The sequence below is a fragment of the Dermacentor variabilis genome, chromosome 1, assembly GCF_050947875.1.
Source record: "Dermacentor variabilis isolate Ectoservices chromosome 1, ASM5094787v1, whole genome shotgun sequence".
Lineage (NCBI taxonomy): Eukaryota > Metazoa > Arthropoda > Arachnida > Ixodida > Ixodidae > Dermacentor > Dermacentor variabilis.
In genome coordinates this window covers 220,326,838-220,471,016 of record NC_134568.1, presented here as the reverse complement: position 1 = coordinate 220,471,016, position 144,179 = coordinate 220,326,838, and the positions used below count along the sequence as shown (strand labels likewise).

The following is a 144,179-nucleotide window of genomic DNA, read 5'->3' as shown; positions in this document are numbered from 1 at the left end:
ACACACACCGCACACGACACCGACGACACTGTAGCACGAAGTACTCTTGAATTAACGGAAACAAGGAAACCTACAGTACATTGTCTCCGTTATTCAAGTATAGGCCTATATACCGTCACGTTCTGAATCTATCGGCGGATATCACCCGCTTCAAAACAAGCTACGGTTCTGCGATGCTGCAATACGAGCGCGTCAGGTCGTTCTGCCCCGCTTTCTTCATCCTCTGCGGCCTGATTCCTAACAATCTCCTTGGAGACTTTCCGGAGCCTTCTGTAACTTTGACCTTTCCGGGCATTGACAAGAAATCATCTACTCATCCCCTGGAAGCGAAATACTTAACACTTCTTCAAATGAGTCGTCATCAATATTGCTTTACATTTGTTTTCACCGACGGTTCAAGAACAAGTGAAAGTTAGACAGAGGCATTTCAGATCTCTAAAGAAAATGTGAGGATAAGTTACCGATTGTCTCACCAGACGTCTTCTGTATACGAATGTCGAACTCTTGAGTTATTCCAAGCGGTGAACTTCATATCGGAAGGCACTTGTATTTGTTTATGGGTAGCCTACTATGACCAGAGGACGACTCCGCTGGCTCTAATTAGATCGCACTATAACGATGATAGCTGTTTACTACTTCATGAAATCTCAAAAACAGTACAGATTGCATCTTTGGCTGGCCATCAAATCTGCTGTCAGTGGATTGCGTGACATGGCAGGCATTGAAGGAAAGGAGGCGGCCGACAGATTGGGAACCACGGCACATAATTTGGACACCTTGGCCGCTGTTGAATATTACATAGCAAATGCCAAGCAGATCTATATCGCTACAAAAACTTAGTGAGGCGACGTGGTTCGAGGGCTAGGACAACTCATTTATGCTACTCAGGAATGAACACAACTGTCGTCTGCACGGATGGTACCATTCCCCAGGTTTATTTTCGTCTTCTTAGTCACCGGCTACGCATATAAACTGGCTCCGACACTATGTCCCTGTATTATGTACTAGGAACCCGTAAAGGTTGCGTAACGTCAATAATATTGACTTCGCCAGTGATCGCAATTTTTCGCTTTTTGCAAGACTGAAGTCCTTTTTTTTGCTTAAAAACATACGAGTTTCAAAGCACTGATCGCGCCTTTCATAGGCTGATATATCGTCTACGCCTGGAGGTGGCCTACAAGCCTCGAGATGGCCTACACGCCTTTCTTCCTACATAGATCAAGGAGAGGTGCTCCGCAACTTGAATCGACTTTAACACCCCCGATGCATCTGTAGAGAACACTCATCGCATGACCGCAATACGAGCGGCAGAGAGATGGCCTGCACAGCCGCTTGAGCCAACTCGATATGGGCATCCTTTATCCGTGGCCAAGGTTTCCTGGTCGTGCGCTGACATGTTAGAACACTTCGTGACTCCCTGCAGTCTATTGTAGTGACCCCCTACACTCTCTTTTACCCGACGTGGTCGCTTAGTGGCTATGGTGTTGGGCTGCTAAGCACGAGATCGCGGGATCGAATCCCGGCCACGGCGACCGCATTTCGATGGGGGCGAAAACACCCGTGTACTTAGATTTGGGTGCACGATAAAGAATCTCAGGTGATCCATAGGTGATCCGCTACGGCGAGTCTCAAAATCAGAAAGTGGTTTTGGCACGTAAAACCCCACAATTTAATTTTTCTGCAGTCTCTTTTAAAGACGATCGATCATGGTTCGCGAATGTGTACAGAATATGACTTCGTGCGTGCGTGCTCTTGTGAACTTGCACCAATCTTCTCTCTCTCTCTTTAAATTATTAATGTTAAAAACGAATATTTTCCGTTTTCTTTGGTGGAATAAATTATGGGATTTTACGTGTCAAAACCACTTTCCGAGTATGAGGCACGCCGTAGTGGAGGACTCCGGAAATTTTGACCACCTGGGGTTCTTTAACGTGCACCTAAATCTAAGTATACGGGTGTTTTCGCATTTTGCCTCCATCGAAATGCGGCCGCTGTGGCGGGGATTCGATCCCAAGATTTTGGTGGAATGCACTGTCGATGCATGCCTTACGTGTAATATCTGTATGGTGATGGGATTTGTTCTGCGCTGTGTATATATATTGTGTGTGCGTGTGTGTTGTGACTGGACACATGTTCTGATGATGTGCGCTAACGATCGCGTGATGCCGATATATCGTGTTCTAACTACGCATAGAGCATAGAGCGCTATGACTGTTGTATTCCTATGCTATATATCTTTTTCATCACATTTCGAATAATTGGGGTTTAGTTATTTTTGTATGTCTGGGATAGCAGGTGGCAGGATTCTCATCACCTAACAAAGGAAAAAAATAACAATTGCTTAATTATATTACCACGAAAACGAAATTTACATTAACATATTAGGAGCTATCAGAAGCAACGTGAGAAATCCACTGTCGCTGTTATCTTTGGCGGAAAGCACAAATACTTAGAGCTCACACTCCGGAACTACAATGGTTTTTCTCTCTCTCTCTTTTTTTTTTTTTTTTGTAAATAAAAATGGCATATTCATCAAAATATGCCTTCCCGAACTCCTGCGCCGTTGAACTCAGAGATGCAATCCGTGACCACTGCCGCCTGTCACCCGAGAGACACTAGAAATCGTTCAGGAATTCCGTAAAACACGAAGTTGTCATCTCTCGTCCTTGCTTTTCCTTACTTTTCTAGCTTGATGGTTCAGTTTTTGCTGACCGTACCAGTCCCTTCCACAAACGCTTCGTCCCAGCAGATGCGCCGTCGCGGCTTTCATTTCAGAAGCTCGGCGCCTGCCACATCAGCAGCAGTTGTCACGGGGTGCAACAGGAACCACTCAGCTTTACGAAGCGACACGTTCGGTGGAGGCGGCAATCAAGGAGGCAGCTGCGCGAGTGGCTTGCCGCCGTCACGCAACAAAAGAACGTGCGTTGGAGCGGGCGTACAGGGGGCGTCGGCGCGTGAATCTCTCCTGTCGATAGAAAGGGTCCGCTCAATTTTAGGGCCGCCGCGCTGGCCCACCACGTGACTATGTTGACGACGAGACAAGGCAGCGCAAGTAGTCCACAGCGTCCTCGGGAGTGCCGTCGAGGTTTGTTTTCACTGCCAATCCGGAACAGAGCCGCTAGCTCTCGAGTCGGCACAAGCGTATCGCCTCGAACCGACGGTGCGACATGCTGCACCTCGACTAAAGCGCGTCAGCCTGCGACCGGTCCTCGCAGCCCGTACACACCCTAGGAAAATTTTCAAAGATGTGTGTCCACGGCAGCGACGTATGAACCCTGCTGCTCTGCAATTCGCCTGCCTTGAAATGTAAGTCTCCCTGCTGCACGGCTTCATTTTGTTGCTTGCAGACACTAACTACAGGCATTTGGTAATGGTTTGGTAGCGACAGCCGCAATCGCCATATCTTATTTTGATGTTCGCGCATCCCACGCGAAAATTTAGTAGCGGAGAGGCCGAGCCCGGTTAGGAGGGGGGGGGGGGAGTAGGAAAGCTGGGAATTTTGTCCACAAGACTGGCTAGAGTGCGGACAACTGTCGTCTGCTAGGAAACGCACCCACCACTCGACGCCCTGGGCAGCGCGCGCTGGAGTTTCTGCATGACGCATGCGGAGGAAAGCAACTACTTGACTTTACAGATCAGACTAAAATCGTAACGCTAACAAGGAATGGAATTTATAGTGCAAAACTTTGATTTAGGCATCATCTGAAGCCTTAGACGCATATTCGTTTCTACTGGCAGCTATGATTTTTTAAAGTTGATTTTACCACATCAACATTCGTAATAGGCATAGTAGATGAGGCTTTATAGTGCGTCAACTTTGTGCAGTTCTTTAAGTTAATCTTTCGTATGAAGCAGGTTTCTGATCGGTAGAGGGCAGGCACGTTCGTGCTCTGTTGCCACTGTAGCCGCCGTCTACATGCCATGCATTCAGGTGGCGCACGTGCGGCCCTGCTTCAGAAAGGTATCGCCACCTGGCCTTCCTACATGCAACTACAATATTGCCACTCTTTCAGCGCCCGCCACCACGGTGCCCTGCAGCCATCTGACATCGCGAAACGGTTGACCTGCTTTTCTTGGACGACGCATTAAATACCATGCATGTTTTACTCCAGTTAGTTGTATAGGTTGTTTAGAATTTGTCATCAATACTACTATGCAATCATTTTTCTTAGTGGATGCGTTTAACGTTGGCTTTCTTTTCCTCTTTTTGTGGCTACACTCGCCTTGAGGGATGCTGCTGTGAAATGCTCCGGGTGACTTTTTATCACCTGTGGTTATATAACGTGCACCCGAAACTCGTTACACGAGCGCTTTTTCTTTTCTTTATTTTTCATTCTGCCCCCATCAGAGCGCGGCCTGGTATTCGAGCCCATTACCTCGTGCTCATCGCTCATTCATCCGCGAAGTGCTACCACCACAGTGTAAGAAGCAGCTTGCTACAACCGCTGATCCAGCAACACCACCAAAAAAATAAAGAATTAAAAGAAGCGCGCGAACTTCGTGTCTCCTTCCATGTGCTTGTTAATACGAACTACTATATGTGTGCTCGAGTTTTCTGTCGCTCTTTATCCTTCTTTTTCATATTTTGTTTAGTGCTCAAACAGACCTATGAAAGTGCACTTCTGCAAATGTTCATTTTACATGCAGAAATATACAGCTGAACCTTGGTCAGGTTCGGTTAAAAGAAAATGCATACATTTCACGTATTTTCTTTATCAGAAGAATTCTACGAAGTCTTCACGTGTTCAGAAACATGATAAAAGCATGAACAGCATTTGTTGACTGGTGTTCGCAATTTTGAATGCAGCGCGCGGCGACAGTGTACCGCGATTTCACTGTGCGCCATCTATCGTAGGATCTCCACGTTGCAGAGCCACTTGCACGGTTTGGCGGCGCTGTTCTTTCCTCGCGGTGCCGCTGTTGACATGCGCCATGTGAGGGTTGCAAAGATGGGAAAGGAGGATAGGTCGCTCGCGACTCGTGGCCCTCGCTAGGGGGCAAAGTTTGTCTCGGGACAGTTCGACTGCGCTGGTGCGGCGGCGTGGTGTTGTTGTGTGCTGCTGTTGCGCGCCGATTCGAGAGACTGTTGCCCATCGTCCGTGGACTCGCGGTGAAGGTTATGAGTGTCTCCCCTGTATTTTCAACGCCACGAAAAGTGAGCAGACACACCGACCCACTGGACGCGCCGAGCGGCCCGTGCTGGTATTTGATGAACGCGGCGGGCCGCTGGCTTCCTCTGCGGGCCGACGGGTAAGTGCGGCTTTTTTCAGCCAGGTTAACGGACTGCCAGACTGCGTGCACCCGTATCAAGCGACCCGGAACACGCATATATTTTTGGCAGCGCCTGCTCGCTGCGCTGATGCACCCTTAGCGTCGCACCATGCAGCCGCGCTTGAAAGATAGAACGATTCTCGAAGGATAGTACCCGTACCAGGCAAAGCGCGTAAATGAAAGACAAACTGATTAATCCGCGAATTGTCGCATAGGTGAAAGAGGGTGGGCCTGCGTATTTGCACATGTACTGTCACGGTATAGTGTTCTTTACTAATGATCGACTTTGAAAGCAAAGTATGTCTTCGAATGCGAATAGCGCAATCATAAATCGTGATCTGATCGCAATGCCACGAGAGCGGTATTTCATGTCTGTCGTCGTCTGACGTGATCGAGCGCTGGACTCGCATGACAGGTTATTCGATTTCTCTTGCGAACTGCTGTTCAGGGCAAATCGTTTTCTGAAGCGCTTCGGCCTGAACTGCAATCAGTGGCGGCGTATCATTCGTCCGGGGCGTTTATCGCCAAACCCGGCTCTTTATGTAGTTAGTGGAGCCTGACGTACGCGTGGACGCTACTCGAGATGTCGCCAGCTCTTGACACAATCGCTGCTATCTCCCAAATACAGGTTTTCTGTCTGTCTGTCTGGGCGATTCCCACACCGCATTACCGGCATGGTTTGCAAGGTATAGCGCGCCGTGTTGCTGCCGCCAATGTGCGAGCGCCGCCGTCATCATGCCGGTTACAGACTGGGCACAGGCGGCCCAGGTAATGTTGATCGATTACTTGATTGGACCAGAGCGTACTGCTTGAACACAGGTGTGTGCACCCTGCACTTCCGACAGTCAACTGCATAGTTGAGACCACAGTGCATGAAGCAGCCGCGAAATTCTCTGCTAAGCTGGAGTGTTTTAGTACAATTTGGTAACAGCAGGAAATGAAAATAGAAGCAGCACAATACCTACTACTCACTGTGTTCACGTGAAGAAAGAAAATGGCGTCATATAAATGCGAGGTGTATGAAAAAGCAACAAAGAAGCGAACGTTGTGGTCACCTTTCATGGTCACGGCTTTGATCTCGGCCACGGCGGGCGCATTCTGATAAGGGCGGAATGCAAAAATGCTCGTGTGCTGTGTATTGGGTGCCAGGTGGTTAAAATTAATTCGGAGTGTCCCACTACAGTGTGCCTTAGAATCAGATCGTGGTTTTGGCACGTAACACCCATAATTCATGTGTGAGCCTCTAAGATTTTGCGGTGCTGTGAACTCTCGCTTTTCAAGGCATGAAAGAGGCTGTGGTCCAAGCATTATCGTCAGCTCTCCAAGCTATCGCATATAGCTGCTGCCGGTATCGCTTCCAGAACTTCTAAAGAAGCTGCGTGCGGCTAGTTACTGCAACATTGCTAGTGTACTGTGCTTTGAGACTACCATGCGAAACACATTTTTCTAGCTATGCATGCAGCTAATTTTGTTTTTCCCCCGAATGGTGTTCACATAATGGTTACAATTTTGGCGAATATTGTCAATGAGTGTATTCGACCTCCTGTCAAGGTTTAAAGGTTGAAAGGAACAAGTACGTATAAAAGCAAAATAAAAAAGAATCAAAGCCTTACATACTGTTGGTATGAGAGTAGAACAAAGATCAAGGAGAACAAGTTGAGAACCAATATACACAAGAAATAAAAAAGGAAGAAAACAGTGAAATAAAAAAACACCCATGTGCAAGTACCTACAGATGTAAATCAAGCGTGAACTATAGGAGCATAACAAGAAGAATGTTCCAGACTTGTACGTAACCAATTACATGTAATTAATTAGTAGTAATCAATTACGTTTTTGTAATTTAACAATTATTTTGTTTACTCGGTAACATTCGCTGTAATTCAATCACTTTTTTCAGTAACCAGTTACAATTTTCATCTTTGAGCACTTCAATTTTGTGGGAACAATGCAGTGTTCAAAGGGCAAAAGATATGTACATGGGTTACCTCCTTCCCACAATGAGTGTCCTGCAGCTACGCCTCAATCAACTGAACATCACAGGCTTTAATATTTACACACACCTCTTGGAAGTCCGACCTCGGAGCTTTTCCTTTATAATAAAATTTTTCTCTCTGTCTTTCTCATTGTTGGAAGCACTTTTAAGCGGCATTCACAGGCGAAAGACCTGCTGCTCAAGTCATATTCGCTTATTGCAGCCTAAGTCTTCTGATATAGACAGAAGTTCTTGGCCGTTAAACACGTATGTTTCTATCTGTTTGATATATGTGTGACTTATTACACCCACTTTTGTGATTGTAACATAGAAACAGTATCTGTAGCGTTGAATAATAAACTTTATATTAAATTACCTCACAAATTTCGCCACCTCTTTAAGGAACATGAACGTGGTGTGTGTTACAATTAGTCGTTTAAATTTAAATAGCTCATGATTGAAGGGTACCGGGAGCAGGTCAACGAGATGTTGGCCATCAAATTGAAACGGTGCTTCTATGGCACGATAGCAACAGCCTCTTTGGATGTTGATGGCAGGAAATTGCCTATGGATGATTTTTCAGTTTTTCACTGGCCTTCTCGGGAATGAAGGAGGAGGAGTAGATTTTAATGAACAGAAAGGAGGAGAGGTCGGCCTGGAGAGCGTGTCTCTAGCCTGCTACTCCTCACTGGGGAAAGGGGAAGTGGGAAATACAGGGAAAGGTAGGTGGCGGGTGATTATGTTATGGTACAATGAGATACTATATGAACGTTGTCCTATATGCGGATGCGCACTGTAGACGCAATACGCGTAAGAATAATCTTGTCCATACAAAAAGTAATATTGTCCCAAAAAGTTCTTGCGCAAACACATTTCGTACTGACTGCACATCTCACTGGTTCTAGAGGCGATCGTCTAGACCAGTCTCACTTAAAAAGTTCAAAAGTGATTTTATGGCACGTTGGGCACAGTGAACACTCCTGCACGCGCTCAAAAGCTTTTCTTCTGAAAAGGGGTGGGAGTCCAAGCTGTCAACTGTAGATTTGAGTGTTCTTCGTTCGGCCGCATATTGAGGACACACACAAAGTACGTGAGCTATTGTCTCGAGAGTGTGACAGACGCTTTATTCAGGGTCCCGTGCTTGTCCGATCTTGTGAAGGTATCGGTGGGTGTATGCCACACCCAGCCCTAATCGATGAATGAGTGTTTCCTGGCTTCTCCGCAACCGAAGTGGAAGCCGGAATTGTAATCTAGCGTCAAGTCTATGAAGGCGCTCTTGTCGATGTTCGGGGTTGTCCCAATGTCGTGCCGTAGAAGTTTTAAGGGAGGTATGGAGCAAGGCGTTATTGTCACACTGGGAAAAATGAATTTTTATGATAGTTCCGTCAGTGTGCGCCTTTCTTGCTTCCGCGTCAGCCTGTTCGTTTCCAGCTATTCCACAATGGCCGGGAATCCACTGCAGCACGATGGTATTCCCGGAGTGAGACGCCTCAGCAAGTAGAGACATGATGTCATGAACCAGAGGACTATATGCAGTCCTGTCACTCATATAATTGCTGATGAGTTGCAGTGCTGCTTTTGAGTCACAGAACACTGTCCACTTCTCGAGACTCTGTTGCAGTATGCAGCGAACCGCTTCTCGAACTCCGGTCAACTCAGCTGCTATAGACGACGTCCTGTGTCCTATCTTGAACCGTTGTGCGATCCTTATTCTTGGCAGCGTGTAGGCCGCCGCGGAAGAGGTCTGTGTCACAGAACCATCTGTAAAAACATGTTCGTAATATCCATCCATGTAAGCAATGTGTGATAGCGCGAAATGCTTGAGCCCAGCAAGCGGCATCTTCGACTTCTTCGTTATTCCATGGATTGAGAGTCTCACCGTTGGCTTTGCCATCGTCCAGAGTGGAACTTCGGGTATGTCATACGGTTGGAAGTCCGACGGCAATAAGTCTTGCTGCGACAACACGGCTTCTGAGTAGGCGGACACAGGCCGTACGCTTGTGACGTTCGTGAGTGGATGATTCCTGTGTCTGGTCAGTAGCCTTAGATGCACTCGCAATGGCTCATGTTGCAGATAAGCTCGAGCTGGGCACGCACGTGCCTCTGCAATCGTGCCCCAAGTAGACGCACATCGTGCTAGTCCAAGGCAAATTCTCAGTGCGCGAGCCTGAGCACTTTCAAGTGTGCGTACAGCAGTTGTACAAATCCGAGAAAGTACAGGCGCACTGTAGAGGAAGTAGCCAACAAAAAGTGCCTGGTAGAGCTGCAGAAGAGATGACTTGGATGGGCCCCATGATTTTCCAGACATATGTCGAATGATCTGAGTAAAGCTGTCTAGCTTTTTTTCTTAATCCAGAAAGGTGCTTCGACCAAGATAAATCACGGTCGATCATGACTCCGAGAAACTTGTAGTGGGCTACTGAAGGTATAATCTTCCCATCAATCATAGCGGGGTAGCAGGCCATTGACTTCCCTGTAAATGCCATGCACACACTTTTTTCCAGTGAGAGCTGCAGTCCGCGACTGTTTAAGTATGTAGACGTTATCGACACCGCGCGCTGCAGCTTCGTTTGCACTTGCAAGCGCGTTAAGCTCGTGGTCCATATACAGATGTCGTCTGCGTACACAGAGACCGAGAGTGTGCCTGCATGTTCTTTGACCAGTCCAATGAGAACGATATTAAATAAGGTTGGGCTCAATACACCTCCTTGAGGCACTCCACGATAGACGGGGTGGTTCTTTGTTTCACCGTCTGGAGTTGTCATGAATATCGTTCTCTCTTGAAGATGGCTGGCTATCCATTGATGCATACGTCCCCCGACGCGACATTCTTCTAGGGCATTTAAAATTGCATCATGTAGAACGTTGTCAAAAGCACCCTTAATATCTATAAAGACAGCAGCCGTTAATCGACGGCGACGTTTCTGATGTTCAACAGTTGTTACTAGATCAATGACGCTGTCGATTGACGACCTGCCCTTTCGGAAACCTGTCATTGCGTCTGGATATATATTACGTTTCTCCAAAAACCACTCCAGGCGCGTCAAAACAATGCGTTCCATGGTTTTACCTATGCAATTCTCGGGAATGCATTCCCCTATAGCCAATGAAGCGCTGCTCTTCATAAAGGACGCAGACCGTGAGATTGGCAGCAGTAAGTTACCACAACCTTGTGGTGGTAGTGAGCAAATTGCGGGTTTAGCCTGGTGACCGAAGCCGCCAATTGCTCCGCCTAAGCGTCTAAATGCTACTACGGTATGTAACCACATGTGAATCAAACCAATCTCTTAGGAATGCAAGAAGCCTTGATGAAGCCTCTTTGCGGGCCTTAACTGGCCCTTCTGGGAACACAAGGTGTGTCAGACGTGCATGCGGTTTTGCAATTGTCAATTAGAGCCACCTTTTCATCTCGGTATTTTGGGCAAGACCACACAAAGTGTTCAATATCTCCTGTCTCTTCGAATGCAGTACATTACGGAGAAGCAATAGGCAGTCTCAAATTACCATGCTGGTGTATTGATAGAGCATGTATTGTGAGCAAGGTGTTTATATGTTACAACACAGCCCTTCTTTCCAGCACACTCGTCAAACAAGCCTTCAGTGCGACTACAGATGTCTTCAGGCGAAAACTAGGGAATATTACCGAGGCAAATGTTGAACAGCAATTCTTAGTGAAAATAAACAACTTGTGAAGGGCTGCAGAGGATGCAATAAAAGAGCGCGTCCAGCTTGTCCTATTTACTGTATTTCTGAAATGTTAATGAATGTACAATGGAAAATAATCTTAAAAGTAATCAATTTAAATTTTTAAAGAAGTAATTGTAATGGTAACTTTTTTATGTAACATGTACAAGTCTGGAACGTACGCACTTACATGCCGGCAGAAGGACACTTAAATTTAAAAAAAAGAACCAACCAATGTATGCGAAAAGTAAATTAGGGTGCCAACATAGATTAAAGTCTCAAAAGCACTGTACACTGAGGTGACAAAAAAAAAAGTACCTTCAGCAATTATAGCAACTTAGTCAAAAAAATTTTAAATCATTTTTAAAATCTGTACGTGTATGTTGCCTTGCACTCTTTTATAGCTAATGGATAGGAGTTCCAAAATGAAATGCAAGAAAAATGAAATGTGAATTTATCATGATTGGTTCACACTTTGGGCAAGATTATAAAGCTTTTGTTAGATGCAAACCTTGTATTTGCATTCAGTAAAAGTGATTCGGAAATTAGATTTTCAAGAAAATCCTGGGGTTTTACGTGCAAAAGCGCGATCTAACTATTCACGCCGTAGTGGGGGACTTCAGAATGGATTTGACTACCTGGAGTTTTTCGACGTGTACCTAAATCAAAGTACATGGGCCTTTTTGCATTTCGCCCCCAATGGAACTGCGGCCGTGAATCGAATCCACGACCTCGTGCTTAGCAGCGCAACGCCACTGCCGCGAAACTACCGGAGCGGGCCCCGAAATAAGATCAACTGGGAGCGGATCAATACACATCACCTTATAAAGTAAGATGTCTAAATTGTAGCTAACTATATGAGATACGGTAAGCATACGTTATTAGATTGGTGCAGTTCTCTTGCATTAGCATTGTAAGAGCTGCAAGTTAGTACTCTGATGGACTTAATGTTGAACGACCTGCCGCGAGCTGATATGGGTATTGTACGCGTTTCCCCAAGACGCTCCGCCGCATAGTTCAGCCAGTTGTATCTGTAGAATATTTCGCCCTGTTTAGTGCAAGGTATTTACGTGGCTATTGCTGGGAGGCGTAATCTTATATAGAGTCTATATAGAGTCAATAAAGAGATGTTGTCTTAGAAGTCACCTTGAAGTTTCCCTACAAAAATTCTGCAGCGCTTATCACGTGCAGATTAAAAGCAATGTGTAATGAAAACTTCTTCTCGCGCCAGCGTGTGACGCAAGTAGATAAGGCGCCTGTAACTACCAGTGAATCACCCTGAAAGGAAATTCTCAGGGGCAAGTGTGAAAATGTTTTCCGACGCAACCCGCCGCGGTGGCTTAGTGGCTGTGTCGTTGCGCTAAGCTCGAGGTCGCGTGTTCGATGGCGGCCGCATTTCGGTGGGGGCGAAACGCGAAAACGTTCGTGTACTTGAGTGCACGTTAAAGAACACCAGGACGTCAAAATTAAACCGGAGTCCTCCACTACGCCGTGCCTCGTAATCAGATCGTAGTTTTAATAGATAAAACCCCAGAATTTTTCGAAACGTTTCGTTGCAAACTTTTGGCGCACATTGTTAAGCATCGATAGCGATAGCAAATTAGTAGATAGCTATATTAAGTAAGAATAGTAATTTTATCGGCCGTATAAACAGAAGCATTCGCATACTAACTGAATTAACAAGCATAGTGTCAGCGCGCGCAAGTAAACATAAGCGTATCACACTCAATGAGCCCGGACACTCGCAAAGGTAAATATATATCTGGTAGCGAAGCTTCCATAGGAGCACATACGTTCAAAACATAGAGGTTTCCGGCGGTTCATGGGGCTTAGCGCCATCTGTATGAGGAGGGAACACTTCCGGTGGAAGAAAAAATGTGACGCCATATCCGTTAAAAACAGAAGTGACGTCATTTTTTTTTTTTTTTTGAAGGCGCGAAATTTGTTATGGTGGCCTGCCATTAGAGCTGTACATTAATATGCCCCGCCACTCGACTTATGGACGTTTCGTAGCTTTCAGCGCCGAAAGCGATGAAGGGAAAGGCCAGCCGTACGGTTGTCGAAATCGTACCCCTGCACAGAACATACTTTCTTTGAAGGCCGACGAAAGCTTTAGGTGCAGAGTGCGGTCGCATCGTCGGACGCCAAGCTCGTCGGCCGGCGCAGTCGCACGTAAACTAAATTATCTGGGGGTCGTAACTCACTACTTTTGACTGAACAGGTTAAGAAGCGATGAAGCTACCCGCGTCACCATATTCAGACAAACGTCGACAAACAAAACAGCATGACGTGTGAGGGGGGCGTATCTTAACAGGTGAACTTTACGAACGCGCCTCTCTGCACACTTCAAGAGCTGCATTGCATTGCAAGTGATAGCGGCGTCAACGCCCCCGCAACGATGGGCGCTGAAAAAAAGTATTTATTGATAGTAATAAAATCAGATAAACATGTATTTTCTTTACTCGTCACGAATATATAAAATTGACCAGTAATATTATTTTCGTTCAATGAATCTAACTGTGCCTCGCTTTAACTAAAAAACGCTTTGATTTCTTTCCCAGTGTTTGTTCCCTCCAAACATAGTCGCGCTTCAATCGCTGCTCCCATAACCACCCTTGCTGATGTCGGTGACAATTGGTATTGAACCGCTTTTCGCCCGAAGCATCGCTACCTATTTGGATCGACCTTGCACTCGCTGTCAAAACGCTGGTATGAAAAAGCGCGGCAGCAGCAGCGAGCGAAGTGACCGTGCTGTCTATCGCTTCAATGCAAGTTCGGCGAGAACACAGCGCGCACAAAGGTATGAGCCGTCTGCATGTAGATTCCTTTCAATATACGGCGCATGCTGCCGTGCAAAATATGCCACTTGTTGGGGAAGTCGAGGCCGACCCCCCCCCTCCCTCCCCTCCCGCCACTTCCCGTGCTGCCTGCCCGCTTTCTTCCATATAAAGCGCTATGGTGGCTAGATAATGACGCGCGAGATTGAGCCGCGATCTTCAGTTCGCCCGGTCGCACAATACGCAGTTGGTGCCGGAGCACAACGACCCCCCCCCCCCCACGGCCTTTCGCGCGCGCCAGATTGAGCCACGATCGTCGGCTTCCCTCGCCTGCCTTCACTCGCGCATGCAGCATACGACGCGCGTGACGGTGCTATCGCCCTTGAACTGTATGCAGGACATCACGGCGACGGCAGAAATGCGCCTCGAGTGTCCATATAATTGCCATCGCAATAAAAGCACCGCGGCATCCCAGAGGCGTCAGAAATTACCGACGTCACTGCGCTCACTGTTCCTGTATCTAATTCTGTAATTCGGCTTCGGCATTCCACGTCTCTGTTTAATTGTGGTCGTAACATTGTTTGGATTTCTGGCGTTGCCCATTTGCATTGAGCAGAGCTAGAAACTATGAAGTTCCCGTCATGGTGTTTGAATAGCGAAATTTTAGAACAAAACTGAACGGCGAATGTTTATTTATTGATATTATATTTTGTTAAATAGTACGAAAGGAAAGATGAGGTTATAAAAGTCTTATCTCGTGTAATATACAGAATGTTTTTTTCTGCAATTTTATCCAACAGATGGGCAACTCCCTACTATATACGAGGTGATCATTTGTAAGTTTATGGAATTTTTAAAGATCGCCTGTGGCAGATAGCATAATTCTTGTCCTTCAGCTGGATTATTTTGAGAGGCGGACATTACTAGCACGATAAAGGAAACATATATTCAGCTAATTAACGAAAATGCATTAATTAACTTAATAATGAATTACTTGGTCCACATTGCAGTTTATGAATTGTAGCCGTTGAGCTTGCAGGACGTATCTACTTGAAATGAATTTCTAGGATGACACCAGTTTCGAGATATTATTTCCCAAAGTGTGGGACGAAATACATGGGCGTTTCAGTTACTTTTGTGCTTCATTCTATAAAAGAGCGTTCTGTTAAAAAAAGTAAGTGGAAAAGTGCATTTTTACGGCCAGTTTGATGGCGCATACCTCCAAACTGCCGTCATTCTGGAAATTCATTAGAAATGGACACGCCTTGCAAACTCACTGGCTTCATTTCGTAACTTCCAATACGTGCCGTAAAGTAATCAATTCAGAAGATAATTAGTGAATGTTTGTTAATAAGTTGAGTATGTGTTTGGAATTCTCATGCAAGTAATGTCCGCGCCTCTGAATAATACAGCTCTTCACCCCCGTTTCCAGCAGCCTCCCACCACCACGTAGCTCAGGACAGGGGGCCGGAAAGAAATAAACGTTTCTCTCTCTCGAGGACTAGAATTGTGGTATCTGCAACAGGTTATTTTTACGTATTCCTTAAAACTTAGAAATGCTCGCATTGTATATAATCATCATAATCATCTACATTATCCTGTTTTATGTCCACTGCAGGACGAAGGCCTCTCCCTGCGATCTCCAATTACCCCTGTCCTGCGCCAACCGATTCCAACTAGCGCCCGCGAATTTCCTGATTTCATCGCTCCAGCTAGTGTTCTGCCGTCCTCTACTGCGCTTCCCTTCTCTTGCTACCCATTCTGTAACCCTAATGGTCCAACGGTTATCTAACCGGCGCATTACATGACCTGCCCAGCTCCATTATTTTCTCTTGATGTCAATTAGAATATCGCCCATACTCGTTTGCTCTCTGATCCAAACCGCTCTCTTTCTGTCTCCTAACGTTATGCCTAGCAATCTTCGTTCTATCGCTCTTTGCGCGGTTTTTAACTTGTTCTCAAGCTTCTTTGTCAGTCTCCAAGTCTCTGCCCCATATGTCAGCACTGGTAAAATGCGCTGATTGTACACCTTCCTTTTCATTTGTAAATGAGCTCATTTGCAGTCAGGTAAAATTGATTAAATTATAATTGAATGTCTCAAAATCAACATGAAGCTCTCGAATCGAAGTATTCGATTCGGAACGGAGATATTCGATTCGTATTCGAAATTTTTAATTGTCGTACAGCCTTACAATCTATCGACCGTATTGACGTAGTAATTTGCTCGCCACGCTGTCCATCAAGTGCTTTACGTGCAAGCTTTCTCCGCGAGCTTTTTAATGTTTCTGCACGAATTCAACTTCGAGCAGCGGTCATTCCAAGCCCAATGTATGAGCGCTGGGAGAACGGATCAGTATAAAAACGTTTCTCCGAGAACGGGCTCGCTTTCGGCTGGTGACACCACGCGCCTTGTTACATCGTCGCTACAACCTCTGTATAGCATTGTAATGAAATATACGCAGGACAAAGACAAAGCAGCAGGGCTATCTTCCTTCTCAGCGGGGTACACTCGGGTCCACAGTGCTCGAAGTAAGCAAATACAGCGCCGTCAGAAAGTGCAGCCGGCTATTCATAGGCCGACGATAAGCATCGACGCCGGCCCTTCTGGAAAACAACGGAGCCGGTATGAAGCCGCTCTTGCAAGGCACGGAGTAAATTGCTGTTGAGAGAGCGCCGTGCTTCTTATCCGGGAAGCGTAAACGGAGACCGCCGAGGCGCTTCCCCTTCTCGCGCAAGTTTAGCCGGATACATTTCCTTATCCGTCCTGCCCGTGGGACCAGTATTTACCGTTGCTTACCGCGCCCCTTCAGTGTTCGTCAACGTTAATAAGGCGCGAGCTTTTAATAATTTGGCGGATGTCACGGTCGAAAGCTGCACCATGCAGGGCTTTAAGACCAGGCCGTGGTAGAGAGCTTTGACCACCTGCGCTTCTTTAATGGACACAAAAAGAAATGACCACAAGCTTCCTTTTTATCGCTCCATCTACATGGGCTTGCGGCAATCGAACCCGCGATGTTGTCTCCGAAAGCAGAACGCCATAATGTCAATAAACAAAGAATTGACCATGGCCTAAAGGAAGTGTTACCCCAACTGACGTATGTGTGCTTTTCAGTGCACATAACCAAGAGGAAGCTTTAACTCGGGCCCAACTCCTACGCGGCCTATTCAAATACATGTAAAACGCAAAAACGTTTTTCTGAGATAAACCTTCGGCCGATTCTAATGAAATTTGTGGCATTTTAGAGAGAAAATCAAATTCTACTGACCGTTAGAAGCAGAATCTCGATTTAAGGCATGAATTTTGTTAAAAATATTTTCAAAAATTCGCAAATTTGAAAGAAAATAGAAGCATGAAGTTTATAAATTAATAGCTCTGCATCAAGAATAGATATAGTGGTTCTGTAAACGGCACCCATTAGATCATTGAAAGCGGACAAATTTAATATGTCATTTTATATCTCACGTTAATTTGTTACATTGTGTACGAGGGTTCTGCAAAAGCTGTATTTCCATATTACGAAGTTTTTTAGGATTTATGTGTAACATATCAATTTTGTCCGCTTTAGATGAACTGTTAGATGCAATTCACAGAATTGTGATATCATTTTTCATTGCTGAGTGACAGAGTTGTAAACTTAATAGTTTCGTTTCCTGAAAATTTTCTACTTTCGCCAATTTTTAATAAAAAATGACGATCTAAATAAAGAACTAGAAACCAACAGTCACTTGATTTTGTTTTTCTTTTAAATGCAGCAAACGTCTTCAAATTTGGTGCAGTGGTTGCCGAGAAAAACGAAATCTCCTTTTACATGTATTATGTAGGAGCACCCGAGCTAAAGCTTCCTCTTAAGCTTGCCCTACCGCAACGATAAGTTCATGATCGCAAGGTGCCTCCGCAATACCGGGAAACGCCAGTTCAATAGAAAATTGTGTTCGTCTTTTTGTTCTTCCTCGACAGCAAATTCTAAGGAAACGCAACTCTTGTTTGTTGGTTTATTATAAGCTGCTATTATTATATGTAAGGATGTAGCAGGAGCGGGACACAAGCACAACTCGCATGTGGTTTAAAACAAATACAAGCAACAAATTTATGTTGATAAGAGTACGAAATATTGCGAACTTTTTCTAGAGACACCAAAACAAAAGAAAAAAAGAGGGTGCAAACACTTTTAAATAAAGCATGTAAAGAAAGTTATTAATGCGAACAAATTAGCACAAATGGCTTTTCTAGTGCATGGAACTATGCCAATATATACAGTCCATTATTTTCGCTAAAGTGGTTGGGCAATATAATTATTTAGGTTAAAAATAAAAATGTCAGTTGAACTACTGTTAACAGTGTACTCGCGTTGTGCATTTCAACCTCTGATTGTCTGCGGGAAGAATGAGCACTAAATGTCTCGTTGTGAAACCGAAATTCTGTTAAGCGTCTGTCATATTGTGTTCTCATGTTTTTGGTTCTAACTTTTAGAGTGGGGAAGGAATTTGTGGCTGCTGCCGATAACTTAATTATTTGAAAGGAGGAATAGACACTATAGAGACGTCAAGGCTTCGTCCACTTGCTTATTGTGAGAAGATGCCTGCTCTCGCAAGGAGTTCAGAAGGCGAATCGCGATGTCGATTTTTGTTGTAAACAAACGTTTTTCTTTGTACTGCCTCTATTATTGCCATAGCAATTATATGGGCACCCCAGGTGCATCTCTGCCGTCGCCCTGAGGTTCCGTTAAAGTCCAAAGACGATAACACCGTCGCCGTGCGCCGTGTGCTGTATGTGGGAGTGAAAGCGTGGGCAAGATGAGCCGGCGATCGGCGGCTCGATCTCGCCCACGTAAGGGAAGGAACCGGGGAGGAAGCACACCGTCTTCCGTCGAGAGCAAGGCTCCGAGGGAAGAGGGGTTGTACTGCGGGCAGCCGCGCGGACCCATCCGGGCCGCTGTATCTTGAAGCCATCTGCGACGGGCACACATTCCGCCGCACGCTGTGTTTTCGTTGCTTAGTGCGCGTTGATGCGAGACGCAGCACGAAGGTCGATTCGCTCGCTGCTGCTGCCGCGCTTCCTCACTCCAGCGTTTTGACAGTTTCCACGGCCATCGAATGAGATGTGGTCATGTTAGCTTGTGTGCGCGTGACACCATGCTTGTTAATTTAGCTCGTATGTCCATGTTTAGAATTTCATATGGCCGATAAAACTACTATCCTTACTTCGTATAGCTAGCTGTCCACTAATTTTCGCCTTTCGGGTGAAACTGCGACTTTTTTAAGGCGAAGCTTCCTTTGCCTCTTCCTTCGGCTTTCCCACTGCTGCTGCTACTGCTGCTGTCTAGCGCACCGCGTTGAGGGTTGGCTTAGAGCGTGTGTATGCATGACAGGAGCGCGGCAGAGAAAAGGCGTCGCGAAAAACTTGTTTGGATCTTTGCTCCGCGTCGCTCGTGTACAGTGCCCTTCGGAGCTCCTCGGGCGTCTCCACAATACTTTCTTGACAGGTTTATGCTATTTCTGAAAAAATATGCACCACGGAAATTTGTCAAGCGGACAATCGACGCTCGGCGTGCAGGAAGTCGCATAAAAGCACCGTAGCATTGAGGCGTCGCACGTCAATTCAACGCTTCTGTGCCCACTGTGGTAGCTTTGCATTGCTGGAGGTCGCGGGTTAGATCTCGACCGCAGCAGCCACATTTCGACGGGGGCGAAATACAAAAACGCTCGTGTACTTTAGGTGCTTTGAAAGAACCCCAGAAGGTCAAAATTAACCCGTAGTCTGCCACTGCGATGTGCCTCATAATCCGATTGTGGTTTTGGTTCGTACTGCCCCATAATTCAATTAATGTTTAACACTTCTGCCACGATGCGCTGTGCCGTGAGGAAATGACAATACTAACCTTCTCGGAGGTTATGAACAATGGCGCACAACAACACGCCTCGCTGTGTGTTCTATGTACTACGCAGACAAATAGCAGCGGTGCACGCAAGGTAACATTTGCCATCAACTTACCACTCTCGTACTGCACTAAACGCTGAGGAAATTAAACATTCGCTGTCACTGTCACCGCTAATTATCGTCAATCAAAGCAAGCAGCACAGGAAGCTTCGCTTACATCGATTCCCACAGTGCGCGGGATCCGCATAATGTTTCAATACAGCCATTCGTATGGCCAAACCAACTTATAATACAATATTCCAGAACTGAATGAACTAACTAGTTGCTTGGCAAGTTTTGTGGAGAAGCTTGGAGAGTTTCAGAGCGCGGAGATGAGTGTGCGCCGCTTTCCTAACCAAAAACGCTTTTATGTCACGCACGCTTAAAGATATTTAGTGGCTCAGTTCAGAGATCTGCCTGTGAATGTTCTTGCATCGGTCATCTCGTGAGCAGTGGCTTCTTATGAAACCACGGAACGAAGCTGAGTAATATTGTCATTATCGAATGTGCGTCTTACCTGTTGCACAAATATGACCGCACGGACCAAACATCACATTGCTACGTTGCTATTGGGCAGCATGTATTAAAACAAAAAACGGTACCCATATGTGTGCAATTATTACACAACAACAAATAAAACACGGTGTGTAAAATCCATTCAGGCGCAGATTACAATATAAAAAGTGATTCCACTTGTGGCTTTCATGTATACATCGCATTTTCGATAGACGTGACCAAGCTTACCTTTTAATCTTTTCATTTGGGGGTGTTGTTTGTTCATCGTTACAGAAGAACGGCCTAGAAATCTGACGAAGACGGAAGAGAGGTACAAGGATTCGTATTTTTCGTACATTCACGGAATGTCGCACAGCCTTTTATAAGAAGGTCGGTCAACATGCGCAAATGGGATTTTCTTTTCTTCTGAACTATGAAAAACTTGTATAGTTGCGCAGACGAACTTGTGCAGTCTTTTAAGAGCCGAATCCAAAACCAAACATCGGCAGCACTTCACGTCGTCTGTGAGGTACCTATCTCACCTGGTAAAATTTACATTGGCCAAACTCTCCGATGAATAAACGATCTGCTTATAGAGCATATTTTATAATGTCGACCGCGCAATTCAAGGCCACCTTGGTGAGCACTGCTGTGATTTCAGCTGCAAACCTGTCTTCGATAAATGTAAGATTACTCCTATAGGAAGAAATCAGTGCTTACGAGAGAAGTCATCCGCGACTACAAGTAAATGCTCGCTACCTAGCGGCCGCGCCGAGAAACAGCCGACCTAGGTTCAGGTTTGAAGCGGAAGAGGATGTCCTATCACGGCGTGCGCTGAATGCCTCGTAGTTCTCAAATTATCGTGATGCCGCTGCGCACAAGCCCGAAGATGAAAAAAAAAAAGACTGATTACGAAAGGCTTTTGTAGTGTACTATTATGCGTGTCATCGTGGTGTGAAGACAGCTATGATTTCATCGCTTCTAGAAAGAAGCTGACGACGCGCATCGGAGAGCGACTTGGATAAGAAACTTGCGCACTGGGGAAAGGTGACTGATCCTATACTGGTTTATTCGAAGCACTTCACTCGAGTCGACTTGTTTATTCCTGGAGAGTAGACCATTGCCTTCTTTTTGTTGATCTTAAATATCTTGCTGGCGTTTCAAATCGCGGAGTGTACTTTCCTCAGCTTTGATAAATTATAGTGATTTACGCTTAAGCTGCATTCGGTTTTTGTTCGTTTATAGTTTTCTGCCCCAGCATTAGTGTTACTAATGTCTTAAACAACAGCAATATTCTCGCTTTGTCTGCAGGCACGGTAGCAGGGAGGATATAACTGTCTCGGAAAGTCTGAAGTTGGTTATGACACATGTCATGCCGCGAAGCGACTTATAGTTTTCATAGCATGCTTTAGTTTAGCGGTACAAGCGCAAGTTGCAGTTTTCTCATTCAATGCAGTCAGTTGACAGTTTACTTGCTCGCAAGAAATTGCGAAGCGACTGCAAACGGCGATCGTACCAGCTTTGGAGCGTTCGGCCTGCGCATAGCGCCGCTAGTTCGCTTTCCGACCCTGTGCACGCAGATAAATTCCATTACAACCGGTTCAGTTCGTTTCCAAGTCACGCATTTACACCAATACAAGTACCTTTGCCAAAAAAAAAAAACCCTCGCAAAATTTTGGAACCCTGTTGGAAGAAACTCAACTTGGTCCCATTGCTTGTTATTCACTTTTCACCGCGTTTGAGATTTCCTACGGACAGCAGGTGCCTCCTGTGTTCCCAAACCCGAGCCCTACGCCGAACACTGCGTATTGATAGCACGAACAAGCGCCAGTCATCGGACGCAAATGACCTTATCACAAGTATCAGCTAACTGTATAAAGAAAAAGGTGTCCCAGCCTTGCAAACGGTACTCTGATTTGTTTTTATGCCAAGACACAATGACCAGGTAAATTTATACTTTAGCCTCGTTCTGTCGGTGCAGAATATCCTTATATAGCTTCCTAATTTCACGATACTGCCTATGTGTTGAGATGCTGATGTGATATTATGCCGCTCGAGTCGCAGTGTGAAGTTGCCTATGAAGGTCGAAAACAGTCCATTATCGCACCTGTAGCAGTGGAGCAACCCCGCGAACAAGGGCTTGCACATTTCGGAGGCCACCCACACACAAAAACTTCCTTTCTTTAATCTCCGGATCGCTTGAAAGGCTCTTTGTCGCTTAAATATAATCGCATGCGGTTCACTGGGCAGGCCGGACGTTGGCACGCACAACGCAACTATTTCCGCGATTTCGTCGTTCAAATCCTCGAGACAATCAATATAAGATGATCGCCAGCAAGGACCCTTTCGGCTTCCACGAACCACCTCGATTGGATGCCACAAAAGAAAAACATGACCACAGCACCATCCAGCCGCCGTGAACCTGGGTGTCGTAGCCATCTTTGTTTGTTCGGGCAGTGTTGCCAGATCAAGCAGCTGATTCTGGAGTTGCCAATATCGAGGCTGCCGAAATGGTATGTGATAGAAATTGTGTAAGCTGTGCTTCTGTAGCTTTGTGCGAAACAGAGTTGGCGTTCTTAAAACACAATCACCACTGCGCGTTAGTGACACGAGAAGCAGTATCTATGCACGATTCTTTTTGGTTAAAGTACTTTTCTGCAATATATATATATATATATATATATACATACAGGGCTCTGTGTGCCTATCTTTGTGCCTCTCTTAGTCAGATTTCTGCGCTGCTCTTCTGTAACGTTGCATTTGCCGAATCGGACTGAACGTGGCGGAAGGGTGAACCATGGGCCACGAACCACTCAATACGGCAGTCCGAGCCTCGCCAGTGCGCTCGTAAAATGTCTGATGCCATTGCAAACGTCGCAGACTGTCTGTGCAGGTTGCGATAAATTTGCGTTCCTGTTCGAACGTTTCTCTGCGTCAAGGCGCGCTCAGCGAACCAGCCGAAGCTAAAGCAGATCTCGGGTGGCAGGCATCCGTAGCGGCGCCGCCGTTGTAACACACCCCCGGCACCCGGGGCGGGAAGCAGCGGGCGAAGGACGTCCTCTCTTGCGCCTTCGCCGGCGGTGTGTGCCTGGCGCTGCTAACCCAGTGGAGGCTCTCCGTCGGTGCACCTTGCGCCTCGGTCCACAATCGCCGCATGCCTTCTCGCTCTGCTTGCGGCGCCGCCGTTCACCGGTGTTCTGGGAAACAGGCTATCCTCTCGCCTTCTTCCTTCCAGCCTGCGTTTCTTTCATGTTGCCTATACCTTTCTGTATGCGCGGGCTTGTGGAAATGCAGTTGGTTATTTGTATAGGATGTTTCAGCCAACACTTTCAAAAATTTATACTTTAGCCTCGTTCTGTCGGTGCAGAATATCCTTATATAGCTTCCGAATTTCACGATACTGCCTATGTATTGAGATGCTGTATGTGATATTATGCCGCTCGAGTCGCAGTGTGGAGTTGCCTATGAAGGTCGAAAACAAAAATTTTTAAAGGTCGTCTCTACTCTGGCAGATAACATAATTCTAGTTCGTGAGCTGGGCCACTCGAAGAGGCGGAGATTACTTGCACACACAAAAAAGTAGAAATTCATAATCGACTAATTAATAAGAAATCACTAATTATGTTTTAACTAATTATTTATGGCCTATTGCCATTTACAAATTCTAGCCGTTCATTTCGAAAAGCGGATCCACTTGGAACGAATTCTCAGGATGACGCCAGTTTCGAGGTATTAATTCTAAAACTTTGCGGAAAAATGCATTGGCGTTCTAGTTACTTCCGTGCTTCAATGCATAAAACGACATTTTTTTCAGAAAGTAACTGGGACGCCAATGCATTTCTCCGCAAAGTTCGGGAATTAATACCTCGAAACTGGCATCATCCTGAGAATTCGTTCCAAGGCAGCACTTCAGAGCCTGCATTTTGCCCTATATCATAGGACTCATGAGTCGCTGATATATGAAATAAGATAAGATTACCATCAAGATATCGCTAAAAGTCATGAAATTATATTCCAGTGGTTACCTAGACATACCGGCATTGCTGGTAATAACCTCGCCGACGAAGCCCCGTCTGCCCATCTGGAAGCCCGACCAGTTCCAATCCCCTTATCCAGAACCGACGCTGCGAGAAAGCTTCATATTGTGGCTAAAGCTATGACACACAAATACTGGTCTTCTCCCAACCTTTCGAAGTGTTGATCCATCCTTAAAGCTAAATGTGCCATCAAAAGTTTCTCGCTCTGAGGCGACAGTATTGTGCCGCCTCTGGATCGTATGGTATTTACGAAGGCCTGCTCGTTCCGCATAGGAACGGGGGATACGTCCATGTGCGACTCTTGTGGAACTACAGAAACGATTGAACACATCCTATGTATCTGTCCGCAAAACGACGTCGAGCGTGAAGCTCTCCGGACATCATTGAACCAGCGGGACCATTTTCGCTAATGAAAATCCTTAGACCCTGGCCGTACGCGTCGATGGCACAGAAAGCCACTAAAGCGCTGTTGAAATACATCAAGTCGACAGGTCTTGGGAACCGTGTGTAGACTCGGTGCGAACCTTCAACTGTGCGCGAAACTGTGCTCTGTCTGTCTGTCTGTCTGTCTGTCTGTCTGTCTGTCTGTCTGTCTGTCTGTCTGTCTGTCTGTCTGTCTGTCTGTCTGTCTGTCTGTCTGTCTCTTTCTCTCTTCATCCCCAGACCCCTTTCCCCCAGTGCAGGGTAGCAAACCGTACGTGCGTCTGGTTAACCTCCCTGCCTTCCCTCTCTCTCTCTCTCTCTCTCTCTCTCTCTCGTTCCAAGTGGATCCGCCTTGCGAACTCCTCGGGTATATTTCTAAATTGGAATGTAGGCCATATTAGGTCTCTATTTACGATTTTATTGTTTAATTTTATTTTTTGCAATTGATTGTTACTCTCTGTATGTATAACTGGTGAATGTTTTCTCTTTATTGACTACAACTATTGTATGTGTGTCTGATTTCTGTACCACTCGTGTGCTACTGCTTGTAGGGGTTTTCTGGACATAGTCAAGCTGCTCATGCAGCTTTTTGCCAGAAAACCCTCCAGTTGAACCTGGAAAATAAAACGTACTTACTCACTACTTCAAAGATAATTAGCTAAAAAATTAACACGTGATTTCTTTTAGTTAGTCGATTATGCATCTTAATATTTGTCCAAGTAATGTCCGCCTCTTCGAGCTCATGAACTGGGTTGTGCTACCTGCCACAGGCAACCTTTAAAAATTCCGGTATATAAAACACCCGGTACTCTTGCAATCAGATCTCTATAGTTGCAACAAGCGTCAAAACTGACTCGATGCCGCCAGTGTCGTTATGAAGATGGTTCTTATATGGAGACCCCCTAACTGATGTGCGAGTTACGTAGGTGGGTGTGATAGGGAGGTCAAGACAACGGCGTTTTCACTCGCAGGACTGATGTTCAGATGTGGCTTGAGCTGTTCATTCTGAATATATATCACTTGACGATCTGTGTTACGCTCATCTGTAACAGCTCACATAGGCCAAAAACCCGCGACGTGAGCGACTGACCCATTCTTACAGATATCGCTGTAAAATACCCGTAGCGTGTGCCGCTGCTCAGCCGGTGGTAGTCGACGTGGAAAGCTGAAGCAACGCAACATTTACTGTTCCGATGATCGTCGTTGTAATCGTGTACTTGCCAAGCGCGCTCAACTCCTCATAGCGTCTGGAGCGGCAGCTGGCGCTTTGGCTCTTTGCGTTCCATCTCTCGTGATAAGGCATAGCGGGTAGGTGTGGTTAATCGCGCGACCTTTGCGCAGCGCCGACGAGAGACATGAAAACCCCGCGAGGGAGGGGGTGTCGCCTTATCACCGCACAAGCATGCAGCCGCTGTCCTATCGCGATTGCTGGCTTCTCCCGTCGGCGGGTTGTGTATCGGGGTTTCGGAATCAAAGTCCGGGGTAAGTTGATTTAGATTTTTCGTCCACTTCAAGCACGGGCATACCATTTTTCCCTAGGCTGGTTGTAATACTGCGGCTGGCGTCCGAATTCTGCGGTCGCGCATGGTAGGCAAATAATTCTAAATGTCTCCTGCAGTATTGGACTCGTAACGTGAAAAGAATACACGGCCGCGGTGTTCTCGTTGCGATGGAGCTTCTGTACAGCTTGTATACTGTGTTCTCGACTGCGGTAGGAGTGGATTCCTGGAAATCTTCGTTAAGGGACGTGCATTGTATACCTGAGCTGTGGAGTACAATGCAGGAGTGTTTATAGATACAACCGACTTTCACCATTCAGAGCGGTGACACGTCGCGGGCCAACATAGCGATCGCGCGTTACCACTCTGAGCGGAGACAATTTGAAGACATCCTGTAGACGACAATGTCGCGCCGCAACACAGTGGAACGCCCGCATCGGTGCACTCTTTTCCGGAGAGCTGAATCATCGCTCGGGTGCGTATACGTGGAGCAACTTTGTCTTTTAATTTTTATACCCAACGCTTCACCGGACATATCATGATCATCATCATCAGCCTGGTTACGCCCACTGCAGGGCAAAGGCCTCTATAATACTTCAACTACCCCGGTCATGTACTAATTGTGGCCATGTTGTCCCTGCAAACTTCTTAATCTCATCTGCCCACCTAACTTTCTGCCGCCCCCTGCTACGCTTTCCTTCCCTTGGAATCCAGTCCGTAACCCTAAATGACCACCGGTTATCTTCCCTCCTCATTAAATGTTCTGCCCATGCCCCCCATTTCTTTTTCTTGATTTCAACTAAGATGTCATTGACTCGCGTTTGTTCCTTCCCCCAATCTGCTCTTTTCTTATCCCTTAACGTTACACCCATCATTCTTCTTTCTGTAGGTCGTTTGAGTAGAACCCCTTTCGTAAACCTCCAGGTTTCTGCCCCGTACATGAGTACTGGTATGACACAGCTGTTATACACTTTTCTCTTGAGGGATAATGGCAACCTGCTGTTCATGATCTGAGAATGCCTGCCAAACGTACCCAAGCCCATTCTTATTCTTCTGATTATGGCAGTCTCATGATCCGGATCCGCGGTCACTACCTGTCCTAAGTAGATGTATTCCCTTACCACTTTCAGTGCCTCGCTACCTATCGTAAACTGCTGTTCTCTTCCGAGACTGTTAAACATTACTTTAGTTTTCTGCAGGTTAAATTTTAGACCCACCCTTCGGCTTTGCCTCTCCAGGTCAGTGAGCATGCATTGCAATTGGTCCCCTGAGTTACTAAGCAAGGCAATATCATCAGCGAATCGCAAGTTGCTAAGATATTCTCCATCAACTTTTGTCCCCAATTCTTCCCACTCCAGGTCTCTGAACACCTCCTGTAAACATGCTGTGAATAGTATTGGAGAGATTGTATCTCCCTGTCTGACACCTTTCTTTATTGGGATTTTGTTGCTTTCTTTGTGGAGGACTACGGTGGCTGTGGAGCCGCTATAGATATCTTCCAGTATCTTTACATATGGCTCATCTACACCCTGATTCCGTAATGCCTCCATGACTGCTGAGGTTTCGACTGAATCAAGCGCTTTCTCGTAATCAATGAAAGCTATATATAAGGGTTGGTTATATTCTGCACATTTCTCTATCACTTGATTGATAGTGTGTATATGGTCTATTGTTGAGTAGCCATTACGGAATCCTGCCTGGTCCTTTGGTTGACAGAAGTTTAAGGTGTTCCTGATTCTATTTGCGATTACCTTAGTAAATACTTTGTAGGCAACGGACAGTAAGCTGATCGGTCTATAATTTTTCAAGTCTTTGGCGTCCCCTTTCTTATGGATTAGGATTATGTTAGCGTTCTTCCAAGATTCCTGTACGGTCGAAGTTATTAGGCATTGCGTATACAGGGTGGCCAATCTGCCCACCATCCTTCAACAAATCTGCGGTGACCTGATCCTCCGCAGCTGCCTTCCCCCTTTGCATAGCTCTCAAGGCTTTGTTTATATCTGCCGGCGTTACTTGTGGGATTTCAAATTCCTCTAGACTATTCTCTCTTGCATTATCGTCGTGGGCGCCACTGGTACTGCATAAATCTCAATAGAATTCCTCAGCCACCTGAACTATCTCAACCATTAATGATATGCAAGGGAGTTGTTGGAAGCGTTTTATATTAAAAGGAAAGGGTCTGATTGTGTATATTGTGAACGATATGGCGCAACTATGGGGACTGCATACCTGTCGTTGCAAGCGTTAAAGCGCTATGCGTAACAGTGAAAGAGTAAAGCTACCACTGTAACCACCAGGAGCAGCTACAGGTAGTGTGCGGCACTGAAGCGACTCGCCTGCTTTAGAAAGTTGTCCTCTTTTAGGTGCAAGAGGGATTTCTTCAGCACGTTTTCAAAACATAGTTCAACGGTGCCTGCTTTTACGCGCTGTGAATGTACAGGTGAAAAGGAGCGGAGCCGCTCTGTTTCCTCTCAGTGTGCAGCAAACGTGCGCGCGGCTGCGAGGCAAATTTGGTTATTCATCCTCGAGCACCTCATGCGTCTGCGTTTAGAGGATACAGGTAGACTTTCAACGGCGCCCCTGGACGTCCCTTGGGTCTTACAAGGGACGTTCAAGGAAAGCCCGCGAATACAGGCAAAGTGCCTCGAGCGGCCGGTCGCGCGACAATTTTGCGTGCATTTGCGGGCTGCTTTCACGCTCGGAAAAACTTTTATGTAGCACGTATTGAGCAACAGAAAGCTGTATCGGGAGTTTTTCGTGTCGCTCTGCAATTTTCTCATTGATATTTTTCATCTAACTATAAAATTTGAGAAGTTGATTAATTAGTTGTGATCAAATATCTAATTAGGCGATATGAAAATAGTTTGAGTATCTCCAAGCGACGATAAACATTACCTTTGTTCTGTCCAGCTACGTGACATTTGGATATTTTTAAATTCTGGCTAAAGTTAGCTGGGACACCCTGTATACTGCATGTACCTGATGCAAAAAAAAAAAAACAGAGGGGGGCGGGGGGGGGGGGTAAGGCGTACAGACACGGACACGACCGGACCGTGTCTGCACATCTTACCCCCTTTTTTGCATTACGAATCCTTACCAACTAGCTCAGCTTTCTGTCGTTCTAATGCAACTGGTGGCGTGCTGTTTCTTTCTTTCATTACTGTCATTGTCATAGGCATGAAATGCAGTCATCTGTCCTTTGTCTCTCATTTACGGACTTTTCAGTTCAGCTTAAGAAATCTAGTTGATAACGCCATTAGGGGTATCAAATAATGTGGATAAGCATTTTGTTGCCAGACTCTACGGGACCTTTGTACTTCATTTGGTTAGTCAATTAGAAAATATTCGGTATTAGATTCTATATTCGGAGGTCCTTTTTCTCAAGTGTTCCTGTCCGACTGAAAAAGTTTGCTATTTGAACACCCTAGTTGTGACCAGTTTTGCAGTGCGGTATGATTTACAGTGCGTGATGCTGACAGGAAGGTTATGATACTCATTTCCCGCGATTGAAGGGCCGGATTGACTCTGAGAGGGAAATGACGCCTTCCAAGTCGCTTTAAATTGCGCTTTCAGCACTCCAACAATCCCAGAGCGAGCGCACTGCATATAAACTGTTCATTATAGAGAGCGCAGAGCATCGCCCGTGCTGCTAATACAAAAAAGCTTTTCATCATAAAGTTCATCGCAAATTGGTACTTTTTTCAGAGCTTTGCGATTGCCAGTGCCCCGCGCCTGCCGAACCCATTCGATTTTCGCAAATATCCTGATTTTACCAATCAGTATAAACCTCTGCCGCCCTCGAGTGCTTTTTCTTTCTCCTGGCACCTATTGTGTTCCCCTAATAGTCGCACGGTTAACCTTTTTACGCATTATATGACCCGCCAAGCTAAGCCATAAGCTAATACTTTAACATGACCTTTTGCCCACAACACTATTTCTATAATCCAACGATAAACCTCTCATTTTCTATTCCAGCGCTCCTTGCATGAGCGTTAGCTACTTTTCAATATTCTTTGTTATCCTTTAAGTTTCGTAGCCATACGTTAGCACTGGCAGAACGCGGTGGTTATATGAATCTAAGGAAATCACAGGGGAAATATTTGTAGCGTTTTTTTTAATTAAAGTAGAAATGATAAGGTCAAGGGAGATGAAAGTGGACGAAGAGCAAATTGCCACCGATGGGATCAGAACCCACATTCTCCGCGTTACGCGTGCCTTGCACCGGCTGCTGTTCCCACATCCACATTCTTGGGTACAATATCTAACCCGAAGAGTGTTTAGGTCTTGTAGGCAGTCTTGTACACGAACCATGTCATACACTCTAAAAAAAAAGTTTGCATCCTTTGGGGTGTGTCTCTGCCACACAACAATAATCATCTGCCTTGCTTGCGTTTACTTTCTTGAAAACACCGCGCCCGCTACTTTCCTGTCGGTAATGCTGTGTCATGCTGATAACGCGCATGCCGTTCGTTACTGGAAAGTACCGGGTTCGCCGCGCTAAAGAAAGGAAATGCGGGCAAGACAGATGACGTTTATTGTTGTGTGGCAAGGTACGACTCAAAGGGTGTAAACTTTTCTTAGAGTGTAGTGCAATCTGTGGTTAGACAGTCTTGTACACGAACCGTGTCATAGTGCAATCTTTCGTGGGTTGGCTCAACCGGAGGCCAACAGCTATAGCCTATACATCCTCGCATTAGAATATATAGAGTCGCGGTGGCACTCATTCAACATGAAATATTTGTCTACCTGTTCGAAACCTTACTTAAGAGTGCAATAGCATCCTAAAAACCGAAGACAGCACAGGCACGTTGTGGCTTTTGAAGTCCGTTCTTATTACGTACTGGTATGTTATGAGCATTAAAATCCGCCCCCCTTCCCCCCCCCCCCCCCCCCCCCGCACACACACTCAGAGAAAGACAAAGCGACCGTCTCTTAATGTTTATTTTAGTAAAAATCGTGTGGTGCACATGGTTTGGCATGTTCGTGCTGCATCTTGGATTTTCATATTGCCGGATTCCGAAACGCACTTCACGGACCCGTGCTTTTCGTCGTCTATGACGACAAATAGATTTAGATAAAATTACTGTCAATTTTCTTGAAAGCTGACGGCAAGAACACCATTAAACCACTTCCATACAGTTCTACGTCCACCAGACTTCACATCATGGATGGATATTCTACGTAATCGCTTCGGAGTTAATTCTGAAAAGAATTGAAGGCAATGTGTTATACAATGTACTATAGGCAGTGTACAAGAGGCAGTGTGGACCTCCATCTGACAGCTGCACTTTGTTTTTGAACAGGACAGAATAGCCTAAAACGGCGTTTTCATTTTGTTTCTATGCATGATGCTTCGTTGGTACACAAGTAGTCCAGCCGAAACTCACGTGTGTCGGCATCTATTTCCTTGTGAAACAAACGTGTCAAAAAGCACAAGCAAGGAAAGACATCTGTGCGACCTCTGAAAAGTACAGTTGCAGTGGTTCAACCAGTCGTACTCCTGGCATGCTATATTTTGTGAACAAACACAATCTATTGTTTGTTGTGCTTAGAAATTCCACTGGCACTTGTATTGGCTTAGCTAAAATGTACCTGCAACAAAGTTTGGCCACTTCCACATCAGCCACTGACGTTGCACCCCTTCACCCGGAATCGTCTCCCATCACTTCGGGCTTGAGTGAACGGCAGTAAAACTGTCCGCGGCTTTGACTAACAGCATCCCTTGAGAATGGGTGTTAAGAGAACAGAACGAACCCCTGTGCGCATATCATGGTGGCAACGCCCCTCGCGTGCGGCATGCTGCTGTTTTTTTTTTCTTTTTTCGCGGAAAAAAAGTCGTTGGCACCGTGCAACCGGTTCTTGGGAAGACGCCGGGGCAGCCACCCGTGCAAACGCGACAGAACACCGGGCGGGCATTGAACGTCTATTTAGACTGTGCCCATTGCGAAGGTCGCAACCGGCTCACACAACCAGTCAATCAAAACCGTGTTCCGAACGAACGCGTACTTTTGAGGAGCGTGTGTGGTCGTTGGTGTCACGTCAGTACATGCATGATTAGGTCAGCGCAATCTTTGGTGCGTGGAGCTGTGGAGCGCTTAGGCGAGTTTAATTCCGCGCGTTGCGGTGCTATTATGTGTTCATCGCTGCTATTTCTGATATCTAAGCTACGCTAAATAACTTCGCTTGCAGGCTAGCGCGTTCAGTGTTGCATATGGTCGCACGGTTCATATTGCACCAAAATAACTGACAGCGACAGAGCAAGGGAAGATGGATTTTACACGTTCGGTTTTCCAGCGTTGCAGACTTACCGACTGTTGTCACGCTAACGTACAGCACAAAGTTCAGTGTGATGTTCCTCACTTGCTTGTTTCACAGTTCACAGAAAGGGACCGCCTACCGTCCTGTACACAGGATGATAGTATGGTATACCGAAGGAAGAATTACACCTCGCAATGATTGAAAGAAGCATCACTTTATGACGTAAACAAAGAGTCACGTACATGTATTTAAATCGGCACAGAAAGTCGAGCGAAGGTTGCATAACCCTGCCAACTGCGGTGAAACATCGTAATGTAATAGCGAGTAGAATAGGCCATCCGAGCCAGTTAAATGCATAGGGGAAGTTCATTGTTAGGTTTAATTGAAATGTAGAAATAATAAGATAAGGGGAAATGAAATTGGTCGAAAAAAAAAAAAGAAACGTGTCCCTGGTGGGAACAGTCCATATCTTCCGTATTATGCGGAAGTATACAATTACGTGTTCAAGAAATTGTCACAAGAATGTTAACTCATCAAAGAGAATCCACGTCATATCTGTGACCTAATAGACCGCAGCTTGCTGGTCAGTTGCGCTAACTTGTAACTGAACACCCACATAAATTATGGGTGTCTCGTAGTTCCTAGAAGTTAGTATAAGTTAAATAACAGGTAGAAATAATTTCAAAGAAACGATGCATTTACAACCATTTTACGGGCCTTTCGTTTCTTCAAAGGATGTAACGCTCTGTAGAGCTCTGGGCGTTTAATTTTGTGTGTGTTTGTTAGGACATGCCTAGAGATCCAGAAGAAGATAGGCCGTAAAAAAATTGCTGTAAATTTAAAGAAAGTTTACACAAATTTTCTGTGGATGCTCTATTACAGAAACCTGTTAAAACAACAACAAAAAAACTTACTGTTCTTCTTGATCTCTTGCCTATAAATCGAGCCAAAACTAAAATATAACCATTCTAAATTATTTTAAATGCATGAAAACTATAAAATAACATTTTAGAGTGTTTTTTTTTCTTTCATACACGGCGTTATTTGCATACGCCATGCACGACGCACTGTCTACGGTACTGCTTTGTTGCCCCGCGTCATATTGAAGATGACTGCCCTTCAAGTCAACGCATGGTTGCACTGCCTCGTTTCTTCTTTCGCGAAACTTAAAAAAAGGTTAGTGGCCTTCCTTTCATCTGCATTCTAAAGAGCGCACGGGGTATTGTTTTACCCGATACTCTCCGCGTGTTTCTGACATAGAACAAGATTGCAATACCCGCAGAGAAAATTCAGGCGGACAGTGACAAATTTTAGCAACTAGGGGTTCCAAGATGTCAGCGTACGTTGCACTTCCTGAAACCACGTGTGATGTGGGTCTTAAATTTTTGTTTAGTTTTTGTTATAGGACACGTAAGGGCTATAGTCAGTGTGCTTGACAAATGTCTTATTGTCTATGCTCGCCTTTTCGGAATGTATGTTTTTTTTTTTTGCTGTGGCTGCGAGAAAGAAAAAAAGAAAGCGTGCGTGAGTTTTCCACAAAACTCGCACAGCGACGTTAGCTCTTAGCGGGGAAGAAGCGTTTAGTTTCTTGAGGCGACCGGTGCGACCTTTTTCTGTTGCGTAATATTTTATTTTATTTGTTTGGAGTGATATGCTGGCATGCGAACCCGCCCGATATGAGGGCACATGGCGCCCAGTATTGATTTAGTTGCATCGTTTGCCGCGGTTCGAGTGTTTTAGTGCGTTAATGGCGGGAAAATATTTTGCGTGGCCGTTGACTACGTGGTTCCATTTTAAATATAGTTAGCGAGAACACTGGACTGCGTGGCTTTGTGTACTATCTGCGCATTATAAAAGCACAGCGAAGATGCTAGTACCCATGTTGCGGTTTAGGGTGACGTTACTGCAACGAATCCACCAAGCCCATCGATGAATACGTGCAGCTTTAGGAATGAAGGAAAAAGGTTTTATTGGCTTAGTTACACGGCTCCAGTTACAGAAGCGCACTCCATGCAGGAGCAAGTAAAACGTCCGAGTTCACACCAGGACCCTCGGCCTATATACTGCACGGAAAGTCTCCGCTTTTAATCTCGTTGTCTTCCCTAGGCGAGTGGACTAGGGAATCTGAAGATTGTCTAGCAGCAAAGCACAATCGTCGATTCCGTTGCGATACCACGCCCATGTTACCACAACGCTCTGAAGTGACCCCGCCTCCGAAGCCTGATGGTATGGAATATGCGGCGGGATAGCAACCTGCGGGGAATTCAAGTTCGCCGTCGTTCTTCAGTAGCATTTGATGTTGGCCCTTTTCATCATTAGTTCAGGCCGTCAGGTAGTGGTAGTGGCCTTTCGTGGACCCGTCAACAGTAGGTGTCCACGCTGCGTTGACGTCTGGATAGGCGCTGATGGATGGGTGGAAGATTGCTTTGTGGTAAACGTCCAATTAACGCCTTTGTGGCGTTGCGACGTAACACCATGCCGTGAAGACACGTTGCCATCACGCTCGTGGCCACAAGGAATCGGTGGCCCGTCATATGCTTGCCTCATTTCCTGACACTGACGAAGAATAACTAAATGTCTGAATGACAGACCGCAATAAAATAGAAATAAATGGCCAAAATTTGTGTAAACTGGACAGCAGCATTAAGTGTAATTGCGAAAGTAAAAAAAGCCAGTATGTGTCATTGTTTCACGTAACTAATATTCTACAGTTAACGTAATGTGTACACCGCTTTATATTATCAGGACTATTTCTACCTTGCGCCACTTTGCTTGATATTGTTGAAAAAATAGCTGAAGTATGATTTGTTTGCGCCGTATGGGTCAATCGCAGGGTTTTGTAAGTGTTGTATATGGTAAACGCTGTAAATAGCTGGTAATTAAGTATAAATTTGATTTTTCTTTCGTTCTGCTGTTCAATGTTACAGTAGACGAGACGTCGAGCATACGACACACGAGAGCTCGGATTACACAGTGCTCACGATGAATATAGTTTTGCCTTTCATGCCTTGTGCGCCTGCGCAGCTTTCTCAGCGTCGATAGCTAGGCGGTCCAGGAAACGCGCTGAGAGTAAGACATCTTGGGGTACTCTCTAGACTCCTCCACCCAAAAGGTGAACACGTTAGCAGTCGCCGCACTCCGCGGAGCGTGTATGCACCCAGCGTGGCCGCGCGTCGCGCACACACCGTGACGCCTGGAAGCCTGTCATGCTGGCCTTCTTGTCGACTGCTACTTGTTTTGAGCGCACCTAGCCTGCATTGCGGGGAAGCCAACATCGTGCTTACGCACCATATACAGTATACTGTGTGTTCTTTGCCCTGTGCGTTCTTTCTTTTTTGTCTTTTGTAGTTCGAAAAAAAAAATAAGCGCATGGAGCATATAGCGCAATTCGGACTGTTGAGGTGGATTACCTGAAGAAGTTAACGTGAGCGACAAATCGCAATGTTCAGGTGGTTAATTAAAACGATTCACTGAATAACTTCCTGATTATTCTATTGATGGCTTACGTTCCAGTTCTGAAATTGAGACCAAGAAGTAATGAAATCATTGCTCTGTAGAACAAATGTGAAGACTGGCACCACTTTCGAGACATCCGTCTCCAAAATCTACTGAAGAATGCATTCACGTTACAGTTAAATTCACCCTGAACCGTTTCATGCACGCATTCGGGAAACTATAAGCTGGAACGCGCATGAATTTAATTGCAGAAATTAAGTAAAGCTCTTGCTTGGTCTATTTGGTTCATGCTTGAATGAGTAAAGGCAAGGCGCAAAACACCAGGACTGAATAAGGACACAAACGACAGGACCGGCGCCTCGACAGGAGGCGCCGGTCCTGTCGTTTGTCCTTATTCAGTCCTGGTCTTTTGCGCCTTTCCTTTATTCATTCAGAAATTAAGGCCGGATATCTCAAGTCTCGAAAGGTATAGGATGTCACCTGGTGCAACACAGGGGTTATGCGAGATCGCTGGAAAAGGCCTTCATCCTTTTGTAGACATAGATATGTTGATAATGATGCTATTAGTGATCGATGATGATGATCATCATCATCTCGAAAGTGGTGCTAGATTTACTGTTTCCGCTGAACAAGCATCCCTTCTCTGCTGATCGGCTTCAATTCCGCGATTTCAACATGTGCCCTAAGGTGCATAGTAAGATAGTTTGGGAGAGTTTATTAAAAAGGAAGTCGTGAGAGGATGCGGATATTCGTTGCTAATAGCACATTCTAACCGGCTGCATGGTTTAAAAAACATGTTTCAGCAATCGTTGCATATATGGTTTGTTTATATTGTCACGAATAGGTGACATGCATAAAAAAAAGCAATAATGCAACCAAGACAGTGGAAGGATGGTAGTTATACACCTGCAGCTGGATCCCACATAGGATCTTGTGCTTTCTTTGTCCTCATAGACCATTGGCTGCCTTAAAATGAAGCAATAAATCATTCTGAATTTGTCTTTTTTGCATGCTTAACAGTATTTAAAAAGAAACCCACAGACGCCTCAATTAACCTGAGGTTCACACTCATCTTGCTTAGTGCATACTGGCAACAAAAGATGGTAGGCATCCCTAATCTTCGACTTAGGTGCCTCTTAGTGGCACGCGCACCTCGACGGTGGTGTTCGCTAGGGCTAAAGCCCCTCCATCCACGCGCCACCGCCGCTTTACCTGGTCGGCGGAAACGTGTATAGAGGGGCTTTAGCTAGGTCAAGCGAGCGAACGTCTTTCCCCTGTCACGATATGCGGGCGAGGAGCGAGGTAGGGATGATGAGGAAGGAGCGCAGCGCGCGCCGCCTGCCGGGGAGTCGCCCCCTAGCGAGTGGCGCACGAAGTGCTCCTCACGCGCCCTCTCAGGCGCTGACGTCAGAGCATGTAACGGGCGCGCGCGCGCAGCTGTTGCGAACGAGCAGGTGAGCGCCGGGAGAGAAGCGAGAGAGGAGGGAGTGACGTCACATCCGCTCTGCTAGGTAGTTGTTCAGTCTGTGCCAGGCAACTGTTTTCCATTAATTAGCCGATTAAATATCATGCCACCGTCTTGTATATATCTTCATTACTTCCGCTTTCTTCTTCCGGGTTTCCAAGAATTTCGTCTAAGTCGTGCTCACGTTTTGTCCCATGGCGAGCGCTGTTTGTTTCAAAGTGTGTACGGTGCCATTGGCTGGCCGCGTAATCATATTCTGCATTACCATAAAATAAATAGTCTGTTTGGTATAAAGAAAATTAATTGTCTTCAAACGTGGTACTCCGCTACGCACACACTGCATGGCTTTGTTGACTACTCTAAACAAACAAAAATATTGAGTTAGAGTGCCTCACTAAGCTCTGTACAATCATTCTGCTGCCGTATGTATAACAAAGCACCACTGTTGGCTTTCAGGTCAGTCGCAGCATGACACCCTGAGAGAGAAACCAAGATCCACTGCTCATGCAAGCAGCACGGTCTTGTACCAAAAATTGTCTCCACAATCAGGGTGTCTTCAAGATTGAGTTTTAAAGCAAAAGTATTCAACAACGTAATTCAGAGGCCATTTTGAGTAATTTGTCAGCACCATTATGGTTTGGTAATTCTTTATCTTGTACAGAAGTTTGCTGTTTCTGTTTTGTGTTCATCTGGTTTATATCGGTTTTTATTGCTTTGAAATAAAACACTTTTCGATTTTCGCACGAAACCAACTGTAACCTGGCTCTTTGTAGCATCATTTGCCACAGCGTTACAGTTGCCACCTGCTCTTTGTCATGTGTGGCTTCATGAAATATCTGCTTCTTTGGTTTATAGAGGGAAAAAAACAAGCGTTAAAATGAAATAAGAATAAACGATTTTCAGGTGAGAACAGTTTTGCTATTTTGCCTGTCAGCGACGATACACTTAGACCAATATCGGACTTTCCACAATAAATTCTTTTTCGATGAAAAAGAACAGAGCTTTCGATTGTATTTGCATTTGGAAATGCGCACATCCCTTGAATGTGCACTTGACAATATCTGTACACTGGCATATATACACTGCACACCTAGCGTGATGCGAATACACACTGCAAGCCCAGCTTGATGCTAATGTGAGTCGCAAAATTGTGCATGAATACACGCGGTCACTAATTCAAAAGCATTTTACTGACAGGGTCGGGAGAGTTCAGTGAATTGGCTATCAGTGCCTATTGAGCACAAAGCTGTGTGTATTTATTTATTTCGCTTACTTTGCTTTGAAAGGGCATGTCCATTTCGCTATTATTCCTTCTTTACGCACACGCGTGATCCATAGCAAGTGGAAGCTTACCTCTGGCCAGGAAAATTGACTCTCAAGCTGTTATAACAACTGGAGGAAACCTGATGTTGCTTGGTTTCTGAACCTAGTGCGCGCGCATAAGCAGTTCTGTTAATATTCCTACTTTCATGTTTATCTGCAAAATAATCTTTTGATGTAAAATGAAAGAAAAGTTTGTTTTCTTTTATAGTTTCCTAAATTACTAATTTCTTGCAACCACTGAGAGAAAAAGTGCTGACCATATTTAACGGTAATGGAAAAAAAAAAAGAACATCAGAGTAAAGTCATAAGAATGGAAACACACGAGCACTACGTGTGACCTTTGTCTTCTTGCGCTACAGTTATTTTCAGCTTTTACCACGTGGCCTAATTTTCGTTTTTAGACACTCTATACTTACAGGATATCTGTTATTTTGTAATCTTTTTTTTTTTTTGACGCACGATAGAAAATTCAAACATGACGGGAATATGGAGGCTAGAAGTGATGAAACAGTGGCCGTGCAAGGAACGTCGACTGCAGCCAACGTTTCAACGAGGGAACTTCTCTTCGTCCAGGCGGCAACTGCCCTCACGAAGAGAAATGCCCTTGGCAAAACGGTGGCTTCAGCGACAATCCCGGTTCGCCCACTATTCATCACGATAGAATATAGTCTTTAAGCCCAAACTCCATGAGAGCGATTTTGTGCTCGACGGCGACCAGCGACGGCGACCAGCGACGGCTTTGAGCGACGAAACGGGCCGTCGCGTGAGCAGATCTCTCGGTTCTGGAAATCTAGAATTCGTCGCCCGGAAGCGCTATGAGCGACTATGCGATAGCGTGAAGCCGAAACTGGATGTACATCACTCAAGTACTACCAATTGTCGCACGGAACGAGCAAACGATTGAATTTCTTGTATACGTGCAAGAATGCGAACCTACTGCAAGACCGTCAGAAATACTTAATGCTGCTCTATACATAAAACACCCGAACTTCAATGAATAAAGCACGCGTCACGCCAGTTTCGGTGCGTAATTGCTGCTCTCACACCGGCAGCATCGGGGAGACGTCGCTCAAAGTCGTCGCTCGCGTGGGGTTAGATTTGCAGGCGACGAGCGAACGCGACAGCCATCTCTATCGCGTCGCCTGGCGCTGTCGCGCGCAAGATCGCTTGCGTGGGGTTTATACTTTACACATGAAAATTCTGTACACTGGAACAGAAAAAAAGAGTGAAATAACAGAAAAATATAAACAGAAAACGCAACTTTTTCTGTTGCTCAATATGGAGGATTGTTTGTACACATACATTTTCTGTAAAATCAGGAAATTATATTAGAATAACAGAAAATTATTAAACAGTAAACAAGTTTTTCTCTAATACAAAACAGATGACTATTTATAAGCATGCCTTAATGCTCGTGATTATGACACTGATCAGGTGTTCTTGTGCAGAACGCCTAATCTTCCGTCATCACAGCTGTATGTGAAACATTCCTGCAAAAAATAAAGCGCTCAGAAAAAAAAATCGAGAAGCAGGAAAAAGAAAAGGCCCCTTCACGTACTACCATATATTCACAGGTTATCCCACAATCTAAAGAAAGTGACAAACAGGCATCGAGTCAACCTAGTGTTTTGCGCTCCCTGCAAACTTTGGAAGTTGCGCATTGCAATGAGAAATCGGAAACGCCAGCAATGCATTACGAATCGGGAAACAAAAGCCACCAAGTGCACCTCTGACTTCGTTTACAATGTACCGTGTAGTCGCGGAGGAGTGTACATCGGCAAACCGGGCAATGCATTAATGATAGAGCAAGGCAGCATAAAAACGGTGTAAAAAACAGGTACGGTGGCCATTTAGCTGCACACTGCAACAAATGCGCATGTACTCTAATTTCTCCAAAGAGAAATTGTGGAAGCTTGCTGCATTGCTAATGCAGAAGATAAATGAGTCAGCGCAGCGTCGCGCAGTCTAACAAAACTTGAGATAAATTTTCTAGATAAACACCTGTACTTGTAGGCAGACGCATGCCCTTTAACCCTTTTGGATATTGGTGGCCCTTTTTGACATGTTATAAAGGTGGTTGTTCGTTTAATAATATTTTCAATTGGCAGTTCAGCGCTCTTCCTGTTGTTTGTTTTCGCTTCCTGCCCTCGTCTTCTTCGCTCTGCTTCAAGTTATACCCCGAAACATGTACGGTGACGTTCAAACAAGCCACAATTTCCCGGTCACGTGGACTTCTATATATCGAAGCTTCGCTGCCAATTCACATCTATACCCTGCCGATTATATTCTACACGCTTAGAAAAAAAAAAGCAGTAGAAACGTAGTAACGAGTGCAATTACTAAATTTGCCACACATTAGTTTACCACTTTACTAGCTGTTTGCTGCCTTCGATAATTCAGACTTACAGTAAGTCCTGATCTTTCCAAGCATTTACTAAGCTTTCACAGACCAGTTAGCAAAATGTTATACCACCGTCACTTGTTGTATTATCATGCTGTGTAGTGGCGGTCTTAATGCGATGTTTAGACAGACTATAGTTTCTATCCTTTACGTTGAATTAATAGTCATGTGCTGCGATGTGGCGTACATATGTCGAACTGGGAACTTTCCATCATGTGATTTCTGTTCAGGCGAAGCATTCTACAGGCTGCGCCCAACACGCTGGTTTGCTTATACTCGCAAGCATAATTAATCGTCTTTTTTTTTTCGCCATTTTCTGGTTTCCGCAGTGCTTGCCGAGCTGCCCGCATACAGCTCTCCAAGTTTTTAATAATTTCGCGAGAGCGTCGATCGATGGATGGATGGATGTTATGAGCGTCCCCTTTCGAGCGGGGCGGTGGGTTGCGCCACCAAGCTCTTGCTATTATACTGCCTAATGTTCTACCTAGGTTAAAAAGGAAAAGACAAAACCCTATGAACTTCCGCATCCAAATTTTCTGATCCCCTATTGCTAACTGTGCTTTTGTACGTCTCCGTTTTTTTTTTTTTTTTTGTCGTTTCCCTACTTTTCGTCCACCAATCCTCCAATTGCCTCTTAATAATGCCTATTGCGGACACGTTTACTTTTCCACTGCTCCCGCTGAACCCAAGGGCTTTAAGGAGGCCAGTGGTGCCTAAATCGACCGCTGTGTAGACGTCTTCACATTCTAATAAAACATGCTCAATCGTTTTATATCTCGCTTTATATATCTCGCTTTATAAGTGCGTGGTCTGAGGCATCCTGACCTCGCTTCGAAATGTAATGAGCTTCCCTTTGAGTTCGGTCAACAAGTTTTGAGTCGATCAACAAGACGGTCAGCGCCATGCCGCGGAGCGCGACTGCGAAAATAGCGAGGCATAGACGTATGCGCGCGGAACGTCCTCCTGTCCGTATATCGTCTGCTAGACTATTCCCTTCAGCCCGACGTAGCCCTTGCGGCTTGCCCGCGTTCAACGCAAGCAGAAATGCACACACCTGCTTTTGAGCAAGCGCAGCGTAAAAAAAAACCTAAATAGTCAAACTTAATCCGGAGGCCTCTATGCTACGGCATGCCTCATAATTATATCGTGGTTTTCGCACGTAAAGCCCCAGAATTTAAAGGGGTGGAGACATCAAAATTTTCGTTCATGCGTTTGTTGATTCAAACGTTGCGTCATGCTTCAGGGAGCACGATACACACAGCGGGATTCATATATATCCGATAAATAATTTAAAAATAGCATTATTATACCGAGCGATTTCGGTTTCGGTTTCTTGGCTCCGGGGGATGCTATGACGTCACAGAGGAGGAAACGCAACATGGCTTGGTCACGTGGCCCACAAAAAATAGTGACGTAAAACTATGCTGCGTCGTCTGCTCGCGCATACGCGTGCTCTGCCAGCAGAGGTTAACCACTGGCGATTCGAAGTGCATGTCGCGATTATTATAATTATTGCGAAGAGCGACAACAACGGTAAGAAAATATTGCGGCTTGTGAGAGTCGGTGATTCATTCCGAAGCGCCGTAAGCTTTAGCTTTGAAGTGAACTGGAAAAGGCCTAGCGACGATATCGGCGGCGCCGAACGATCAGAGGCGGTGAAGCTGCCGTCGATGCCAGAGTGACCACTCCTCGGTCGCTGATTGGCCGCTTCGCCGTACGGCTGCCGCACAAATGGGTCCCGGGCCCGTCCTCTCTACGGCAAGGAAATCTCGCCGTTCGCGAGCAAAACCGCCGTCGCACGGGGGCCCGCGAACGGCAAACGGCGTGCGGCGAGTTTCCGTGCCGGTAACGTGGACGGGCCGGTAACGTGGAAAGGCCAAGCGAACGAGAGTCCGCTCCGAGCTGCCGAACTATGCGACTATGCGAGGAGAGAAGCAGACCACACGAACGCCGCATATCCTGGTCCCTTTTGGAGTCGGCCGGCTGGTGTTACACTCAAACGTGTAAAGGCCCGTCCGCAGGGCAACTCGCCGCACGCAGTTTGCCGTTCGCGGGCCGGCGTGCGGCGTTCGTGTTGTCCGCTTCTCTCTTCTTGTGTCCGTGTCTGCACGCCTTACCCCTTCTTTGCATTAAGAAAGGATTTCTATATGCCTGTAGCTCGGTCGTAGTGGAGGCTATGCTCGGTTGCTCGGCTCAGCAGGCTCCGTAATCGGCATTTCATCGCTACTCATCATACGTCACGTTTTTGTGCTGGTGTGCTATGACGTCAATATTTTCGTTCCTCCTCTGTGACGTAGTAACTGCCGCGCTAGCGATGGGTCTCGACAACGAGAAGGAGTTTTTAATGACTCTTTGGAGCTGAATTAAAATTATTTTGAAATGTTTGCAGCGTCCAATACCTCGTTCTGGGTGTCCTTGCATACGGAAGCAGCCTACAACATGCTTTTTATAGCCTCAAAATTTGGTGTCCCAACCCCTTTAACTCCCATCTGCTGAGTTTTACTTTCGTCTACCGTATCTCCCGTGCGCTCAAAGCGGTTACAATAAGCGCTTGCAGGCGATAGATGAGCTGATAAGCAGCAAGGCCAGTGGTGGACTTGTGGTAGCCTAGCCACTCGACGATGTTCGGACAGCAGGACGCTCCACACTCCATACGAAATGATATAGTGGCTAACCACCAAAGGTGCAACGCGAGATGTTATTTCAGTTATTGTCATATACATACTGTACCCTGACGCCACTTTCACAGCTTTTCAAACGACGCTAGGCCCAGGTTACAAGCTTCCAAGCTTTTTTCATCAGTCACTTTCACGGCACCGTTCTTCAAATGGAGCAAAGGCGAAAAGAACAAACTCGACACGCTCACCAGGTCCGGCGTATAAAGAATGCTCGGTGTTCCACAGCCCGCTAGCACGGTAAATCTACTCGAACTCGGAATTCACAACACTACAGACGAATTAATCGAAGCACAGTTCATTGCACAGATTTCCAGGCTTTCGTCAAAGCATCATCATCATCATCATCATCATCATCATCATCATCTTTATGTCCACTGCAGGATCACGGCTTCTCCCTGCGATCTCCAATTACCCCGGTTCTGCGCCAACCGATTCCAACTAGCATCCACAAATTTCCTAATTTCGTCGCACCACCTAGTCCTCTGCCGTCCTCTACTGCGCTTCCCTTGGTATCCATTCTGTCACCCTAATGATCCAACGGTTATCTGATCTGCGCATTACATGACCTGCCCAGCGCCATTTTTTTCTCTTGATGTCTATTAGAATATCGTCTATACCCGTTTGCTCTCTGATCCAAACCGCTCTCTTTCTGTCTCTTAAAGTTATGTCTAGCATTCTTCGTTCTATCGCTCTTTGCAAGGTCCTTAACTTGCTCTCAAACTTCTTTGTCAGCCTCCGAGTCTCTGCGCCGTATGTCAGCACCGGTAGAATGCATTGATTGTACACCTTTCTTTTCAATTATAAGGGTAAGCTTCCAGTCAGGACCTGACAATGTCTGCCGAATGCGCTCCAACTCATTTTTATTCTTCTGTGAATTTCCTTCTCATGGTCAGGGATCCCTGTGATTAGTTGACCTAGGTAAACGTATTCCACAGATTCTAGAGGCTGACTTGCAATCTTGAACTCTTGTTCTCTTGCCCAATTATTTATCATTATCTTTGTCTTCTGCATATTAATCTTCAGCCCCACTCTTACACTCTCCCTGTTAAGGTCCTCAATCATTTGTTGTAACTCATCCGCAGTGTTGCTGAATAGAACAATGTCATCGGCAAACGGAAGGTCTCTGAGGTATTTGCCATCGATCCTTACTCCTAAACCTTCCCAATTTAACAGCTTGAATGCTTCTTCCAAGCACGCAGTAAACAGCATTGGAAATATTGTGTCTCCTTGTCTGACCCCTTTCTTTATAGGTGTCTTCCTACTTTTGTTGTGTAGAATTAAGGTGGCTGTGGAATCTAGATATTTGTTAGGGTATTTACGTAAGCGGTCTGTACTCCTTGATTATGCAATGCCTCTATGACTACTTATCTACTACTATGACTACTATGGTATCTCTACTGAATCAAATGCTTTTTCGCAATCTATGAAAGCCATATAGAGAGGCTTATTGTACTTTGCGGATTTCTCGATAACCTGATTAATGACATGGATGTGATTCACTGCAGAGTATCCTTTCCTGAAGCCAGCCTGTTCCCTTGGTTGACTAAAGTCCAGTGTTGTACTTATTCTATTGGAGATTATTTTGGTAAATATTTTATATAATAGTGGGAGTAAGCTTATGGAGCCTATAATTTCTCAGTTCTTTAAGGTGTCCTTTTTTGTGGATTAGTGTAATGTTTGCATTCTTCCAGCTTCCTGGGACCCTTGCAGTCGATAGACATATCGTATAGATAGCCGCCAGTTTTCCTAGCATTATGTCTCCTGCATCTTTGATTAAATCAACTGTTATTCCATCCTCTCCTGCCGCTTTTCCCCATTTCATGCCTTGCAAGGCCCTTTTGACCTCATATCTATATATAGGAGGAGTTTCTGTATGCTGTTCATTATTGTTTCGAATAGAGTGCTCCTGGGTCCTCTGGGTACTGTAATGGTCAGTATAGAATTCTTCCGCTGCTTTCATTATACCTTCGAGATTGCTAATGATATTACCCTGCTTATCTTTCAGTACATACATCTTGGTTTGTGCTATGCCAAGTTTCCTTCTCATTGATTTCAGGCTGCGTCAATTTATTACGGCTTCTTCAGTCTTTCTCATGTTGTAATTTCTAATATCACTTATTTTCGCTTTTTTGATCAGTTTTGACAGTTCCGCGAATTCTATCTTATCTCTTGAGTTAGACACTTTCATTCTTTGTCGTTTCTTTGTTAAGTCCTTTGTTACTTGGGAGAGCTTGCCTAGTGGTTGCCTTGGTGCCTTGCCTCCCACTTCAATTGCTGTCTCTGAAGCCAGCCTCGTTATGGTTTTATTCATTACCTCTATGTCATCATCATCATCATCATCATCTCTCAGTTCTAAGGCTGCATATTTGTTTGCAAGTACCAGCCTAAATTTGTCTACTTTTACCCTTACTGCCTCTAAGTTGGCCTGTTTTTTCTTGACCAATTTTACTCTTTCTCTGTTCAAATTGAGGTGAATCCTAGCCCTCACTAATCTATGATCACTGCACTTTACCCTACTTATCACTTCAACATCCTGCACTATGCTGGGATCGGCAGAAGCATGAAATCAATTTCATTTCTTGTTTCACCATTAGGGCTTTTCCACGTCCATTTTCTGTTGCTGCGCTTCCTGAAAAAGGTGTTCATTATTCTCAGCTTATTCCTTTCTGCGAATTCTACCAGCATCTCTCCTCTATCGTTTCTAGAATCGACGCCGTAGTTGCCAATTGCCTGTTCACCCGCCTGCTTTTTCCCCACTTTTGCATTAAAGTCACCCATTACTACTATATACCGAGTTTGCGCTTTTCTCATTGCTAATTCAACATCTTCATAAAACTGATCTACTTTCTCACCGTCGGTCGTGACTGGATGTTGGAGCGTAGGCTTGTACTATCTTTAATCTATACCTCTTATTGAGTTTGATTACGGCTACTGCTACCATCTCTTCGATGCTGTAGAATTCGTCAATGTTGCCCGCTATGTCCTTATCGATTAAGAATCCTACCCCATATTGCTTCTCATCTGGGAGACTTTTATAGCAGAGGACGTGTCCGTTATTCAGCAATGTATAAGCCTCACCAGTTCTAATCTCACTAAGGCCGATGATATCCCAAACAATGTCTTATAGTTCCTCAAATAGTCCAGCTAAGCTAGCCTCACTCGAGAGGGTTCGGGTGTTGAACGTTGCAAGTGTCAGTTTCCATTGGCGGCCTGTCCGGATTCAGAGATTCTTAGCACCCTCTACTGCGTTACAGGTCTGACCGCCGCCTTGGTCAGGTGCTCCGCAGCTGCTGGGGACTAAGGGAACCGGGCATTAAGATTCTTGATGAAGCCGGTATACCCCCTATACATGCACTGCTCGACAGATACCCCCTGTCTAAATTAGCCCGGGAGGTTATAAATGTAGAGCCCGTACCGAGGAACATCCACCCGATATATAACGAAGGTCGCAAAAGAGCACGGGCTGGAACGATCCTTCGACGAATCGGTCCTTACGGGGCAGATACATTCTTCGTCGGCGCCGCCTGCCAAATACGGCAGCGAAGACAGGTTTGTAATCTCGGTCGTTGACGCGCGCGGAGCACTTATCAGCGCCGCGTCAATCTACGCTAAACATGCGAACGAAGCAGAGGAAACCGCGGTAGCCTTGGCTCTTCAAGCCGCAACAGGGCCGACGACCATTTTCTCCGACTTGCGCACGGCGGTCAGGGCTTTCTCGTCCGCTCTAGTTTCTAAACGCGCAGCCGGCATCGTCAACAAATCCTTTCGTATTACTACGGGCGAAGAAACTGGAGATCATAGCATAGCGTGGTTCCCGGCCCACGTGAACGATATAACTAACCAAGCAACCCTAACGAGCGGGCCAACTGCCTGGCGCGTGAATTCACGAACCACGCCCGAGCTAACGGTCCGGCTCTCCCACAGGATTTTCCCTTCAAATATCCTCTTACCACCTATCACGAAATTACGTCGCAGTACAGACAAAGGAGGAAATTCCCTCCCCCCAGCCCGAAACTGAACAGGGCTCAAACCGTTACTTTCAGGCTTTTATACAGACGAGATCGTATCTCACCCCCAGAGCGCTTAGTTGGATAGACGCCAACTTCCCGCAGTCGTGCTCCAAATGCGGTCACGCATGCTGCTCCTTCGACCACATGCTCTGGCTGTGCCCGTACAACGCGGGCTCCGAACTTCAATAGAAGTCCAAGTGGGACGCCTTGCTGAAGAGCCCGAAATTCACGCACCAACTGCAGGCCGTCCAGAGGGCCCGCGGTGTCGCAGAGAGTCACCCCCTCCCGGTGCCGTCGTGGGCGGAGGCACCAATTTGATTGGGGAGCAATGATGTTCCTCAGGACACTTCAATAAAGTTCTTGTCAATTGTCAAAACTATGCACATAACATCTCGAAAAGAATAGCAAATTATTGTTTGACGACTAGAGTACTGTTGGGCAGGGTTTGACATGTGATTAACATGCAACGCGCTTCAGAATAACGCCGCGCTCGCTTCATGCACTGCTTTTGCGCTAATGCGTAAAATACTTAGTGCATTTCGCAGTCCTCACTAGCTACTCATAGACAGTTAATTGTACCAATCATCGAACACACTCAACTCATGAGGTTGCAAGTATTCGCGTGGTCTGCGACGGAGGATGAAGTTCGAACAGACGGTATCTCGCGATTGACGCGACTGCACCACTCTTGTAATATTTCTTCAGCCACGACGTACATCATCACTAACAAGTATTTTATTTTTCCTTCCTCACCATAGTTGTGCCATGGGGTGTTACTCGCCGAAGTGTGTTCGAGCCTGCATGCTCGAGGTGCGAAAGGAAACGCTGGAGCCTCGTCTCGCCGCTCGCTCATTTCTGTAGTAACATAGCGATAATAAGTTCATGAAGGGCTGCGATACATATGCCGCTATCGGTCATTCATCTACAGTCAAGCACCGCTAGATGACTCTCACTCGTTTGCTCTTGCGCGATTCAGTCCACAAAAAGCGGTTCCACGCATGGGCACTCCTAATGCAGCGAGGGCCCGTGGACTTTGCGCACTGCAAGCTCCGCTTCCCGATGAGCCAATCAACGTTTGTAGAACCAGCAACGTAGCACTTCCGACATCCCACATTGTCTTATTGAAAGAGCTGTACTGCTGCTGTCAACCAACTCTGAGTCAAATTTCCGTCCTGCGTGGGTAACCTTGCAACATTTAAGGTTGTCAAGATCAAAAGAGACAAATACAATAACCAATAAATGTCGTGCCCCAGCCTCTCTTGGCTGCTGTGCCGGTACCTCCTCCAGATTCACCTCCGCATTGCCACCTCCAGCAACAATATGACTACTTTCACACATGGTACAGAGTGAGTGCGAGGAGTCGTTGGCACAGCAGCAACAGCAGCAGCACCAGCAGCAGCAGACGCGATGGTGTAGGTAACGTGGCGGCGATCAGTGTTGCTAAAGTCAAAGCACTCTGTGCAAGATCTTGACGGGCTCTTAAAATCGTGAGCTACAGATGGCTGGCGATGTCTGTCACCAATGGGAAAGTCGGTATTCGTTCATACTTCAGTTTACAGACGGTACCGTTCTTATTTATTCGTCAACGTTGCAGCAGCGACGCGCTGCTTTCGTTACGCGCTCCATAATGTACTTCTCGGTACGTCAGCATATTACACGGAAGTACATAAAAACCCGGGGCGATACTACTCTTCTTGTTTTTACTTTTTTGGTCCGTAGCGAGTATTGGAGTATATCAGCTGTTCGGTCTGCAACTGTCGAGTAACCAATGCAGCTATCACGTGCTCAGCTTGTAAATGTTTGACACACGTTAAGTTCCTTTTCCGGGCAGTCGAATCGGACCCCTGCACATACGAATGTCCTGCAGCGATATTAATTGGGCATGGTTTGTAGATGCACACTGATTTGGTTGCATACGCCTCAGTCGGCTTCGATTGTGGTGGGCCCACAATAGGGGCACATCGCGACTAATCGACTGCTATAGCGTGGACACGCACATCACTGGTTGCAGGAAACAGTGGTATCATATTAGTTTAGCAACAAAGCCGAGTTTCGTACACCTGTGTTGAAAATTAAATCTATTTGTGGAATCTTGTTTTTCGCAGGAGCCAGGGTGTTGCGCCGCTGCCTGCTCATCACCATGGCGGCCATCACCAAGAGTGGCTTCCTCATCATTGTGTCCTTGGTCCTGTTCCTCTGCCTGTTCATGGTGGCGCAGAACCGGCAGCCCCTCTGGCGGGTGTTTGACGCCTTCAGACTGAACGAATGGTCGTACAGTCCTTTCTACTCACCGAGCAGTGCCAATGGAACGAGCCGTTTACCCCGTATCATGATGTGGACATCATTCTACGGTTCTTGGTACGGCTTGCTGAATAACAAAAAGATCGGTGAAGACTTCACTCGCAAATGCGCCGTCAAGTGTTCCATAACCAACGACCGGCGCATGCTGGCGTCCAGCGACGCCATCGTCTTCCACGTGCGCGACATGGACATGAACGACCTTCCTACGAGGCGTTCCGAGTCGCAGAAGTGGGTCTTCTGGTCCATGGAGCCACCACCGTACTCCGTTTTCGCCGGCTTCAATTACATGCACAACATGTTTAACTGGACCATGTCATACAGGCACGACTCTGACATCTACGAGCCTTACGGGAAGATCGTGCCTCGCAATGCCACCATTGCTTACAAAAAAGACCACAGAGCTTTGTGGAAATCCAAGCAAAAACAAGCTGTTTGGATGGTCAGTCACTGCAATACCGACAGTAAACGAGAAGAGTATGTCCAGGAGCTGAAGATGCACCTCGACGTTGACGTGTACGGCTCTTGCGGTGATCACGTGTGCCCCAAAACCAGAGGCAGTGCCTGCTACAATGACTTCGAGCGGACTTACTTTTATATGCTTGCATTTGAGAACTCCATATGCAGTGATTATGCCACCGAGAAGTTTTTTTCGGCACTTAAATATGACATGGTACCTGTAGTTTTTGGCGGTGCCAATTATAGCCAAATTGGACCTGCCCAATCGTACGTCGATGCACTTTCCTTCAAATCTCCGAAGCAGCTTGCCGAACACCTTATTGTCCTGTCAAGGAACTACACCGCGTACAGCTCATATTTTAAGTGGAAAGAGACTCACCAATTGGTGACGTGGGACGTTGACTTTTGTGAGCTCTGTTCTAAGCTGCATAGCACCCAGTTTCAGAGGCCATCGTCGTACAGTGACATGCGTGTGTGGTGGGAACATCAGGGCCGCTGTCGGACGTGGGTGAAATAAGAAAGACGCTTAACTGTGACTCCTACTTCCTGAGCTTTTGCTCTCCGTGGTTGTGTTTCTTTTCAGACATGCGGCTGCTACTTAATCAGGGTCAGTAATACTTATTTGTGCAGGGTGCTTTTTTTTTCGTTTTTTAGAGACACGGCACCATCGCGAGTATTTGTACATACAAACACGCTCCACAAAGCTGTCAGCATGTTGAGTAGAGCACTCGCGATCCTAGGTTGCGTATTGCCGCAGAACTACAGTTCCTAGGCGATAACGTGCCTAGGAGCTTTCGGATTAGGCGCAACAGCCCACGAGTATATCGCTAATGACGGCGAACAGGTACCGGGACCATATTATTGTCTCCTGCGCGCTGGGATGTGAAATCATGATCAGCGCGTTGACATTGCAAGCTAATAATATAAAGTCACCCTTGAAATCGACGATAGGGATAGCCAGTCTTTCGCTGTGTCACACTGTACATGTTCATGTGCACACACCGAAAGCTTTCGGAGCACAAGATGTGAAAAAAAAAAGTTTTCCCCGTACGACCAACGCATTGCTCGCCGGAATTCCAAGCTGAGTGGTGAAGTAGCGAACAAAATAATGTTTTTTGCGAATTCCGTACTCCGAAAACTTTTGCGGTTGCCTGTACGTACAACTAAGTCCGTCGAAGCTTCTTACACAGCCGATTACTGCACATCTGTTCGGTGTTGCACGCTATGCCTTATTGTGGACGTTGTTATATTGTCAGCCACTCAGTGACAGCTAAACGTACCCAGACTTTTGGCGTACACACAATTTGCCTTCGGGAAGCATTTTGCCATTTTGCCCAGTGTCTTATAGAGTGGCTTGTTGACCGTTGACGTGGAAGTTTAATCGTTTCATGTGGAAGTGATAGCTGTGTGCCGAGTAGAAAGTTACGTATTAAGAACAGGCTGCTGTATATTCAAGAGTGTAAAGTGTTGTGAACACATTTTAAGCCAAATGTTGTAGACGGTTCTTGTCTGTGCGTAACGCCAAGGGTGTATTGTGTTGCTAGTAAACCTGGCGAAATGGTGGTGTCTGCTTGTGATATACAATAGAGGAAAGAAGAAAAAAACACTAAGAAGACGCAAAACTGTTACCTTCGTCCATATTTGCTGGTTGAAAGGGACCCAGAATCTACAGAATCATTGGACGTCGTAGGAGACCACTCCGCTAGAATTTCTACCGCAAAACAATTTTTTTTTCGAAAACTTTTCATCACCGGCGGAGTCATTGGAGAATAAAATTCTTCTTCTGCTCTCGTCGACTTTTGTTGTTTTTTTTCGTAGTAGTATTCTGCATGCGATCTGTGGTCTTGGCTGCATCTGTACGAACTAGCTGAAAGCGAGAATGCAGTGCGCGGACGCCACGATGAGGAATCCTTGCGAAAACGCAGTGAAAGCGAAGGAAATGGACTTCCGTTCGTTCCCTGAATGCCGCTTGCTTTTGCGCAACGTCATGAGGATTCATATACAGCGGCATGTTTATGCTCTCGATGACGCGATGCGCATTTAAGGTTGGTCGTGTTTTGAGCAGCAGTAGCGGCGAGTTGCCGCCCGCTTTTCCCTATCGTGTATCTAGATTTCTAGCCTTTTTCGTAGGCCGATTCCGAAGATAGAACAGTCCGAAACTTGTCCTACATTCCCTCACGCGAGGCGTGACGCAATACAGTGCCGTGCGCAGCGACTCCGCCATTCTCACCCCCAAATCGTGTTCAGAAAGACATTGGCTTTTATCGGCTACAATTGCTATTCGAATCGCCTTCTGACGTCTTTATTTTAGCTGTCAATGGTTTTAAAGAACGTTTAAAATTGCAGAATTGAAAAAACAAAATTAGAAAGTTAACTCTCAGTAAAGCGATTTCACAGTTCTATAAACTGAACCTATTCGGACATCGAAAGCGTATTTGAGTGTACTTGAGGGCGGACATCGCTCTGAAATATACCACTAATTTGTGAGTAGAACTTTTGCAAAACCGTAGTAAGCATTGTAACAATTTCACGTAAGCTATAAATTCAGATACCAAATTTTTTCTCTTTCGAGGCTCTAAAGAATGCACTTTACAAAAGTGAAATGTCCGTTTTTGGTGCAGAGATACTGATTTGTAAGCTTCGTGTTTCATTTCTTTTATCTTACCGATTTTCGGCAATTTTCTGTAAAAAGTATGATGTCCTAAATCTAAACTTTGCCTCCTACAGTCGCTATAATTTAACATTCTCTCTCAAGTTTCGTTCTAATCGGTCCAGCGGTTATCGCACGAGAGCATTTTTGCATTTTAAATGCATTGCAATAGGGAAATCGGAGCTGTATTGGTAAATCACGCTTTTGCGTCAATCGGGAACCACCTCGACAATGGTCAATTTTCAGCGACTCAAAGGCAGCCCTACAATCTTTGCTATCAGCTCTGCGTCGCGGGCCATTCGAACTGCTCGTATTCGATATTAGATGCCTACACCATACATCACAGGAGAAAAGACACCACGTGACGTTTCATAGGCTGCCAAGTCACTGCGGCGTCATAGTAAACGAAAACGCCGATAATGCCGCTCGGGCAGCTCTTGAAGACACAGGAAGAGGCCATACCACTTTCACGGTCCGACGCAGCTAGCAGACTTCGAGCGCTTGCACAGGAGATCACGCTTGCTCTATGGTGCACACCAAACAGCCAGACCAACCGGAGCAACCGTCGATACCTTTTGCCCTCTTTGCTGCATCTCTGTATGCTAACTGGACTCCGCCGAAGAGAGGCCACTCTGCTTTATCACTTATGGCTAGGGGTGGCTTTCACGAAATCTTACTCATTTCGCATTGGAATGGCCGACAACGCTCTCTGCAACGCCTGCCTTTGCGAGGAGGCGCTAGAACACATTCTGTGCGACTGTCCTGAATATAATGTTCAGCGACAGTCCCTGGCATCTGTTCTAGCGCACCTTGACACTAGGCCATTGTCCCTCGACACGATTTTCAAATGCCGCCGACAGAAGACATCGCAGGTGAAGGCGACGAAGGGACTACTTCGGTTTTTGAAAGAGACGGGGATTGGACAAGGGGGTGTGACAGTGGTATCACGTACCACGCAAGAGTGATGGACTCTGACGATGTGTGGGCTGTGCTATGTGCTCTCTCTCTCCCTTCCCCATCTTTCATCCCCCCATCCCGCTCCTATGTGTAGGGTAGCAAACCGGTTGAGCTAAACTGGTTAACCTCTCTGCCTTTCCTTCTCCACTTTTTCCTTCCTTGTGACAGCGAAAAAGCCCCTCTTATCAAGGAGGTTCGGTAAGCCATGAAAATAGGCACGTACGAGAGGCGGGGTGTTGGCGCAGTCTTCAAGTTTCCGCTCCAGCTCCGGTAGCTTTATGCATTGTTACACCTTCTATTGTTAAATATATTGGCAACATTCGGTTTGCAATGTCCAGTGTTGCAGTGTGCAGTGTTACAATGTCCGGTTCATCAACACTCGGGACGAATTACAACAAATGATTGATGACCTTAACCGAAAAAGTGTAAGAGTAGGGCTGAATATTAATATGCATAAAACAAAAGTAATGATCAGTAGCCTGGCAAGGGAACAAGAATTTATTATCGCCAGTCAGCCCCTAGTGTCTGTGCAGGAGTATAGTTTGCATAGGTCAGTTACTCGCAGGGAACACTGATCATGAGAAGGAAATTTACAGAAGAATAAACATGGGTTGGAGTGCATATGGCAGGCATTACCAAATCCTGACTGACAGCTTACAACTGCCGTTGAAAGAAGAGTGTACAGTCATTGCATTCTACCGGTGCTAACATAGGGGCAGAAACTTGGAGGTTAACAAAGAAGCTCGAGAATAAGTTAAGGACCACGCAAAGAGCGATGGAACGAAACGTGTTAGGCGTAACGTTAAAAGAGTTGTGTGGATCGGAGAGCAAAGAAGAACAGCCGATACGATCCAGTTGACATTAAGAAGAAAAAAAAATTACCGACGATTACGTTACTTCCTAATGCGAAATTTGAGCGCAGCAAATAAGCTGTTTCACCTTTTCGATAGATTGAGGCAAAGAAATCGAGCAACACATGTATGCGCTATCACAGAAATTTTTTTTTATTTTTCACACGTATTCCTTTAACAAAGACTCCACTAACAGTTCTTGACAGTCATGAAGGAAGCTTTGTGGTCGGAGAAATAGACTGATATATGTTCGACTTGGTACACCAATGCTTGATTCTCAAAGACGAGATCTATACAAGTGCCTCGCGAGGTTGTCACAGCCGTGGGACGCGTTACGAGCGAGAGGAACGGGATGTTCTCCCGCATAAGTGTTAGGAAATTGCTGTTTGTCTTTATGTCAAGCCGCCACCGATCTGGCTCTCTGATTGCCACCGCACAGGGCGAACGGCAGCGGCAATTTCGGCTCGGGCGGTGCACATATACAGATCCGCCGCCACCGATCTGGCTCTCTGATTGCCACCGCACAGGGGTTGCATTGGAGGAGGAGCGAAGAAAGGAATTAAGTTCGAGCCGGCGCTTTGACAACCGGAGGCTCGCAGGAAGAGGGGGGAGGGGGGCGGCGTGTACACCCAGCGGCAAACGATGGGGGCAGAAGCGCGCGCAGCAAGCGGACAACACGATAAAGGGAGGAGGGAAGAGATAGCAGCGACTGACTGATGCCGCTGACGCCGATAGTGAGTCAACCCCAGCTGCGGAGTTGGTTTCAGGGACAACGCCGCCGATGCCGACACAAACAATATGATACCCTCGCTTCCGCAGCGCTAAGAACCAGGTCTAGCCGTGGGAAGGTGGTCACGTATTCGTCGACGTGCCGGGGCCTACGTGAAATAACCGGCGCGTCGGCAACTGAAGAGCACCCTATCCGCCACACAAGAACAAAGGGGGGGGGGGACCCTTTCCTCCTCTTTCTGCATGGCGGCGACGGTGTTCTATGCAGTCACGTTATCTTGACTCTCTAGCGGCGTCAGCGGCATCCAGCGGTATCAGTCGGTCGCTGCTAGCGCTGGGGGGATGAAAGGGGGGCGGAGCTGGTTACGAGGCCGACGACAACGCCGACGACGACGCGAAACCCAGGAACGGACGCCAAAGAGCTGCGCTCTAAAAAGAAAATCATGAGCCATTCCACTCTGTGAAGGTGAATGACCAGCGAAGCTGTTTAGCACACCACACAGAGGTGGCATAGAATTTTGAACAGAGGTACGAACATATTCATTGTCCTGATCGCTGGTCATCGTGACGATAGGTATGTACACACATTCTCGTATCACCTCTGTTATTGAATGCGTCCTCCACCTAAGACAATGAATGGATCATATCCCCTTAAGCAATGATTCATACCACCGTAAATAAAAAAAATTAGAAAAATTAACGCGGCCTCCCCATTACGACGACGGAAAAGAAGTGAAATTCTACGCTGGTATGATGAGCGGCAACGGAGTGAGCTGTGGAAGACGACGAACGCGCCAGCATAGGCACGAGCGCGTTCGAGCGGTTGCGCGCACAAACGAGCCAGCTGTGGAAGAAGACGACGATGCTCGAGCCATTGCTGATGATGACTATAGTTTCCTCTTGCCAACGAATGGCTCATACCCCCTAAAAGGCCCCTCCCCAGGCCACATTGCTAATTTTGGTTAAACGATGTAAGTTACGTGCCCTCTAAGGAGCGTTCAGCCACAAGAATTCTTCAAATTGGTTCATGAATAACCGACATAGAAATATTTCGGAGTCATGAACCCATGATTTCAGGAGGCGAGCGCCACTGCCAAAGGAGACACTCTCTCCACTTGCCCCCTCTAGCCTCCGCAAGCGAAATTCCTGCCCCGCGTTCTCCCATACCGGACCTCGAAGATCGCGTGACCATACGTCACGGGCCCCGCCTTTATTTTTTCCCCTCGCTCTTTTGCTTCGCGGTGCACTTCCGCTGACGGTGTCGCACGCGAACTATTCTTTGTCTCGTTTCGCGCAGCGCACGATTGTGCGCGCTGTGCACGAGGACACCTGACTAGTTGTATACGCCTCGTGCACCGCCTATAGAGGCGCCAATGAAGGCCACCTAGCGGACGCTTCCAACAGTACTCGCGGGAGCCGTAGCAAACGACAACCCTTTGCAGCAAGGATAGCTGAAGTTCGCGGCTGCGATTTCTTCTTTGTGCGGGTGCCAGGCTGCTTCTTCTGCAGTGACAGCTGTAGGGAAGATGCTGACCTCTGTGCGAGCGGGTATGAACACGATGTTACCGGTGTTGGGGACAACATGGTCCGCATACGTGCAAGGTGTGTCCCGCAGAGAAACGCCATGAACCCCATTTACATGACGTGGAGCTCATGTTAACTAGCCGATAAATTTTGTTGTGATGCGATCTCTCGATGGTTTTTTTTTTATTGTACCCTTGCCGCAATGCTGCTTCTGTACCTGAATAATAAGCACCCGTCGTTAGTGCAGACTTATATCAAACAAATCCACACGGTGCAATCTCTGCATATGCCGTTGTGATTTTTCTGCCAATGAATACATGTGACATCGCCGAATAAGTGCAGTCGAAGTCGCCTCAAGAAGAGTAATTGCCAATCTATTGATGGAAACGCGTACACTAGCCAACGAAGTCACCAAACACACGGGTTAATAAAAGCGGGTGTTAGTGCTGTACCGCCGATGCAATTCTGCTGCATACGCCGATGAACTACCGTTCCCGCTGCAGTTTGTGCAATTTTAAATTCTCCAAGGGAGCTGCTTGGAAACGTACAAAGCTAAAGACTGACTAACTTTTCAGTACTTTTTTATATTACTAGAGAGAGGTGCCACATGATATATTTAAACGCAGAGCAGCGCCAGTCAAAGAAGATGAGCGCTGGCGGCAAGGCTCGGTTTAGTCGTCTGCAGCGTAAGTATAAAAAAGAATTCAGTTGAGTACAAAACTCACATGCAAGAAGGGAGTCCAAAAACAAGAAAGGGGCTGACAGATGGAATAGCACACTGTGGTATAAAGTTTGTAAACAGGGATGAAGTGCCTCAGACAGGCTGGCCAACGTTTCGATAGGAGGACCTATCTTCGTCAAAGGCGGCCTCGTCATCCTCGGCGTGTTAGTTTTAAAGGGTTAGTGCAGTGACGTCACGTGCGGGTGTTGTCGCTGGCGGCTGGTTTTAAAGAGAGAGATTACAAGAGGAAACAAGCGCTGTCGTCTGACGTCTGTGAGCTTCATTCTCAAGACGAGGGGACAAGAGCGTGAGAGTGGGCACGCGGGGAGAAAAGAAAAGAAATAGAAGCAGAAAAAAAGGGGAAAAAAGAAAAAAAAGAAAAAAAGGGGGGGGGGGAACCAGGGCGGCACCAAGACAAAGAAAAAAGGGGGGGAGTGAAAGAAAAAGAAAGAGAAAAGTGAAATCTTTAAGAAATACGGGGGCTTGGGAGCGTGTTGGGGATGCGAAAGGTTAGGAGGTATTCAGGGGGAGTCGTTGGCGGCATGTTTTTGAGGCATTAAAACGGCCGGTCAAGCGGTCAGCGCGCGAGTAACACAAAAGACAAAAAAAAGGGAGAAAGGAGAAAACCCAGACACAAAAAAAAAAAACATGAGTTGAAAGTGACTTGAGTAGCATAGTAGTAATACGTCGAGTAATTTTGAAGTAGTTAAGGTGGCGACGAGGAGTCTGCGGTGCAATGTATGGGGTGACTGAAAGGCAGCGGCATGGTCTTTCAAGGGGCACTGCCCCACGCGCTTAACGTAGGTGTCGTTACGGCGGCATCCAGAGATAGCGATACTCTAGGTTGAGGCGCCGAAAAAGGCATATTGACTTCGGAATGTGTTGTCGAGGGGATTTCAAGAAAAAAAAGATTAAAGAAAAAGGGGGGGGAGGGAAGGGAGAGGGGGAGGGGGGCCGAAACCGGTATAACAAACAGGAGGGTGACGCGCGCAGAAGGGGGCAAGTGTACATGGAAGAAGGGGATCGTACAGTTGGTATAGACGTAAAAACCTGAAAGAGTACATTAAATTGAGTAGTAGGCAGGAAAAAATTTTTTCGAAATGGAAGAGTAGGTGAGGTTAAGAATTAAAGTTGGCTGGTGGCCTAATGTGTTTGGTGTATTGGTTGATGATATGAGAGTTTCAGATTTAAGTTACAGCTTTTAAAGATTCTAAGTTGCCGCGTGCCAAATTAATTCCTGTCGGGTGTAGGCAATTAAACTTGTGTATGAGGTATGATTCCGTATACTTCCTTTCGCGAGGGGAACGGAAATTTGTTTGTAGTATATAGAGCCTTGCTTTGTCAAACATATGTCCATGTTCATTAAAGTGGCTGGCTACTGCTTTGGGTAAATTGTGTTTTGTGTCCGCGCGGTGACCATTGAGTCTTGTATTAATTTGTTGTCCAGTCTCACCTATGTATTGTTTGCTACAAGCGGCGCATTCTAGACAGTAGACTACGTTGCTTGATGTGCAGGTGAAAGCCGAAGTTACCTTGTGTGTGTAATTCGACGCTGTACTTTTTACTGTAGTAGTAGATTGAATGTGTTTGCATGTAGAGCACCTGGGGCGGCCACAGGGATTGGTTCCCAACTTCTTCTTTTTCTGTAGTTTGGCTTGCACAAGAACATCTTTAAAATTAGTGTTGCGTCTGTAGGCCACTCTGGGAGGGTCGGGAAAAATCTTCTTAAGTTTCTGGTTGCTGGTCAGAATCGGGTAGTATTTACTTAGGATGTTATTCACGTTTGGGAGTGCGTTTGAGAATTTAGTTGTAAGAAGAGGCGTTGTTGTTCTTGTGATCCTCGGGCGGGGCTTGAGGACCTCGGCTCGATCAAGTTTGGTTGCAGCGATGTAAGCTGTTTGAAGGTCACTGTTTGGGTGGTTCCTGTTTGATAGCGTTTCTTTAAGGTGATCGAGTCTATCTATGTAGTCTTGGTTTTCAACGCAAATGCGACGTAGTCGTGTGGCTTGGCCTTTAAAGATGCCTTGTTTGCAATGTCTGGGATGGTGGCTGGTATATTCTAGGTACTGTTGTTTGTCGAAAGGTTTCCTATACAGCGTTGTCTTTAGTTCACCATTGTCAATGTATATTGTTGTGTCCAGAAAGTTTATGCGCTCAGTTGAGGATTCTGATGTGAATTTTATTGTTGGGTGAACAGAATTTAGAAAGGCTACATATTTATCTAGACTGTCTTGACCATGTCCCCAGATTATGAGTATGTCGTCTATGTATCGTAGGTATGTGTGGGGCTTGGTAGTACAGCGCGATAGGAAATCTGTTTCTAGAATCCCCATAAATATGTTCGCGTAGGTTGGTGCAAAAGGCGTACCCATGCTTGTACCATGTATCTGTAGGTAGTAACTCTCTTCAAATTCGAAGTAGTTATGTGTGAGAACTAATTCAAGGAGAGACAGGTAGACTTCAGTAGAGTGTTGTGGACTGTGTTAAGACAGCGTTTGTTTTATCGAAGATAAACCATCAGGGATTGGAATGTTGGTGTACAGCGCCGTGACGTCTAGTGTTGCGAGAATTGTGTTGTGGGGTAGTGTGCCTTTAGTATTAATGTCTTCTATAATTCTCAGCAGGTGGGGCGTATCTTGTACAAATGACGGAAGTGCTTTTGGCAAGTCACCGAGGTAGTGGTTAAGGAATGTGGAGATGCTCTCTGTCGGGGTGTTGTTGTTTGATACTATCGGACGGCCTGGGATAATAGCAGTGTATAGTTCCGCGGATGGAATTTTATGAATTTTCGGAAGGTGGTAAAAACGTCCGGCAGTTTTGTTGCTTGGTTTAAGAAATTTGTATTCTGATGGTGTTATCAATTCATCAGCCAAAAGTGATTTCAGCCTGTTGGTAATTGTCACTGTGTAGGACAATGTCGGATCGTTATCTAGTTTGCGGTAATGTTCTGGGTTGTTTAGTTGTCTGTAAGCCTCGTGCTTGTATTTTTCTATTGGCCAAATAACTATACTTCCACCCTTATCTGCTTCCTTAATAACAATGTCATTCCGGCAGCTCAGATTTGAAATGATATGACTCTCCGACGCAGTTATGTTTTTAGGTCGCTTAGATGTCTTGGATTGGCTTATAATTTCTTTAGTGATAGTTTTAAGGTATATGTCAAGTTCTATGGCTTGTTCTGGTTCGGGAGTCCAAGTGGATTGGGCTCTAAGTGGTGTCGTCCCGGTGTCTGGTGTGTCTGCAAAAAAGTGTCGGATACGCATTCGTCGGGAGAATTCCGAGAGGTCCTTGTGAAGCTCGAATTCATTTATTGTGTTGTTCGTGGGGCAAAAGTTTAAGCCCCTGCTGAGTACGGCTATTTCTTTTTGACTTAATGTTTTAGAAATGTCTATAACATTGGGGCGGTTTAGTTCTGTGGAAATTTCCTTCCTGTCTGGTACTTCTAAGCTCGAGGTCCCTCTTGTCTGGGTGTGGTGGCTGTTTGGCTGGAAGGTTGTTTTTTGATTAAAATTTGCTTTTTTCCTTTGTTTTTGAACCAATTTTCTAGATTGTTTTTCGCCGTAATGTTCTAAATCTCTCTTCTCATCTGGTGTCAGGGTTATGTTCCTAAGTCTGTGGTTAAAAGTTTCGATTTGCTCTTCGCAGTGTTCTTTGAGGATATTCAAAAGTGAAAGTGAGGCATTATGTAATGTTGTTTGCCAGTTTGCGCGATGGTGTGGTGGGAGTGTTCCTAGAGCTGGTACAGCCTTGAGTGTTAGGCCTTTAGGAATTATATTTTTCTCTGTGCAGCTTGTGTAGGTTTTCAGATGGGAGGTGTAGCTCACATGTTTTTTGGCAAGTTTTCTAGCCTGTAGGAATTCGGTGCTTCGTGGCATTGAAGAGTTATTGATTTGCGATGTCTGTCATTTACTTGTCTTCTTGCGGGCAGATTTGCGTGGGGTGTTTTTCTGTTCGGCCGGTTTATTATCGTATGCCTGGCTTAATTCGATCTCGGTCTCTGTTTGAGTTTGTGTGTGTGCAGGCAGGCGTGTGGGGGTCTGTGTGTAGACTTCGGTGGTGGGTTTTCTGTTGTCTGTTGCCATTTTGTCTGTTTGCACGGTGGTTGATGTCATTTTTGGTGCTGTGTGTGCCTTCTGGTTCTTTTCACATTCCACTGTCTGTGTTCCAACTGTTCTTGTGTTGACTGTTTCACTTGTGCAATTCCACTGTCTGTGTTCCAACTGTTCTTGTGTTGACTGTTTCACTTGTGCAGTGGCTTGCTTCACATTCCACTGTCTGTATTCCCTGTGTTCTCGAAGTGACTGTCGCAGTTGTGTTGTTCACGGTTGCACGCTCCGCAGAGTTGGTGGAGGTGGTATTTGAGGTGGAATTTAAAAGAGTTTTTCTGTACTTGTCCTTAATAAAGGACTTGATGTGTTGGGAAACTAGCTCTCTAAGGACTGTCTCTAAGGACTGCTACATGGGCAAAGGATAACAGGGGGCACTTACCCTGTTCCGTCATCGTCAGCTGTCATGGAAGTCCAAAAACAAGAAAGGGGCTGACAGATGGAATAGCACACTGTGGTATAAAGTTTGTAAACAGGGATGAAGGACTACGTTGTGAAACAAACAAATCACTCGGCGTGTTAAGTTTGCTCAGGATGCATCGAGGTGTGATGACTTCCCAAACGGGACGCGAACTTTTCAGCGAGAAATGGAACAAAAATACCATATGCAGCAGCTATTAGCAATTCTAGCCCTGAACTACCTATTTTCTAAACACATTTCCAAAAACGCAAACAATACCTAAGATGCCCTCGGGCGAAAAGAATAAAGCTGTTAAAGAAGCACTTCCTTGGTATCATTCCGATAAGACACAGCGCGATTTATACCCTTTACAAATAAGGCAGGGTGAAAACTTCGCAGCTCAAAAGAATCGACAAGAGTTATGCATGGAGCAACTAGCAACAGTTAAACATGTGCGAAGCCACGCATAATATAGATGTATTAACATGAAGTGCGCGACAGCTGGTGCGAGGATTTACCGCGCCACATGAAACCAACAATTTCGGTTCTTGCAAACTTCAATAGCTTTAACATACAATGCAATGCGCTCGTGCAGTCGTGCTGCCTAGCTAGCGCAACGCGGTAAAGAAGCGGAAAACAATATAAGCGACAAGCAGCATTCCCAACTTTAGCGAAATGCCTTTAAACCTCATGCTGCACTGCAGACGAACTTCGTTGCTCACGCGTCTAACTATGATCGAGTGGAAAAAAACACCGACGAGACAAAGGAAAGGATGAGAACAAGAAATTTCCCTTCGAAGCGACGATCCATTTTTGATACCGCTGCTCCCGCTGATGAGACTTTGCCGGGAATGATTAGAACCGTGTCGCCGACACGTTTTCACCGGTATTTGAGCCCCCCACCCTGCAACAATTCTTCTTCGACATTCCCTGAAGCTTTGGCCACCCCACACGTGCGAATGTTGTCGCCTATCTTGCTCTGAAAACGTGAATAAGACAGAGAAGCACGATCAACGACACAACAAACTACGGCGCGCGCCAGGCTCCTCTCCCGCGTGTTCTGCGCAAGGCCGCCACCAGTGGCGCGTCCGTCGGCGTGCACGGCGCGTACAAGTCCGTGCTACACGAATATTGAGGCAGACAGAAGCGGATCACAGACCATGACCGCGCGCTGGAACACCGTAGAAAATGACATAGTTTCGGTGTCAGCGCGCGCGACTGCACGACGTGGGAACAAGCAGACAAAACGGAAGTGCATCTTTTCATTCCTACTAGTAATAACCAACTTATCTTCTGCCAAATTCAGGGAAATAGAATTTCGAAAGAATACTGTATCAGTTTAGATTGATTTAGTGGTGCTCTTTGGTGCCTCTTGTAAGGGGGCATTAAAAGAGAAAATTCGCTGCAATGAAGTTTTTCGTTGTAAGTACGACTTCGTTTTATCGGGTCTCACTTGTCCATTGTCTTCAGCTATGACCTTACGATCCTGAAATAACATTTGCAGATATGAACAGTTCCTTCGTGATAGTGAAGTTCTGGTGAAGAAAGTAATTGGACAGCACACGAGACATAGAGACAGCAGAAATCGCCAAGCTCAGTGAAAAAGTGGCTAGCGCTCACTCGATCAAGTAGTCTCGGACAGTGCTAAAGTAATTAGGGGGACCTTAAAGGAAACAAATATGGTTGAGCTTTGTTAGTTAATTACCTGTCGGGAATGCCACAAATACTACTCTTACCGCGAGAGGAGGTTTGATAACCCAGAAAAGATGGCGAAACAGAATATACTGCTGGCGACGCCGCCTGTTAAGTTCCCACACCCGCTAGCCATGACGCTATTGATTTTGACTGCGTCTTCTTGGGCCTAGTTAATTATTTACTGGTAAACATAGACTGCACTGTATTCCAAAAGAGCCAAAGACTGAACTTGGCAAGTTTCGTGAGCTTTACTGCGCCACAACGACGCGGAACCACCCGAAGAGACGCGACTCTTCAGGTGGTTCCGCGTCGAGTCGCTGGCGTTTGGCCGCGTTCTCCCGGTTCGGGATCAGCGCGGCGACGACGTCTGGCTTCCGTCTCGTTGATGCGCACGCTCGGACCGGATTGTCGACGGATACACATGGCTTCTGCGTGCCGTTGCCGATACACGGGATCGTATCGTGTCAGACGCCCGCGACCGTTCATAAATCACAAGTTATGCAACCTTAACGAAGTGTGCACCTTCATTCAACTTCAACGCTCAAAAAATACAATCCTAAACAAGCAATCAAACCACATATGCGTAGCATCGGGTCGCCCAGCATTTCTTGTGTTCGTTGCCTGGTCGTTGGCTTTGGACTTTGGTTCAGTTTGCATTGGGGTAAAACTTCGCGTTCAATCATCTTTCTTTAAGAAAGGGGCTTTTTTTTTTTTTCATTTAAGAGAACAGAATCCATAGGCAATTCAACATGGTGGCGGTATAATAGACTATATTCACTGAGGGGCTCACGTTTTCGTGACGCTTGCGGCAGAAAGGAAGTGCTACATCCGCTGCCAAGGTCAGCGAGTGGGGGCGCTGGCTAACGCTCCCAGGGTTCTACTAGGAAACATAAATACCCACGAAAGTGGATATGCAAACGGCGCCGCGGTAGCTCAATTGGTAGAGCATCGCACGCGAAATGCAAAGTTTGTGGGATCGTTCCCCACCTACGGCAAGTTGTTTTTTGATTCACTTTCATGTCCATTAATTTATCGTTTCTTTTTTTCATTTATGAAGTACAAGTAATTTCCCCTATGTTGTCCTTGGTGTCAGTGTTTGTCTTCTTATGATATGGCTAATAAAAATCGGGCCCCTCGGTTGACCCCCTTTCTTCTCGTTTAGCGCTGGAGTGTGTCGCTTGCGCCGGCAGAATGCGCAAAAGATAACGCGGGAGAAGCTTAAATACCAAGAGCTCGAAAATCCTGTCTTCTGAACGACTGAAAACAGGCTTTGCACCCACGCATTTCTCTTGAGTGCGAGTAGAAGGCATTCTGCGAGCGTCTAGCATGGTCTGGCTGAGCGCCTGTGTTGCTGTCCATCCCAGTGTATGTAGCGTACTATATATGGCGTCGGCTGAGGCCAGTTTTGGAAACGCGCAGTCGCCCGTGCGTTAGTGCTCTTAAAGTGCAGGAAATAATGCCCGGTAATGGGGGAATGCTTGGAAATGAGATGCTTTAACTTTTAGTACGGCTTAGAATGGAGTCGGGTATTTTCGACGGCATGTATGTAAAGGCGAATTGCCTTTGTTTGTAATGTCTCCCATTCACCACTTTCGCACGTTTCCCCTCTACACGCAGTATTCCTATAAGGTCTAAATACCAAAAGACGCGGACGTACTTGCGCCACGTACGTCCGCGTCTTGTTCCTTATGTTCGTCAGTGTAACACTAAGCGCCATATAATCATGAACGTCCACCAACTAGTCCCGTTCATTGTTTTACCAAAATGACAGGTTTGTAATTTACTTTTTTTGTTTCAGTTGATGCCACCCGCGGTGGAACTTCGTGCGGGAACTACTGCTGCTTACGTGGTGCCACAAGGTTGGATGAACGCACATATAGAGTGAAATAAACATTTCCTCATTTACAAGGCGTTTTGTATTTATTTTATGAAATTGCACGTGGCACAGATTCGATGGAGGCTTGTAGAGATCGTTCGCAATCATTTAATTGAATAAACGATTCCGCAATAAGACCTCGCGCGATTGAGCAGCAGAAGGAAAAAAAGAAAAAGGCGCTGAGTAGCGCAGCCGGCGTAGCGTGTGCCAGCTAGGGTTCAAAAGGCGCCAGCACAAAACCGAAACCTGAAGGAGTAATCCCATCTGCTTGGTGCGCTACTGTCAGTTCGGCCTCTGGGCTCTATGGGAGTGTCCGCTCTTGTTGAATGTCTTCCTCTATGCATTTATATTGCCGCCGCAGCATGAGAAGAAGCAGGAGAGAAGGCCTGCGTCTTCGAATTGGTTGAGCGCCGTCCCGAGGTATTTTTCGCGCCTTTTTCTCTATTTTTTTTCCTCGCTTCCACATCTCGGCGCGCTCGTCACCATGACAGTTGGCCGTCGAGTTGATGCGGCGAGGCATTCGCAAGGTGTTTTTGTTTTATGTTATGGATTGATGCTAAGGGTACTAAAGGTGTAAACGTGTACAAACGGAGCTTTTTCCTTTGTTGACGTTGTACGGAGCTCATGCACGGGTAAGCTTATGCACGGGTACTATTCCCGGTGCTCGTTCAGATTTGCTTTCCTGATTGCGCTATCGTCAGCAAGTGTATGAAGCTGTGAAGTGCGTAGGCTGTGTGCTCTCATATATCGTGCTAAAAATGTAACACGCGTTATTGCTGTACTACTGAGAGTGCGTAGCTTCGTCACTCCATGCTTTTGTTAGGCATTGCAAATATATTTTATAAGGATCAGCTGTTCATTACCAAGTGTAAATGATTTTGACTATTGCGAGTAGGCTTTCTCCCTTTCGCCGTCTCAATAGAATAAAGTGGCGGACGAGTTGGCTCATATTGACTTGGAAACTGCGCAAAGGGGGAAGGTGCCGGTGCAAACCATTTGCATGTGTAACTTTCGTTCTTGCATACGCGTTGTTTACAAGTGAAGTACAGGTTCCGCTGTGATGTTTGCGCTTGAGAGTCGCGTTATTCAGGCGAATATGTCACGTGTCTTGCGTTCGGTCATCGCGGTACTAAGATGATTAAAGACCCGCCGTGGTTGCTCAGTGGCTATGGTGTTAGGCTGCTGAGCACGAGGTCGCGGGATCGAATCCCGGCCACGGCGGCCGCATTTCGATGGGGGCGAAATGCGAAAACACCCGTGTACTTAGATTTAGGTGCACGTTAAAGAACCCCAGGTGGTCGAAATTTCCGGAGTCCCCCACTACGGCGTGCCTCATAATCAGAAAGTGGTTTTGGCACGTAAAACCCCATATATTATATTATTATTATAAGATGTTAAATTATGAAGCTGTGCAAGCTCGACACACTGCAGTCGGTTGGGTACACTCGTAAGTACACAAGTACGCAAGTACACTCGTACGCACTTCGAGCAGCACAAACACATCCGAGTTGTTGAATCATTAGCTCCATGCAAGGCTTGTTCCATGCAGTGCTTGCTGCACACACGCAAACGCACCGCCTTTCGCGTGTACCGGTGAAACCTCAACTTCATCGCAGCCCTTTCACGCCGGGCTAGTGTATTTGGAAAGCCAAATAAAGAATCTGATCAATGCAACTGAAATAACTCACGAAGCGGCTTGATCTGCGCAAGCCGCAAAAGTGTTTTTGCCTGCAGTTACACTGGTCGTGGACGACGTAACACTCAAATAAAGCTCTGGCAAGTGTACGAACATCGTACATACATTATTGGGGAGACAAAGAGCTCTCATGTTTGTGCTGGAACTCGACACGAAAAGGAATTTGTCCAGTAAACCAGACTCAGAAGGTAAAACTGGAAGCAGGCATCCAACCCGAAGCGGCAAAACAAGTGCGCAGTTACTGTGCTGAAAAAGCACAAAAATAATCTGCTTCTGTCAGTTTCATAGCGTTCCATCATCGCTCCTAGCACAGCACACAATAAACAAGCCTTAAATAGGGTAAAAATCCATGCACAAATACCCAACAACAATTTTTAATGTCTCACCTCGAATAACTCTATCACGAAGCCGGCGCGACCCGGAGCGAACAACCAAACTGCGAGGGACGAGTAAGCGCGAGCGGTGAGAGATATGGCTCTTTATTAAGAAGGGAGCACTGTCTTCTGCAGCACTTGAAGGCGCGAGCGGAGAGGAGGCCAAGAGGAGGAGCTGCTGGGCGAGGACGAATGTCGATGCCTTTAGTTTTATTCAGAGGGTTTAGCGTCTCAACAGCGTGCTGGCCACGTATGCAAAAGGACCACGTATATGCAAAAGGAGCAATGGCTCCAAAGCGTGCGTGCACTCAGCGTCGAGGACAGCCACGCCCAAAAGAAGCGTCGCGCGGCACAGGAGCGTCTTCGCTACTCAGCGAAACGTGGCGCAGACAGCGAATACATGTGTATAATATATACATGCAACTATAAGATTAATTGAATTACATACAGCCCCATAATTCAATTAAAGTTTAACACCTATGACACGATGCGATGTGCCATATGTGATGCAATGATAATGTTCAACCCTCTCAGAGATTATGAACAATGACCAAAACAATCATATAGTTTTGGCACATACGTGTTTTCGCATCGGGATGCATTATCGAAGTTCCGACCGCGTTCAACGTGCGCTGACTCTTCTGCGCGAGGATCCAGTTGGCGCATCTGCGTCGCACCTTCGATCGCGCCGGCAATGTAGATATAGTCCTCACCCCTGCTGGCCGCACCGTCTCGTGCCGCCTCGGGTACCTTGCTCCAGATTCTGAACTCACCAACACCCAAGTACAACCTCCACAAATCCGGCAATGCGTAACGGTCGCCTTCGTACCACGAAACATGCACCCGGATTTCCATGTCAAACGTTGCCGCTTTCGTTCAAGAGCGCCACAACAGCGATGTGGCGATCAACACATGTACCGTATATATAGACGCGGCTGCGCACCCCAGTCTACAAGTCCACACAGTCAGCGTGGTCGACCACACTTTGCAAGAGCTAACGTCGACCTCGTTTAAATTCACCGCCATCAATGCAGCCCAAGGGGCGGCCATTGCCCTTGCCATCGCCTCTAGACCAGACCTAGAACATGTCACCGTGATCTCCGATTCCCAAAGCTGCTTGTCGCAGCTTCACCCGAGGCCGACTCTCCACTGCCGCCCACCGCAGCTTTTGCCTAGCTACAGTCATGCCACTGTTTGGATCCCACCGATGGCATCGGTTGTTGGGAACTCGGCGCTGACGCCCGTGGTTGTACCTGGGTCGCAAGCCCCAAGGGTAGCGTTGGCCTGGCGGCCTGGGGTACAACTGGAAGCATCCGAAGGTCCCGGCAAAGCATGAGTCGACTGGTAACAACAAAACAACTTGTTTATTTTAACATCGCAAAGAGTTGGCGGTCAGGTTGACCGAAGTAGAGAGACGGGAGAGCACTTTACTCAACAGAAGAAATCGGAGCCCTCCTTTTGGCGTCCGGGGGCAGCTGTTTTTATACTCTCGCAGTTGAGGGCAAGAAGGAACCCCTCAATAGACGAGCACGTGATTGTACAATGGGCTAAGGTGACGCACACTGCCGCCGGTCGGGCACAAAGACTGGAAGGAGAGGGTGACCCCCTGCTGTCGCAGCGCCTGGTTCGGGCACAATGACTGGAAGGAGAGGGTGACCCCTGCTGTCGCATCGCCTGGTTCGGGCACAATGACTGGAAGGAGAGGGTGACCCCTGCTGTCGCATCGCCTGGTTCGGGCACAATGGCACATACACTCACACACGCACATGAAGACACGTGGCATCGGAACATGCCTGGAAACGCCTGGAAACGCCTGGCGGGGAGCGTTGCGGCGACGCCGAACGGGCCAAAATGTCTGCCGCCCCGCCGCAGTCGCGCCGGCAAAACCGCGTGTCGCAGGCGAAACGCAACAGACCGCCCCGCCGGGGGAAGGAGATCCCGATGGACAGGGGACTGCATCCGCTGTCCGGAGGGATGTCGCTCGATGATGCTCATAACCGAAGTCGGGCGTCCCTCGACGTTTCTTGAGCGCAGCGCACAGAGAAGGCCTCGTTCTCTCGTTCAGGTCCGCACGGGACACTGCAAAGTGACTTCGGGAGAGTTCACATTTTTGTTCTCGTTCCCGGCAAGCGTTAGAACTACGCTGAAACTCAACCGCTCAGTCAGCAAGCACGGCACAACCCTCACTAAGCCCTGCCAGGCTCTTTCCCCTTTTTATACCACTGCCTAGTTCCTTACAGTAGTCTAGCATCACTCAGAACGCGTCCACAAATTGGAAAATTGCACTAGAAAGCATATGATCACTTTGAAACACTAAACAAAAGCAATATGTTAAAAAAAATCCTGCCTCAGGAAGAAAAACATCAGTAACCAACAATTTTGAGGCTGATTCCTACGTTAGGGGCTTCGACTTAAGCCATCGGCGTTACCGTTGAGACTCCCCTTTTTGTAACGCACCTCAAAGGAATATTGTTGTAAAGCGAGGCTCCAGCGCAGGAGGCGGCCATTTTTGGGAGAGATGGTCTGCAGCCATTGGAGAGGGCAGTGATCCGTCTCAATGATAAACCTCGAGCCGGCTAGATAGCATGACAATTTCTGAACGGCCCACACGAGACACGCACACTCCTTCTCGGTGGCGCTATACGCCTGCTCACGACTGGTCAGCTTACGACTAGCATACAGGACGGGGTGTTCTACTTCTCCATTTTCCCGTTGGCACAGTACAACGCCCATGCCTCGCTCACTAGCATCGCACTGAACAATGAACCCTTTTGTATAGTCTGGCGATCGTAGCACAGGCTGGTTTGTTAGGGCACTCTTTAGGGCGCTAAAAGCTCTTTCCTTTGTCTCGTCCCAGACGACTGTTTGAGGCTCTGACTTTCTTAGAGCATCCGTCAGGGGAGCCGCGATATCAGAGTACCTGGGGATGTACCTTTGATAGTAGCCGGCGACACCTAAGAACGACCGAATATCGGTCTTCGTGCGCGGTTGCGGAAAGTCTCGCACAGCGGCCACTTTTATTTCAGAGGGGCGGCGACGACCCTGACCAATCACGTGACCGAGGTAGACAACCTCGGCCTGTGCTAACTGGCACTTAGGAGCCTTTACTGTCAAGCCCGCTTCGCGCAGGCGGGTTAGCACTGCCCGCAAGTGTGCCATATGCTCAGACCAGGATGCGGAGAATATCGCTACGTCGTCTAGATACGGTAAAGCGAATTCTTGCTGTCCCCGCAACACTTTATCCATGAGGCTTGAAAAACAGTATGGCGCGTTCTTCAAACCAAAACTCAACACTTTAGGACGGAATGTTCCCATTGGTGAAATGAACGCCGCATACCTACTAGCCTCTTCTGTGAGTGGAACCTGCCAATAACCCCTGACAAGATCTAGGGTGGAAATAAACTGAGCGCTACTAACTTTCTCAAGGCGCTCCTCGATGTTAGGGATCGGATAAATTTGATCCTTAGTGATGGAATTAAGCCTGCGGTAGTCGACGCAAGGACGAGGTTCCTTGCCCGGTACCTCAACTAAAATCAAAGGGGAGGTATAATCACTCTCACCTGCCTCAATAACACCGAGCTGTAGCATTTTCTTTACCTCAGCCTCCATAATATCGCTCTGGCGGGGTGACACCCGATACGCCTTGGATCGTACTGGCTCAGGGGAGGTAAGTTCTATATCATGAGTAAGTACAGACGTCCTACCAGGCCTCTCAGAGAACAGACCTTGAAACTCTTGTAATAGCTGGTGTAGTTCGGTTTTCTGCTCGGGCGACAGCGGTGCTTTACTGATAAGGTCACTAATGACTTGACCGGTGTCTTCCCTGTTCGTCACTGAGCCTAGTCCCGGAAGCTCGACCGGAAGCTCTTCAGGAACGTTTACCATCATGCACACCACTGCTTCCCTTTGTCTATAAGGTTTGAGCAGATTACAGTGGTAAACTTGCTGTGCTTTCCGCTTTCCTGGCAGACTTACCACGTAGTTAACGTCCGAGAGTTTCTGAACAATTCGTGCTGGGCCCTCCCACTGCACGTCTAGTTTGTTGTTTAGCGATGTGCGCAATATCATGACCTCATCGCCCACCTCAAAACGACGGGCCCTGGCTGTCCGATCATAATAAACCTTGGCCCTCTGCTGGGCCTTTGTCATTGCTTCACCTGACAACTCCTGTGCCCTTCTTAAGCGTTCGAGGAGCTTAAGTACGTACTCCACCACGACTGGGTCGTCGCCCCTACCTTCCCACGATTCTCGAAGCATGCGAAGCGGAGATCGAAGCGAGCGACCGTACACCAGTTCAGCTGGCGAAAACCCCGTAGCCGCAGGCGGCGCGGTCCTTAAAGCAAACATCACCCCAGGCAGACACAGCTCCCAGTCAGTTCGATGTTCAAAACACAACGCTCTCAACACGCGCTTCATGACGGAGTGGAGCTTCTCAACGGAATTCGACTGTGGGTGGTACACTGAGCTGTGTAGCAGCTTTACCCCACACCTTTCGAGAAAAGTTGTCGTCAAAGCGCTAGTAAACACTGTGCCCTGATCTGATTGGATTTCCGCAGGAAAACCAACACGCGCAAATATGGACAGTAGTGCATTAACTATCTCAACTGAGCTGAGTTCTTTAAGCGGCACTGCTTCAGGGAACTTTGTCGCTGGGCAGATCACAGTCAAAATGTGTCTGTACCCCGTGGCTGTTACCGGCAGAGGTCCCACTGTATCAATAACGAGCCGTCTAAAAGGCTCCGTAATGATAGGTACCAATTTCAACGGCGCCCTCGATTTGTCCCCTGGTTTGCCCACCCGCTGACAGGTGTCACATGACCTCACGAAGTGGTCTGCGTCCCGAAAACACCCTGGCCAATAGTACTCTTGCAAGAGACGGTCCTTAGTTTTCTTAACTCCTAGGTGTCCGGACCACGAACCCCCGTGTGACAAGCGCAACAGATCCTGACGATAGCATTGAGGCACGATCAGCTGATCGAACTCCACTCCTCGGCGGTCTAGATACTTCCGGTACAGGACTCCACCTCTTTCCACAAAACGCGCAGTTTTCCTGGCGATACCTTCTTTGACATTGCAGCGTATGTTTTCTAGGCTACCATCCTTCTTTTGCTCGGCTATCAAAGCCGACCGGCTGACTTTTAGCAACCTATCAAGTCCGTCTGACGTAGGCGCGATGAGCAAATCAGTAGATAGCTCTTCTAACTTTCCCGTGTCGGGCGTTTCCTCTCCAGTATCTGGCGCCTTTAACGTTACAGACTCAAGTTTATTCAGTTCGGGCGTGCTCTGAATATCAGCTTGCTGCGCCTCTGACCCTTTTTTGTTGTTTGATAACGTCGGCCCCGCAACTACCGCCTTTGCAGCGAGCTCCCGAACCTTCGATCTGGTTAAGGCCTGAACACTAGCTTCACCAAACAAAAGCCCCTTCTTGCGCAGGAGGTGATCGGACCTGTTTGAAAATAGGTACGGGTACTGGGGGGGCAGCATAGATGACACTGCCGCCTCCGTCTCAAGCGCTCCGAAAGGTCCTTCAATAAGCACTTTTGCTACCGGCAGACACACGCTATGAGCTTCCACGGCTTGCTTGATCCATGCGCACTCGCCCGTGAACATATGGGGTTCTACATAAGACGGGTGAACTACATCCATCGTAGCTGCGGAATCGCGAAGCACTCGGCACTCTTTCCCGTTCACGAGGAGGTCTCGCATGTAAGGCTCGAGAAGCTTCATGTTCTCGTCAGTGCTGCCTATTGAAAAAAACACAACTTTTGGTGTTGTTTCCGGACACTGCGCCGAAAAGTGACCCGGCTTCTGGCACGTATAACAAACGCGCGCTCGCCTCATCTCGAACCGCTTTCTGCGTTTGGCTGCCGCCGTCTCTTTACGTTTGGTCGGACTGCTTTCACTCGCATCCTCCCTACGCGTGTTCCCCTTTACTCTCATGGGTGTGAACTTCGGCCTCTCAAACTTCGAGCCAAATTCACCCTTTTGACCGTCCTTAGCTCCGCGAGCCCGACGCGTCACAAACTCCTCGGCTAGCTCAGCGGCTTTAGCCACCGTACAAACGTCTGGCCTATCCAAGACCCAGTATCGCACGTTCTCCGGTAACCGACTATAAAACTGTTCTAGCCCGAAACACTGCAGAACTTTCTCGTGGTCACCAAACGCTTTCTCTTCTTTGAGCCACTCCTGCATGTTTGACATTAGCTTGTAGGCAAACTCTGTATATGACTCATTCTTGCCTTTCTCACTTTCCCGAAACTTCCGACGGAACGCCTCCGCAGACAGCCGGTACTTTTTTAGAAGACTCGATTTCACGGTGTCGAAATCCTCCGCCTGCTCTCTATCCAAGCGAGCGACTACGTCGGCCGCCTCGCCGGGTAACAAAGTGAGCAAGCGCTGTGGCCACGTTTCCCGAGAGAACCCCTGCTTCTCGCACGTTCGCTCAAAGTTAACCAGGAACAAACCAATGTCCTCTCCAAGCTTAAACGGCCGCATCAGGTCAGTCATTTTGAACAATACGCGTTCTCCTGCACCGTGTGCCTGACTTCCATTACGAGCGCGTTCCATCTCTACCTCAAGACGCTTCATTTCCAAAGCGTGTTGACGGTCACGCTCTTGTTGCTCTCGCTCTTTCTGTTCTTTACGTTCACGCTCCTGTCTTTTTGCAGTCTCCCTCTCTTCAATGGTCTCAAGGCATTCCGACAGCTCGTCATCCTCAGCCTCTAACTCCAGAATAGCCTTTAGCAGTTCAGGTTTTCTTAGTTTGTCTGAGACATCCAGACCCAACTCTCTTGCAAGCTCCAACAATTTCGGTTTGCGCAACGACTTCAAATCCATGGCTGCTCTGAATGCTGCTTTCTCTACTGCTTACTATTGTCTTGCCGCAAACTAACCCGGCAGCAACGACAACCACAATTACCAGCTCTGTTTCTGACACTAACAAAAGCCTGGCAAAGCTCAGAAGAAGAAAGTCCCGCACTCACCAAACCTCGCAGGCAGGAATTCCGCGCAGTCGTTCCGCTGCAGGCAACCAGTCGTCACACAGGGCTCGTTGCACTGCTCCCGGATCGTCGTTGAGCTGCTCAGCATGCAGTCAACTGCATCTCTTCGCTGCTGGCCTCCGTTGTCGCGATCTCACCGCTGGCAGACAGTTGTTTGAAGTCGGAGGCGATCTCACCGCTGCCAACCAGATGTTTGGATCCCACCGATGGCATCGGTTGTTGGGAACTCGGCGCTGACGCCCGTGGTTGTACCTGGGTCGCAAGCCCCAAGGGTAGCGTTGGCCTGGCGGCCTGGGGTACAACTGGAAGCATCCGAAGGTCCCGGCAAAGCATGAGTCGACTGGTAACAACAAAACAACTTGTTTATTTTAACATCGCAAAGAGTTGGCGGTCAGGTTGACCGAAGTAGAGAGACGGGAGAGCACTTTACTCAACAGAAGAAATCGGAGCCCTCCTTTTGGCGTCCGGGGGCAGCTGTTTTTATACTCTCGCAGTTGAGGGCAAGAAGGAACCCCTCAATAGACGAGCACGTGATTGTACAATGGGCTAAGGTGACGCACACTGCCGCCGGTCGGGCACAAAGACTGGAAGGAGAGGGTGACCCCCTGCTGTCGCAGCGCCTGGTTCGGGCACAATGACTGGAAGGAGAGGGTGACCCCTGCTGTCGCATCGCCTGGTTCGGGCACAATGACTGGAAGGAGAGGGTGACCCCTGCTGTCGCATCGCCTGGTTCGGGCACAATGGCACATACACTCACACACGCACATGAAGACACGTGGCATCGGAACATGCCTGGAAACGCCTGGCGGGGAGCGTTGCGGCGACGCCGAACGGGCCAAAATGTCTGCCGCCCCGCCGCAGTCGCGCCGGCAAAACCGCGTGTCGCAGGCGAAACGCAACACCACCCAGCATCAGCCTCGCATAAACCCCAGTTCACGAGACTGTTCGCGGAAACCACCGAACCCACGCTGTCGTCCGAGCCTAACATGGGCACCGCACCAGAACGTTGACCGTGACCCCACGGCCCACGGTAGAGTCCATACCCCCAACTTATCACACCCTCCTCCAGCATTATCGCCTATCCCCGCCGCCTGTACGTCCCTGCTAACAGTACTCTCACCAGAGAAGCAGCCATTGCGTGGCGGCAGCTACAGACCAATCTTTTCCCGCACTTAAGCCTATTGGGGGCGAGCTCCAACACTGGAAAAGCTGGCGCTGCCGTCGGCGTGACGTAATATGAAGGCTCACGTGCACACAGCGGCCGCGTCGCCTGCTTCGGAAGCGCCGAAGCGAGCTGAAAACGAAAGTTTAATGTCCCGCCTGCGCTGCGGTTCTGATTAAGTGGGGAGGTTTTGCCGCTTCGGGTGTCTGCTTGACAACACTTGAAAGCACTGCTAACAGGTAGTGGCGCAACGGATCCCAGTGTCAGCCTTCACACGCAGCCGCAGGACAAGAAATTGCGTGAAGCTTGGACCGCGAAACTTAGAACCACCAAGCAGCCATCGGCTACAACCCGGGTGTGCAGCAAGCACTTCCGCGAGGAAGATTTCTACGACGGCGTCGGGCTGTGATGTTCGGTGAGTACCAGACAGCGCACATGCACTGAGACGCTCGCTCGCGCGCGCTGCCCGGCTAATGTTATGACGGTTTGGTCTATAAACTTGTCGATGCTAGATACTGGCAAGTTCACTGGAATGGAAAGGGAGCGGTAAGAAGCATGTTAAAAAAAGGCATGACATATGGTCATGTTTATGTTATGAGTTAATACACTGGATTACGAAAAATAAGCAGCGGGAAATTGCTCGCTGAGAAGACCGGCAAACATACAGTGCGCGCAACTTGCGGAATAATGATATTGAAACGTCCGAGAATTTATAGGAAAAGAAAAAGAGATTGAATCGTCGCGACGGCACAAGTCGCCGTAGGCGTCGGAGTCCATAGCTATAACGAAATCATTTTTCAGCAGCTCTGCTAGCGTCCATGAAACATTGGTTGGTTGTGTACTGTCAAATGCTCATATACTGCGGCCAAAGCTCACAGCAGGGTGCGAAAACGCGCTCGCAGCGAAAGCGAAACATTGTGCTCGGAAATGCATGCAGACGCGCACTCGGTCGCTGCGAATCCGTGCGATCGCTGCAATGAGGCTTAATTCGGTTATGCTCCATTTGGTTATACAGGCAGCCCACTATATTCCAAGTCCTCGCCCCCCAATATCATGCATGCCTCAGCGATTGCTAACCTTTCACGCAAGAATCCGGTCCGGGGGATTCCATTGCGGCGATCGCGCGCAGTGGGCGTTCACTGTACGTATTCGTAGAGATAGCGTGTGTAAACCATTCTGTGCTTTCTATTTGCCGAAGATTAATATTTTGACAGTGAAAAACGCCCCTCGTTTCGAGAGTACTTACATAAGTGTCCAGGAGGGCTCCCACGTGGTGTTTTTATTGAGCGCCTACAACCAAACCTATGAGGAGCGCGCCGCGTTATCACTCATATACTACGCAAGCGAGGCGCTTCCGACAGATGGCAACTCCGCAAGTCCTCGCCCCCCAATATCATGCATGCTATTCACCCCACCTTTTTTCCCTACAAGTTCCCTCACTGAGGCGAGTACGCATCCCTTTACCACTCCACCTGGGCATGGCGAAACACACGCGCCCGTCAAAAATCCTACCCCCGAACAGTGGGAGACCGTGCTGTCCAGTTCGGACCTGCGTAACGAGTAACAGCTGGTGTTGGCGGACCCAGCAGGCAGCCAAGTCCGTAGGTATCCTGGACTAAGGACCCCCCCCCCTCCCATCCCTTGGTGCGGACCTAAAGCAAGACAAGGACCCTGGCATGACGAAGCTGCCAACTCGCGTTCTTTCATTGTTCTTCATAAACGTTTTCCTCCTCCTTCGCACCGGCTGCATGCTCATGTCCAAAAGCCTCTGGTGCCTCCGGGTTATCTCGTCGAGTTCGACCTGCAGCACAGCTAGCGCGACGCGCCGGTAGGTGTGCCTTCAGCGGCGGCCGCCGACAATCGACGCCAAGGCGGTAGCCCGTAACCCCTCTGTTTACAAGCGCACACACTCGATTCTGAGGCCCTTTCGAGAACATGGCCGTACACGGCGTGCGTTCCGACATTTCCGGCGGTTCCGGCGTGCAAGAGCATAGAGCACTGGTTGTGCTCTGTGCACGCGTCTATTTACACACGTCAGGAAGCCGTCACGCGTAGGTGGGTCGAGCTTGTGCAAGTGGTGCGCATCGCTTCTGAACCAATGTACACGGCTGAGTTCTGCTGGCGTTCGCTCGAGCGTGGCTCCTACTGCTGTAAGCGCGACGCGACGCCCTTATGCTAAACACAGCGAGTAGGCCATACTATATGCACAACGTATTTCTGCCACAAAGTTATTCGCGAACCACAACGGGAATTACTATTAGAGCAGAATCAAACTAACGTCGTCACTCCTGTAGACATCTGTCGTTCCCATGCCCCTTCGTATATTATGGAGTAACATTCACCTATTAGAAAAAATAGAAGGCATGGAACTACAATGAAAAACGAAATCTTCGTAATACGCAGCTGCCATAGCTCTTCGGCGCCTCTACTTATATATGGAGGCACGAGTTTATTGTGAAGGGTATCCTTAGAGGTCGGTCTGAGTCAAAGTATTCTGGTCAGCGAATCACCGGATTCTGGAAATCGAACTTTTTCCGATACAGTTATCTTGAGACATGTCTAAACGCTTTCATGGAGTTCCTGCATGACAGTGCCGCGTATACGAGACTGAGCCCTCACACCACATGCACAATTCAAGCCATCATTTTTAGTCCAATCATCATCAGAGTTGCATTTTTCTTTTCTAATCGACTTATTTGGAAAACAGCGCGTGAGCGCTCGTGGCCAGATGACTACGGCAATTTCGAGAGTTTTTTCCTAGTTTTCCGTACATCGGACAGGGCTGAGCGCTGGCTACAGCTACCTAGCGAGACCTGTCTTCTGTACCTGCTGTGCGCTTCTGTGCTTGGAAACGACTGACGCGTCCGTCGGGTCGCATAGCAACAATTTCCTTTGAAAAGCGAAAGCACGTGCGCCACAGACGCACGAATGAATACGCAAATAATTTGTCAACCTTACGACTGTCCTTCGAGTGGGAACAAGTAGCTTGCGCTGTGATGCGTAGCAACAAGTTCTTCGTAAATTAAAAGCGAGAGCACGCCAGTTTTCCGCATATTGACCACCTCCGTATAAGGTCGTAAGAGAACAGGTCGAAACGTTTCTTCGGCGGAGTACAATTTATCAGTGATCATGACATTGTTGTCGCCATCGTATATTACTGCGAAGCTGTTGATGGCTGCGATTCCGCGAAATTTTCATGTGTGCGAGCAAAAACTATCATCATCAGCAATGGCTCGTGCCAATGCTCGTGCGTTCGTGATCGTCTTCCACAGTTGGCTCCGTTACCGCTCATCATGCCAGCGTTCCCATACTGCCCCTCGCGCTCGTGGCACTGCTCGCGCCTTCAACGTCTTCTTCCACAGCCGGCTCCGATGGCGCTCATGCCAGCGTTGCCATACTGCCCCTTCCTCTGCAAAGGGGCTGACGGCACTGGCCATTTGCTAGTCGGTGCGGTGATTTCGGTCTCGCATTCTTTGCATCAGTATATCGCGAAATGAAAACACAAACGTATATAACGAATGTATAACACGAATGAATGCGAATATATAAAAAATAATGTGTGTGCGTACCTTTCCTCACGATGACCACCGATCAAGACAATAAATGTGTTCATACATTTGTTCAAAATTCTGTGTCACCTCTTTGTCGTGTGCTACACAGCTTCGACGGTCATGCACCTTCACAGAGTGGAAGGGCTGATGATTTTGTTGACGTTACCTTGCTGCTGTTGTAACACACGCCAATTGCTCGCCTTAAACAAACACGCTGGTCCATTTGTTAACGCTGTGCAGAACCCAAAATAATGCTGCGGAATAATTCAGATAACATCATTTCCACAGTGCATGGAATACGCATAATTTTTACGCTGTCTTTTTTTCCTCGATGCACAACAACCAGCACAAGCGGCCGCTTTATTTTTATATTATTCATCACCTGAGTGACCAGGACAGTCGACTGCGCCTTCGGCTCAGTGTCCGGACAAACACAATACATTTTCTACATTTACAATTGCTTGAGATGGTTCAAAACTACAAGAAGACTGCACAAAATATGGGCGGGACGTGGATAAATAGCGATAATAGTATTAATAATCAATATTCATTAATTAAATAGCACACGAAAAAAGATACAAATTTAACAAGACATTCCATTGTACTCCACAAGAAATTCCTGGACAACAGGTCAAACCTCTCTGTGACTGAATCCTAGACTAGAGGCTCTGAACGGGAGTTCAATTGCAACGCTAAACCTAGCTGTCGCTGTCAGTGCATCGGGTGATGCACTGACCGCGCCAATTGTTTCTCTTCAAACGGGATTTTTCACTGATAGTTGTAGCGGCCCATAAGAGGCAGCAACATTTCATCCTTATGTGCCTAAACGCCGGTGATCTCAGAAGCCGCACTTTTAGGCAGTGTAACAAACAAAGAAACAAACAAACAAACAAACAAATAAAAAGAAACTTCTGTCTCGCAATATACAGCACGCGTTTAGAACGTTTACTTTTTGACCCGACTAAGTTATATTAGCCCTCTCCCTTTTTTTTTCTTCCTGACTTTGCCGCCGTACAGTAAACGCAGCCCGTTGGACACCATAGCAGCGTCACGCTTTCTGAAGTCTCCATTTCTCATTGGCGTCAAGTGACGTACAAAAGAGAGGGGGGAGGGAGGGGGGATGCCTTCAGCAGCTAGGAGTCACTTCCAGAGCAGCGAAGAAAGTGCGTGCAACACGTTTCTCGCAAAGCGCTGGTGCAAAACTCATTTTATTTCATCAATACACAGAGAAACAGGGATCACAAAGCAGATCTGACCAATTGCCTAGAGTAAATACATTTGATGAAAAATTTGCATGCATGTAAAGTTTGTAAATTATCGCTGACCCTGAGCAAAGAAAAAAAAGACGGACAATCTCATTTCGTCCTCTAGCCTGTATGCGTAATCAATCTCCACGGTTGAGTAGGTGGCAGCCACTCGAGGGAAGCCGCCCGCAGATTCAGTCCACCAGAAAAGCCTGAGTGAGAGCCGCAATGGGAGCCCCCGTCGGAACGCCCGGGAACGGTCCCGAGCTGGCGGCGATGTCGATGTGCGAGTAGCACAGCGGTCGCTCGGAATCCAGGCCGTGCTGCGCGGCAGCAGAGAACGACAACACCCGTTCAAGGGGCAAACTTCCCCGCACTCTTTCTTGCGCGCGCACGACATGCCAACAACGTGCGGACCGCGATTAAAGCAGAGCCGCCACGACCCGTTCTTTTTTTTTTTTTTTCTCCTAGCCGCTCAAGTACTGAGGCGGCGAGGGGAAATTTTGTGGCTAAATTACGTGCCGGGCTGCCAGTCTACGTCGAAAGTGTACATAATTGGAAAAATGTAGTACCAACGTCGCGATTCGATGCAGCTGCTGCGCGCACATACCAATTCTATCGATTGCAATGCAAAATAATAACAATGCTGCGAAAAATACTTCAATGTCGTTAATATTTGAAGACTGGTTTGCCGAAAGCGAACCGCCTATAGCCTGCGATTTGACAAGAAAAAAAAAAAAGAAACGCTGCGAAGGAGAGACTGACCTTGTCCAGACCGGACGCCTTGATGAGGAAAGCTGCCGGCATCTGGTGACCCCGCGGAGTACGCGACGAAGGCTCGTTGTTACACTGGATCAGGTCCTCGTACTCGGATGGGCCTCGCACGAAATTGTAGTCCTGCGCATTAGCAACAATAAGCCACGAGCACGCGACGACAGCGTGCACGCCTTGAATTAACATCTTAATGTAAAGATGCACAAAGGCTCAAGCAGGAGCGGCAAAAATAACTACAGAGCAGAGACAGAGAGAAAGAAATAACACACATCAAGACACATCAAGACAGGCAAGCAATGACACGTTACAAGATATGACCTTCAATTAGCGCAACAGAATTAGGGCAATTTTCAGGCAAACTGTTACAGTCGACAACAGTTCTGGGGAAGTATGAACATTCAAACAGGATAGTCCTGACAAAGTATATATGGCATTAGGGATTGCGAATGAGTATGACGCGTTTGGCGAGTTGATAATGGTGTAATATATATAGCCTATAGGCTAACGTTGATGGCAAGCATCCGGTGTAATAATTTGCAAAAAAATGTATTTCCTAGGAATTTTCTTCTATCTTGCAGTTAGATAATCGAATTGCTCTCCATAAGTTTGGCTATGGAATCCTCGCGGTCGTATTTCGAAAATATAAAGCGGACAACCTTCCTCTGAATTTTTTCAAATGCATCAATGTAAATTTTTATGCGGCGGTCCATACTACAGAAGCATATTCTACTTTTGGCCTAATAATTGATGTATATACTAATTTATTACATGCGAAAGTTGTGGAGAAGCTCAACTCTCTTGCGCCCCCTGATGTCATCCCGCATAACGTTGTTCTCGCATCTCCTATAATGCGGCTTGCCCGCGTAGCTAAGCGCCACCGGCGGTAGGCGTGGTTGCAAAATAGTAGGCGAGATGACGCAAGTGCTGCGCTGCTAACACCACCTAACGACGGGTTTGCTCGGGCGCAAAATGGAGTGTTCCTCTCTGTCTTGGGGTCGCCAGAATAAACGGACTTGTCGCGCGCCTGTCACCACGCTCTGCGGGACCGTCTCGCGAGGCTTCAGGGTGACCGTACAGGCGAACGATTATTAGGCTTGGCGAACATATTCGCTCGATATCCTGAAGCGGTGAGTCGGACTTTCGATTCGTCCGCGCCCATCGGCATCTTCTATTAGCAGCAATTTCGCTCGCTGGCATTGGTGCATGAAAGATGCAATAAATTCCCTTCTGGTTGTCTACACTACTGTGTTGTTGTTGCTTTTCCCCAAGAGTACGTTTGGAGACTCCACAGGATGCATCCTTAAGCCTGTAACAATGTAAACAAGGTCCTTTTTTTTTCTTTTTAAAGCTGAAGTGCCATACATTTCAAATACGTGTATTACAACTCAATTTTTTGCATAGCGTTACGCCTAGGTATGGATAATCACTCAATTCGCGTAAAGGATCAGGACCAAGAGAATAAGAGAGTATCTGTGGACTCTTTTTACTTGTTATTCGAAGCATGACGGCCTTATCAAAATTAAGCCTTATGCCGCATTCGTCGCACCAAGAGATAATTCTATCGAGTGCAGCGTTATGCACTCTCTGATCATCACTTGTTTTTACCGCAGTAAAAAGCATACAATCGTTTACGAACAACCGGATTTCAACCGGCTCTGCGATTACGTTGGCAATGTTACAAAAAATTCAGAGAAAAAAAACTGTCCAAGGATGCTACCCTGGGGAACACAATGGAAATGAAAGAACATCAGATGCCCACCAATCAACAACATACTGGCTGCAACCATACAAATAAGCGGATTTCTGAGATACAAGAAAGCTCGGCAGCCTAGTAAGTTCAACTTACCGTATCAGGTTGACATGGCAAACCAAGTCGTATGGTTTAGAGAAATTTAATAACGTGAGATCTAGTTGACCTGCCTTATCAAGAGCTGCAGAAGAACAAATTACGGCTGACAACTGTATGACTGTCAATAATCCTTTTCTGAAACCATTGTTGTACTGGTGATAGAATGTAATCTAGAAACTTTTTAATGAACTAGGCCGAAATATGTTCAAGCATCTTACATGAAGAAGATATGATTGAAATGTGGTGATTATTTTTTTTTTTTTTTGCTTAAAACATTCTTAAAACATTCTTAAAAACAGGTGCGATACACATGCTATTTTCCAGTCCTGTAGAACAGCCGCTGGACTAAAGAGCGCTTGAAAAATCACAACAAGGAACTTCGCAAGTGACTTAGCATAACGGCGGAGGAAAGCGTCTGGTATGTCACCAGGTCCGGGAGACGATTTAATTTTCAGTCTTAGCAGAATGTTTACGACACCTAAATATAATACCATACCTTCAACGTCAAAGAAACAGGGTGCGAGCCGTTAACTACAGGAGAAGCATTAGAAACACTAGAAAGACACTAGAAACACATTAGAAAGACACTATGTAAATGGTGGTTGAAGTGCTGCGCTATTTCCTTCGGGTCAACTGTCGCGCTACTATGTGAGATCTTGCTTATTGGTTTCTTGTAGTCACGAATTGGGGGTATTCCAAAACCGCTGGGTGTCATCTCTAATGAATCTCGGTAAAGTAGCATCAAAATAAAGTTCATTTGACAGGGCTGATTGCTTCATACAGCACAGTGCGAATAGCAGTCAGGCGGTCCGACAAAGGCACTCTGCTTTCTCGCTCGCTTTGCTTTGCGTTTCAGATGTGTGACGTGTCCATTAATCCACAGAGTAAATTTGGCTTTCTTTTTTAACTTGGTCGGACACAAAGTTGTTAACACGAAAGAGGCAGATACACTTTAATTCATAACAAAGTAGCCCCAGTTCCACACTATGAAAAACCATAAAACGTGCCTGGGTAATATAATATGCCACTGCCATCCGCACGTGAGAATTTTTTTATGCTGCTAAGCGCAGGCGCACAGTGCGAAGCTTCGACGTGAAGAGAGAGTGGCATGTACCAAATTGTGATCGAATAGTCTCGATTCAACGGAAACAGAAAACAGAAAAGCAACGCAAAGAACGAGGCAAAAATACAAGGTCTAAAAGTGAACACGAACCATGTCCAAAACGTGTAGGTTCATTACCAATCTAAACAAGGTCACGTTAATTTAAAAATTAAACTCTGGAATTTTACGCGGCAAAACCAAGATATGATTATAAGGCATATGTCGTACTGGGGGTCTTACGGTTAACTTCGACCACCTGTGGTTCTGTAACGTGCACCAAATCCATGGTACACGGACGTTTTTTTTCTTTTTTTTGCATTTCTCCCCTATTTAAATATGGCTGTCATGGCCGGGATTTGATCCCGCACCCTCAGGTTTAGCAGCGAATGCCAAAACCACTGCGCCACCCCGGCGGGTACAAGGTCACTTCCAAACATAAGGCCAAAGGGCATATTAGTATTTTTAGGAGAAGCAGAGCCAGCTTTGAAATGCTTGGAAATTTAAAATCACCAGCCACTATTAGTTTGCCTTTCCTGAACTGTGACGCATAGTTATATAATTTAGTAAAAAGTATGACATCGGAGTCTGGTGCTCTGCAAGCAGCAAGCAGAACGATGGTATTACCAAATACTTCAACCTTGAGATGCAAGGTTTCAGTGTCATCTATCTGGTATAGAACAGTGGCTTCAGTGTTTCATTTCAATGGCTTCTCCGCCGCCACTACTGACTCTATCCCTTCGGAACAATCTATAGGCAGGGGGTACTACGTTCTCATCACGTATAGTACTGTGAAGCAATATTTTTGATGTCACAACAATACCTTGAATCATATGCTAGTAAGAATTATTACGCCATAATATGAAGACGCTGTGTGGATATGACACACCCCGAAGCGGCCCGAAGAAATTCTGAAAACTTAAGGACTAACCTCGCGGCGAACGGTGGACACCTCGAACAAGTCTCCGATCTCGTCACCAGCAGCTTTCACGGTAGCGCTCACGGCGTTCAAGCAGGCTGGGCCGTTATCCATGATGACCTGGAACAGCAGCAATGGGTCAGCGTTGCAGGCAGAGTTGGCTAGCCCCGCGCTAGACACTTACCGAATAGCCTTCTCCAACAGCGACGCATGCGTGTCCCGTAAGGGTAGCGATGGTGAATATACGTGGATTCACTTCATTGAGTGCCTGTAATGACAACGAAGGGCTTTCACTTTAGCACTGCGAAAGCAAAAGCTACATACATTCAGAGCATTGTCTCCTAATGCGCAGCATTCTTTGACTCAACTGTTGGCTTTGGATTTTGTTTCCCAAATTTCAGTAGGCCTACCACAAAATTCCAAGTTGGCCCACCCCCATATCACCCGCAAATTCAGGTTGGCCTACCCCCATATCACCCCCAACTTTAGGTTGGCCCACCCCAAATTTCAAGTTGACCTGCCGCCGAATTGAGGTTGGCCCACCCCCAAATTAATGTTGGCCTTTCCCCATATCACCTCCAAATTTAGATGGTCCACCCCCATCTCACCCCCGAAATCAGGTTGGCCCACTCCTATATAATCCCCAAATTTAGGTTGGTTCACCTTCAAATTTCAAGCTAGCCCAACCCCTTATCACCCCAAATTCGAATTGGCCGGACCCCACATCACCCCCAAAATTAGGTTGGCCCACCGCCCTTTACGCCCAAATTTAAGTTGGCTTACTACCAAATTTCAAATTGGCCCAATCCCACATCACCCCCATGTTTAGGTTGACCCAGTCCCAAATTGGGGGGGGGGGGGGAGTTGGCCCACCCCAACCTCATGTATTTTCTATGGAGCCCTATGCATTCTTACGTGACAGTTGTCACGCGTCACGATTTTCCGACCGGAATTGCCGGGGTACTCGCCAAAGGATGCTACGCATTGAGAAGCGCATCGACAGCAGACGAGCATCACCTTGTCCTTGTACTCGCAAACAGCGTCCGCCATGGCCATTCGTCCTTCGGCGTCGGTGTTTCCAATCCTTACGCGCACCCCCGCGCGCGATGTAATGATCTCGTCGGCCACGTAACACTCTGCACGAGTAAGTTCGGCCAGGGGTTCATTGTTGCACAGCGACATGCGTGCGAGCTGCGTCACCAACTAAGCAATGGCGAGCGAATGACGAGCGGCCGCGAAAGCGCCCCTAGCACGACAAAACACGTCCACAACGCACGCGGCGAACGCTCATTACGATAAACTAAATAGGAGCATGTTTTAGTAAATTTTGTTAGAAAGCCTTTTAGAACAAAACAAACAATTTCTATATAGTCTCGTAAGTATTCATGAAGAGACAGTCCTTTTTCGACTGTCCGTGAAAAAAAAAATGAATGAAAGAAAATGGAAAGGAAAAGTTCATGCAGAAACTCCTCTGGGTGTTACATCTAAGTATGCGTAAGCATTGTGCTACTTGCCCATCTCCACGCAGCCGCAGTGTCATTATCAATGTTATAAAACTTGATTCGGCCAGCATAAACCCTTATCAACCCTCATCGGCCGTTATCAACCTTATCGAACATGATCCCACCCTTATCAACTCTTATCAGTCCTTGCCAACATGGATGTCCAGCGGGTATGCAATGCTTTATTTATGGCTTGTTTCGAGCTTGTTCTTTATTGAAACGTATGCTGTTCGGAGTTTTGTATGGGTGATATCAATCAATGGTATGCACTGTTCGCTTCACTTTGCTGAGCAATTGTAGCCTCTGCCTTAGGTGGGTATGAACCATTGCATTCGCCTTACGTGACGGAAGGACCAATTTCTCGTTGGGTAGGCATACAAATGCTTACACATTTATAAAAGCATGCAGCAACCACCGACGATGAGTATCAATGTACTTGACTAGACCGATCGAACGGGCGAGCGCTAATTTTATATATATATATATATATATATATATATATATATATATATATATATATATATATATATATATATATATATATATATATATATATATATATGTATATTATATTTAGCCTGCTTTGGTGGGCTTCTGGCGAATTCTTACGTTCCTTCTGAAATTCGACATGGCACCACGGCACTATTGGACTACGCCAAGGTGAGAAATTTTGTAGGACAGTCTGCGACGCATTGCAAGCAATTAGGCTTACGGCACGGCACCTATAGGCATAGACTTGTGACGCAGTTGACGAAAAACAGCGCGGCCCTCGTGGCGCAGTTCATTTGAATTAATGAATCGCACTGGGAGATGTTTGCGACGCCTTTTATTAGCCCCAATATTAAACTTATTTCGGTAGTTTTTGGGCACGCTATAGTCGCACAGGGTGCTGTGACGCAGTTTCGAGTGTACTGAACCTTACTGCGACAAGTTTTGGCGCTTTTTCTGACCCTCAAGATTATTGTAACTAATTTCGTTACTTTTTTGGGGTACTTTTCAAGCGCAGTGGGCGCGCCCGTCGTGGCGCACCGAAAAGCAGCTCGGCCGTGCTGACAAAGTTTGGCGTGTTCTGAATCTTACTGCGACAAGTTTGGGACAATTTTTATGGCCCCGCAACAATTTAAGCCTTCTTTCGGTACTCACGCTTGTCGAAAACGCGACGAGCAATTGTAAAGAATGATAACACGGAAGTGTGTTGCTTGCGCCGGCAGAACGCGCTAAAGATAACGCCAAGGAGCAACTCCAGGAACTTGTAACTCGAAAATCTTGTCTTCTGAACGACTGAAGACAGGCTTTGCATCCAGTGCGAGTAGGAATTCGGCGAGCGTCCAGCATGGTCTGGTTGAGAGCCTGTGTTGTGGCTACCTCTGTGTATTCGTAGCGTACTATCGCGTCGGTTGTAGCCAAGTTCTCCCGGAAACGCGCAGTAGCCCGTGTATTCGTGCTAGTGCAGGAAATAAGGCCCGGGGAAGAGGGGAATGTTTGGAAATAGAATGTTTTCGTGGTGTGTACGGTATTGTTTGGGATGATTTTGGTATTTTCTACGCCATGTATGTAAAAGCGAACTGCTTTTGTTTGTTGTGCCACCCATTCACCACTTTCGCACGTTTCGCCTCTACACGCATTATTGTTGCATGTTAATACCAAAATGGCACTTGCTTGTAAATTAATTTTTTCAGCTGACGTCATCTGGTAGAGCTTCCTACGGGAACTTCTACTGCTTACCTGATGCTACAACGTTGGATGAATGCACAAAATGCCCGCTACGAGGATTCATATAGAATAAAATAAACATTTCCTCATTTCACAAGGCGTCTTGCGTCTTTATGAAATTGCACGTGGCATGTATTCGATGGAGGCTTGTAAAGATTATTCTCAATAAATTTTACTTAATAAAACGATTTCGCACGGACACCGCGCGCGGTTGAGCTTTAGAAGAAAAAAATCGGCGCAGCCGGCGTGACGCGTAACGGCGAGCATTCAAAACACGCACGCACAAAACCGAAACCGGAAGTGTGGTTCAGGTATTAACGTCGGCGGCTCGGTGCGCTGCAGTCAATTCGGCCGCTCGGCTGTATGGGAGTGTCCGTTCCAGAGCAATCGCTGGTGCCCGCGTGCCTTCCAGAAAGTTCTACGCCATTCGCGTCGCGCATACATGCAATCAGATTACACAAGGTTCGGCGACAACAGACAGCGGATAGAACCATCGATAACATTCCAGAAACTTCCGATATATGCAGGCGCTTCCCGCGCTGAGCGGTAACAACATTTGTTAGACGGTGAAAAGCGCTCACACGAAAAAAATAAAGTCCATGTGTGTGTGTGTGTGTGTGTACACACACACACACACACACACACACACACACACACACACACACACACACACACACACACACACACACACACACACACACACACACACACACACACAAACGCGCGCGCGCACGCGCGCGCGCGTTTCTGTGCGCGCGCATTGTGCCGATCATGTTGTAAGCACCACTGAAAAGCGGCTGTATATGCGATTAAAAAATGCTTATCCTGTACATCTAGCAGAGCATTACCTGTGATAAAGGGTATGGGTACAGTGCAAGAACCCTAAAGTTTATCACAAGTAGCATTTAAATATATTTACTCTGAGGGCCCAAAACACTAATGCATGGATGGCGCGCAGAGCGTCGTCGATAGCTCACCTGAACCGATGCTGTTTCGGACCATTGCCATAGCACCGAACACTTTGACACCTTTGGGACGAAGCTCGCTCAGCACCTGTGAGAGTAGACGTGCAAGACAAGAAATTACTGACACCATTGTTTACCTTCACAGATACAACTCAATATAGTTTCTGCTTCTCGCCTTAAACATGCATGAAAAGGCAGCAGGACCGATTCAGCTGCACATTGTTACCATGCTGCATGACAGTGCTACATCAGTAATTTATTCCGATGTGCACACCACAAGCCTAGACGATGTCAAAGTTGAGTGAGATTCAATGATTCATTAATTTTAATGAGAATACAATCACGTGCTAGTCATTCATACATCATAAAGGCGTCATTGGAGGCCAGAGAGTGGTATTGATTGATTTATCGACTGATTGATTGATGCGTAACGTCTTGAAGCAACACTAGAGCTATAAGAGACGCCGTATTGGAGAGCTCCAGATTAACTTTGACTACCTGGAGTCATTTAACGTGCGCCTAAATTTAAGTACACGAGCATTTTGTGCATTTCGCCCTTAATCGAAATCTGGCCGCCACGGCCGGGAATCGAACCCGCCACCTCGTATGAGCTCAGCAGCAGAACGCCACAGGCATTGAGCCACCGAGCTCAGTGAAATTTGTGTACCATCTATATGAAGTAAGCCTGACCGGCGGTGCGAAGGTATTGAAGGAAGCGTTACATGTCTCAGCTGTACAGTCGGTGTTGTTTTTTGTCGGACTAATGCTCGCCCCCATAGTGACCGTAGCTGTTTGCATCCTACGCCCCAGAATGCAATTAATTATTTAATGTCTTGTGTGCTATTTTTCGAGCTTTAATTTCCTGCCAACTAGTACCCTTCGTGTGACGCCAAATGAGAGTATGCGACTTCACGCAGGTCGGGTGAACCACCAAAGCTGCTAAAACGACGAACCGGACTATCGGCGGCCACGCCGCCTTGAAGCTTCCTGAAGCCCTCGATAAGCCCCCTAAAGAAACTCGCTGCGAATTCTTATCGGCTGTGCACCCAGCGTGACGGTACCTTATACTGGCGCACACAAGCACGAGGCTTCGGATGTTCGTGTATATGCGGATTACGTCACGATGATTAATTTATTCCAGTCAAGCTTGAAATAAGAGGCCGTGTCCTGAGCGTAATATAACCCGTAACTACGTCTGTACATGCTTGGGGCAAATCTATTTGCGTTACTTCAGTAAACAAATTAGCCTCAAAGATATTCAAAAGTGCTTGCATTCTGTTCAATGGCCTGGCGAGGGAACAAGTATTCGTAATTAGTAGTCAAACTCCTGAGGCAGGGAAGGGTTACATTTATCTAGGCCAAGTTAACACCTATGTGGGAATCCGGATAATGAGAAAGAAACCTGCAGAAGACTAAACTTGGGTTGAAGCGCAATGGAAGCCATTCACTGACCATGAAGAGCAGCTTACCGAAATCACGGAAAGTATATAATCAACGCATTAGCGAATGCAAATCTGTACGGCCTAAAATTAGAGGCTAAAAAGGGAACGTCTAAGGACTGCGCAACGAGCTACAGAACGGGAAGTGACAGGCGCAAAGTTAACACGGCAGTACTAACTACGGATCAGAGAGCAAACGAGTGTACCTGTTGTTCTACTCGAGGTTAAGGAGAACTGCAGTTGGGCAGGTCAACGAAAGATGAAACATGCTTACTTAGGACTACAAACCACACTGAATTTAGCGGAACAGTCCCGACATTTCCTTCTTCCTTCGTTTCCTGCTAAATAACAATCAATAAATCAGATTTCCTTCCTTTACTGCTTGACAACTATGTTGTACATTCTTCTCTTTCGTCTTCTGTTGCATTTTCATTAACAAAAAGGCGGTTTCGTCTTTGTCGTGGTTTTATTTCAATCGTAGGCCCTAACCGTTCCGCGTACCTACATCAGCCGTGTTACCTATAGGCAATTACTGGAACTTGTTGCAAATAGCGACATGGTAGGATTTTAAAAAAATGTGCACCGTTGTTGGACGTACAGAGTGGTGGCTCTTGGAACTGACGAGGTCGGTCGCCGTCAGGAAATCAGGGAATTTGCAGGGAGATGGTGGTGGTCGGCTGACGCAAGTTAGGCGTAAGTGGAGGCGGACTAAAATGAAATGATGATGAATGTGCTTACCAAGTCAAAAATTTGCTGTTGAAGTTCTTTCTGGCTACTTAACACATGCATTGTTTGTTTTTTAGCCGTAATACGGATGTCCGAATAACATCATGCAGTAGGCAAAATGCACTTAAACTCTTCCACATGCCGTACCAACTTTGCAGGCGAGCGACCGCGTTTGCGCGGAAGAGCTAGCTGATGCCAGGCGCTGCTGCCGCTTCGATTCAGCGCTGCCGATCGCCTCGTCCATCGGGCGAAGCACGCAGTGCGACGTCACCACGTTTCTGGGGAGGCTTACCTTGAAGAAGCCGGCCACGGCCGCGGCGCCGCACTTGTCGCGATGCATGCCGGCCATGTGGCCACCGGCTTTGACGTCGGCGCCGCCAGTGTCGTAAGTCACGCCCTGGGAAGCAACACGCCCAGTCGTCAGCCACAGCGCCCACCGTCAAGAAAGATGTCGCGGGAAGTGCACCTGATTACACGCTGAGAAGGGGTACGAAGCTGGCCATGAGATAGTGGCTATTAAATGCCGGACAATGTTGATTATGCACCTGGTAAACCATAAGGTAAGCCGTGCACTACCATCTGCATATATATGAGCCAGCTGAAAAGCCATTATTACTAAAAAAAAAAAAAAAAGTGGCAGCTTCGCCAGAAAAGCGACAGCAAGATTTAGCGTTGCGCTCGGACTCTTTCGTTTGGTTGGGGCCTCTACTTTGGGATTGAGCCACAGAGATTTTTGCTTCGCAGTCCAGGAATTTCTTATACCAACCCCTGTTAAATTGCCCTGTTATGCCCTGTTAAATTTGTATATTTCCCTTTCGTGTGTGTATGCTTTTAAATTAATAATTATTGAGTCGTCCTACTATTATTACTTTCATTTTAACATGTAATTTCACCCTTCAACAGCACTTACTCTACAGACGACCTGAGAGTTTATTTGTGGTTATAACTTGGAACAATCCACCCATTTCATGACCAATTCCTCATTAGTGGGTACGAGTTAGTACGAGTTAGATGGGCAACAACAGTTCCACCAATTACCCATTACTCGCCCAATCCCCCATAGTGATTAAAGCCAATAGTTGGATATGGGCAACAATAACAAAAACAACGGCTCCATTAATTACCCATTTCTTGGCTGATCTCCCATAGTTGGTACGAGCCAAATGTTGTATGGGTAACAACAACAACGACTCATCCAACGGTGTTCAAACTGTACCCATTACTTGGGCAATCCACCATAGCGGGTATGAGCCAAAAGTTGGATGGGCAACAACAGCACCAACAACGACGACGACGATCCTCGAGCAGTGCTCAAACTATACCCATTTCTTGGTCCATTTCCCATCGTGGGTATGAGCAAGGAGCTGGATGGGCAACAACAACAACGGCTCCACTCATTACCCATTTCTTGGCCAATACCTTTCTCTTCAGGTTACACTACAAGACAACTGCGTATATCTCACAATCACCCCTTTTTGCCAGCGTAACAACTGCTTTAAATAGTGATTTTTTCCTAAGAACTGTAACGGAACGGAATCAGCTTATAACAGTGAAGTACGTACTACAGCAATCTCTCAGATCATTCACCAGAAGCCTCGGTGTATATGCAGTAATACCTAATCTTCTGTTGCAGTCATTCCCGGCTACCCATATAGTTAAGAATTTATTATTGTTATGAACTTGATGCTCCTTACATTTAGTATTAATTTATTAAATCAATATTTGATGTGTTATTGATTAATTAGAACTTGCTATAAACCTTATTGTACCGCTATGTCTACTCCTATGTGTACTGTCATCATTGCTGATGCGTTTTGTTTGTTTACTAATCATTTGCGGCTTTTGTTTCTTATGGATTTTTTTGTGAATATTTGATCTGTGCTTGTATCTGTATGCCCACCCTGCAAAAATCCGCTCCTGGGGTTGCAGTGCCAATAAATAAAAATAAATAAAAAATCCCCCATAGTGGGTATAAGCCATGAGTTGGATGAGAAAAAACAACGACGGCTCCTCGAACTGTGTTCGAACTATCCGCGGGTGCGACATGTTGGCAGAACGCAGCACGCAAGGGAGCTCCTGCTAGGCGGAAGGAACAGCACCCTGGCAGCTACGAAACGTCTCTTGCACACGGAAAAAAACAACCGGCCGCAGGTGGGATATGAACCCAATTCTTCGCATTACACGGCAGAAAAGATGTTCTACATTCGCCGTCAAGTCCGTAAGTGGTCGCGCTGGCTAACTCTCGTAGGGTTAGTTCTCGCAGATAAACATAAATACCCCAGAAAGCGGATGGCAAGACGGCGCCGCGGTAGCTCAATAGGTAGGAGCATCGCACGCGCAATGCGAGGATCGACGTGGGTTCGTATCCTACCTGCAGCCAGTTGTCTTTTCACCCACTTTCATTTCCACTTATTTATAACTTCTTTAATTCAATTAAAAACTGCAGATAATTTCCCCTATGCTATCCTTGGTGTCATTGTTGTCTTCGTATGATATGTCTCATAGAAATCGGGCCCCTCGGTTTCCTTCCTTCTCGTTACACACACGCACACACACACACACACACACACACACACACACACATATATATATATATATATATATATATATATATATATATATATATATATATATATATATATATATATATATATATATATATATATGCCAGAAAGGGAGAGAGGGGGGGAGTACCCGGAACATCACGGCGAGCCGACGCGGAAAATTTGCCTGGAGTGTCTATACAAATGATATCGCAATAAAACAAGACGAGTACAGAACGCAGACACAAGGAAGCAGCGCTCCGTCTCCGACATGAGGAACAGTAAAATATGGGAAAGCGTGTGTTGTATGATGGAGCAGGAGGTGTGATGGGATAGATATTAAAAGTGGCTGAAATATTGAAGTGATGCCGTTGTTGCTATTACAACATCAAACGAACCTGATAAGAGCGAGCCCTCCTTTTCGAGGTTCCATGGCACGCGGCTGAGACACAGACATCTAGCAAGGAGCTTTGACATCAGAATTGTTTGTGCTGTGCACGCCCGTCTAAGCATAACTGACCGTGCTGACTCAGTGTACTTATGTCTCACGCACGATGCACAGGCGGCACAAAAAGTAAGCGGAACGCGGTGTTGCGTTGTACCAGCAGTTTCCTGCGTATTAAGACTAAGATAAATATATGGCTCTCTAGAGACCAACAGTATTGAAATAGATGAAAGCAGAAGTACAGCACCGTGTTTCGTTTTTGCTTATAGCGAAAGTTGCGTGAGCAGTAAATTATATATGCCCACTGATTCTCACCTTTCCCACGAAGAACAACGTTTTCTTGATCGGCCCATCGGGGGTGTAAGTGAGGTGTATCATCCTGCACTGATGCCTTGAAACACCTGAAACAAGCGCACAAAAAAATTAATATCCAATGCACTTTGAACGCACCTACAGACTGCGCATACTTCGAAAAGAACGCCCACAAGACGAAAAGCGTGATCAGTGTAACGAGGGAATACACTGGTCGCTTATTCCATCAAGTCTCAGAAGGCGTGGGAACAGCGCAGCAAATGAGGCCAGAAACAAGAAAGACACCACACGAGCGATGACTAACAACCGTCTTTGTTTAATGCGTCGCGAAATAAATAAGTTCCATAAAACGCGGCCATATGACGTCAGGTTTACCTGCCGTGGCTTAGGGGCTGTGGCGTTGCGCTGCTAAGCACGAGGTTGCGGGATCAAATCCCGACTGCGGCGGCCACATTTAGATGGGGGAGAAATGCGAAAACGTCCGCGTATCGTGCACAGGGTGCACGTTAAAGAACCCCATGTTGGCGAAATTAATCCGGAGTCCGCCACTACGGTCTGCATGATAATCAGGTCGCGATTTCGGCACGTAAAACCCCATACCTTAATTTTTCACGTCAGATTATCGAAACACCCGAAAGGAAGAAGTTAATGGTGAAAAAAAGGAAATGGAGGGGAGGAGAGTATTGCTAACTATAGCATTTTTCTTGAGCTTACCGTCGCTAATCCTCTGCTTCCCTTCTTTCCTTTCAGTATACCTTCTTGCTTTCGCAGTGTTCAATAATTTGACGTCATGTTGTGAAAACCTCACGTTGTTATGGAACTTACTTATTGCTTTTAGGTTTTTAGCGCACGAAAAAGGGACGATAGACATAGGTACGACGCGGACCTGTCTCTCGTCCCTTTTTGGTGCGCTAAAAACCTACAACTTATGGAAAACCATGATGCCCAAACCTACGCTCTTTCAAGTTACTTATTGCGCGACGCAGTAAGCCAAAACAGCTCGAGTGGTGCCTTTCTTGACTCCGACCTCGTTTCTTGCACCGTTCCCACGCCGCCTAAGGTGAATCGGTTAGCTCAACGCAGCAACAAGCTTTTATAGATTACGTCTCGTTCGAATAAAATCAGTCGGCCGACGTATGGCCAACGCGAAAACAGAGTACCGCGCGCAGTGTATTACGCACCTCGCGCTGCCCTGTTGACGGCGGCCAACAACGGGTACTCCTTGAGGATGCGGGCGTCGTCCGCGATCACCTCCACGTTGACCGGTGAATTCTTGAACACGTGCTGCACGTACTCGGCCACGCGAGGAGCCGCCATACGCTCGGGGTCGCTGCCGCCGATGTCCCGGCAGACGATCCTGCGCAACGGCCCTTGCTAAGGTCCCAGCGTTGACCCCGAGAAACCACACTTTCTTGTTTTTCTTTTCAATGATGCAAGTATGCCACTGACCCGAGGACGTGGCTTTTCTTCAATTACTAGCGAGCGTATCACAAGCAGCGCTTACCTGGCTCGCTCGATGGCCAACGCAAGCGCGAAGGCCTTGTCGCGGTTCGGCACCGTTGCTGGGAAGTTGGCAAAGCCCAGCCGAGTAACCTTCTGCTTTCGGCTCGGAACATCCTCCCGGATCTCCAAGGGCTGCGGGTGAAACGGCAGCATCGTGGAGCGGACGATGGAACGTCAATCAGCTTGCCAATGAATTTGCCAATAATAAAACATCGAGTGGCAAGCGCTAACGGGCGTCCTCAATATATAGGGTGTTTTTTTTTTTTAGCTGCACCAAATTTTTAAAATTACAAAATGTAAATCACAATAATGTTATGTTTGCCATTCGAGTTAACGGATTCGCAGCTTTAGCTATAGAGCAATAGAGATATAGACATCGACGACACAGGCGCTCTTTTGCCAGCCAGTTTCGGTTTCAAGGAGCCTTCCAAGGAGAACTAATTGTTCGCGTAGTTCCCACATGAACTCCTCTATTCAATATTTGACAGCTGGGATAGGTAGTGTCGAGGACGGGCCCCAAAGTACTCATTTGCCGTAGCCACCTACTGTTACTAATTAGAAAGGTAAATACCGTAACTTCGCTAATTGCACACGTGAGTGCGGAAATTGCTTTCTATCTAGAGGCTTCCAACCCGTACACTCGAATGGTAAACATAACATTACGTGATTTATATTTTTCTAATTTTAAAAATTTGGCGCAGCTAAAAAAAGAACACCCTGCACAGCGCCAAACAGCGCTGCGATATCGGGCACAGTGCGCTCACCACGTAGAGTCCGTGCAGGGTGCCGAGGACCGTGGCCACGTCATAGCTGGTGAAGTTGCCGTGTTTGGCTGGAAGAACCACGAGAGGCCTGGTGCTGCCCGCAGCCGTGGCCCTGCGCCAGATCACGTTCGTCAGTGCCACTGGTTGCACTATATAGTTGGTATTTTTCGAGTAATCTTTCGCTACACTCTACAGCACAGATTACTCGTAGCTGCTTGACGCTGAAAATAGGGCCCCCGATGGCATCAAGGTAGTGCAATTTGAGCACTAAAACCTTCTGCCTTCGCAAGGCTGTATGAAGAGTGCCGAGAATTTGCGCAGACCTTTTGACACCTTTGCAGGCAGCGTCAGCGAAGCAACGTACGTCGTCGTAGTCTCGGTTCAGGGGCCCGGTCGGAGAAAAGATCTGGGCAAGAGAAAGCGGCGATCGGTGCACTGGACTCTGGACTTTTTACAGGTAAGAAAACTTACAAGGCGTTTGATGGGATATTTTTCCGGCAGGCTCAGAACAAACACCTCTTCTTCGGCTTTTTGGTCAACCTACAGGATGAGGACGAAAGCACACGAAAGACACGATTTTACGACAACGAATCCATGACAGATAGGCGACAAAGTTTTGTGCACTGATAAAACACAGACATTATGCTGAAAGAAAGAGAAAGAAAAAGAAAGAAAAAAACTTTTCTCAATCTCCCAAATCAGCATCTCGGATACTAAATTAACACGGCAAGCTGGGCGAGTTGGTTATCGAACATGTTCCTAGGGGTGGGCAGCGCAATCCGGACGAAAGACTAAAGGAAGTGCACGATACGAGCGCCCGCATGTACTTCGTGTTGTCTTTCGTCCGGGTTTCGCTGCCCACCCCTAGGAACATGTTCGGATACTTACAGAGTCTTTTAACCCCCAAATGTCCTCTGCGACTCACGCCGACAAAGAACGCAAACATTTTGTGTAATCATTCCATCGGCCTTAGGCTCCGTCGATTAACATGCGACAACGGAATATTGCGCGCGACGACCAAATCGACGTTCCACTCATTTCCAACTCTTCTTAACGACCCAAAAAGCTTGCAAGGCAAAGGTTCCAATCGAGGTGTTCTTCCTATTTTTTTTTTTTTTCCTCGCAAGGCTGGCGAATTGCGACAAGGACGGATACGGGCAGAACGGAAAGTATAGAAACGTTCAAACATCGCCAAACGATTTCGCTGAAGTCAGCGTTAACGACCGGCTGGCTGCGCAGCAACGGAAACAAAATTAGTGCGCGCGCTTAATTAAAACGCCCAGCCAAAATAAATGGAACGAGAAAACACGTGTTAACAAAGACTGTCGTTTCAGACGTGTGCTCGTTTTAACTTGAAGCTTGAGACGGCGCGATGGTAAATCCTCCTGCAGCTCCAGCGGTCATTACAATCATTAAGCCATGACAGGCCCAATAACGAGGGCGCACACAAACACGCTGATGTCAGATTTCTACAACTCTATTTTTTCTTTTTCCACGTGTTTTCTTACACGACCTGTTTGAACAGTTTTGCATTGATTACAATTACGTCAACCCTGCTACGAATTATCATGCGGAGTCCCAGGGAGACTGCCCTGGTTTTAAACACTTTACAATTGAACTCATGCCCATAACATTGAAGTCAACGTTCGTCCATTGTGCCTTCAAGACAGCAGAATAAAGTGTTGAGAATCACCACTGCCCACTCAACAAAACGTCGATTCCTTCGCGAAAGATTTTACGTCAGTTGAGCACATTGTAATCTCGTGTACCTATATATATTGGACCATGTTCAAACGAAGAACACTTGGTCGCCCTCCACACCCTTCACAGTTACGGAGTCGCTGGCTCCAGATCTCGCGTGCCTAAGTCATAAGCACATCCGCAAGAGTGACTGAAACAACCGACTCGCCTGCCTGTGTGCGACCAGGGGCTCGCAGTACTTGTCGAGGATGCCACCCTGCAGGTGCGTGGCGTCCAAGCCCGTGCCGACGATGACCACGCTGTCGAACTCGGCGCTTTCCGCGCTCTCCACGCTGACGGGAAACAGGAGCCTGCAAGGGGTGGCCGCAGTCATTGCGCGACGTTGCGACCAGCTGCTGCCAAGTGACGACGCCCCCGGCCGCCGGCAGGCTGCCCGCCGAGCGACGCGGCGGAAGAAGGCGAAGGAAGTGGAACTAGGGCTGCGGTTTAAGCGGCGGAAACACCCGGGCACCGATCCCTCGCTTCCCTCTCCGCGTCCGTCCATATAATTGCGTGTGCGAGTATGGCGGCAGGCTATAATTAGTGCAACGACCGGCACCGCATAAGCGCGACCGATTTACTTATGTCGATCAAATACTTGGGACCACATTTTCCGCGACTAACGCGTAGCCCCCGATTCGCCGCTAATCCTTCCGTCGCTCACGCTGTGCTGCGCTTTCTGCGCGGTGTGCGGGGGTGGAAAGAAAGAAGAAATCTGAGAGGGTCGGTGCTCTGCAGAGGCAACGATTGCTTCTGCAGATGCTCTGCTTGAACAGTGCGCCAGCAAGAAAGTAGGCGTCCCGACCTCACAGGGTCTTCCAGTGGCCGTTTTAATGCAATCTCCGTCGCGCTGCGGAAAACTGAAAACCCCATACCGCTGCGTCGGCCACAACTACACGTACAATGCGGTCCAGAGGCGAGGGCTAAAAGGCGCCGGAGCGCAGCTGACAAAGTAGGAGGCGCTCCAGCTGAAAGTGCCGGCGGCAGCGGTGTCAATATACTGCACAAGCGCGTATACACGGAGAAGACTCACCGCCACCTACCTCAAGTTGCCTGCAGCAAAGCCTGATGCTTTCCAGAGTAAATACCGAATTTATTACATAGGAATATTGGCTTACGTCCCTCGCTCACGCGTTCCCATTAAAAGCGGACCGCAGGTACTCTACGTGCCCTCCATATTAAGAAGTACGTTAAATCAATGTTTCGACATCCTAAATGTCACCTGTTTACACTGTCTGCACCGATAAAATCGCGCAAGGTGGTCTCGGTCCTCGCACGGTTACTTAATTTGTATAGCATGAATGCCACCGGCGCGATCGTCCAGAACCACATTAAATGTGACGATTTACAAATGTTAAGTAAATTACGAGTCAGTCATGGTTACGGGCCATCAGGTACCGAGAGCTGCGGTACATCGTACACCTGTAAGAAAGACGGTTGGGTTGCACGACGGAACGCAGCGCCACGCCCGCGCGTCGACTGTTCGACACTGAGCGGGGCCCAATTATTCCGCAGCTCCCTTCATCTGCAGTTACATGGCCGCACGGAGCGGGGCTCCGCATTTCACTCAAACGTGTAGCTGCCCGCTGCAAGCAGGCGCTGCGTGCTCGTGCTATGCAGCCGAGCAGTTCTGAGTGTCCTACATATCACAGCGAAAAATTTGGCTGTCAAAGGTGATAAACAGGCCTCGCTCGCGTTTCATGAAGTTCTTGTAAATAATGCTCCCGTAATCTGCGAATAAAAGAAGCACATAAAAACCGAGTATACCAAATTCGCAGCGTTTCTACGCGTAAGACAGGTTCACGATGAGCTGTGGCCTTGGCTCTCGCCTCGCTGGAGCAGTGATTGTCGGACGCGAGCTCAAACAAGAACTGCCTTCTCGTATTTGAAGAGGTTTCAATCAGATTCTCGCCCCAATTTCTCGACGTCTAGAAACGTATACGAGAAATGTATACGCCATGGCCGTATACTCCGACGGCTGCAAATACATACTCCACGTGCCGCATATGTACTAGAGATCCTTAAAAAAGAAAAAAAAAAGGAAAGAAAAACACAACTGTTGGTATTTGCCAGCTGGACGCCAACTGATATCTGAAGTCTGCCGGCGTCGCTTGGGCCATTGTCTCGCACAAAAGCGTCTAGGGGCGGCGGCCTGTATATCGCATATCCGGACACACCACGTACATGGGTTATCACTCCAGTCAGCCGTCACGAGTTGAGTGACGAGACTGCAGGCCTATCGCTTTCGGCGAAAACGCGTAACGACAGCACAAAATGTGACACAGGCCCATATCACGTACTTTGCGGAAGATAACGCTTCCATTGTGAAAATGTAATCTGAAGTACTGACTCGCAGTGTCGCTATACTGGTCCGCGAATGCCTTCGTTTAACGCGACGGCAAGCTAGAAACTCTCGTCCATACCTCTGAGAACATACACATCCGTTAGCCCACGCACACGTATACATTCAGAGAAGCCTCGGAACATTGAAACTACAAGAACTTATAAACTTTCTAGCGACCTAGGCACGCGTGTCGGAACTTGAGGGAAGCACTCTACATTCTATGTCTGCAACTGGTGGAGTGAACGTCTCACTTTCGGCCTCCGTGTTTCTAAAGCTTCCGTTAACGGGGCTATACATTCACAGTTTTCACTCAAGGAAGTTCCTCAAACGGTTGGCCTTACGCGCGCTGCAAGGAAAGCGTCGCTGTCTACGGACTCAACCACAAACAGTTACTCTAATTACATACCCGTTTCTGCAGAACTGAACTAGACGTTTCTTGCGCCATGTGTGTCATTCCAACGGGTAGATGAGTGCGTTTGTGTTTGATGCACGTCGTTAAAAAGTAATCTTTGCAAATTTCCGGGAAAAACGACTTGTTCTTCTGACATCTGCATTAGTCTATTCGGCTGGTTGCAAGCCATGGTGTGCGATAAACTTGCTTTCAAAGCCAAGTAGCATGTACTCGGGCGAAAAGTCAACAGCGACGTTTTGAAAAACTCCTTTCTCGCCTTTGTATAGCCGTTATCCGAATACATGCTGGACCCTACATGCGGTATGCAACTGCGTAGAGTATTTGTACAGATAGGTTAATAAAATTTTTGCAATATATATATATATATATATATATATATATATATATATATATATATATATATATATATATATATATATATATATATATATATATATATTACGCTTGCCCGCGCGTCTCCTTGCTTTCATAGTTCGCAAAGCACCTTGCCGACAAAACACAAACCGGCTTACCAACTGACCTGGTCTTTCGTTGGAAATGCTACAGAGACGAAGCTTGTATACATCTTTTAAAAAAATGCAGCTTACATGCATGTCTACTAATTACGGTCAAATTGCAACAAACTTTGAAATATCATCTGAGACTTGGCTAATTGGTGGAATATGGCGCGCGGCAGAACAAAAATCCAGCGCTGCAGCTAAATGTGTCGCTTCAATTGTTCTTTGTCTTTCTCGGCTACTCACATAATGCTGCAAAGATAAATACCCGAGTTTGCCAGAATGGCGAGGGAAAAACATAGCGAGGCTAATTCATCTCTCGCGTGATGAAGGCGCGCACATCAAAGAAACTAATGGTTGAGCGCTCGCCAGCGCTGAGCCCAATTAAAACGGGCGCCTGCGTGGACGATTTCGGGTTCCTTTCAACGCACCGCGTGAGTTTCCGGGTCCTATTAGGGTGAGGTGAAACAGTGATAGAAACATTCTTCTCATCAGGAGTTACCAGGCGACCACACTTATGATCAGCGTCTCGCATATACGTACTTCTCCAAGACGTAAGAACACGCTTAAATGAGCTCAATTTGATTTACCGCCGAAATGCTGCGCGAAATAAAAAAGCAAAGAGAGACACGTCGGATGCATGTGTACGTAGAACTACAATAAGTAGAGATTGTAATAAAGTACGTAAATTTTGTAGTCAAATACAATGTACCTATTACTGGCAGTTTCTCTCTCTCTCTCTCTCTCTCTCTCTCTCTTGTGACATATATACACTTGCAATTTGTAGCATGAAAATGGCGCCCACCGGTGTCCTTTTCATTTCTTCTCTTCTGTCGTAAATATTCTGGGAGGTTGATATTCATTTCGTTATTATTATTATTGTTATTGTTACTAGATTGTATGTACTTGATTCTATGCTCCCCTTACTCAATCCCCATGTAGGGGCCTTGTAAGGTATTTTACAAATAAATAAATAAAATATGGCATTTCTTTTTAATCCCTTAGTATCTTGAGATGGATCGGAGATGGTAAAAGACTTCGCACGCAATGTCCCTGCTACAAAACATTTCCTTCAGAAAAACAAAAACAAATCTAATGATTAAGAGATGAATCGTAATCAAATCAGCAAGCCATGAAACGCATGCGTACCAACCCATAAAGCTTCCTTCTGTTATTCATTTAGTCTCTGATCACAATAGCGCACGCGAAGGAGCGCACAGAAAGGCCGACAACCTCTACCCAGCTGCTCCAGCCCGGTCGAGTGCTCGAAAGAAATTTACTATAGGTGGGTACACGTGCCTGTCTTTCGTGGCGTCAAATAGGTGGTATCACCAAGCTAGATCTAATCGTGTCAAAAACGTGACAACACAAAGCAACTCACGGACCCTCCTCTCGTGCCAAATCAACTTTGTACATTCTTCCATCTGACGCATTTTACACTTTTACAGTTCGTATTTCTTCTTTTTTTTTTCTTGAGTTTGCGGATGTCCTAGTTGCAGGGCCTTCAGCATTGAATGCAGCGTCTTTCCTTGGGCAAAGACTCGCGCCACTGCCACTGGATGTAGTTTCCGTCAAGTAGCCGTGTTCCGGCGACGAGGGAAGAGAACGCGTTTTCGCAGCGGCCATGCGACGCCGCGCGCGCAGGTGTTCTCCGTCCTCGCGACAGGCGGCCCCCCCCCCCCCCTTCGGTGTTCGGAGGGGAAAGGCGCGAGACGGACGAACCGGTTTCGCTCTCAGCATTCCGGAAAGCAGTGTTGTCAAGAGCTGGCTGTGGCCGCCGCACATTCATTTCGCGAGGTTGGTGGCCCCCGTGCTGCGTCGCGCGACTGCAAGCAAGGGGAACAGCTCGCAGCGGCAAAGCGACCGGAAGCGCTACGCGTCTACCACGGTAATGCAATCGGGGCACACTCGGTGCATTGTGCAAACCGCATCAGACGCATGACGTTGCCGACATCGTCGTACGATCGCAGCCTGGTACGAGGAGCAGACGACATATGCGTTTCTCGGGGGCAGTGTCCACATTTACTGCCTTAGTAGTGTTATCGTACGACGCAAAACAAAAAAAAAAAAACCTTTTTTTTCCTTCTTAGTAGTGAATACAGAAGAGAGAAGGAAGTGCAAGCATGTTTGTACGTCCTTCTTGCAGTGTGAAGTGTAAGTTGCAATACTGCTGTACAAGTACGCCGGCGCTCCAGTTCAGCTAAATGCATTGAAAACACGTCAACGCTTGTAACCCCCCCCCCCCCCGCCTCCAAACTTCTTTCCTTATTTGTTACTTATAAAGAACGGCCAACCACGCTGTGTGAGGCGTTTATTACGGGTACCGAAGTGGCACTTTTTGTAAACCCTGATGAAGACCGGTCCACCGGTTGTAACTGTTGAAATTAAATACTTGTTGTTTACCTTGTGCCATCGCTCAACTTCTTTACGTTTGAAAGGTAGCCTGAAGAATATATATATATATATATATATATATATATATATATATATATATATATATATATATATATATATATATATATATATTTTGTTCGCGTAGTAAACAGACGTCGTGTGCAGCTAGAAAAAAAAAAACGCCAGATCGGCGCACTGGGCGACCACAAATGGTTATTTGTGGTCGCCACATACAACGGCCCTTATGGTATACATAGAATACAACACAGGGAAGAGCGATACTCAAGTGAGCAGTGACGTACTGGGCAGAGTCGGCCATGGCTTCCGTTAGCGGGTGGACCTCGGTGGGCGGCCGCTGTAGCTCCTGGTCTCAAGTCCGGACGAGGATTCGCTGACGAAGCGTGGTTGCCAGATGACGTCCACTTGGCGGAGATCCGGCGTCCTGCGCAAAACGAGCCGCCCTTGCACTCTCCCCGTCAGCGGCACCCCTCGTCGACGTCCCCGCGGCGAGCCGAGGAAACACCGGCTGCGCGCACAGCGGGGCACTGCGCGGGGAATCGAACAATCGTGGGCTTTCTTCACGGGACGCGCCGCGAAAACGCGTGCAGGGAAATGTAGTTACGTTACCACTGACTGGGTTCCGCATACCGATGCACTGTACGCCGCACATTTACGCGCGGTTGAAGACGCAATGGGTGCTTCGATCGCATTCCTCACCGTGCGTTCGTTCGTGGACACGTGCCGCCGGTAGGACGTGTGCCAGGTCGAGACGAAAGAAAAATACGATGACGTCGACGACTGAGAGAGTTGAGGAGGAAAGGCTGTACAGTTAATATGCGCGAAACAGCAATCGAATGGAATGAAGGAAAACTACGAGCCAACGCGTGCATTCGTGATTCCACGTTACCAGCGCAAAATCAAGCGGGACGCAGAGAGAGGAGGCAGGCACCGTGAAATCTGGTGCCTGCACGTGTAAGGGCACATTAGTTGCAACGCGTGCAGGCAAGCACGTGCTTTACGAGCTTCCGCTTGCTGGTCCAAAACAAAAAAAAACCTGGAAATCGACGATAACACAGCGCAGCGCGACTGGACGAGAAGAGCTAAGTTGACACGCACACACAGCGCCTCTCTGACTTCGTCCACTCGCACTGCACTGTGTTACCACGAACGCCAACCAAACAACCCGCCTAACCTGACTTCGGAAATCGCAGGGAACTTACGATTAACCTTTAATCCCAGTTAACTTTTTTTTTTAACCATGAAAATCGTTTGCAGGCACGTGACTTCAATGCTCCAAGCGTGCATCGCGTGCATGTGCCCGATGATCGACGTGCTTTCCGTGTTCATCCTCCTGTCCCCGAAAATGTGTCGAGCGCAGCTACCTTTCTCGCGGCACTCTCGGAAAATGTGATCTTAAAAACTGCAAACTGACGAGCTACAGTGTGAACGCTTGGTCGCATCGAAGACTCGGGGGCAATTACCAACATGAGCACTGCACTCACTGTTCAGTGAGGAATGCTACGTAGACATTTTTGCATGTTATGATTACAGAAAGAAATATAGAAATTGATTTTGTAAAGGCCACTTCCTCCACGGTGTCGGGTGCATTCGGTGCACGTTAAAGAAACCCAGCAGGTGAAAACTGATCTGGAGTCCGCCACTATACGGCGTGCCTCGTAATCAGACAGCGGTTCTGGCGCGTAAAACCGCAATTTTTTTCTTCTTCTTTTAACTACTAAGTCGAAAATGTCTTGTTTAACATACTCTTTCTTTAATGTTCTCATGTAAACTAGCACAACCAAATAAACGACCAAAGGCGATAAATCGGGTTAAAATATCCGACGCGCAACACTAACAAATATTACTTTAAGAGACGGATAAATTATGTAAATTATTCCACGGCACGTTTCTGTTAATTTGTCATCATGTGGCGCCAAAGCGCGACTAACAGAAAGACAGCCAATAAGCAAAAAATTTACAGGCCGCACCAGTTCTCTCCACGAGACCAGATTTCTGACACAAGAAGAGGGCAAGCACCTGATTTTCACGCCGAGTTAGCGACAACAAAATAGGTAAGCGAGAATACGCAATTTGGCGAATAACTTTCGCCACGGGCGTAGCTGGTGGAGTTGAGTAAAGGAGAGTCTCGCACGTCGCGTACCGGTGACCGTCATACCGAGAAGCCACTAGTGAAACCAGTGACCGCGCGGAGCAAGCAAACGGAGAACAGACGTAAAACTTGTCTATGCAAGACTTTCGGTCTTTCCGGCGACTTTTGTGTTCAGGAGACCAAGTTATGGGTTTCTACTACAATAAGCTCTGTATAGCTTATTTCACGGAGAGGAAAAGTAACTCTTCTTATACTGCGAAAGCACTTCCAGCACGACGGATACGCAAGCAGCTCTTTAATGAAAGGCTCGCATTAGTGCTCCTCGTGGCGAAAGATGTGCGCGACATGTCGTTGGTGACTGTGGAAATGACTATGAGTGCATGGCAGGAGGAACACTAATTAAATAAAGGGAGGCGGCGGCCGCGGAACTATCAAATTTCAGAAACTGCAGCACTCGGTGGGCGCCAGCTAGTGATTGCGAGCTCCGAACGTGTTTGCGTAACGGCCTTTGCAAGCAGGCAGAAGGGCAGCGTTGGAGACTTGAAAACACAGGCGCTTTGTGAGATCGATAAGGCGGCATGCCATTCGCCTCCTGCTTGCACTAAGCTTTCCCTTCATGGAGCTCCCAGACTAACTCAAGAACAACGCCATGTCCTTACAATCCATCGCTCAGTGAACGGCTCAGCCCATGCCAGTAATTGCTGCTATGTTACATTTGTGCACAAAATGTAAAGTTTATTTTGTTTAATATTGTTGTTTGAGTATAATGTTTTATATATTTAAAGGAATACGGTTCCCCACAGAAGGATCAGGCTGACAGCATATTTCTGCGGTCGGTTTCAGCAAATTGAATATCTGTTTCCTACTTTTTTTCTTTATCATTAGGTAACTGGTGTTGCGTTTCGCCTGCGACACGTGGTTTTGCCGGCGCGACTGCGGCGGGGCGGCAGACATTTTGGCCCGATCGTCGTCGCCGCAACGCTCATCGGCAGGTGTTTCCAGGCGCGACTGCGGCGATGCGACCGCAAAGGATCACCCTCTCATTCCAGTCATTGTGCCCGAACGAGGCGAAGCGAAAGCAGGGATCATCCTATCATTACAGTCATTGTGCCCGACCGGCAGCGCTACGACAGGGTGCTACGAGATCGTGCTCGACATGGTGCTACGGCAGCGCTACGACAGGGTGCTACGAGATCGTGCTCGACATGGTGCTACGGCAGCGCTTCGACAGTGTGCGTCACCATTAGCCCATTGTACATTCACGTGCTCGTCTTTTGAGGGGTTCCTTCTTGCCCTCAACTGCGAGAGTATAAAAACAGCTGCCCCCGGACGCCAAAAAGGAGGGCTCCGATTTCTTCTGTTGAGTAAAGTGCTCTCCCGTCTCTCTACTTCGGTCAACCTGACCGCCAACTCTTTGCGATGTTAAAATAAACAAGTTGTTTTGTTGTTACCAGTCGACTCATGCTTTGCCGGGACCTTCGGATGCTTCCAGTTGTACCCCAGGCCGCCAGGCCAACGCTACCCTTGGGGCTTGCGACCCAGGTACAACCACGGGCGTCAGCGCCGAGTTCCCAACAGATCGTACCAGCGGTGCGATCAAAACATCTGGTTGGCAGCGGTGAGATCGCCTCCGACTTCAAACAACTGTCTGCCAGCGGTGAGATCGCGACAACGGAGGCCAGCAGCGAAGAGATGCAGTTGACGGTATGCTGAGCAGCTCAACGACGATCCGGGAGCAGTGCAACGAGCCCTGTGTGACGACTGGTTGCCTGCAGCGGAACGACTGCGCGGAATTCCTGCCTGCGAGGTTTGGTGAGTGCGGGACTTTCTTCTTCTGAGCTTTGCCAGGCTTTTTGTTAGTGTCAGAAACAGAGCTGGTAATTGTGGTTGTCGTTGCTGCCGGGTTAGTTTGCGGCAAGACAATAGTAAGCAGTAGAGAAAGCAGCATTCAGAGCAGCCATGGATTTGAAGTCGCTGCGCAAACCGAAATTGTTGGAGCTTGCAAGAGAGTTGGGTCTGGATGTCTCAGACAAACTAAGAAAACCTGAACTGCTAAAGGCTATTCTTGAGTTAGAGGCTGAGGATGACGAGCTGTCGGAATGCCTTGAGACCATTGAAGAGAGGGAGACTGCAAAAAGACAGGAGCGCGAACTTAAAGAGCAAAAAGAAAAAGAAGAGCGCGAACTTAAAGAACAGAAAGAAAAACAAGAGCGTGACCGTCAACACGCTTTGGAAATGAAGCGTCTTGAGGTAGAGATGGAACGCGCTCGTAATGGAAGTCAGGCACACGGTGCAGGAGAACGCGTATTGTTCAAAATGACTGACCTGATGCGGCCGTTTAAGCTTGGAGAGGACATTGGTTTGTTCCTGGTTAACTTTGAGCGAACGTGCGAGAAGCAGGGGTTCTCTCGGGAAACGTGGCCACAGCGCTTGCTCACTTTGTTACCCGGCGAGGCGGCCGACGTAGTCGCTCGCTTGGATAGAGAGGAGGCAGAGGATTTCGACAAAGTAAAATCGAGTCTGCTAAAAAAGTACCGGCTGTCTGCGGAGGCGTTCCGTCGGAAGTTTCGGGAAAATGAGAAAGGCAAAAGTGAGTCATATACAGAGTTTGCGTATAGGCTTATGTCGAACATGCAGGAGTGGCTCAAAGAAGAGAAAGCGTTTGGTGACCACGATAAAGTTCTGCAGTGTTTCGGGCTAGAACAGTTTTATAGTCGGTTACCGGAGAACGTGCGATACTGGGTCTTGGATAGGCCAAACGTTTGTACGGTGGCTAAAGCCGCTGAGCTAGCCGAGGAGTTTGTGACGCGTCGGGCTCGCGGAGCTAAGGACGGTCAAAAGGGTGAATTTGGCTCGAAGTTTGAAAGGCCGAAGTTCACACCCATGAGAGCAAAGGGGAACACGCGTAGTGCGGATGCGAGTGGAAGCAGTGCGACCGAACCTAAGGAGACGGCGGCAGCCGAAGCCGAACGCAGAAAGCGGTTCGAGATGAGGCAAGCGCGCGTTTGTTATACGTGCCAGAAGCCGGGTCACTTTTCGGCGCAGTGTCCGGAAACAACACCAAAAGTTGTGTTTTTTTCATTATGCAGCACTGACGAGAACATGAAGCTTCTCGAGCCTTACATGCGAGACCTCCTCGTGAACGGGAAAGAGTGCCGAGTGCTTCGCGATTCCGCAGCTACAATGGATGTAGTTCACCCGTCTTATGTAGAACCCCATATGTTCACGGGCGAGTGCGCATGGATCAAGCAAGCCGTGGAAGCTCATAGCGTGTGTCTGCCGGTAGCAAAAGTGCTTATTGAAGGACCTTTCGGAGCGCTTGAGACGGAGGCGGCAGTGTCATCTATGCTGCCACCCCAGTACCCGTACCTATTTTCAAACAGGTCCGATCACCTCCTGCGCGAGAAGGGGCTTTTGTTTGGTGAAGCTAGTGTTCTGGCCTTAACCAGATCGAAGGTTCGGGAGCTCGCTGCAAAGGCGGTAGTTGCGGGGCCGACGTTATCAAACAACGAAAAAGGGTCAGAGGCGCAGCAAGCTGATATTCAGAGCACGCCCGAACAGAATAAAATTGAGTCTGTAGCGTTGAAGGCGCCAGATACTGGAGAGGAAAATCCCGATTCGGGAAAGTTAGAAGAGCTATCTACTGATTTGCTCATCGCGCCTACGTCAGACGGACTTGATAGGTTGCTAAAAGTCAGCCGGTCGGCTTTGATAGCCGAGCAAAAGAAGGATGGTAGCCTGGAAAACGTGCGCTGCAATGTCAAAGAAGGTATCGCCAGGAAAACTGCGCGTTTTGTGGAAAGAGGTGGAGTCCTGTACCGGAAGTATCTAGACCGAAGAGGAGTGGAGTTCGATCAGCTGATCGTTCCTCAATGCTATCGTCAGGATCTGTTGCGCTTGTCGCATGGGGGTTCGTGGTCCGAACACCTAGGAGTTAAGAAAACTAAGGACCGTCTCTTGCAAGAGTACTATTGGCCAGGGTGTTTTCGGGACGCAGACCATTTCGTGAGGACATGTGACACTTGTCAGCGGGTGGGCAAACCAGGGGACAAATCGAGGGCGCCGTTGAAATTGGTACCTATCATTACGGAGCCTTTTAGACGGCTCGTTATTGATACTGTGGGACCTCTGCCGGTAACAGCCACGGGGTACAGACACATTTTGACTGTGGTCTGCCCAGCGACAAAGTTCCCTGAAGCAGTGCCGCTTAAAGAACTCAGCTCAGTTGAGATAGTTAATGCACTACTGTCCATATTTGCGCGAGTTGGTTTTCCTGCGGAAATCCAATCAGATCAGGGCACAGTGTTTACTAGCGCTTTGACGACAACTTTTCTCGAAAGGTGTGGGGTAAAGCTGTTACACAGCTCAGTGTACCACCCACAGTCGAATTCCGTTGAGAAGCTCCACTCCGTCATGAAGCGCGTGTTGAGAGCGTTGTGTTTTGAACATCGAACTGACTGGGAGCTGTGTCTGCCTGGGGTGATATTTGCTTTAAGGACCGCGCCGCATGCGGCTACGGGGTTTTCGCCAGCTGAACTGGTGTACGGTCGCTCGCTTCGATCTCCGCTTCGCATGCTTCGAGAATCGTGGGAAGGTAGGGGCGACGACCCAGTCGTGGTGGAGTACGTGCTTAAGCTCCTCGAACGCTTAAGAAGGGCACAGGAGTTGTCAGGTGAAGCAATGACAAAGGCCCAGCAGAGGGCCAAGGTTTATTATGATCGGACAGCCAGGGCCCGTCGTTTTGAGGTGGGCGATGAGGTCATGATATTGCGCACATCGCTAAACAACAAACTAGACGTGCAGTGGGAGGGCCCAGCACGAATTGTTCAGAAACTGTCGGACGTTAACTACGTGGTAAGTCTGCCAGGAAAGCGGAAAGCACAGCAAGTTTACCACTGTAATCTGCTCAAACCTTATAGACAAAGGGAAGCAGTGGTGTGCATGATGGTAAACGTTCCTGAAGAGCTTCCGGTCGAGCTTCCGGGACTAGGCTCAGTGACGAACAGGGAAGACACCGGTCAAGTCATTAGTGACCTTATCAGTAAAGCACCGCTGTCGCCTGAGCAGAAAACCGAACTACACCAGCTATTACAAGAGTTTCAAGGTCTGTTCTCTGAGAGGCCTGGTAGGACTTCGGTACTTACTCATGATATAGAACTTACCTCCCCAGAGCCAGTACGATCCAAGGCGTATCGGGTGTCACCCCGCCAGAGCGATATTATGGAGGCTGAGGTAAAGAAAATGCTACAGCTCGGTGTTATTGAGGCAGGTGAGAGTGATTATACCTCCCCTTTGATTTTAGTTGAGGTACCGGGCAAGGAACCTCGTCCTTGCGTCGACTACCGCAGGCTTAATTCCATCACTAAGGATCAAATTTATCCGATCCCTAACATCGAGGAGCGCCTTGAGAAAGTTAGTAGCGCTCAGTTTATTTCCACCCTAGATCTTGTCAGGGGTTATTGGCAGGTTCCACTTACAGAAGAGGCTAGTAGGTATGCGGCGTTCATTTCACCAATGGGAACATTCCGTCCTAAAGTGTTGAGTTTTGGTTTGAAGAACGCGCCATACTGTTTTTCAAGTCTCATGGATAAAGTGTTGCGGGGACAGCAAGAATTCGCTTTACCGTATCTAGACGACGTAGCGATATTCTCCGCATCCTGGTCTGAGCATATGACACACTTGCGGGCAGTGCTAACCCGCCTGCGCGAAGCAGGCTTGACAGTAAAGGCTCCTAAGTGCCAGTTAGCACAGGCCGAGGTTGTCTACCTCGGTCACGTGATTGGTCAGGGTCGTCGCCGCCCCTCTGAAATAAAAGTGGCCGCTGTGCGAGACTTTCCGCAACCGCGCACCAAGACCGATATTCGGTCGTTCTTGGGTGTCGCCGGCTACTATCAGAGGTACATCCCTAGGTACTCTGATATCGCGGCTCCCCTGACGGATGCTCTAAGAAAGACAGAGCATCAAACAGTCGTCTGGGACGAGACAAAGGAAAGAGCTTTTAGCGCCCTAAAGAGTGCCCTAACAAGCCAGCCTGTGCTACGATCGCCAGACTATACAAAAGGGTTCATTGTTCAGTGCGATGCTAGTGAGCGAGGCATGGGCGTTGTACTGTGCCAACGGGAAAATGGAGAAGTAGAACACCCCGTCCTGTATGCTAGTCGTAAGCTGACCAGTCGTGAGCAGGCGTATAGCGCCACCGAGAAAGAGTGTGCGTGTCTCGTGTGGGCCGTTCAGAAATTGTCATGCTATCTAGCCGGCTCGAGGTTTATCATTGAGACGGATCACTGCCCTCTCCAATGGCTGCAGACCATCTCTCCCAAAAATGGCCGCCTCCTGCGCTGGAGCCTCGCTTTACAACAATATTCCTTTGAGGTGCGTTACAAAAAGGGGAGTCTCAACGGTAACGCCGATGGCTTAAGTCGAAGCCCCTAACGTAGGAATCAGCCTCAAAATTGTTTGTTACTGATGTTTTTCTTCCTGAGGCCGGATTTTTTTTTAACATATTGCTTTTGTTTAGTGTTTCAAAGTGATGATATGCTTTCTAGTGCAATTTTTCAATTTGTGGACGCGTTCTGAGTGATGCTAGACTACTGTAGGGAACTAGGCAGTGGTATAAAAAGGGGAAAGAGCCTGGCAGGGCTTAGTGAGGGTTGTGCCGTGCTTGCTGACTGAGCGGTTGAGTTTCAGCGTAGTTCTAACGCTTGCCGGGAACGAGAACAAAAATGTGAACTCTCCCGAAGTCACTTTGCAGTGTCCCGTGCGAACCTGAACGAGAGAACGAGGCCTTCTCTGTGCACTGCGCTCAAGAAACGTCGAGGGACGCCCGACTTCGGTTATGAGCATCATCGAGCGACATCCCTCCGGACAGCGGATGCAGTCCCCTGTCCATCGGGATCTCCTTCCCCCGGCGGGGCGGTCTGTTGCGTTTCGCCTGCGACACGTGGTTTTGCCGGCGCGACTGCGGCGGGGCGGCAGACATTTTGGCCCGATCGTCGTCGCCGCAACGCTCATCGGCAGGTGTTTCCAGGCGCGACTGCGGCGATGCGACCGCAAAGGATCACCCTCTCATTCCAGTCATTGTGCCCGAACGAGGCGAAGCGAAAGCAGGGATCATCCTATCATTACAGTCATTGTGCCCGACCGGCAGCGCTACGACAGGGTGCTACGAGATCGTGCTCGACATGGTGCTACGGCAGCGCTACGACAGGGTGCTACGAGATCGTGCTCGACATGGTGCTACGGCAGCGCTTCGACAGTGTGCGTCACCATTAGCCCATTGTACATTCACGTGCTCGTCTTTTGAGGGGTTCCTTCTTGCCCTCAACTGCGAGAGTATAAAAACAGCTGCCCCCGGACGCCAAAAAGGAGGGCTCCGATTTCTTCTGTTGAGTAAAGTGCTCTCCCGTCTCTCTACTTCGGTCAACCTGACCGCCAACTCTTTGCGATGTTAAAATAAACAAGTTGTTTTGTTGTTACCAGTCGACTCATGCTTTGCCGGGACCTTCGGATGCTTCCAGTTGTACCCCAGGCCGCCAGGCCAACGCTACCCTTGGGGCTTGCGACCCAGGTACAACCACGGGCGTCAGCGCCGAGTTCCCAACAGATCGTACCAGCGGTGCGATCCAAACACTGGTTAAGATAAGTATGCAAGTTGCTAAACATTCATTCTGTAGGGCACAAGTGCAGCCTCCAAAGTAGTACAGCACATTCAGAAAGATCTGATGTAGTTGTCTGCAACACATTACCTCTTACCGAAGCTCGCTAACATTGGATGTGAACAGGTTCACCGCTCATATTAAAGCCCGCCGACATGCTTTAAGACAACGATTAATGGGAGCATCAAGACAGTCATGCCGAGGCGGCGCGAAAACTAGTCATACGTGCGGTATGTATGGAGCATGTTGCTATAGTGAAAGGTGTTGACTTTTTTTTTTTTTTCAGCACAAAAGTCGAGGCCTGGACACTGGTTGTAGGTGTTCTGTGGCCTGGACCTGGGTGCATATGAGGGCACATATATGACGGCATCAAAAGCATGATGCAACCTTTCACTGTGCTGTTAAGATAACCGCGGTGCTCGCGCCACCTTGAAACAATAGCTGGAGAAAGACACGAGGCACACTCTACGTACTGCCCGAGACGCCGCGCACCGCAGACGATGGCGAATCCGCTCGTGATGTGATCATTCTTATAGCAGAAAACATACAAAAGCAAACTGCACGAAAATTGTTTACAAAACTTTCTAAGCAACACGGCATGTAAAATGTGCACCTCCCAACGGTTTAACTATGGGGAAACCGCTGGGACGGTCGCTACAAATTTATGTATTTGTAACGACCCATGTACAGGGAGACAACGCCGACTACAATACGAAGCGGAGGCACTGCGACTGTACTGAGGCTCGCTGGTCAGTGGTGTCCTCAGAAGAGCGTTCCTCGTGGACATAAAAGACGAAGCAGCGCACGCAAAGAGAACAAGCCAGCAGGACGCGGCGTGACTTCCAAACATTTAAAGGCACGACAGGATTCCTTTAAATGAGATGATGAACAAAATCGCAAGAAGGGGAAACAATGGATGCAGCTGCAAAAGAAGCGAGAGTTAAGATGGCACTGATGTTGGTTGGACCTTTATAATGTCGTCTCGACAGAATACTATGATGTAATATGCGTCCCAGAAAGACACGGGCAAAAATAAAATATTCATGACGAAAAGAAGTCAAGACGTGCATCGCAAGGGGGCATCGTGACTGATGATCATGAGTGCAGGGAAGCCTCCGAGCCTATGCGTACCTGAAGGCGAGGACGTTACCGACTGCAGCTGCACATCAATTACGTGTCAATGAAGGCCGATTTGGAATTACTGTATGATAAATACTGGCGCTGTTTTCAGTAATCACACACTGGATGTATAAACTGAACAACGCGCACGCGGCGAAGGCACATATTGAGTCAGGTCGATATTCGCCCCCCCTCCCTACCCCCGCTTCACGAAAGACAATTCTCCTTTGCTGAATAGCATGACGTCACGAAATGAACGACTGAAATTAAATGACTCAACGATGCACCCCATCCCCCATCTTTTGTTTGTTTGTTTGTTTACTTGCTTGCTTTACCCACATTTCTTTTTCTTTCTTTCTTATCTGTTCACGTATCAGCAAGCAAGTAACATTGGTATATTACAGGCGGACACGCCGAGCCATGCCACACAGAGGGTTCAGCTTGAACATCTGTCTTTGAGATAAATGTATTCTGCATCATTCGAGAACAAGGTCTGAGGTCGCATATTGCACACGTGTGCAATATGCGACCAATCTGAGGACCCATTGCACACGTGTGTGCAATGGGCCAGACTTCGAGCGGCTCGAGCGGTTCTGTACAGTGCCAGCACGGTGTCCAGAGATGACGGCCTCCGTAAGCGTTGACGAATCACAAGGGCCAAGCCCCCAAACCGGTGCGGGGCGCTATATACCATGTGTCTCACGTAACTTGTGCCAAAACTTTGAAATATGCAAGTGTCACGTAGCTGGACAGAACCAAGGTAATGTTTGCCGTTGCTTGGAGCAAGTCAGACTATCTTTTGTATTTCGCCTAACTACATAACTATTAATTAGTGCCGCACGACTAGTCGCGCGGCACTTTTTTGTGTTTTGCAGGCTTTCTTTCAGGCTTGGAGAAAACAATTATGTAGCACGTGCTGAGCAACAGAAAGTTGGATTTTTCAGAACAGTCCACCACTGACACTTTTGCTCTGAATATAATAATCGATAAGTTGATTAATTAATAACTGTGTGATTAGGCTATATATATAACAGAGATAATATTCTGACTTCTTCCAAGCGGCGGCAAACAACATTACCTCGGTGCTGTCCAGCTACGTGGCACTTGAATGTATGTTTACATATTAAATTTTGGCGCAAGCTATGTGGGAAACACGGCATACGACGCCACTTTCATTTTTGAACATTTTAAACGTTTACCCGGGCTTTCACGCCATTTCTTTTCACCGCCATAACTAGCTTGACATGTTTGGTAGGCCGTGTGTGCATTTTTGACAAAACGAAAAGACATAAGGCAATACAATGAAGACAGCGCGAGCGGCTGCATGGAACCTCTGCGTGTCAGTTATTCTGACTTCTTTAGCATTTCAAACACTGCAGCACTTTACTGGTAGGACTCCGCTTTACTTTCGGAACTTTCTTCCCGGCGGCATACTTATCTGGAACAGCACGTCCATGAGAGATGACAAAAAGAAAATCGAAACAAAAGAAAGAAAGAAAGAAAGAAAGAAAGAAAGAAAGGAAGAACGAAAAACTAAAAAAAAAGGTCAATTCTGACACCAAGTCTGGTGCGCATGTATACAACAGCTATAGCTGTTCGGCTTACGTGGTACGCGCAATGAAACTCGCTTGTCCTCTTTCCGAACGCCATTTCGAATTACGGCACGTGAATACTGGCTGGGACGACCCAGAACCTGCCTCTGTGCACAAGCAAGAGCGCTCCTCCTCGCGACGGCGGAAAAGATTTGTAGATCGACACGAAGCGCGCATAAAAGCTCGCGGGAAAATCTGGCGTCCGGCGGAGATGAATGCAGCTCATTCGGCCGGCATGCATGCGGAGCGAGGTTGCAGCTCCAGCAGCATGGATGACGGCGCGAAATCGGCCCGCACTCGCTTCCTGCACGTGCGCCCATGGGAGCGCGAGTCAGACATCCTGTTCTCGGCGCAGGCAGCGCTTTCCCCGTCACACGGCGTCTTCCTCGTTGCAGCGCCTGTCGAAAGCCCGGTGTCGGCGTGCACCCCATCGCGTGGCTGCTGCGTGTCGGTCGGTGTCCGCACGACACGCCTCTTGTCTGCCTTGCGGACTCGCATCTCGTTCGCAGTCGGAGCAGTCTCAGTGCGGACCGTTGTTGATTTGTGGTGCGAGCAGGGACACACCTTCGACTTCGTTAATTTTAAATTCTGGAGTTCAACAGTAGAGTTATATAAGCTCTATAGATTTAACGGTCCCGAAACTGCACAGTGGTTTATGAGGGACGCCATAGTGGAGGGCTCCGGATGAATCTTGACCACATTGGAGTTCTTAACGTGCTCCCAAAGCATAGTACACGAGCGTTTTCGCATCCCGCCCCCTAGCAGTGAGGCCTTCGTGGCGGGGATCGAGCCCGCGACTTCGAGCTCAGTAGTGCAACGCCTTATCCACTGAGCCACCGCGGCGGGCCGTCACTTTTGCCCTCCTGTTCTCCACAAGGTACGCGCGCGCTCGTGGCAACGACCAAATTTCACGGCGGCATCTTTCCCTGCAAGGACGTCTGTACGCTTCACGTTCAGAAGGCTCAAATTACTGCATATGGATAACGATGAAAGCACAGGGGGGAAACGCTTTCATTTAGCTAGACGTCACGTGGGAAACACGAGCGCACAAATGTTGCACAAATATATGACCGACCGTTCAATGCTAGGTATTAAAGTGGTGGCAATAACGACGGGGGTTCACTGGCTCTGAATCTATACCAGAACACCTCTTTGTCCTCGTTTCACAATGACGCACTGTGCCACGCTTCGACTGCCGGCACGTACAGACGATACACATTGCTTCGGTATGTGCCGTTTCTTCGAGTTTTCGCTCGGCGCGTGTCACTGTCACAAAGCAGGCCGCGCTTGGCACGCATATATGTACAAATTAACTGAATGAAACATCACTGTTCAAGCAGGTAGCAGCTATGCAATGGAAATGCTCCCACTCCCGACAGTGAAAGTGAACGTTGCAGGTGGCGTCTCAGTGACGTCTCTCAATGACGAGGACTTCAGTCCCTAACTGTAGATACTTTACCGAGGACACCTAAGCAATGCCGCTCGTAAGAATTAGGAGTGGAAAGTGGGAAAAGTCGACAGGGTGCACAGCAAGCTGAACGTTACAGCCGTTATAGTTGGTCGTTACTGTGAACATATATAGCGAAGGGCCGTCAAAGTCGTTGGAGTTGCGAGAAGTCAACGAATTCGAGGAGACTCCGACCAGCGGCCTCACGTTTTTTGGGCAAGGTATACCGAAGGGCAAGCTTGCGGCGCCATTTTCGTGCGATAGAGAACAAAGAGCAATGCGCCTGCCGTGCCCACTGGCTTCATGCTGTCAGATACACGGTGCCCCAACTATCATGCACCAAGATTTAAAAATATGCAAATGCCACGTAGCCATACAGAGCCAAGGTAATGCTGTTTGCCAGTAATGCCGAGTATCCCCAAGCGACGGCAAACATTACCCTGGCTCTGTCCAACTACGCCGCATTTGCACATTTGTAAATCTTGATGCATGATAGTTGGGACACCCTGTATAATGCAGTGCGGTTTCGAACTAGCACAAAATGCAAGGGATCGATGGCCGATCCAGAGAGGTGCCTAACGTTCTCAGTATGCTGTCGCATACTTAGACTTAGCGGTACCACGTTCGAGGTTTTTTTTTTTTCTTGTTCTTGTTCAAGCTATACACATCTGGATAGGTACGTGGGTGCACGCGCCTACTCCTGATGTCAATATACAGTGTACACACACACACACACACACACACACACACACACACACACACACACACACACACACACACCGAAAGAAATTTCTTAGCACAGAAAAAAAAAAGCTTATTCGACAAAATGAGTCCACTGTGGAACACGGGCGTCGCCTGGCTTTCTGTTCAATGCATGTCTTTCGTGGAAGCGCAAATAGCACTATCCTTCGCAAGTAAGGTCGCAGTGGGAGTGCGGAATACGTCTGTTATCCAGGCGATGTTGTATCTGTTTGGTTAGAAGGACAAGCCAAGTATATAGCAAAAATAAAGCTTCGCAACCTTTCAGACAAGGAGCATTCGTTCCAAGATCACGCCTTGCTAGTCCATACCAACATGCTTTGTGTTACACTTGGAACAGATCTTTGTTTCTTTCTTGTCAAGTGGATCGAGCCGCGTTTGTTGCCGTTCACGCGCACGTTATGACCGTTTTCGAAATGCAGGTTTGGTGGCGATGGAAGCCCACGCGTCTGCATGGCGACCTCTGTGGACACTAAAGAGCAACACTAAGTAGATTAGAATGCTGAAGTATTTTACTTGGGCTCCATCTTTATTAATTTGGGAGAAAAATGCTGGTAACTTGTGAGAAAAAAAATGAAAGCCACTCTCCCGTTTATTGAATTTGTTGCCGTGACTGCACTCATCGGTACGTGAATGTGACGTCGATAACTTCAAGCCAATTTCGCGTATCTGGCCAGGCAGATATTCTCTAAACATGCTATGTTAAGCCTCGGGTCTGCTAAGAATGCGATGTAAATCTTCTTCATCAATAAACAGCTAAATGTTTTCAAGAAGACACTATCAAAATCCAAAACGTCACGGGAAGCTGCATGGTGCGTAGGAAGCCACCCGTCTTGCATTTCTCGGTATCTTGAAACTTCCTAAGCATCCTTGCAATTGAACTTTGCTATGCTAACCATAATTTGCCAATACAGCTGAGCTGAATAATCCTGTTTAATATCACTTTTACTGCGTTTCCGAAATGAAAATCTAGTCGACAGACTTCGCCTTGGCGCGCGTCCTTCAGCACGCTGCATGCAACTAACACGATGGACGCGGAACATTGCGAAACGTCGGCGCCGCAGCGGATCCCGCAGATACTGCCTATTCAACGCTGTATAGATACATTCTAGCCGCCCTGCTTTTGGATGTGGCCTCATCAGCGTCACGGCGGCTCGCGCCATCGGTATAACATCCTGCGCAGCCAATGGAGAGATCCAAGTGCCAAGGCTGCGCTGGCGCGCTGCCGAAGTGGCAATCAAAGCCACTCTGCCATATGCACACTTGCATCGCGGGTGACACGTGTCCCGTCCAATGGAAGAGTAACATTCCCGCGCCCGCCATACGAGGCCACAGAATTTCCACCGTCCAGTGAAAGCACCACGTTTGACCTCTAAACAGTGAACAGTACTATATATTTATACAAGACGCCCGACACTGCACTTTAGTGAACGCATTCTGCCGGTTAGGAGAAATACGAAGAACTTTCAGAGGCAGAGGGAGACAGAACAAGCGCTGGAACACCAACTATGGCCAAACAGGAAGCTCTTCCGGTGAACAGAGGATGCGTTATTTGACAACGGAATGCTGCCAAGGTTGTTCGCAGAAAGCGTCGCCCTTTTACCGGCGCCTTTACTACGACGAATACACCAGTAAAGTAAAAAAAAAAGAAGCAAGAGTGCGTGAATGCAATTTAGACGTTCTCGAAAATTTCGTGCGCACGGAGAAGTAACCGTCCCGAAATTCTGCCTCTCCGATTAGGACAGAACCTACGGTATACGAAGTAATGAAGCTGGACCCCTGCGTTATTGAAAACACCTAGATCGCGCGTTCAGTGATGCAGCGGTTGAAAGTTTCCACACATACATGTACTTGTGAGCTCCTTTCCTTTCTTTTTACACGCGGAAAGAGTAGAACTTACTTTGGTGATGCAAAAAAGTTAATAAAATATGGATAGTTTAGTCTGGTCTTGAAGGGGGAGAACTTTGTGGACTTTTCAAACAAGAAAAAAAAAATTTTGTACAGGCGCCGCGAATTAACGTTCATCCAACGCCAATTCGCGTTCATCCAACGTTCCCACAGTACGAGCCAGATCTAAAGGCCAAAAAACGATGGCAAATTGCCCTAAAAATAATCTTTCGCAAATGTATGTCAATCTGAGTAACTGATATATCAAAATCAGCGAAAGCTGCATAAGCGAGTTCTCACAACCTTTGTCGGAAGTACAAGGAGCCTGTTTTCGGGCTGTCCCTAGTAGAGTTACTGTATATGCTACCAAAGGTAGCCTATACAGTAACTCTAGTCCCTAGTGATCACCGACGCCACCTGCACGTTCTCGCCGACGACCTGGCCAAACGGCCGGGGCCTCCTGCCGCTTCCACACTGCAGGCTGTGTTGCTGGGCGTCGCCGTCAGCTTTCATCGCCGCAGCCGTACGAACTCCTGGCGGCTGACCTCTACCGTGGAGCCGGTAACAAAATTACGGATTACTGGCTAAACAAATCGCGCAAGAAGCTGTTTATTCGAGTGAGGTAACTTTAATTTTATAATCACTGATAATTACGTTTCAAAGCGAAAATTCTAGCATCCGACGAAGGTTGCGATGCTGGCCATTCTTTGATTGACATTTGATACCGAGCACGGCGCCGCACGCTGCTCGTGGAAGTTCCCTTAATTAAGAGCTTCGTTTTAAGATTAGCAACGAACTCTCGTATCAGTAAGGTTATTCTAAAGCAGCTGAGTTGTCGCTACGTGTATGGGAAGCAACACAACCGCGCCAGTGCTATAAATACGCAGTGCAGTGTCCTATAGCCTTAAGTCAGGAAGAGTTTTCGTAAGTAGGTGCGCAAGCGAGACATGTCGATGTGAGGACCCATATGACGCTGTCAAGTGAGAGAAGGTCCAGCTGGAACTGCAGGGTTCGAGTTCTGCAACGCGCCGCGCTGCGACAATTTCATACACGCTCGTCCCTAATTTCGCGCCACTGCTGCCAGTGCATCCGTACCTCTGACACCCCCCCCCCCCCCCTTGATGCGCTTCGAGCGTACATCGCTGGAACCAGCAACAAGTTTTCGAAGACGACTGCCCTCGCGTGGTTATCTACAATGCTCCAAATTTTGCTGACGCTGGGGCAATTGAAAGCAGCGCGGCGGCGCATTAAGGCTAAGTGCTGAGCGAGTTGGTACATGATCAACTATAAGACGAAAACTAGCAAAAAAGACGCATACACAAGATACAAGGCATACACAGTACGAATGCTGGTTTTATATATACACGTGCAAGGGGTACACAGCTTTAGTCTTGTGTACTCCTTGTACCTTGAGTATGCGTCTTTTTTGTTGGTTTTCATCGTAGTTCGTCGCAGCATCGGTATACAGGTCATTTCGCTACCAATTAGGCTTGCTCACAGAAGACATTCGGGGATTCCATATACGCGTAGCAGGCGAGTAATTGAATTATGAGGTTTTACGTGCCAAAATCACGATTTGATTGTGAGGCACGCCGAAGTGGGGGACTCCGGATTAACCCCCTGGGGTTTTTAACGTGCCCCAACGCACGGGACACGGGCGTTTCTGTATTTCGCCCACGTCGAAATGCGGTCGCAGCGGCCGGGATTTGATCCCGCGACCTCGTGCTTAACAGCGCAACTCCATGTAGCCGCTAAGCCACCACTGCGGGTAGCAGGCGAGTATAGTTTCATTTACAAATAATTACACGACGACTGCGTTGCGTCTCGGTGCAACGTCACCGGGGGTCATGGCAGACAGCCTCCCCCCCCGACTAAGCGCTTTGACATACATATCCTTTGAAGAAGCGCTGGAGCACCAGCGCCTTGATCAACACGTTGACTGCGTGAGGCACGGGCAGGGAGAAGCGAATCCGTTCGCGAGGTTCGCGCAACGCAGCTGCCATAGTCCAAAAGTCGCGTGCCTCCGCACATCACCGCCTGTGGGCAGTGAAAATGTCTGTAACTGCACGTGACTGCAAATATGCGCGCGCGTGTGGGCGTTTTCCGTATTTCGGTCACCTCGATCGATAAACGCTCGCGGCCAGGCGGCCAGGATTGCGATGCACTTTCCCTTGATTCGGCGCTGGCCTTCGGCTCGGCCGCGTGCGCGTAACACGAGGGACAAAACGGCGTCCTATACGGCAGCAGAGGGGCGCGTGCAAGCGACTACGTGACGCGACCGAGGCATCGCCGGCGGCGCTGACTCCGGAACAGTGCATGCACAACTTACCGCGATGTGTGGCTTGCGGCGTTGCGTGAGTGCGCTACTGTGCGTGCTGCGCTCACTTATGAGCCCGTGCCCTCGTGTATGCTTTACCTACGGCCAGAGATAAACCGCCAGAGGGGAACAAAGGGCGACCCGAGGCGCGCGCTGCTCGCCACGTCGGCGACCCGTTCCCGCCCCCGCGACGGTATCGCCGTTCCGCGCGATATCGCTCTCCCCCACGCCGAGGAATGCAAGCGCCAGCACTGTTGCCTTGGCTAAGTACGCGCCAGAACAGTGCGGCCAGTCGAGCCCCCGTGTAGCCGCTCCCTCGCAGTACACGGGGAAAGGTGGGAAGACACGCCCGGTACTACAGGGCCTGGTGGGACTGCGCTAATGCAATCCCTGCACAGGGTCTTCAAACTTTAACACTAGTTTTAATAAAAACGCTATGCTAGCGACGCAAAATCTTGCTTGCACACGGGGTTTCTGCCTTGGACTGACACAATTTTCGCGAATAATTAGAGCCATCAAATGAATAATTACCAAAAATTCATAGTTAACTTTTCTGCTATCACGATTGTGGTATATTTGTATATACGAAACGTTAAGACAATCGTATTTGAAGAAAACTTTGCTGCTCGCGGAGTGCAACTGTTCCGAGATAACCATCATCAGATTTGACACTAATTCAGTTAATTTCGCATTCAGGGGCGTTGATCTCTACACAACGCCAAACAGCGAGGGAACGCCAACGTGAGGGCAAGGAAAAAGTCAACGTTGAGTGTTTTCGGCAGCCGATAGCAAGAGTATGGCTGTTATCAGCTTCGCGCAGCTAGAGCCATGCTCGAACGAGCATTGTTACGGCCATGTTCTATCACCTCGTTCGTTCTGATGCCACAACTTTCTGCCAATTATTTTCAGTCACCTTGTTCTACATTAGCTCTAGAAAAGAGGAAAGCACTGCCCGACAGATATTAGTGTAGAGAGAATGCACGGGTTCCTATATCACTGGATTACATTAATTTCTTCTCATCCACCGTTCGCGACGCGGGCAGGGCGCGATCTGACCACTGACGAAGCGAGAAAAAAGCGATGAGGAATGGCATCAGAAAAAGCATCGATACAAAATCCCGGCCCCAATATACCGCGCAAATAGCAAGTCAGCAGCCTTCAATCTGTGTTTTAATGAGCCGGTGCACGAAGAGCTGGTATGTAAAGCCTTGACAAAGTACCGTTTTTATTCGCGGGAACTCGACAGCGCCGCAACCCGCCGTGTTTGCTCAGTGGATGGTGTTGGGCTGCTGAGCACGAGGTCGCGGGATCGAATCCCGGCCACGGCGGCCGCATTTCGATGGGGGCCAAACGCGACAACACCAGTGTACTTAGATTTAGGTGCACGTTAAAGAACCCCAGGTGGTCGAAATTTCCGGAGTCCTCCACTACGGCATGCCTCATAATCAGAAAGCGGTTTTGGCACGTATAATTTTTTAATAACGCCGCTGTATATACTGTACACGTGCACCTGACTGCACAATGGAAACTGCCCGCACCGCGCTTGGTTGCAATTTCGCGTTCGAGCCAGCTTTGTCCGAGCACAACAGGAACCATAACAATCATGCCCGTGATAAGAATGCATGCGACTTGCACATGCAGTCTTATCCCGCCTACAGCCAACACAGGAATGTATCGTCACGACTAAAGTCATGCCATTCGAAAACCAGCGAAAAGTTCGTGGAGTGTAGCCGCTTTGGCATAGGCCGGCGGTTCCCTAACATTTAGCCGTCACGGACATACACCTTGACCCGCTTAGAGGCCATTCAGGGAACACCTCGGTCACGTTGCAGGTGGAAAACGAAGATGCTGATGGCAGCTCTATGTACAGACAGCCGAATCTTCCAGTGAGGTTAAACATCAACGCTGTTCTTTGACAGACCTCAATCGATGCGGAGAACGTAGTTTCACAGATTGGCCGTCGCAGGTGCCTCATAGACGTCATTGGTGCATGCATGTATACCATGTGTTTTTGCGATGCCATGTTAAGCAATTATAAAAAAATCGCCCGTGGCAGGTAGCACAATTCTCGAAGAGACAGACATTACTTGCACAAGAAATCAAAATTTGTAATAAACTAACAAAAATTCGCTAATTATGTTTAAACTAATTACGTTGTGGCGCGTATTGCAATTTACACGTTGTAGCCGGTGAGACTGCAGGGCGTATTCACTTGAATTCTGTGGATGACACGATTTTCTAGATAAGCGTCACCAAACTTGCGGCAAAAGTGCACTGTCGTTCCACTTCTTTAACAAAACGCTGTGTTGTGCATTGAAGCACAAAAGTAACTGGAACGCCAATGCATTTCGTCGGACATAAGCATCTCGAAACTGGTGTCATTCTCAGAATTCGTTCCAAGTGGATCTGTCTTGCAAACTCCCCCGCTATACTTTGTAGATTGCAATATGTGCCGTAAGGTAATTAATTAGCTAGAAGCTTAATTAGTGATTTTTCCTTATTTCGCAGTTAGGCATTTCGATTTTCAAGCAAGTAATGTGTAGCAGATCACGGTCAAGCGCGCACGAACAAGGACAGAGTCAGGAGTAGACAACACAAGCGCTTACTTCCAACTGATCGTGTATTTACAAAATTGCATCATATGAACAATTTACTTCATGACGTCACAAGACCGAAATGCCGACATCAGGTGGCCATGCTCAGAAACTTAGTTTCTTTGGACGACAGAAAAACAGAAGGTGCGCTGACACACGACACACCCGCCTTTTTAATGCAATCTACTTTATATCCCCAACATCCTAGCCCTTATATTTGGCTACTATCTTACACATGTTGAACAAGGGTTTACACAACTTCTTGTTCTTTATTCCACACTCATGACAATGTACAGAAAGATTCCCGTTGCGGTGACTCCTCACCTTCCTCCTGTGTTCGAGAAGTCTTTCATTCAGACACCTTTCAGCCTGACCGATATAGCTGGAACCACACGATAAAGGAACTTCATATACAACGCCACACGCACACTTACAAAAGGATCACGATGTTTGACAGTGCACGGCTCTTTCTTTTTCTGGAAAGGACTAGTCATTTCGCCAAGTTTCCCTACCCTCTCAGAGACGGAAAGCACTACTAGTGACATTGCTACGCTTTCCTATCTTTTATTAAGCGGTGCGAGGTATTGCGCATGCACGGAATTACTGCAGTGCAGAAACTATTTCCTTCTTGAAACCATCTTTCATTTTTTTGTTTCTTTTGTTAACTTCCCCTCAGCTATATATACCAGAACACTGTCACGATACCCTGCTGACAAAAGTCGTGTCACTTGCCTTTCGAAACTTCTTGCGATGGAATGAAAACAAGATTTCTTCAGGGCGTGCTCTGAGCATGTCCCCCCCCCCCCCCCCCCCCACAGTCCCATTTGAGCAATCCAGCTCAATTATTAGAATTGTGCTATCTGCCACAGGCGATTTTTTTTTTTTAATTCGTTAAAGTCTTAGCATAAACGCCCGGGATATATTATATATACCGTGTGTCCCACCAGCTAATCCAAGATGTTCAACGAAAAAGAAAAAGGCTTAAGAAAGCACCGTGCAAAATACGATTTTAATATCTACGGTGTTCAGTCGTCAGACCTCTGACGTCCGAACATCGTATAGGACTTATAATTGTATCTTTCACCGTGTTTTCTTAATCTAGGCTTGGCTAACGTTAGCTTTGACTATATATATATATATATATATATATATATATATATATATATATATATATATATATATATATATATATATATATATATACAATTTTTCAATTTTCCGGAATCATGAAAGATCGCCTGTGGCAGACAGCATAATTATTGTCCTTGAGCTGGATTATTCGAAGAGGCGGACATTACTAGCACGAGAAATGGAAACACATATTCAACTAATTAACAGAAGATAACTAATTCTTAATTATTTACTTTACGGCACATAGTGCAATTTACTAATTGTAGCCGGTGAGTTTTCAAGACGTATCCGCTTGAAATGAATCTTAAGGATGACACAAGTTTCGAGCTATTATTTCCCAAAGTGTGGGACGAAATAGTACACATGGGCGTTCGTTACTCTTGTGCTTCAATGCATAAAAGAGCGTTCAGTTAAAGTGTAACAACAGGGCATTTTTACAGCGAGTTGGATGGCGCATATTTCCAAACTGGTGCCATTCTGGAAATTCATTTCAACTAGACATGCCTTGCAAACTCACCGGCTACAATTCGTAAATTGCAATATGTGCCGTAAAGTTATTAATTCCTTAACATGTTAACAAGATATCTTTTTAATTAGTTGAATATGTGCGTCGATATTTTGTGCAAGTGATGACCTCCTCTCTGAATAATCCAGTGCAATGACTAGAATATCTGCAACAGGTAATTTTTTTAAAATCCTGAAAACTTAAAGATGATCACCCCGTGTATACTGATGCATGTGGGTGAGCGAGAGAAAAGTTGCGAGAAAGAAACAGTCGCCTGTGCGTCTCCTCGAGGACTACTAGGGGTCTGCTGGCCGCTGATTGCGATACAGTGGCTTGCATCATGCATGCTGAACACAACGATTATATTGAACCTGCTGTGGTGGCGTAGTGGCTTACGAGTTGCATGCGCTGCAAGGCCTTTTGAGACGGCAGCATTGGCTTTCGTAGTTTCTTGGGTGGAAGGTCATCCGGGGGCTGGGTTGATGACTTCTCTTCTGCCGCGGAATAGTCGAGCTTGACAACGCACACTGTCGGGCTAGTCGGTTCATACTTAGACACTAAAATCGTGCGAAGACAACACGACAGTGAGTGGAAAGGCCAAGCGCGAACTGACACCAGTTACGAGTTCGAGCTTGTCCTGCGTACGCCTTGCTGTCACGTTATTCCTCGCGTGAATTTCAGTGCTTAACGTTCAAGTATACGCCGCAACCGCCTATACCTATATATCGCTATACTCTCTACACTAGTTTCTCTCGTTTCAACACGCCGGCTCTTAAGTAACGACTAACTGCAAAATTACCCGCCGTGGTTGCTCAGTGGCTATGGTGTTAGGCTGCTGAGCACGAGGTCGCGGGATCGAATCCCGGCCACGGCGGCCGCATTTCGATGGGGGCGAAATGCGAAAACACCCGTGTACTTAGATTTAGGTGCACGTTAAAGAACCCCAGGTGGTCTAAATTTCCGGAGTCCTCCACTACGGCGTGCCTCATAATCAGAAAGTGGTTTTGGCACGTAAAACCCCATATATTATATTATTAACTGCAAAATTAATCTACGACTTCTATGAGCCCCAACATTACTGCAACTTATTTCGATAGTTTTTGGGCACGCTTGCAGCACCCGACTTTGTGACGTAGTTAGCGAAAAGCAGCTCGGTTGTGTGCCGCAGTTTCGCGTGCGCTGAATCTTACTGGGACAAGTTGGTGACGCGTTCTCTGAGCCCCCAAATTATTGTAATTAATTTAGTAACTTTTTGGGATACCTTTGAGGCTCGCCGCGCCTGGCGTTGTGAAGCTGTTAGCAAGAAAGCAAGCCGGCCATGGTGACAGTTACTTTGGCGTGTACTGAATTTTAGTGGGACAAGTTTGTGACGTTTTTTTATGGTCCCGCAACAAGATATACCTTCTTTGGGTACTCACGCTTGTCGAAAACGCGACGAGCGATTGCCAAGGGTGATATAACACGGAAGTGTGTTGCTTGCGCTGGCAGGACGCGTAAAAGATAACGCCGAGGAGCTCAAAAACCAAGAACTTGACAATTCTAGAATTGTATTCTGAGCGACTGAAGACAGGCTTCGCACCCACCAATTTGTCGTGAGTGCGAATAGAAGGCATTCTGCGAGCGTGTAACATGGTCTGGCTGGCTGAGAGCCTGTGTTGTGGCCACCTCTTCGCGTGCTTAGCGTACCATCGCGTCGACTAAGGCCAATTTGTTTTGGAAACACGCAGTCACCCGTGTAATTGCGCTCTTAAAGTGCAGGAAATAATGCCCGGGATGGGAGGGATGCCTGAAAATCAGATGTTTTCTTCATATCTTATGGCATTGTTTGGGAGGAGTCTGTTTGTTACGAAATGTATGTAAAAGTGAATTTATCTGTAATGCCGCCCATTCACCGCTTACGCACATTTCGCCTCTACACGCAATATTCCTGTTAGGTCAATATACCAAAATGATACATGCTTGTAATTTACTTTTTTTCAGATGGAATCCGGTGGAGCTTCGTACGGCAACGACTGCTGCTTACCTGGTGCCACAACTTTGGATGAATGCACAAAACGCCCGGAATTAGCACTTATCTAGATCAAAATAAACATTTCATCATTGCAGAAGACGTCTTGCGTTTAGTTTATGAAATTGCACGTGGCACAGATTCGGTGGAGGCTTGTAAAGATCGTTCGCAATCATTTTTACTAAAAAAATCGATTCCGCGCCAAGGCAGCGCGTGGTTCAGCAGCAGAAGCGGAAAAAAAAAAATGCCGCGCCGATCAGCGGAGCCGACGACGTGTACCAGCTGGCGTTCAAAACGCGCGCGCCCAAAACCGAAAGGTGTTATTACCATTCACTTGGTGCGCTACAGTCAATTCCGCTGCTGGGTTCTATGGGAGTGTCCACTCTTGTTAAATCCCACCGGTGAATCAGTTACGGCCGTAACAGGAGGGCGATGCTTTAGCAAAATGGCGGCGCACACGATTGTTTACGGTGTCTTGGCAACAGGAACAGCAGCCGCGCCTCCCCTCCCTAGCATTTTTTTTTCTTTTTGTTATGCCGACCCGCTCCGATCCCTCTAACCCACGACCGGCTTTAATAAAGCCGGTCGTGCTCTAACCTATCGCCATGCCCCGCGCGCCTTCAGGGTGTCTACCAACCGGGAAAACCGGGAATTCTCAGGGATATTGAGTAGTCTGGAAAAACTCAGGGAAAACTCGGGGAATTTGTGCTTCTATCAGGGAAAATTTGCTGTAAATTTATTGAAAGGGAACGAAAGTCGCGGTAATGCTGGCTTGAGTAACATACAGGAATCGTAACGAATAGTCTTTGACACCCTGTCGTCGGCTGGAGGAGTTGCCGGTGTACAGTGAACGACCGACTTTTCGGACGGCTTCGCGGTACCATCACGTACCCCATATAGTCAATGTATCAGAACGTCTGAAATTTCGGACGCAAGAACCCTTCGCCGTCCGATTTTCCCGAGTTTTTTTGCCGGGACCGCTGGTCCGACACGGCATTATTCAAAGCCACCACCGCTGCCGTTTTGATTACGTCACCGCCTCGAACCGGCGCTCTCGCACGCAGATCAGCTGGCAGCCATAGCCACCACTGCGGCAACGCTAGGCGTCGCTGCTTCGATGTTCGCTATTAAGCTTCTTGCTGTTGGGTGCAGTGTTTTTCATTGAAAGAATTCGCCGCTGTCAGCAATGGCACCGACTCCGCATTTGTGGTCCTCACGATTGGCTTCGAAACTCGGAAAAAACGGTGCGTTGCCTAATGCCGATGCCCGAAAGTCAGCTTCGCCTCTGTACAGAAATGTACTTTCTGAAGCATACGCAAAAGCATTGCGGTGAAGCATAACAAACGTGTGAAGAGGCTATAGCCACGGGACACAGTATGTATTTCTTCATTATACAGGCGTGCACCCGGTATCTCCTGTCACAGTATGAGCACCGATATGACTAATACGTGTACCCACAGGCCTTCAGAGGTTTTTCGAATGTGCCTGTGGAGGTTTGAGTCCTTAAGGGCAGTAAAGACATGCATTCTTTTCCAACTGGCCGATTTTTCTGACGTTTTCTCGGCCCCTAGGGAGTTCGAAAAATCGGACGTTGACTGTGCAACTGAACAAAAAGATGCTTCAAATAGTCCGTGGGGCGAACGAGTGGCGGAAGGAGTACAAGAACAGAAAGGGCCAACGCATTGAGGAATGAACGGGAAAGGAAGCGTGCAGCCGCCGTTTCGAAGGAGCTTGAGCTAAAGAAACTAAGTGTTGGCTGATGCCGAGACGTAGGTGTCCCTCATCCAAACCAAAATGAACTCTTTAAAGTAGTGAAACATAACACTGAGGCGTCGTGCGCGGGCTGAGAGTATGTCAGAACAGTTGAGGTTGATTTACGAGCTGTTGAGAGGGAATCTCAATTGTGACAACATTCGGGCCTCGTACCACTGAGCTTGCTATCAGTTGATAGAAATAGCTCATATTCGAAAATATTTGCTTCTTTACGCATCTCCTTTTTATTCGTATTTGAAAATGTCCGACTTGATTTGCAATTTTTTTCGAATACATTTTATTTGCTGTGCATTTTACTAACCCCTCCCTTCTATTATCTTTCTTGAATAAAATAAACACTACTCCTTAGTGTTAAACTAGATCAAGTTTTTTTTTTATTTCTTTATACATGCTTACTAGAGAGTGACAGCATCGGGCGACATGGTTTCAGCCCGTCTTGACATAAAACATAGTTCTGCGTCACTCAGGGAATTTTGCAAAGGCATTCAGGGAAAACCGGGAAAACTCAGGGAATTTGGAAATGTCAACTTGGTAGACACCCTGGCCTTTACTTTTGCTTTCTTTTCGCCTGTCCGTGGCGCGTAATTTTTTTTTATTATTATTATCGCGCGTGTGCGCTACTTCAGACATTGTTTGTGAACTGGCGACTAGTGCGTCGTGGGTTCTTTATGCATTAGCTTGCACGCAGTCTTGTCCATACTTTGAGTATGCCAGAACGTATATAAATTCCACTTCCAACACAACAGATCTTTGGCCTCATTTTATTGACTTCTGAAAACAAATATTTTTGTTTAACTTGGTATGATAAACGCTCAGGAAATAAACAAAAGTGAAAAAGGCATGACATGTACATGACTACTAAAGAACACAAAAGTTCAGACGATGAAATAGTAAAAAATAATAAAACTCGAGAAAATGCGAAGGCCTGTTCATGTACACACATATAAAAGATTTCTATATAATGCCCTAAAGACCAAAGTGTAGAAGCGCTTCTGATATGCGCACTGAGATATTGCACAAAACTGGAAGACGTGTATGACATAGTCATGACAACTAAAGAAAGGGAAAATTCACTGGTAATGGCAAAAACAATAACACGCAAAATACCTAAAAAATAGAACAAACTGCTAAGATTGTTTAATTGACAGCCATACCAAAAAAAAAAAAACAAGAAGGGCTTACTTATAAACCTGCACAAAAGTATATGAAATGCGTGACAAGCTCATTACTACTGAACAAAATCAAAAAGACATGGCAGAACAAAAATAACATTGTACTAAAAACGGAAATACACATTATCACATTATTTTACACTTAGCCACAACTTGAGTAACGGTGGCAAGGGGGAACAGAAGGTAGTCAGCTTTTGCAGCAGCACATGGAAAACATTCGTAGAAAGGCCTATTCTTCAGTCAAAGACCAGGTAAAATAAGCCAACAACACGACTTTTCTTTCACCCCGAATGTAATGCTTAGCAGTAAAATTAAGGCACTAAGTCCCAGTAGGTACTACTGGGCACTCATTTGTGTAATAAACAAAAACTGAAAAAATCTGCATTTAGGACATTTGCAATGCTCATGCTTTCCAGAAGAAAAAATAAAGCGTATCATACCTACACATGAAGGTTGTTCGCACGGCTTTGCCATTCGCGATTACTGAGATAATACACAAACACGAACAGTACTTTTTCAGCTGTTAGTACGTTTGTAGAACGTGACACACAGAAAAAGCACTGAGGACGGAATGGAAAGCCGGGCAAGTTGCTGAAGTTGCAGAATGAGACATGGCACAGAAAAACACAAGTCATAGACCAGGCGACAATGAGGAGGAACATCCATTTCTCAGCTTTCTATACCGGTAAGAGGGAAGTGTAGCACAATCAAGGCGCCACGACGTCCGGAGTCTCATGGAACACACACATGGATAGGGCCGTGTTCGTGTACATGCGCCTTCTGATGTCCTTGGGTCTGCGCGCTCCCCTGTTGTCTTTAGGCGCCCGGAACAACCTTGCAGGGCTTGTTTTTGAGGTATTCGTGCACCACTGCACGAGCGGTGCTAGTCGTGAAACGGCGAAACATCACGGAGCACAAGCACACAGCTATCGGGGACCACGAAACTGCCCACGCCGGTCAACGCACAGCAGCGCACGCTTCCCGATAACAGCAGATAACGAAACATGAAACGTCATGCAGCAGGCTTAGCCAACACCCTCTAGAGAATTTAAGGCCTTCTGGCTGTACCTTCTCTCCTTGAGCTACGTCACGCAAAAGAGGCCCACATCATAGAGTTTCACATTAGCATACCTAGAGGGAAATCTGGCACTGCGATCGTTCAACCATCATGGGAATGATGGGAAGTACAGGCTTCGGATTGGCGTTCTGTTGACTGGCGAACTAGTTTACAAGTAGTTTTGGGCAGTTTTGGTTTCGCTCCAAGCGAAATTGCTATAACCTGTAGTGGGACAGTGCAACGCAAAGCTCTCTGCCTTTGTTATGTTGCTCGAAGTGGCGATAGCGCGCTGGCTCAGCGGCTAGAACGATGTTTGTGCCGCGGTGTGGTATCGAAGCCCTGACGAGAAAGCGACGGCATCGTAAACGTTTAAAGAACATGTTTTCAGCGTTTGGACCTTGGTTTAAGTGTGTTAGGTTGGCGCTGTACCGTTACGTGCTTTATGAAACTTCAGAATAAAAAAAAGAAAGCACTACTGATACAAGACACATAAAGTTGTACTTCTAGTGGCTTGACAATCAAATTTTATTGAGGGCTTCATTATGCATTGCTCGTTTATGTGCTCATTGAAATACGTGTTTTAGGACTTTGAGAACACATGCTTGTGGTAGGAAAGGTTGCTGCTTCCTGGCTGTAGTCTAGTGTCGCAAAATGGGTACGTGCAAAGCCGCGCCGTAACGCTTCGGAAGCGGTATGTCAATATAATATATGATGAAGCATACTCGTAGGAGGCCACCAGCGTCCTAGCTAGCACTGCAGCAGATGTGCTTAAAAGTACTTGAAGACGTTCAGCAATCGTGACAGCCGACGCAGCCTTTCAAAAGAGCGAGAGTTCGCAAGTGCCTGTCGTCTGCGAGAAAAAACTCGCGTTTGCAGAGAGCAGGCGTCGTAGCAGTCGACACTTGTAGCAGTCCTCTCAAGGGCGCAACACTTTCTCACAATACAACATTTTTTATTTCCATAAATACTTGATGAAGATCTTTATATAAGTACATGCACGGTTGTTATTGCTGTTGCAAAAATAAATAAATAAATATTCTCTGGCGTTAAAACAGGAACAGAATCGCACAAGAATGCATACCCTGGTGTGTCCTGGTGATAAACCATAGTAAACCGTGCTTCCATCTCAAAGTCATACAAAGGTTATGTAACGTGTTGTACATTGCATAACATATTGCAAAATAAAATTAGATTTTACGCGATATTACTTGAGTATAGCTTCGTTTACTGCGCCGCAAGCAAGCGCCACTACTTTAAAGATCGAAGTCAATCCGAAGCCTGCACTTCCCATCATTCCCATGTAGGTTGAGGCAACGCTCATGAGAGCCCCCGTAGACACTATCGCCACATTTCCTTCTAGGTTATTTATTTAGAAACTCTATGGGTTGAGGCAACGCTCATGAGAGCCCCCGTAGACACTAGCGCCACATTTTCCTCTAGGGTATTTATTTAGAAACTACATAGAAGTTCCGTGCAGCGTGCTACCAGAGTCCTTCCATGTTCCAAAAAAATGCATCCTTCCAAAAAATGGAAGGACTCTGGTGCTACGCAGCTACGAGCGGCGCGCCTGTGTTGAAACTGAGACGCGGAAGTCCGAGTGGGCAACGACGGCGATAACAATTCGATTAGTTAGGGGAGCCCTGCCGCTCCTTGGATATCTTCGGGGTTAGAAAAGTCCTGGCATGCTGCGACATGCTTCCGAGCGCACTTTCTTTCTGGACGTGAACCGTGCATGTAGTCTCTGCGCTTGTGCTGCGATTGAGGTTGCGTGTCCGGCAAGCCTTCATTGCCGCGGAATGTGGATTACGTTCACGCCAGGATATGCCTAATAAGCGCTGCGTGCCCAATTGCTGTAGCAATTACAAGTCGGGTCCGAAAAATCATGTGTTCATGTTTCCGCAAGATCAATGACAGAATAATGGGTGTCAATGCTAAGGCAAAGAACAGAAAAGCTGGAATTCCTGCGGAATATCTTAAGGCAGCTGTTTCTTCGTAAATAATGCACGAATGTTTTGTATCTCCATTGCTAAACTCATTTGAGGTGTTTTAAATATGCGGACTGCGGTACTGTATGTAATAATGCCTCGAATGCGAAATTGTACGTTTAGGCCTAATCTTGACTGGAATAAATAGGTGTGTCCCGCATGTGAAGAAGGCAAACCAGTGAAGTTATATGTGTTATGGTGCAGTGATAACATCTTGTTGAATAACTTTTGTGGTCGCATGAACGGCAAACTCTGACGCCGACGATAAACCAAGGCATAAAAGAGACTCTGAAGACAAGGCCGCACTGTGACTTTTCAATATAAGCCATGTTCCGTCATCATTTACCCGAAATTCGTTCTCAATCCTAAAGGTGAACCATTTCATTCTTTATGGACGGGCTTTTTAATAATGCAGCGCATAAATAGTTTTGCATAAATAAAATAATCTTGGAACACCCTCTGTTCTCTGCGGTCCCTCTGCTCAACTAGGCAGCTGCGCCCGGGAGTCACCCGGACAGACTGCATGTGTTTTGACATGAAATGTACTGAGCAGTGCTTGATATTATGTGATTACGGTGTGTTTCTGTTCTTAAGGTTGTGGTGCGCATGTACGCCATAGTCAATGCCGTGTTTTGTGTTTCATTCTAAATCTTTTCATGGTCATAAGGGTGTTTTCATGTAACCAATTCCTCACTTCTAATTTGATTATTCCCTTTTGTGGTATTTCCACTTATGTGCATGCATCATTCACGATGGCGTCTTGAGTTAATCGTGCATTACAACCAGTAAGATTGTAATAACGATCTTGGGTGCAGTGTGTAAGGTCGTTGGGAATGTTCGCCTTGGTTAACTCATGGATGCATTCTCTGTTTGGTTGAAGTGTGTGCTTGCTCGTCTTCTCTGGGGTTCTCTCTGTGTTTGTGTACATGTTGCCTTGCAATGTTGTGCTGTTGGCTCGCACCCGAGCCAATGCCTGAGAACGCCAGCTTTGGGAAGACGGTGGCCGGACGTGTTTGGGCGAAAAAGGGAGCGACAGGGGTTCTCGCGCACTGGTTCTGGCGAGCGCCATAAATCGCACAGCGCGCGGCATCTGCAGAACGGAGTTTTTGGGGAGTGTTTGGGTCGGGCTGAGGCGGCGCAGGTGGCTCGGGTGGTTCGAGTTGTGGCCACCGCCGGTGTGAGTTACGCAGCCCACACACATGGTTCCGCGGCGTCCCAACCAATGAGTCCCAGAGCGAGAAGCTCGTCTATCTCCTTGGCTAATTCCTTCCGGTACGCAATACGGGTGACCCATTTTCGGCGTGTACCCCTCACATAGTAGAATTCGATGCTTGCCTATCCGAGAACTTCCTGGTAGCCCTGAAAACACGTCGTTGTAGGAACGGAACAACGCGCGTATCTGTGATTCACGGCTTGACGACAAGTGCTCTGTCGCAGTGGCCGGTAACTCACTGTCCAACTGTTATGTTAGGGATTGGCTGCACTCAACTTCCCCGAAGTCCTCATCGTCGAGGAAGTTAACGCTCGTGAGCGCTATCCTCGTGTGATAGGGTCGAACGAAGGTGGTTAGCATGCACGGTTCTTCGTTTCCCGCCTTCCACGGTTATCTCGTAAGAATTTTGGCGCGGTTTTGCAACTACCTTATACGGTCCGTACCACCTCGACTGTACGTTCCCGTGCTCGCCCATGCGAAACAATAGGACATCGTCACCGATGTCGAACGTCTTTATTCGGGCGCGGAGACTGTACTGGGAGGCGTACGCGTTGTTTTGCCCGGCGGCCGTTCATGGGGGGGGGGGGGGGATGCCACTCCGGCGACATGCAGTCAGGCTTCATGCTACGATTCTTCACACCTGTCAGCCGCACAAATTAGTACGACCACGCCGGAATCGCAGTCAGCGGACGTTCCCTCTCTTTCACTGTTTGTGCCAAGTGAGGTGCGTGCGTTTCCGATCAAGCTCCCTTCGGAGGAAAAGCGCAACCGACCTCCTGACGCCATCGGTTTCCCGATGCCCTCGGTATACCGACGCCATCGGTTACCCGACGTCATCGTTTCCCCGACGCCGGAATTGGTCTCCTGATGCCATCCGTCTCCTGACGCCGGATTGGTGGAAACCATGAACAATGACGACGCAGGCATAAAAAGCGCATCGAGTCGGCTGGGAGAAAGAGGACGCTCGGAAAGAGTGTGACATTCGGACATGCTAAGACGCTACCATAGTGTGCTCCTATAGTTGGTGCCGTTTTGTAAATCTCAACCATGTACTTTTTTCAATATATTCCTTTTTTTATTTCTCTTAAACGTCGCTCGGAATCCTTTCTCCAGGCACCTGGCACGGCACCATCCATGGAAACTTCGTTGGCCGCACGGACCATGACTTCACAACAGTGGAAGGCAGCGGTGAGATTGACCTCACGGAACTTGGGACGTGCCCACTTCACAACAGCGTCATGTTGCTTGCTAGCCGTCAGTCCTGCGATTTCAGCAGCTAGCTGCAGCTGCTCACGCAATTTCTCTAAGTACCGAGCTGATGACTCTCAGGTTATCTGGTATGTCGGCCTCCCCTGTCCAGCTTTTCTTCAGTATCGACAGCGGCCCAGTCGGGCTTCTACCAAACAACATCTGAAACGGGGAAACGCCTGCTGTGTTATTGGGCACCTCCCTAGACGCCCAGAGCAAGAAGGGCACAAATTTGTCCCAGTTTCGCCTGTCTCTCTCGATCACATGAAATAGCATATTATTAAATATGCTGTTCCATCTCTCTACGGAGATTAAAAGGACGTCTTGTTGGGCGAGTTGGTCACAATTCATCTTGAGTACTAGGCGCGAACACCATAAAGAAACAAGCAAGGAGTCGGGACAGAGCGCCACAGGAGACGGGAGGCGCTCTGTCCCGTCTCCTTCCTTCTTTCTTGTGTGTTCGCGCCTAGTACCCAAGATGACTTTACGGAGCCATTACTTTCCGGATGCTCTGGGGTGGAAAATCGCGGTGAGCTTCCGATTCGCTCGCAGAAAATCTGCGTCATCTGTGCAGCAAAATTAGTTCCTTGATCGCTGCAGATTGCCTCAGGGACACCGGACCGCGAGAAAATCTCTAGCAGCGCATCACATGTCTTTCACGCCGTAAGCGATTTCAAACACATCACTTCTGGCCATCGGGTATGCAAATCCATTACACACAGAGCATATCTGTGTCCACGTGCCGATGGTGGGTTCAGTGGTCCAATTACATCAACGTTAGCTACCTGGAACGGGTAGCTTGGCCGCGCGAGTGGCGTGATAGGAACACGGTCTATGACCTTACGGTCAGACCGGACCTCACAACCGTGGCATGTCTGCCAATGTTGTTTAATGTTTCTGTCAGCGCCAGGTCAATAGAAATACATCCTTATCCGATTGGCTGTTTTCTTTATTCCGAGATGCGCACCCACCCCATGGTGACTAAAATGGGCAAGGAGCAGAACCTCCTTCCTTCTCTCACCAGGCAGAACTATATATAGCTGCTCATAGACCCTGGAGGCAATTTTGTCCTTGTGAGAAAGCAGTCCGTCGCGAACAAACATTCCATGGCTGCTTGCTCTACCTTGTTTCCATGCATCGACCAGTCTCGGATCTGCTCTCTGCGCCTCCTGAAAGGCCTGTTTTGCTATGTTCTACTAGAGTCAAAGCACGCCTCTCCCTACACCATTAAGCAAACTTTGGCAGCTCGGTCTACGTCTGCGCTCGTAGCAGGGTCGCCTAAGCTCTGCTCCTCTCCCCAAATATCGGAGGCGAGGTCCAAACCAGCCTGGACCACTCGCCCGCTTTCAATACCGGCACATGCTTCTTTAATTATGTGCCATGCCTCCACCGAGAGCAGACAGTCAGCGTCGTCCGTCGCTAATACCTCAGCAAACTCGCACATTACAGGCACTTCCCCTGCTATGTGAACACTCCCGCCCGCATCCAGCCTTAGCACAACGCGCGCCAACTTCGCCACGACATTTGCGCCGAAAGCTGCTACCAGCGTCACATTTTCTTTCTCATGTCTCGCGCTTTCGGGCACGGCGCTTTCTCTGAGCGAGACACACCGCCTGTTGACGGCCGGGCACCGCTTCCGAATTCTGGTCTTTGATAACCCGGTTCACGGTTTTGCCCTTGGTCGCCACTTTCTTGGGGTAGTTTGGCGCGTAGTGCGGTCCCTTGCATACAATACACGAGACCTGCGTTTTCTGCAGAGCGGCTCCCTTGTTCGCCGACGGCACACAATGTGCAACAACGCTCGTGTCATTTTTTGTGCTCGCTGCGCGCCCGTATTCTCCAGCTGTTTCCGACGTTGTCGCTTGCCTCCGCACAGACCCCCTATCCTCGATGCCTTCGTATGCTTCAACGAACTTTGCAACTTTGTGTGGCGTTGCCCACCCGTTACCCTTTTCACGCTTAACGTGTTTCACCGCTTCCTGTCTCGATGTTGGCCGGCGACTTGAAGCGCAAACGAACTTTCGAAAGTTTTTACGTTCCGCGCCGCCGTATAGAAGGCATAATAGCTCTAAAGCCTAGGTGCAAAATGCGGCCAAGTTTCGCCTCGCATCAGTGTTGCAAACCGGAACTGTCTGAGATAATCGCCCGGCGACAGCCTCAGCTCGGACAAAATAGTCTCCTTTACGTTAGTGCAGCTATTGAGTTCGTCAGTCGACAGCTTCGAAAAAAAAATGTGCCGAATCCTCCCTGCGATCAGCGGCAGTACCAGATGGCTTTTGATACTCTCGGGTACTCCGTACGACCGAAAGACGCCCTCAATGCACTCCAACCACACCGGAACCTCTGGATCCGATAGGATCAGAGTAAGAAGGCTTCTGAACATTTTGGAAAGACGACTTAATGCCTCCTCACGGGATTCTCGACGAATGTTTCGGAGCTCTATCATCTATACTTTCACGCATTTGAAGCTGTCGCGTTCTATGCTGCTAAATTCGCAATTGAATCTTCAAACGTTCCAATTCCATTGAGGCCTTCTGAGTTTCGTGTTGAAATTCTAGTTCTTGCTTGTCTGCGCCTGTGCCCGACCCCACCTCATCACTCGGCCCCGTAGCTTCCCCGTCAGTACTCATGATCAGCACCCACTAGTCCCCCATTACAGCTAGTGGTCTCTGTGAACCATGCAGGGAAGCCACCCACCTTGTTTCCATGTCCCTTGAGGCGGATGAAAGGAGCCGCTTTTCCCCGGTCGTCACCACCACGCAGATTTCCACGGGTTTCCTCTAGTACAGTACATCAGAGGGTGATGCAGTGCGGCCACTAGCCTATCAGTGCGCTGCACTGTGCGATACGCACTCACAAGTCCATTAGTGAGCGCCCCCCGTGCGTCAGTCCGTCGATGCACTGTCTGGGCTCGGTCCGTCGGCCCGTTGACGCGTATCTTCGCTACTCGCCTTCACGTGAGCAGCACCCTCGCTTTCCGCTTCTTCGCCTGACCAGGCACAGTGATAACGTGGTCGCAGTTCTGTGACGTCGTCGCAGTTGCCTTCGCGAGTTCTGATCGGATCGCGCCTGTCTATCGCTGCCGTCCGCCGAAGGCTTAGCGAGAACTGATGTGGTGTAGGGCTGTACCAGTAAGTTCTTCTCTCTTCCTCCGCCGGGTTCTTCTGTCGTGGTGTTTTCGTTCGCTCTCGGCTCTTCCTAAGCCGCTGCACTGTTTTCTGCTTCGGTATTCTGGGACTAAAGATGTTGAAGATTCATAATTTGGGGGGGGGGGGGGACTGAATTTATTTACAGACAGACATTAGCGGTTAAACCGAGTACATAGTAAATAAGGAAAGCGAGTTCACATTAACGAATGCGGCTGAGCAAAGGCCTCGGGGCAGTCCGTCGCTCCGATCGGGCACTTGGCGAGATCGGTCCGTTGTCTCTCAAGTGTTTCGTATTGCCCTCTTCCACAAGTTGTACCATCATCATACTCTACGAGATCACCTCATCCCCCATTCAATTTATGTATCCCGTCGTGTTGATCATCAGTGCAAAGTCGGCATTTTGTCAAGCAACACAAAGTTTTTCACAATCATTCCTGCCGCTAACCTCACGTGACTGGAACCATCTTCCCGCTGAAGTTGTAGGCCTTACTAATTATGAACAGTTCCGTGAAGCCTTAGCTAATATTGTATATACAGGTGCCATTTAAACACTCATTTGTCTTCTTCATTATTTTGTATTTACCACTCCCCCTCTGTAATGCCCTTGGCCCTGAGGGGTATAATAAATGAAATGAAATTAAAGTCTCAGACCACACTGTCCGCTCAGCCGCGCACATTCTCACCGACAGCTGCGGAACCATGTGTCCGGGCTGCGTAACTCACACCGGCGATGGCCGCCACTCCAACCACCCGAGCCGCCTGCGCCGCCTCAGCCCGAGCCAAACACTCCCCAAAAACTCCCTTCTCCAGATGCCGCTATAGTGGCGCTGTGCGATTTATGGCACTCGCCATAACCAGTGCGCGAGAACCCCTGCCGCTCCATTTTTCGCCGAACCGCGTCCGGCCACCGCCTTTGGGGAAGTGGCCTGAGTGCGAGCCAACAGCATAACATTTCAAGGCAACAGATACACAAACACAGAAAGAACCCCGAGCAAGCACGCTCTTCAACCAAACAAAAAGAATGCATACATGAGTTAACCAAGGCGAACATTCACAATGACCTTACACATGCGGTCTACTGTTTTCACTGAACATGGAAACTCTGTCTTTGCACATGCAAGGCCTGCTGTTGCCTACAATCCGTCTCCACCAGGCAACGTAGCAGCTCGAGAATCATACCCCCCTTCCCACTCTTGCGATTCAGATGGTTCGTCTGAATTTTTGAGCGCTTATCGACAACGACGTTGAAAGATTTCGCAATTTTGAAGCGAACGTTGCTAGAGATCTTCTAGTACACTCTAAACTAAGAGCTTATCGTCTGCCCGCCGCACTTTTCGGCGACCGCTTTCAAGGATCGACCAGGCATGGATCGACACACGCCGTGTGCTACAGCACGTGGCGCGACAGAACTGTCAGAGTCATTATCGCAATTATCGTCTGTTACGGCGCCTGAGGGATTTGAATGATGATAGTGAAGGGCAGGTACCAGTGAAAAAAAATTTTTTTTGATTTCTTTCAACGCACTTTGCGTACAGTTACAATAGCTTACACGTTCAATTTTCCCGCTTGTTCATCCTCTTAACGTGTGCTGCCCTGCAGCGGTGCAGACGCGCAACGCCACCAATAGTCAGACGCATTTCTCACCAGCGGCGCCCGGCCGTCATCGCAAAATGAGGCACGTTTTCGCCGCCGGACGACACACTGCCTTATTACAGTGCACTATGAGCAACGGAGCAAGATCCATGACTGCGTATCCACTAACACGCAAGTGGCCAGCTCACGCTTTGATTGGCCAGTCTTAAAAAACGTAACCCATGCAACTGACAATGTGAACGGCCAGCATTGCAAACAACCTTATCGTACCCGCGATACCGGCTTTACGACAGATGCGCACTTTGCAAACGTTACGACCGTAGTCTGAACCTACCTTAACTCTTCTGAAACAGTAGCGTTGGTCACGATCGTTGAGCCGACGAAAACGGTTTTCCACTGGCAAAATAAACGTACAAGAGCACGAGATGCGATACGTACACAACAGACTGCGTTCGCTGACCACGTGTACTTGACGGCTGGGCTGTGGGCTGGGCTGGTCCTGGTATTTTCAGTATTTTCAAGCTACCCGGCTTCCGTAACACGTTTTTTGACCCTAGTGGCCAGCACTGTGGCCCACATGGTGGCCAGCAGAGAGGCGGTTTCCGGCGCACATTTGGACTCGAGTGAAGAGGTGAATTGCAACGTTCTTAGACATTGGTGAATAGAGGGAAAAGTGAAGCAAAAACCAACGTAAACTTGTTCTAGTGACGTTGGCAAAAATAATAAAGCAGAACGCGTAGCCAAATCAAAATTCACGTTATCTGTGACGTACCACGCGGGTGTTTTGAAACGAACTTGCTCCGAGCGTGCTGCAGTGTGTGCAAAGCGGCCGCATCAACTAAGTCATATATTTTTACTCTGTTGCACAGAACTGAATAACGTATGTATCTCTATATACGTGCGTAAAGTTGTTATGTGGGCTGCATACCTTTAAATTCGGTGAAAGCGGTCGCATCACAGTG

At 47.5% G+C, this 144,179-nt stretch overlaps 2 protein-coding genes across 7 annotated transcripts; one reads left to right on the top strand and one right to left on the bottom strand.

The window, feature by feature from the left end:
- Positions 1 to 2,871: 2,871 nt before the first annotated feature.
- Positions 2,872 to 52,222, top strand: LOC142557502 (alpha-(1,3)-fucosyltransferase C-like). 4 transcript variants are annotated; one of them, XR_012822775.1, is made up of 2 exons: positions 2,872 to 3,306; positions 4,349 to 4,485. XR_012822775.1 is itself a non-coding variant. In XM_075669410.1 (2 exons), the coding sequence occupies exon 2, from the start codon at positions 49,810 to 49,812 to the stop codon at positions 50,941 to 50,943; it is 1,134 nt and encodes a 377-aa protein (XP_075525525.1). In that variant the 5' UTR covers positions 2,908 to 3,306; positions 49,775 to 49,809; the 3' UTR covers positions 50,944 to 52,222. The 4 variants fall into 4 exon arrangements, 3 of the variants coding, with proteins under 3 accessions (XP_075525525.1, XP_075525517.1, XP_075525534.1); XM_075669410.1 differs by lacking the exon at positions 4,349 to 4,485 and adding an exon at positions 49,775 to 52,222 and having other exon boundaries at positions 2,908 to 3,306; XM_075669402.1 differs by lacking the exons at positions 2,872 to 3,306; positions 4,349 to 4,485 and adding exons at positions 4,956 to 5,250; positions 49,775 to 52,222.
- Positions 52,223 to 80,909: 28,687 nt separating this feature from the next.
- On the bottom strand, positions 80,910 to 143,806 carry Dip-B (Dipeptidase B). Of its 3 annotated transcripts, none has more exons than XM_075669378.1 (16): positions 143,656 to 143,806; positions 105,206 to 105,345; positions 99,426 to 99,567; positions 97,988 to 98,056; positions 97,840 to 97,922; positions 97,517 to 97,628; positions 96,754 to 96,884; positions 96,431 to 96,606; positions 95,253 to 95,338; positions 92,242 to 92,346; positions 89,797 to 89,872; positions 86,622 to 86,740; positions 85,789 to 85,872; positions 85,617 to 85,724; positions 81,729 to 81,860; positions 80,910 to 81,286 (listed from the first exon to the last, which is right to left on the bottom strand). In XM_075669378.1, the coding sequence occupies exons 2-16, from the start codon at positions 105,220 to 105,222 to the stop codon at positions 81,158 to 81,160; spliced, it is 1,569 nt and encodes a 522-aa protein (XP_075525493.1). In that variant the 5' UTR covers positions 105,223 to 105,345; positions 143,656 to 143,806; the 3' UTR covers positions 80,910 to 81,157. The 3 variants fall into 3 exon arrangements, with proteins under 3 accessions (XP_075525493.1, XP_075525498.1, XP_075525506.1); XM_075669383.1 differs by having other exon boundaries at positions 143,552 to 143,786; XM_075669391.1 differs by lacking the exon at positions 143,656 to 143,806 and adding an exon at positions 123,802 to 123,934.
- Between the last annotated feature and the right edge of the window lie 373 nt (positions 143,807 to 144,179).

Bases quoted from the DNA above. Each gene is read 5' to 3' on its own strand.
- LOC142557502 (XM_075669410.1), top strand. From the start codon at position 49,810: ATGGCGGCCATCACCAAGAGTGGCTTCCTCATCATTGTGTCCTTGGTC.
- Dip-B (XM_075669378.1), bottom strand. The intron at 92,347-95,252 runs GTGAGAATCAGT...GTTGCTTCCCAG, and splicing joins CGTTGTTCTTCGTGGGAAAG to GGCGTGACTTACGACACTGG. The intron at 85,725-85,788 runs GTAAGTGTCTAG...CTGCTGTTCCAG, and splicing joins CTGTTGGAGAAGGCTATTCG to GTCATCATGGATAACGGCCC.